Raw genomic sequence first — 143566 nt, forward strand, 5'->3', positions numbered from 1 at the left:
AAGGATGGATCTCCGAATCCAACCGGAGTGCCTTCAACTCAGCCCCCACGCGGAGAACTCGGCTGCAATATTTAAACACTGGCTGGCGTGCTTTAAAGGCTACCTCGAGACGGCCGGAGGCACCCCCTCAGAAGGACAGAAAATGCATCTCCTGCACTCGAGGGTCAGCCCTGGGATCTACACCCTTATCGAGGAGGCGGAGGACTATGATGCCGCGATCGAACTGTTAAAAGGACATTATATCCGCCCTGTAAATCAGGTCTACGCATGTCACCTGCTTGCAACTAGACGGCAAAGCCCCGGGGAATCGTTGGAGGATTTCTACCGGGCGCTACTGGTGCTGGGCCGAAACTGTGGCTGCCCGCAAGTTTCGAGGAGCGAGCACATGGAACTTTTAATCAGGGATGCCTTCGTAGCAGGTATGAGCTCCTCATAGATCCGCCGAAGACTCCTAGAAAAGGACACCCTGGGACTTAGAGAGGCACGGGCCCTGGCAGGGTCCATGGACGTAGCCTCCCAAAACGCGCAGTCCGATGCGCCCGACCGCGCGGCGGCCCCCTGGGCTGCGTGGCACCCCACAGCGGCAGCTCCACAGACCTTCCCCCTGACCCCGCAGGCCTGCGCTGCGAGACGGCACGCTAACACCGCCGGGCCCCGCTGTTTCTTCTGCGGACAGGCGAATCATCCCCGCCCGCGCTGCCCGGCCTGCACCGCCACCTGCAAAGGGTGCGGCAAGAAGGGCCACTTTGTGGGGGTCTGCCAGGCCCGCGCCGTGGCCGTGGTCTCCAGTGACCCCAGACCGCCGCGGCAACCTCCGCTTCAGGCCCCGACCGGCCAGTGCTCACCGCCACCCCCCTATCCTAGGGCCACGTGCGACCCACGGGCGCGGCCATCTTGCCCCCCGGACACCACGCTGGACGGGTGGGCACCGCCATTTTGTCCATCCCCACCGCCATCTTGTCCATCCCCGGCCACCATGTGCGACCCATGGAAGACACCATCTTGGATGGGGCCCCAGGCCCCCAGCACGGCCGACTACACGCTGCCCAATCAGAACTCGCAACTGCTTCATCTGGCCTCGGTGACACTGAACCAAAGTCGACCTCGGACACTCGCAACAGCAACAACAACGGTCTTCATCAACGGCCACGAGACGTCTTGCCTGATTGACTCTGTGAGCACGGAAAGCTTTGTTCACCCCGACACGGTAAGGCGCTGTTCACGTGTAACCCACCCTGTAAACCAAAGGATCTCCCTGGCCTCCGGGTCACACTCGGTGGAGATAAAGGGGTTCTGCCTAGCGAACCTCACTGTCCAAGGCAGGAGATTCAACAATTTCCGCCTTTATGTCCTGCCGCACCTCTGCGCGGCTACCCTCCTGGGGTTGGACTTCTAATGCAATTTGCAAAGCCTGACCTTTAAATTCGGCGGCCCTATACCCTTACTGTCTGCGGCCTCATGACCCTTAAGGTCGACCCGCCTTCCCTGTTTGCGAACCTCACCACCTCACCTCAAACCCGTCGCCACCAGGAGCAGACGGTACAGTGCCCAGGACCGGACCTTCATCAGGTCCGAGGTCCAAAGGTTGCTGAGGGAAGGGGTCATTGAAGCCAGTAACAGTCCCTGGAGAGCTCAAGTAGTGGTGGTAAAGACCGGGGAGAAGCATAGGATGGTCATTGACTACAGTGAGACCATCAACAGGTTTAGGCAGCTGGATGCGTACCCTCTCCCCCGTATAGCCGACCTGGTAAACAGGATCGCGCAATACAAGGTCTTCTCCACGGTGGATCTCAAGTCCGCCCACCACCAGCTACCCCTCCGTAATAGTGACCGCCAGTACACTGCCTTCGAAGCAGATGGGCGGCTTTATCAATTTTTAAGAGTTCCCTTTGGTGTCACTAATGGGGTCTCAGTCTTCCAGCGAGAGATGGACTGAATGGTTGACCGGTACGGCTTACGCGCAACGTTCCCGTATCTGGATAACGTCACCATCTGCGGCCATGACCAGCAGGACCACGACACCAACCTCCGCAAATTTCTCCAGACTGCGAAAATCCTTAACTTAACCTACAATAAGGATAAACGCGTGTTTAGCACCGACCGTCTAGCCATTCTAGGCTACGTAGTGCTAAATGGAGTTATAGGCCCCGACCCTGAGCGCATGCGCCCCCTTATGGAGTTCCCCCTCCCTCACTGCCCCAAGGCCCTGAAGCGCTGCCTCGGGTTTTTCAGTTATTACGCCCAGTGGGTCCCTAACTACGCCGACAAAGCCCCGACCCCTAATCCAGTCCACAACCTTCCCCCTGTCGACAGAGGCCCGCCAGGCCTTCTGCCGCATCAAAGCAGACATTGCAAAGGCCACGATGCGCGCCATCGACGAGTCCCTCCCCTTCCAGGTCGAGAGCGATGCATCCGACGTAGCTCTGGCGGCCACCCTCAACCAAGCGGGCAGGCCCGTGGCCTTCTTCTCCCGTACCCTCCATGCTTCCGAAATTCGCCACTCCTCAGTCGAAAAAAAGGCACAAGCAAAGTTGAAGCTGTGAGACATTGGAGGCATTACCTGGCCGGCAGGAGATTCACTCTCCTCACGGACCAACGGTCGGTTGCTTTCATGTTCGATAATGCACAGCGGGGCAAGATAAAAATGACAAGATCTTGCGGTGGAGGATAGAACTCTCCACTTTCAACTACGAGATCTTGTACCGTCCGGGGAAGCTAAACGAGCTTCCTGATGCCCTGTCCCATGGCACTTGTGCCACTGCACAAGTGGACCACCTCCGAGCCCTCCACAAGGACCTCTGCCACCCGGGGGTCACTCGTTTCTTCCACTTCGTCAAGACCCGCAACCTACCCTACTCCATCGAGGAGGTCAGGCCAGTCACCAGGTACTGCCAAATCTGTGCGGAGTGTAAACCGCACTTCTACCGGCCAGAGAGGGCACACCTGATAAAGGCTTCCCGTCCCTTTGAACGCCTCAGCATGGATTTCAAAGGCCCCCTCCCCTCCACCGACCGCAACACGTATTTCCTGAACGTGATTGACGAGTACTCCCGGTTCCCATTCGCCATCCCCTGCCCAGACATGACTGCAACCACCGTCATCAAGGCCCTCCAGGGTATCTTTACACTGTTCGCTTTCCCCGCGTACATACACAGTGATAGGGAGTCCTTCTTTATGAGCGACGAACTGCGTCAATTCCTGCTCAACAAGGGCATCGCCTCGAGCAGGACGACCAGTTACAATCCCCGGGGAAACGGACAGGTGGAGAGGGAGAACGGAACGGTCTGGAAGACTGTTCTACTGGCCCTACGGTCCAGGAATCTCCCAGTCTCCCGCTGGCAGGAAGTCCTCCCGGTGGCCCTCCACGCCATCCGGTCGCTGCTCTGTACAACCACCAATCAGACACCTCATGAACGTCTCCTTGTTTTCCCCAGGAAGTCCTCCTCCGGGACCTCGCTCCCAACCTGGCTAGCGACACCCGGACCCATCCTGCTTCGGAAGCACGTGCGGGCGCACAAGTCGGACCCGTTGGTCGAGAGGGTTCACCTGCTGCATGCTAACCCCCAGTACGCCTACGTGGTGTTCCCTGACGGCCGGCAAGATACAGTCTCCCTTCGGGACCTGCCGCCCGCCGGAACCCCACGCGCACCCCCCCCCAAACCCCCCCCCCCCCCACAGCACCTCACTGGAGGGTCAGTACTCCCGCCGCTCCTGCCTATGCCCGCCCACCCACCAACGCCCCTACAGGCGCCCCCCCCCCCGTGACAACCGTTTGCCCCAACAGCGCCGCCTAGGGGTGACAAAGCTGCCAGGGAGGCCGAAACCACGCTCCCGGAGTCGCAACCACCTGGGCCCCCACCAGAATCACCACCGAAGCCCAGACGGTCCAGAAGGACGACCAGGCCACCCGATCGACTGATTGCTTCGCTGTGACTTTAACCGTGAACGGACACTTTGTAAATATTCTCGACAGCCCTGTAAGGAGGCATCACGGTACCTCCATATCTGATCATACCATGTTAAAGGTGACTGTTACCACTGGCCACCACCCCTGCCGGACTCTTTTTTAACAGGGGGTGAATGTGGTATTATCAGGTACTGCTGTACCTAAGAGGCTGATGACCAGTGGTTAAACCCAGGAGTTTACCATTGGCTGTTGTTACGTAGCTCCGCCCTGACAGGCAGAGTATAAGGACCGGTGCCGTCCCAGCAGCCTTCACTTTCTGTACCGAAGCTGCTGGGGAACAAGTTCTAGTCGATTAAAGCCTTCAGTTATGAAATCACTTTGTCTTGAGTGTAATTGATCGCGCATCAGTAGGCATCCATGACTGAATTCCCCGGGGGAATGAGTGATATGATTTGACGTTAATTGTTGTTAATTGCTACACATGCCGTAAATTTATTATTAAAATTTGAATTTTAATAACAAAAACGGCACCACATTAAAAAAAATTTGTGTCAAGTATGACATGTAGCGCAGCATAAATGTGCGTCAACAGCTGACGTTAGAGCCATAACAGTCGGATTTTCAGATCGGAATGTCCTCCGAACACTTCCAGGAAATTAATCTACCCGACTGCACCCAAAACTGCACCCTCCCATTTCACACTATCAGCTGATTCCCCCAACAGCACCAACCGGGGCCTTATCTAACTTTGATCTACTTCCCAAAACATCTGCATCCTGCTTCACTACTTACCAAAACATCTGCATCCTGCCTCACTAACTTACCAAAACATCTGCTTCGTGCCTCACTACTTTTCTATTAAAAGCGAGTGACACTTTTTAGTGAAAGATAAATAATTCAGAATTTATTGACAGACTTAATTGATATTGCAACAGGCTTGTTGACATTAAGAATATTGGAATTGGTTCGATGTGATGTGAATGCGCAATGCCACATTCGAATGCACCAGTGAGGTTTAAACGTCCACAAACACAATGATGAGTGTCCAAAAGATGAAGTAATGAAAACAAGGAGTTGATCCCCAATCTGGAGATCGCAGTGAGGATTGGCAGCCCCCAGAGGAAAGCCCACATCTCCTGACACTCTGTCCATGTAAAGGAATGGAGAGAAAATCACAGGCTGCAAGGTCAAAGGCTGGGAATCCTACGGTGAGTAACTCACCTCCTGACCCCCCCAAAGCCTGTCCACCATCTACAAGGCACAAGTCAGGAGTGCGATGGAATACCCTCCACTTGCCTGGATGAGTGCAGCTCCAACAACACTCTAGAAGCTCAACACCATCCAGAACAAAGCAGCCCCGCTTGATTGCTCCCCTTCCACAAACATTCACTCCCCCCACCACCGACGAACAGTGGCAGCCGTGTGTACCATCTACAAGACGCGCTGCAGTAACTCTCCAAGGTTCCTTAGGCAGCACCTTCCAAACCCACGGCCTCTACCATCTAGGAGGACAAGAGCAGCAGATACCTGGGAACTCCACCACCTGGAGGTTCCCCTCCAAGTCACTCACCACCCTGACTTGGAAATGCGTCACCGTTCCTTCGCTGTCGCTGGGACAACATCCAGGAACTCCTTCCCTAACAGCGCAGTGGGTGTACCAACACCTCAGGGACAACAGCGGTTCAAGAAGGCAGCTCACCACCACCTTCTGAAGGGCAACTAGGGATGGGCAATAAATGCCGGTCTAACCACCGATGCCCACGTCCCGTAAATGAATTTTTAAAAAGCAATGATCCTCGTTAAGAACCCCGATTGAGAAATTGTCCCACAATGAATTTAATCAACAGTATGAGACAGAAGAGATTCCTAAAATATTCCTTTCCCATACATTGACACTGAAATTCTCCAGGACTGCTACTGGCCTCTAACAGTAACTCCATGATTGACAACTTCCCTTATTAGGCCCAGCTGATCTTGTTATTGTTAACTAAGAAACTTAAAAGATAAAAGACAGACCCTCAATAATAATCACCAGGTGACTAGAGCTGAAGGTCTGTAAGAAGTTGGTAGGACTGTGTTCTATCTTGCAGAGGCTACTGTGCTGTACAGAACCATCTCTTATCATATGACAAAGTCTACATTAGCCTCGTTACTTGCGACGACGACAGCAATCCATTACCTGCACGCTCAATGATCAATGAGGAGAGTTTAGCCAATGCTAAGTGTATGGCATAGTGAGATCTGTATTACGATAATTGATCACTTGTGGGACTCAACTAAACAGCTTGTTTAAAGTTGTTACAGTGTGTTGCATGGTAATTCATTAACCATAACATTAGGCCCTCACTTCCATGACTGAGGTCTTAGCACGATGTCCAAAACACCACATAATTTGTCGTTTGGTTAACTTGAGGCATGGTATCGGGGAGGGTGGGGGTGTTAATGTGAGTGCAGAACAGCACTGATCAAACTTACCCCCAGATTTATTCCATCCAACAAAAGCGCCAGCACTCCACCCTATCCTAGATTTTAAAAAACAATAACGTAGGTGAGATTAGCTTAAGGGAGAAAAATACGACAAAATATTACAAAAATAATTGGTCATTTTTATGCCATTGTATTTGACCATTTCCAGTCCTGTTATATCATGTTGTTTGGCTGCTTGACACGTATTGATAGCTTATGTAATGTGCGCTATTCTTCAAAGGAAAGGAAAGGATTATCACTTTAAAGAAAAGATAGAGATTTTTATAATTATGTTTTGAATGCCCCCTGTTTCCGACCCCCACGTTTGCGCCAGTAAATTGAGATGCTGATCTGCAACATAACAGATGGCAACGAGTAAATGAATCACCATTAAGGAAAGCAACATTTTTTTGAAGCATTTTCAAAACACAATCTTCACATCAAAGGATTTCTGAAGATCAGTAACTTACTGTCATAAGTGAGGTACTCTATTCATCCTGTGGGAGTGAACAGTCATTGGAATCTTTGCCAGCTTTTAAATTAATAATAGAATGTTGTGCGCAGCCCAACTGCTAAGTGATAACTCATAGTTATACATTGTTGTTAGTTTTCACTCCTGTAAATTATCCCTCCACTCGACACTGTTCACTCCACCAGGATAAGAAACGCTCTTTGGCCAGACTGGGCTTTGGGGTCTGTTCTGATGGAGAAGTCCTGGAAACACAGGAATAGAGGACATTGGGGTCAACACCAACCCTTTTCATGTTTTTAAGCAGCAAATTCTCTAATGGGATTGCACTGGTAGTTTCTTAGATTTTTCTTCAATTCAGTTGAAAGGACCTTTTAATTTCCTCTCGTTCCCCTGTGGTGTGGTTTCCCATTGCTGGCAGATTTCCAGTTTCACAGTTAAGTGTTTATTCTTCACGTTTGAGCTGAAGTGGCGAGCACTGTCAGGCTGTTGGGCCACGAGGGTGTGATAGGCCAGCCAGCGCTCGTCCTTACTCCCGTTTGGCATTGTAGAAACATTCACAGTGACAATGCTTTGACGATTTCGCCATATATCGAAATCAGGCCAATTCTTCGCCCCCTTCCCGGTCACCACACCAATGGACTGTTTGACAGGGGTTTCTGAATATATACCCCGGGGTTTCCTCTGCCATGCTGTCCCAAGCCGGGGAAAATTAGTGCCGATAATTGGGGCAAGAACAGAGGATGCTGAAAAAACTCAGCAGGTCCAGCAGCATCTGTAGGAAGCAGAGTTAATGTCCCGAGGCCTTTGGCCCTTCTCCAGAGCTAAAGGGAAGAATGTGTTAGATATTAAACTGTAGCTGGGAGAGGTTGCAACAACATGTAGCGACTTAAGAACAAAAGGGAAGAACGGTAGCATAGTGGTTAGCAGAATTGCTTCACAGCTCCAAGGTCCCAGGTTCGATACCCGGCTTGGGTGACTGTCTGTGCGGAGTCTGCACGTTCTCCCCGTGTCTGCGTGGGTTTCCTCCGGGTGCTCCGGTTTCCTCCCACAGTCCAAAGGTGTGCAGGTTAGGTGGATTGGCCATGCTAAATTGTCCTTAGTGTCCAAAATTGCCCTTAGTGTTGGGTGGGGTTACTGGGTTATGGCGATAGGGTGGAGGTGTTGACCTTGGGTAGGGTGCTCTTTCCAAGAGCCGGTGCAGACGCGACGGGCCGAATGGCCTCATTCTGCACTGTAAATTCTGTGATAAATAAAAGACAGGTGGCCTGGGTTGGGAGGGGCTGGATAATTGGGGGTCAAAGTCTACTGTCATCTCCCTCACTCCAATCTTAATATCCCTCTCCCTGGATTATTGCGGACTTCTGCGTTCCCTCCTGTCATAGTGTCTTGGATCTTTCCCTTGGAGCCAGTTGCACCTTGGCCTACCTGGTGAAACTTGCTGACAGTCCCCGAGGAATATCTGGAAGTCTCTCACTTGGCAATTGCTTCCTTTCCTTTCCATTCTCAACTGGGCCACTAGGTGGGATATTGTACCATGGGAATATTTCAGCCATTTCATACCCTGAAATCGCAGCACCACGAGAGGATTGGCATATTTGATGGTGTTTGAAAAGATCACGAACGGAATGACTGAGAGTCTGAATTAAATGATCAGAAGAAGGGATTCCTGTGGAAAGTAAAATGTTAACAGATAGCTAGTAAGTCAGGTTTCTAAAGATCATTTGCACAGAATTTCATAATCTTATTCTTGCTGTTCTGTTGCTGTTTTGGATTCATCTGACTGGGTTCAGCGCTGCGAACCCTTGCATTAAATCGAACTGTCTTCCCCACCTTAATGTCCTATTGTTTTTTGCAACCTTATCATTGTCAATAAGAAGCTAGCTTCTAAAGTCCTTTAATTTAAAACGATTTTCTTGTTTGCAAAGACAATTGAAACAACCTGAACTTCACAAATCCAGTTCTAAGCAAAAATGCCAACTTTTCTATTCAATCAGTTCTGTACTTGCACAGTTGTTGACCTTAAGGGTGGTGTCCCTAGACGAGTGACAGTTGGGGCTGATCCAGACTTTGGGAACTACCCGGAATGGAGGGCAGAATGTTAATGCTGGCACAGTTATACAGGCCTTTGCTGATCTTGAGTATGTGAAATGGGATGGAGGCCCCCCTCCTCCTGTTATTCCTCACACAGAAAGTTTCCAACCTGCTTCACCTCAGTTGGAGAGGTATGAAGCAGAGAGCAGAGAATTACCCAGGGAGAGAAAGGTGGTTGTCATGATATGCACTCATTACACATCATGAGGTAAAGACAGGCAGTGACAGACGCCCAGGTTAGCCAATCAACACACAGAACAGAACACAACCAATCACTAGACAGAACACTAGAGGGGGGCTTTCCATTATAAAACACACGAGGCATCAGCACTCCGCCTCTTTCTACTGGTGACAACTGTAGTGACAGTCAGGGTGTATATATTAGTTAGCACCTTCTACACGTGGCTCAGGGCTAGCCTGGTCGAGTTAATAAGACTTAGTATACTTAGGGTAGTAGAGTGTTAACCCACAGCAAGCTGTGTGCCTTGTTACAGAAGTTCAATAAATCTTATTGAACCAACGTTTAAGTTTGGTGTCTGCTTTACAGCCTAACTGCACCCCGTTGCAGTCCGTGTTAACCCCAGGGTTAATAACACGACAGTGGTCACTTGTGGTTCCCTCTCAATGTGCCCTGTGGTGCTCTACTCTTCAACAGTAGCAGCTTGCATTCATATAGTGTCTTTAGTAAAATCACCCCACGGTGCTTCGCAAGTGTATTTTCTTCCTGTTGCTTGAAGGTATTATTTGGTTGTGAACTTTTCTTTGGGATAATTACATAAACGCACGCAAGTCCTGTCAGGACAGAGTTAAGGAGATGGACCCATTAGTGATAATTACTGTCACAAAATGCAAGTGGATGAAACAGCAAATCAAAAACCTGGACCAACCTGCCCACCTACCGCGTAGTAGCAAACATTTCAACAATTGCATTTGTAAATAATGCCGGTGCGGGGAAAGATTCCGCTGGAGTCGATTTCCCACCGGAGCCATAAATTCTCAATCTCCTTCTCCAGACCTTGACGAAAATCACCCCAGACGCACCGATACAATTGGAACCAATCAACATGTTTAACAATAATGAAAGATCTGTAACCTACAAATTTGACCTGTATTTTTGGGCCACTTCACATTAACCATCCACCATGTCACCATATAAGGTACAAAGTAAATGGTTTTTTTTGTAACTTTCCTTCCAAAATTTCCTGAAGCAAATTAATTCCTTGGTTCCTTGGTTGCTAACAAGCCGCCAGTGCTCCGGCTAATTTGTTGCTCTCTGCGTAGGAAGCTGGACAGTGGGTGTGTCTATTTGATTGTGGAAGGGTTGATTATCCTCAGTGCGAGCCCCTGGATAAAGACCCTCTCCAGTTCCTAGACTCCCCCTTCTCAAGAGCAGGGACCCAGACACACACTAACCCATATCCCAGAACAGTCCAGGAAAGTTACTCCTTTTCCAATTCATTTCAACAATACTACCCACGGAACAGGCTATTCCTTTTTGACCTCGCCCATTCCAAATCCTGTGCCCCCCTGTTTCAGGTCTGCTCTCAGGTCAGTAACTTTGGCCTCATGTGCTCCACTTTTTAGTTATATTCACTCCACTCCCTACCATTAGCTGCAGAAGTGTTCTCCCCTCTTGCCCGATCGATCTGATTTCAATACTGTCAGCATTACCAAGGTCACCATCAATCAGCCTTCTGTATTATTTGGAACCTGCATAAAAATTGTATTTGCAAATGCTGAAGATGCGTTTCTTTGTCAGGAAAATTAACAGCTCGTTGAAATGTTTAATTACAGTTTGTTAGAGGCCTGAGCTCTGTTGTAATTCATAAAAAATATTCCCCATTGTCTTTGGATCCTGCTTAATGCTATCAACTCCCTCTTGAGTAAATCCTCAGACCATCATTTTAATTTTCACATTTTAAGGCTGCTGTTGTTTGTGGTTTGGATTTGGTCAATCGTATCACAAAATGATACAGGTTTCTCTTAAAGTGTGACCATTATTCTAATCTATTGGACATTAAAGTGTCACGGTTCGAAATTAAAGGCCCATTTTTGTTTAGCTTGCCGTTTCCACGATGGCAAGGTACGTGATTTACCCATCACCCTCCCTCACTCACTGTTCACTGCTCTTGGTCGCTTAGGTCGCTTCCATTGTTCTTCGCTCTCCTGCTGGTCTGTTGGATTCGCTGGGCACCTCCACAATACCAGAGGGCACTGCCCACATCCGTCCAACCCCAGGGTCAACTCGATTCGCCACAACACCTTTGCATGTTGATTTCCTCAACTATTCCCACCTCTGCCGATGATGCCTTTGTCCCCAGTAAAGATATTATTATCTCCCACCCTGCTCGATTCTCCTGGTGTGCCCCACCCCCATCACCACCATCCCCCCAAGTCCTCCTTCACCTCACCCCGCCTCCAACGTTTCACCCATCAGTTGAAATGCACAGACTTCAGCACATAGCTGCTTGGCCGTCCATCACCATATCTTTGAGCCCATAGAATCCCTCCGGCGCTAAAGGAGGCCATTCGAACCATCATGTTTGCACAGACCCTCTGAAAGAACACTCTACCTATGCCCACTCTCTCGCCCTATCCCTGTAATCCTGTGCCTTGACCATGGCCGATCCACCTAACCTCACATCTTTGGACTGTGGGAGGAAACCGGAGCACCCAATAACATCCTAAAGAGTGAAGATTAGCCTAGGCTTGTGTGGTAGTACCAGGTATTGCGGTACCTAAGAGGCTGATGACCATTGGCTAAACCCAGGAGTCTACCATTGGCTGTATTACGTAGCTCCGCCCTGACAGACGGAGTATAAGAACCGGTGCCGTCCCAGCAGCCTTCACTTTCTGTAGCGAAGCTGCTGGGGAACAAGTTCAAGTTGATTAAAGCCTTCAGTTATGAAATCACTTTGTCTTGAGTGTAATTGATCGCGCATCAGCTTGTTTCTCCACTCTCAACAGTAACCTTAAATTCCTCTTCCTTAGCACCTCCATCATCATTTTCAATGGTACGTGTGAGGGTTTTATGGTCTACCTTACCAGTAAGATTGAGACTATTTGCTCTCTTTTTCTCTCTCTCTCTCTCTCTCTCTCATTTCTCTCCTCTCTCGCTCCATTCTCAATGCCTTTGCTCCAGCATTAACAGTCATACCTTCAGCCACCCAGATCCTAAACCCTAGAATTCCCTCCCGAAAGCACTCTGTGTCTTGTCCTTCCTTGTTTCCTTTAACATGCAGATTAAAAACCACCTCTGGGATTCACCGAGCCCCCGCCGGAGGCCGGCTGGATTCCTGCCACGCCGGTTGGGGGCCGTTGACAGACCCCCCCCCCCCCGGCGATTCTCCAGACCCCGATGGGCCGAGCGGCCGTCCAGTTTGCCCAGTCCCGCCGGCAAATTACTCACCTCACGCACGGCGGAACCTGGCAGGTAAGTGTGCAGGGGCGGTCCTGGGGGGGGGGGGGGGGGTTATCCGACCCTGGGGGTGTCCCCACGGTGGCCTGACCCGCGATCGGGGCCAACCAATCCTGCGGGAGGGCTGTTTCCGTGGGGGCATTCTTTCCTCCGCGCCAGGCCTCCATAGGGCTCCACCATATTGCCAGGGGCCGGCTCGGAGAAGGGAACCCCCCGCGCATGCGCGCAAATACCTTGGCTGGTCTGCGCAGAAATACGCCGGCTGGTCTGCGCATGTGTGAATTCGCGCCGGCCCTTCGGCGCCGGCTGGAGCGGCGCCAACCCCTCCGCCGTCAACCTAGCCCCCGAAAATTTGGAGAATTCCTCACTTTCGGGGGCTGTTGACGCCGGAGTGGTTGGAGCCGGTTTTCCCAACTTAGTCCCCGGGGTCACTGTCCGTGCGGAGTCTGCACGTTCTCCCCGTGTCTGCGTGGGTTTCCTCCGGATGCTCCGGTTTCCTCCCCCAGTCCAAAGATGTGCAGGTTAGGTGGATTGGCCGTGATAAATTGCCCCTTAGTGTCCAAAAAGGTTAGTTTGGGTTACTGGATTACAGGGATAGGGTGGAGGTGTAGGCTTGGGTAGGATGCTCTTTCCAAGGGCCGGTGCAGACTTGATGGGCCGAATGGCCTCCTTCTGCACTGTAAATTCCAAGATTCGATGATTCTAAGTTTTTGTTCATCCTTCCCCAGTACCTCCTTCTTTGGTTCGGTGTCCATGTTTGGATTATGCTTTTGTGACGTTTATCTATGTCAAAGGTGCGACATAAATGCAAGTTGTCGTGAGGATTAATTGGGTGGGATTTTACAGCCATTCCTGCCGGTGGGATTGTCCAGTTCCTCCAATAGCAAGTCCCCGGCGGCGGTTCCCTGGCGGCAAAGAGTGCAACAATGGGAAACCCAATTGGACAGCAAGGTCCGGCTGCGGCCAATGGTGGGCCGCTTCCACCATTGCATAACACGCTGGGGTGGCGGTGTGGGGAGGGGGGTAGAAAATCCTGCACAGTAACTCCATCATGTGCATGAATGAAGCAATCTCACCACTATCTTGTCCAGGTGTGCAATATGAACTCAGTGAATGCTCCCAGAATTTTCATGGTTTGAGCAGGCGTGATGTTTGCTACGTGCAATGGTAATAAATCCCCATATGTAGGGAATGGGACGTGACGGCGTTAACCAGTGGGTTACCAGTGCTGCATTTCTGAAGTGTAACCAGCTTGTGTTGGAGGGATGACAGTGAATGGGGGATGATTTGACTTTGCAATGCTGGTAGAGGACATGCCCGCTGGAAGTAAGTTGCACCAAGTCCGGCACAGCTTCAGATATGGCTCCTATTGGGTTAGATTCGCTGTCAGCTCTGCAAAGTTGGAAATTAAATCTTAATCATATTTGGCTTAATGTGTGATGGGTTAACAGATGGATGGAAAGCAATAGCATAAATCTCCTTTCACTTACACATTTCGAACTGAATTAGAGAGATATAAAATGATCATGTTAGTGTGCAGTAATATAATTTTTATTGTAAATGTATGACATTAATGGCTTCCACTTCTCTTTTTTATTGTTACTTTTCTAAACTTACAATTTTTTTCAATAGATCTTCATTCTCCGTGTGGTGAAGACCCTGATCTCAATGCTTAGCTCTTCTAACAGTTTATATGTTACACATGTGCTTCTGAGAGTCACGTACCACCATACACACCTCAATCTAACTGTGCAATGCAAACATTCACTGGACAGAACCAGATCTGCACCCACTCAAGGCCACTGGGTAAACCTGAGGGCCATTCAGTGAATTTATACGAAAACTGCTCTTGAATGTTTGAAAATGATTTCCCCCATTTGAACCTTATGACTAACCTGGCATGTTACTCCAATCTACAAACCAATCAAAAAAACAGCATACATATGAAAATATGGAAGGAATCTAAAGAACTTGGGTCGTACAAAGGTCCCTTGAGGATAGTTAAGGATAATCAAGAGGTACGAGCTCAATAGATAAGTAATACCAAGAGAAATTCAAAGACAGTCTGTTTGTCATATCGCACAATCGCAGAAGTGTTACAGCACCATTTGGCAATTGTGCCTGCAGCAGCTCTCCAAACAAGCATCATGACTTAGTGTCATTCCTCTGCCTTTTCCACATACCCCTGAATATTGTTTCTACTCAACTAATCATCTAATGCCCTCTTCAATGCCTCGATTGAACCTGCCTCCACCACACTTCCAGATGGTGACCCCAACCACTCGCTGTGTGAAAAGGATTTTCTTCCCATCACATTTGCCTTTCTTTGTGAATCGCTTTCAATCTGGGCCCTCTCGCTCTTGATCCTTTTACGAGCGGGATCAGTTTCTCCCCGTCTCCTCTGTCGAGCCCTTCGTTCATGGGACGTGGGCAAGGCCATCATTTGTTGCCCATCCCTAATTTCTCTTGAAGGCATTTAAGAGTCAGCTCCATTGCTCTGGAATCACAGGCCAGACCAGGTAAGGGTGGCAGATTTCCTTGTCGAAAGGGCATTAGTAAACCAGTCAAACAACAATCGATGACAGTTCCTTAGTCATCGCCACTGAGAACAGATATTGATTCAAGATATTTAATTAATTGAGTTTAAATTCCCCGTGTTGGGATTTGAACCCATGTCCCCAGGGCATTAACCTCGGCCTCTGGATTATTGGTCCTGTAGCATTACTACTACACCACCATCTCCCCTGATAATTGCATGAATTAAATGGTCCCTAATTTCACCTTGTGTAGATGTAGAATAGGTGGCAGGCGGTGAGACTGCACAACATACCCAATGTCCCAATGCCATGGAAACTCACATCCACCAAGCATTCATCACCTCTCGACTTGACATCTCCAAATTTCTCCATGGTACCAAAAAAGTTCAATTCTACATTACTTGAATTCCTTTAACACATACCTCTCCACATCGCGGAAACGTGCTCTCGGGCACAGGCTCCTTTGGCTTCCTTTGTATCTCTTTCCTTTTGTTCCATCTGCAATGTCTTGGTCCCAAACTTTGAAACGCTCTCCTTAAACCTCTTGATCATCTCTCTCTCTCTCTCTGTTTCTCTCTCTCTCTCTCTCTCTCTCTATCTTTCTCTCTCTCTCTCTCTCTCTCTCTCTCTATCTTTCTCTCTCTCTCTCTCTATCTTTCTCTCTCTCTCTCTCTCTCTCTCTATCTTTCTCTCTCTCTCTCTCTCTCTCTCTCTCTCTCTCTCTATCTCTCTCTCTCTCTCTCTCTCTATCTTTCTCTCTACCTACCGAGGAGTGTACTTTTTCAGTTTGTAAATCAAACTTTGTTCTTTTCTTCACTCGGTTTGGACTCCCGCATCTTTATTAAACTGGGGGTGAGGATGAAACTGGTTTTCTGTAGACACTGTGTCCTGCTCAGCTGAGCCACCACCCCAGTTTTCTGGACCCAGGTTTGTGTTTCATTGATTCGCCATGCCACAGTTTGGGCGGTTAGATACATTTGATGCCAGTGTTAAAGACTGGGATCAATACGTTGAACAAAGGCGTTATTTCTTCCAGGCCAAGAACGAGCGCCAGACAGTCATACTGTTCACGGCCTGTGGTCTGCGTATGATTGGGGCGATCCAACGTCTCATGCACCCGGCGATGCCAGATACGCGAACATTCGACCAGCTTGTGACACTTGTGGAGCAACACTTTAACGCAATCATTCAAAGATATCGGTTTAATACAGTGGAGAGGTCCGCAGGTGAGTCTGTCACCAAGTTTGTGTCTCGGCCACGGAAGATAGCCGCGTTTTGTGAGTCTGGAACTGTCGAATCCGATATGCTGCGTGACCGCTTAGTCTGCGGCATCAGCGATATGGAAACCCAGATAAAGCTTTTGGGTGAAGATTCACTGACTTTTCAGCAGATCTCTCCATCCCAAAATAGCACGGAACGCGGCGTCCGAGAAATACAACCCTAACCCTAATGTTTGGCAGCGCCACGTGTGGCCCCTATGTGCGTTCCGAGACAAGTTCATGGTCACATGCTCCAGATGGAGCTGGATGTGGGAGTGGCCGTTTCTGTGGTGGCGCAGAGCACTTTTGACCTTATCAAACAGGGAGTGCATACTTTGTCTCTGGCTAACACAGTGGCACGTTTGGCCACTAATATAGGGGAATTACTGAATATGGTGGGGTCCATCCTCACCCCGGTGGTTCATGGACGCCAGTCAGAGTGCCTTCTCCTCACTGTCATGCAGGGAAGTGGCCTAGTCTGTTGGGCCGTGATTGGCTACATCAGCAGCAATTGGATTGGTAGTATATCCTCCAAGTGGGCTCTGTCGGTTTGTGTACGTTACTGAGCAAATTCCCGGACGTTTTCCAGCCGTGTTTGGGAACAATTAAAGGGGCTGTGGCCAAGGTCGAGGTGGACCCGGGCGCCCAGACCCGATATTTTGTGCCCGCCCGGTTGCCTCTGCTTGATTGGAGAAGGTTGAGGCCGAACTGCAGTGTTGGGAGAGCTGGGACATTATTCGGCAAATGCGCTTCGCTGATTGGGCTGCGCCAGTGGTGCCCCTCTTGAAGCCGGGTAAGACAGTCCGTTTCTGCGGAGACTGTAAATTGATGGTGAACACGGCTTCGAGGTTAGGCTGTTATCCTTTATCTCACATCGAGGGTCTGTATGCAACATTGGGCCGGTGGCCGTACATTCATGAAATTGGACATGAGCAATGCTTATCTGCAGCTGGAGCTCGGTAAAGTCTCACGGAAGAACATCACCATCAATACGCACAAGGGATTCTATCAGTACACCCGGCTCCCGTTCGGAATCTCCTCGGCGTGAGCAGTCTTCCGGCACATCATGGAGAACATCCTGTGTGGATTGCTGCATGTGGTGTTTAGTTAGACAATGTGGTCGTCACAGGGGCCATGGAACAAGAACATTTGCAAACCCTCGCGGTGGCGTTGAAATTACTTTCCAAATACGGGGTCCACCTGCGCCACACGAACTGCGTGTTCCACGCGAAAGAGTATCGGGGGGTATCGGGGGGACCGAGGTGGCCTGCACCCGGTTGCTGTAGAAGGTACGAGTGATCAAAATGGCCCCTACTACCCGAGACGCCATGGAAGGTCGCGCTTTCCTTGGATTAGTGAATTATTACGGGTGCTTCATTCCGAATCTGGCTACTGTCTTCGCCTCCCTCCACTTGCTTCTGAGAAAGCACCAGCCTTGGGTTTGGGGTGAGGCACAGGAAACAGCGTTTAACAAGGGGAAGCCGCTGATGCGTGGAGCCGTCTCCCCCCTGCAGATGGAGACCGTGAGCCCTCCTACAGTGGACAAAGTGGTTGCTGTCCTGAACTTCATGGACTCCTTGCCCATCACTGCCTCATGTATTGGTGACCGGACGCAGACCGAGTTGTGTCATTCGGTGCTGTACGATGTGTCGCATCGGCATCTACCAGGGGAGTTGAAGGCTTTCTCCTCAAAATTGTCGGATTTGTCGGGGCAGCACAGTAGCACAGTGGTTAGCACAATTGCTTCACAGCTCCAGGGTCCCAGGTTCGATTCCTGGCTTGGGTCACTGTCTGTGCGGAGTCTGCACGTTCTCCCCGTGTGTGCGTGGGTTTCCTCCGGGTGCTCCGGTTTCCTCCCACAGTCCAAAGTTGTGCAGGTTAGGTGGATTGGCCATGATAAATTGATCTTAGTGTCCAAAATTGCCCTTAGTGTTGGGTGGGGTTACTGGGTTATGGGGATGGGGTGGAGGTGTTGACCTTGGGTAGGGTGCTCTTTCCAAGAGCCGGTGCAGACTCGATGGGCCGAATGGCCTCCTTCTGCACTGTAAATTCTATGATATGATTTGACCGTGTAGGACGGAATCCTCCTGTGGGGCACCAGGGTTGTTGCCCCGGCAGAGGACAGGCTGCCGCGATGAAGGACCTTCACAACGGACATCCTGGGGTGTCCAAAATGAAGACGCCGGTGAAAAGCTCCATCTGGTGGGTGAATCGGCCGCGGGTATCGAGATGTTGGCCAGCAGTGTCAGGACGATCCCCGCGGTGGGCCTTCCCCACATCCTTGGGACTGGCCAGTCGCCCTTGGGCCCGCGTGCATCGTGATTCCGCCAATCCCTTCTTGGGTTTGATGTTCCTCGGCCTGGTGGGCGCCCACTCGAAGTGGCTGGAGTTCCACAAGATGGTGCCGATTACCTCCTGGGCGACCAACGGGCGATTGCGCATTTCCTTTACCACCCATGGTACCCCGGAGGCGTTTGTGACCGATCGGGTGGCAAGGTAGCACGGTGGTTAGCACTGCTCCCTCACAACACCAGGGACCCGGGTTCGATTCCAACCTCTGGTGACTGTCTTGGGTGACTTCCCCTAGCTTCCGATGGTGTCGCCCCCCTCTTCCCCATCCTTCCCAACCCCTGCCCCACCCATTCCCCTCTCACCCCACCCTCCCTCTTCCCCCTTCCCCCCGTGCCCTCTCAGTGATCCTCAACTTGTTTAAGCTTTCCGTGCTCTAACGCTGCGTCTAGGTGTGTACCCAGGACACACATCAGAGGTGGAGGCAGCCTGCTGCTTACGATGTCCTGTGGCCTTCGATGCCCCTGGCGGGTGTCCTCTGGGGCCAGGGAGGTGCAAGAGGGAGAGCCAGGGTGCACCTTGCCCTGTCCCTAATCACTCAGGGGCCTCCAAAGCCCCCACCCTCCCAGGTGCTGTTACGCCTCGTCCACAGTTGTGCTAAATGGCACCTGGTCAGGCTTTGCTGTGGAGGCCGTTAGTTCCCGGGCGGAGGGAGGATCCGGTCCAGACGTATCAATTTGCTGATCTGGTTCTCACCCAGCGCGGCGAGATCCAGATTGTGACGTCTCACAAGGTTCGGTTGAATCTCGCAAGACGCAGCGAGCATCACGAACCTGACGCGAGGCCTCTCACGAGATTCAACGGCCTCGTCGCGGCACCAAGCCAGGCGAGAGAGGCCGGTAAATTGCGCCCAGCACGTTTGCCAGCGTAGCACTCCCTCAGGACCGCTCTGGGGTGTCAGCTTTGACCTCTGTGCTCAGGTCCACAGCGTTCTGACTCAAAGGCGAAAGTGCCACCCACCAAACCATACCTGAGCCACACACTTACTTCACTGGGCCTAAACCCAGGGACATCCTCGCCAGTATCTGCAGATGTTCTTGCCCCAGCAGCTCACCACCACCTCCTCAAGGGGCAATTCTGATTGGCTATAAACACTGGCCCCGTTCGTGATGCCCGTGAACGAGAAAAAAAAGTTTACTTTGATCACCTTTTCACCGGCATCACACTGGAATCAGGACACCCAGAGACTCAAAAATACACGAAAACCATCTGAGCTGATTGCCAATTGCATTTTGTCAAGGAAATAGGTTGTTGACATCCATAAACTGCTTGAACTTTGCTCTTATGGTTTATGACATCCTCAGAATTGTTTGATTGAGTTACTGCTCTGTGACTAACTGCCAGTGATCTGTTATACTGGATTTATCAGATTAAGTCCCAGAGGCCTTGCCGTAAAGGGGCCGTGTTGCGTCCTGGGGGGGGGGGGTGTCCGCGGGGGGGGGGGGGGGGGGGGGGGGGGGGTGTCCGCGGGGGGGGGGGTTGCAGTGAGTGGTGGTTATGGTTAAAAGCCTCTGGAGCATTTGCAACAACCTCTTCACATTGCAGCAATATCTACTCTGTGCCCAATGTGCTGAACATCTTTTCCCAATTAGTTTTCCAAATATTCCTGTAGCTCTTCCTTACCCCCCCCCCCCCCCACCCCCCCACTCCTCTCCCCGCACCCCCCATGTGTGATTGGAACATAACAATGATGTCTTGCCAGAGTCATTTTTACAAATTAGTGCTGAACGTCACGACACAGGAGCCAGTAGAGAATTGGAGCCTGAAGGTTTTTTTAAAATAAATTTAGACCCAATTATTTTGTTTTCTTATTAAGGGGCAATTTAGCGTGGCCAATCTCCCTACCCTGCACATCTTTGGGTTCTGTGGGTGAGACCCACGCAGACACGGGAAGAATGTGCAAACTCCACACGGACAGTGACCCGGGGCCGGGATTCGAACCCTGGACCTCGGCGTCGCAGTGGAGCCTGAAGGTTTACGTGATTGAATCAGCTGAAACTCTGATCTGTTTGCTTAAATGGTGTTAAATCACACAGGCTGAATAATCAAAGGCAAAACCCCCAGTTTTCAGACGGGATGATCGGGCTACGGTTTCCAGGGGTGGGTGGTCGGGATAACTATCTTATTTGACTGAGGAGGCCATTCCCATGTCGTCAATGCGATGGCAGTGCCTGGCAGCCGATGTCTCCATGTCTCCGCAGGGCCTGCACCTACAGCTGGTCCTGGCACTCACTGAATGTTGCACTCGTTTTGGCAATGGTTCAACATTTGGGGAAATGGTATAGGCTGAAAAGGCAGCGTTGGACTGGCCTTTAATGCCTATACTAGGCATTCAGGATCAGTGCACAGCGCAAATGAGCTCTTTGCAATACAAAATGACATGAGTTCATTTGGACTAGATTGCACTGGTGTAGGGCATTGTCCACATTTATTGAACATGCATCACACGGTGCACAAAAGGAGCAGGGGGCCTCTGGATGTTCAATCCCAGTGCATGGAATATCTATCCCCAAGACCTCCATTGCAAGACAAAGCCCCCCACACCACACTGACTGTGATGGACAACCCCAAAACATTATGAGAGGAGCCAAAAATGTACGGAGAAATTAATACGCATAAATATAACAGCAGGGGCTGTTTAGCACTGGGCTAAATCGCTGGCTTTGAAAGCAGACCAAGGCAGGCCAGCAGCACGGTTCAATTCCCGTAACAGCCTCCCCGAACAGGCGCCGGAATGTGGCGACTAGGGGCTTTTCACAGTAACTTCATTTGAAGCCTACTTGTGACAATAAGCGATTTATTTATTTATTATTTATTATTATTATATACCACATGATGAAATATTGAGCCAACAGGTTTGATTGGCAGCAACTGGTGACAGTCAGGGAGTGGCTCTGGGCCGAGGGCTGGGGCGAGGGGAGGGATTTGGCAGGGTGCGGTTGTTGGGGTTGGGGGTTGGTCTCAGTGTCTCTGGGCCTGGTGGATAAATCAGCCAGCACGTGACCGCTACTGGACGGTGGGGATATGTGGATGTTGGTTGGGGTTGTGATCCAATGCTGACAACATTGTGCTGCCAGGCACACAGGATAGGTCATTCCCGGAGAGCATGTCAATGAGCTCCTGGTCCTGGTGGGGCTGGGTCCCAGCACAAACAGGAAATGAGCTACGCGAAGGAGGATAAGTGACAGGTTAATACAATAGAACGGCAAACAGTAGCAATTGTGAAAGTGCATTGATTAGGGATTAGATGTAATTGCTTGTGTCTCTGCCTATATCAGTCTAAACAGTTGTGTGGTTTTGCTGCTCATGTGGATGGACTTTATCAATCTTGGTTTCATGGCCTCCCTCTGCAACATAACAATTCTGCGATTCTGTCCAGAGGGGGGTGAGTCACAGATATTGAGTAAGGACGGTAATAGAATTCGGGGTAGAATGCTGTAGATTGGCATCTGCGTGTGAACCCCAGCTCGCGTTTCAGGAGTCAGGAGTCCTTTTTCACACTTCCATTCAATCAGTAAATGTAACAGGCAGTGGTAAACAGCACTCCACTGGCAGATCAGCGCCACCTTCTCCAGGGCAATTACGGATGGGCAAAAAACGCTGCCCAAGCCAGAATGCCCCATTTCGTGAAAAGAATATATAATTTAAACCAAAGGCTACAATATTCGGTTTGTTTCAGAGACAGCACTGTCTGAACCCGTAGATTTCACAAAGCCTTGACTGGGTTTGGTGAGATGGCAATAGGCCTATCAGCAAGTTTAACTCTGTTTCCTGGCCTCCCCCTGATAACGTTTGACAACTTGTACAAAAGTTAATTCTATACTAATAGGTAAATGTAGAGGCAAAGGACAGATATGAGTTCTGAGGCCTTCGATGATGCACTGCTTGCAATCTAAAAATGATCCATCACCACCCTGAGAGTGGCTCAGTGTGCTACGGCAGGTTCACTCAATGAGGAAATAGGTGGGCAATAACACCCAAATGTGGGAAAAATTCAGCCTGGTGGTTCCTGTAAAGAATTTTCTGCAAGTTACACATGGACTGTCCAATAAAAGCTGATCAGAAAGTTTAATCCCTGGAGCCAGCTCTGCTATTCAGTGAGATCCTCGCAGATTTGTGACTGGAATGCACACACCTTTCTTCTTCGACGATCATTCACTAACGAGTATGATTGTCCACGTAGGAAACTCCGTGTTACTGGTCATGCGTTCTGCAGGTCCTTGCATAGCTGGTGAGCCCGATCCCAGAGGCACATCTCCAACTACTCGCTTGGCAGGTGTTTCCCGGAGGTGGGATCGGTCCTTGGGACTCCGGATCACTGGTATTCCTTTCTCAGGCCCCTTTTCTGGGCCTCCTCTTGCCATCGGGTGTTCTCGAAGAATTGTGTCCCTCAACCAGGAGGTTCCTCCAAGTAAGTCTCTTCTGAGCAAGTGTCTCCCAGGTACTGACGTCTATCTTGCATTTCTTGAGGTAAGCCTTCATGGCATCTTTGAAGTGCTTTCTTGATCTCTTGTTTGGAAGCCTTCCATGAGCTGGACAAAGATGATTTGCTTTGGCAGTCGGGACTCTGATATCCGAAGTACATGGCCAGCCCAGCGGAGTTGGTTTTTGGGTGATCACGGCCTCGATGCTGGTGCTCCTGGCTCTCTCGGGGACAATGATGTTAGTACGCCTGTCCTCCCAGACGATGTGGAGAATCTGACTCGGACAGCGTTGATGGTGCCGCTCCCCGGCCTTGAGGTGGCATCTGTATATAGCCCAGGTTGCTGAGCCGTATGGAAGAGTTGGGACGAAGACTGCCGTGTACAAGAGGATCTTGTTCTAAGCATAAATGTCGCAGTTGTCAAAGTCTTTTGTCCTCAGATGCCCGAAGGAGGCACTCGCAGATTGGATACGATGTTGGATCTCCGCATCGATGTCAGCCTGAGATGGGAGGTGGCTCCCCAGGTAGGGGAAATGTTCCACGTCTGGGAGGGTTTCTCCGTTGATCTTGATGGAGGGAGAGACTAGGGGTGGGATTCTCCGTCCCGCCAGCTGTGTTACCCTGTGTGCCGCACCCCCGCCAGCAGCGGGATTCTCCATTCCCGAGCCGGCCAATGGGGTTTCCCATTGTGGTCACCCCACGCATCGGGCGTGGGTGCACTGCTGGCGGACCAGAGGATTCCGCCAGCGGAGAGTTCCGCTGCGGATCATTCCCCGGGGTGGGTTGTTAAAGGACTTGTGACTTCTTGAGGTTGAGGCTGAGACTGATTCTTCCTTATGCTTCCGTGAAGGTGTCACGTGTGGCTTGGAGATTCTCCCCTGAGAGAGTGGAGTTGGCGATGTCATCCACACACTGAAGTTCCACAAGTGATGTCAGCGTTGTTTTCTTCTTGGATTTCTCCGGTTGAGGTTGAAAGGTTTTTCGTCCATCCTGTAGACTATATCCACTCCACCGGGAAGCTCGCTCTTGACAAGGTGAAGGATGGTAGCGATGGAGATGGAGAAAAGGGCAAGGGCGATGACGCATTGCTGCTTGACTCCAGTCTTAACCTCGAAGGTTTCTGTCTTATTTCCGTCAGTGAGGACTATCGCTGACATCTTGTTGGTGGATTTCTCTGGACATCTGGCCCTTTTACAGGGTCTTCCATAGCATTTCCCGAGTCAAACGCCGTGGTCAGATCATGGCCGTGGTCAGGGCCATGTAGAGTGGTTGGTGTTGCTCCAGGCATTTCTCTTGAAGTTGCCGGGCAGTGAAAATCATGTCCATGGTTCCAGGGTTTGGTTGCTGCCACACTGGCTTTCCAGATGTATTTCCTCAGGGACTGGAAGAAGGCGGCTAGCGAGGATTCGGGCGATGATCTTTCCAGCGATGGAGAGTAGGGAGATTTCTCAGTGCTTCCCACAGTCCGCTTTGTCTCCTTACTTAAAGATAGTGGCGATGACGGCATCCCTGAGGTCAGCAAGAATATCTTCTCAGTCCCAGAATTTCAGCAGCAGCTGATGGCGATGACGGGTGATCTCCAAGTTTTAAAATCTCCGCAGGGATCCCGTTCACTCTTGCGGCTTTTCCATTCTTCGCATGTTTAATGGCATCTTCGACTTTGTCCACACTCGGTGGGAGACCAAGATCATCTTTGATGGGGAGTTGGAGATTTCCTCTATGATTGTAGCAGGGTTGAAGAGTTGTTTGAAGTGTTCTCTCCATTGAAGGCTGATGATTTCTTTGTCTCTCTGGAGGATTCCGCCCTTACTCCACACCAGTTTGAGGCCCAAGGTGTTGGGTCCATATATTGCCTTGATGGCATTGAAGAAGCCTGGGTGTTCTTGCCAGCGAGGAATAGCAGCTCCTTAGCTTTGGTTCTTGATTTCTCTCGTTCTCCTTTGTACCCCCGCCTTTGCTGTTTGAGGAACTCCTCTTTGCTGTGCTGGTGATGTTGTTTTGCCAGCCGCGGAGAGCTTTCCTCCTCTTGTCGATGAGATCTTGGATGGTGTGGTCATTCTCGTCGAATCAGTCTTGGTGGTTCCTGGTCTTGCAGCCAGCTTGAGATGACGACTGCCTTCAGCTCTTTCCAGTTTTCCTCCACCCCATTAGGATGAAAGCACCCATGACACACACTTCGGACCTAACCCAAACCTGGATCTCAAACAAATACCTCCACTCCACCCGATCAAAAGCCTTCTCTGCAATCATAGAGACAATGGCCTGACATTTGCAGGAATGCTGCAGGTGGTCAAGGTGAACCTGCTGCCAACTTTCCTGTTTGATTTCCAGACCCTCCCGATCTTGCTCCCCAAGGCCTTCTTCTGGACATTGGAGGCGGTGATTTGGGGGTTTGTATGGGCAGTGAAGGCGCTGAGGGTAAAGAGGGCCCTGGTACAGGGGCAGAGGCAGAAAGGGGCGTTAGCGCTCCCAAACCTGCTGCAATATTGTTAGGCGGCGAATGTGGAGAAGGTGAGCCGATGGTGGGGGCGGGGGGCAAAGTGGGTCAGGATGGGGAGGAGTCCTGTAGGGGATCCAGTCTGAGGGCAATGATGACGGCCCCCCTGCCACTCACTGCGGGGGAGTATACGGGGAGCCTGGTGGTACAGCTGACGATCAGGGTGTGGAGTCAGCTGTGGAGACACTTTAAGTTAGAGGGGATGTTGGTGTTGACACCGCTGTGCGGGAACCGTAGGTTTAAGTCAGGTAGATAGATGGGGTGTATGGGAAGTGGAAGGAGGCTGGGCCAGTGAGGGCAAGGGATGTGTAGTCGGAAGGGAATTTTGCGAGTCTGAATGATTTACAGGTCACAAAGTCCTTGACTCGGGGTAAGCATCTGCGATGGTTGGTTAGCCCTGCTGCCTCAGGGCGCCAAGGACCTGGGTTCAATCCCGGCCCGAGGTCACTGCCCGTGTGGAGTTTACACATTTTCCCCTTGTCTGCGTGGGTCTCACCCCCACAACCCAACAATGTGCAGGGTAGGTGGATTGGCCACGCTAAATTGACCCTTAATTGGAAAAAAAAAAGAATTGGGTACTTATTTTTTAATCATCTGTGATGGTTGGTCCAAGGGTTTTCACTGATGAAGCTTTATGTGATTTCTTCCAGCTTTTCGAACGTTCGATGATGTCAGTTTTACTACTCTCTGGCTGCTGAGGTTGTGTTTCACAGATCCAGTGAACAAGATACATTTGTTCAGACATTTCCCAGCAAAACACTGATGTTTGATCAAACCATAGCAACCGCTCATGTTTTGTCGTCTTCTATTCTTCACATCCTGCCTCTGACTTTTTCCCAGACCTTGTTCTCCTGGTTCCTTGAGCTGATAGTGATCTCCTTCAGAGATCAGGGCCCTCCTACTGTCCTGAATCCTGTTGTAGAGACTGCATTTCTAGAAAGCCTCCAGAAAACCTCAGTAATTTCTTTAGTATCTTTGTTACTTGGCCACATTTTTCCTCAGGCGAGAGTATCTTGTAACTTGGCCATTATTTCCCAGACTGCTTCAGGCCAGGGTGACACTGGGGAAGACAGCATCGCCTGGGAGCATCATATATTCTAGAGATTCTAGAGGAAAAGGTCTGGTGAAGGTGTGGAATTCTACAATCCCACGTGGTGCGCGTTTACCGACATACATACCTTTGTCTGAATATGACGCCATTTATCATAAAACCAATTAGGAATTCAGGAAGGATTTCTTTGTCCAGAGAGTGGGGAGAACGTGGAACTCACGCCCACAATGAATAGTTGAGGCAAATACCAAAGATTAATTTAAAGGGAAGCTGTATTAAGCAGACAAGGAAGAAATTAGTAGAATGTTGTGCTGCTGGACTGAGATGAAACGGGATGGGAGTAGACTTGTGTACAACGGGAACACCAGTTATATGCATAATGCACCTCTTCATTGAGTTGCAGGCAATGCAGCAAGGCCTGGTTGTTTTGGAAGAGCCTGAACATGCTGGGAAATGTAACTGAAGAATGTTTCTCTAACTTGGGGTCCCAAGTGGAGTAAATGTTAGCACATCTTGCAACAGGGTCAGTAGGTTACTGCTAATCAAAACTGGAACTTGGGGCAGCACGGTAGCATTGTGGATAGCACAATTGCTTCACAGCTCCAGGGTCACAGGTTTGATTCCGGCTTGGGTCACTGTCTGTGCGGAGTCTGCACATCCTCCCCGTGTGTGCGTGGGTTTCCTCCGGGTGCTCCGGTTTCCTCCCACAGTCCAAAGATGTGCAGGTTAGGTGGATTGGCCATGATCAATTGCCCTTAGTGTTGGGTGGGTTTACTGGGTTATGGGGATAGGGTGGAGGTGTTGGCCTGGTGTAGGGTGCTCTTTCCAAGAGCCGGTGCAGACTCGATGGGCTGAATGGCCTCCTCCTGCACTGTAAATTCAATGAAAGCCCTGGACTCAGCTTCAACCATTTTATCCCATTGCCTAATTTCCATAGCAAAATCAGGGAAACCAATAGAAAACCAACAGATTCTTAGCTGACGCACAGGTTTCTAACTATTGTGAAAGTGCAGGTATAAATACCAAGTGTAGCGAGGCCCTCCTTAATCTGTCTGAACAAACTTGCCTTCAATTTACAAAAATTAGAATCCATATTGTAGATAAGTGAATTGTGGAATTTGATTGGCTCATTTCTTTTGTTTTTCTTTAATGATGGACCTGCTTCCGTGTGATAACTTTTCAGATTACACCCTATTAATCTTCCTGATTAATAAGCTGAAAGGCAAGTTTTGACTTTACTAAATATTGTTGATCAGACCTGGAAAACATGTTTCGTTTCTTTCAGGTTTCTAAATCCACGTTTATTATTAGGTTGAAACCTTCTTCCCGTGCTTAAGGTTCAATTAAAACTTAATGTATTTTGATAGAAACTCATTTATTCTTTCATTCATTCATTAAACAATTACTTATTCACGTTGGTTTACCACAGGAACTGTATAAAGTATGAATTTAATTGGTATTTGGATTGAATCTTATACGCCCATCTTGCTCATTCAAGGTATTGTGTGACTCTCAGCAATTTAGGATGTGTAAAGTGAATTGAGTAAAGCATAAATGGATTTAATTAATGACTTTAAAATATTTACAGTACATTTATTTCAAAATGTGTTCCTCACGGTCAACTCCCCCCATAGCGATTTGCTCAATTCTACCCAGAATGCATCCTCTGGTCCACAATATGCCTCCCTTTCAGTCTCCACCACCAGTGGCAGCAGACTTGTATCCTCCCTCACCCCTCCACAATTCTCCTCTTCAAATTCTTCATCTCTGTACCTCTCTCCATTCTTTCAAAGCCGCCTTCTTCGGCCTGTTAAAGCTCATTAAGACCGCTAATGATGAATTATGAGAAAAAGGCTCAGAGCAGAAAGATGTGATTACAGCATGATATTTGCGTAGACAGACAAGGCAAAAGAGTAAAGTGTAATATCGGGAAATGGAAAGCAGACTGTGGCAGGAAATGATAGAGAGTACAAATCTAAAAGTAAATCAACAGAGGAAATCAGAGGTTTTAATAAAATTCATAAAAGGAAGAAGGTTCTGTATCTGAAAACATGAACCACTGATGTGGGGGTCTGATGGGGGGAGTCTGATGGGGGAGTCTGATGGGGGGAGTCTGATGGGGAGAGTCTGATGGGGGGTCTGATGGGGGGGTCTGATGGGGGGAGTCTGATTGGGGGTCTGATGGGGGGTCTGATGGGGGAGTCTGATGGGGAGAGTCTGATGGGGGGAGTCTGATGGGGGGAGTCTGATGGGGGGATCTGATGGGGGAGTCTGATTGGGGGTCTGATGGGGGGTCTGATGGGGGAGTCTGATGGGGGAGTCTGATGGGGGAGTCTGATGGGGGGAGTCTGATGGGGAGAGTCTGATGGGGGGTCTGATGGGGGGGTCTGATGGGGGGAGTCTGATTGGGGGTCTGATGGGGGGTCTGATGGGGGAGTCTGATGGGGAGAGTCTGATGGGGGGAGTCTGATGGGGACAGTCTGATGGGGGGATCTGATGGGGGAGTCTGATGGGGGAGTCTGATGGGGGGAGTCTGATGGGGGGGTCTGATGGGGAGGGTCTGATGGGGGAGTCTGATGGGGGGGTCTGATGGGGGAGTCTGATGGGGGGGTCTGATGGGGGAGTCTGATGGGGGAGTCTGATGGGGGAGTCTGATGGGGGGAGTCTGATGGGGGGGTCTGATGGGGAGGGTCTGATGGGGGAGTCTGATGGGGGGGTCTGATGGGGGAGTCTGATGGGGGGGTCTGATGGGGGAGTCTGATGGGGGGGTCTGATGGGGGAGTCTGATGGGGGGGTCTGATGGGGGGAGTCTGATGGGGGGAGTCTGATGGGGGAGTCTGATGGGGGAGTCTGATGGGGGAGTCTGATGGGGGGAGTCTGATGGGGGAGTCTGATGGGGGGAGTCTGATGGGGGGGTGTCTGATGGGGGAGTCTGATGGGGGAGTCTGATGGGGGGGTCTGATGGGGGGAGTCTGATGGGGAGTCTGATGGGGGGAGTCTGATGGGGGGGTCTGATGGGGGGTCTGATGGGGGGGTCTGATGCGGGAGTCTGATGGGGGAGTCTGATGGGGGAGTCTGATGGGGGGAGTCTGATGGGGGAGTCTGATGGGGGGAGTCTGATGGGGGGGTGTCTGATTGGGGAGTCTGATGGGGGGAGTCTGATGGGGGGAGTCTGATGGGGGGGGTGTCTGATGGGGGAGTCTGATGGGGGAGTCTGATGGGGGGGTGTCTGATGGGGGAGTCTGATGGGGGGAGTCTGATGGGGGGAGTCTGATGGGGGGAGTCTGATGGGGAGTCTGATGGGGGGTCTGATGGGGGGAGTCTGATGGGGAGTCTGATGGGGGGAGTCTGATGGGGGGGTCTGATGGGGGGTCTGATGGGGGGGTCTGATGCGGGAGTCTGATGGGGGAGTCTGATGGGGGAGTCTGATGGGGGGAGTCTGATGGGGGAGTCTGATGGGGGGAGTCTGATGGGGGGGTGTCTGATTGGGGAGTCTGATGGGGGGAGTCTGATGGGGGGAGTCTGATGGGGGGAGTCTGATGGGGAGTCTGATGGGGAGTCTGATGGGGGAGTCTGATGGGGGAGTCTGATGGGACAGTCTGATGGGGGAGTCTGATGGGGGAGTCTGATGTGGGAGTCTGATGGGGGGAGTCTGATGGGGGAGTCTGATGGGGAGAGTCTGATGGGGGGGTCTGATGGGGAGGGTCTGATTGGGGAGAGTCTGATGGGGTAGCCTGATGGGGAGTCTGATGGAGGGTCTGATGGGGGTGTCTGATGGGGAGAGTCTGATGGGGGAGCCTGATGGGGAGTCTGATGGAGGGTCTGATGGGGGGAGTCTGATGGGGGGTCTGATGGGGGGAGTCTGATGGGGGAGGGTCTGATGGGGATGCCTGATGGGGAGAGTCTGATGGGGGGGTGTCTGATGGGGGAGTCTGATGGGGGAGTCTGATGGGGGGGTCTGATGGGGGGAGTCTGATGGGGAGTCTGATGGGGGGAGTCTGATGGGGGGGTCTGATGGGGGGTCTGATGGGGGGGTCTGATGCGGGAGTCTGATGGGGGAGTCTGATGGGGGAGTCTGATGGGGGGAGTCTGATGGGGGAGTCTGATGGGGGGAGTCTGATGGGGGGGTGTCTGATTGGGGAGTCTGATGGGGGGAGTCTGATGGGGGGAGTCTGATGGGGGGGTGTCTGATGGGGGAGTCTGATGGGGGAGTCTGATGGGGGGGTGTCTGATGGGGGAGTCTGATGGGGGGAGTCTGATGGGGGGAGTCTGATGGGGGGAGTCTGATGGGGAGTCTGATGGGGGAGTCTGATGGGGGGGTCTGATGCGGGAGTCTGATGGGGGAGTCTGATGGGGGAGTCTGATGGGGGGAGTCTGATGGGGGAGTCTTAATGGGGGGAGTCTGATGGGGGGGTGTCTGATTGGGGAGTCTGATGGGGGGAGTCTGATGGGGGGAGTCTGATGGGGGGGGTGTCTGATGGGGGGGTCTGATGAGGGAGTCTGATGGGGGGGTGTCTGATGGGGGAGTCTGATGGGGGGAGTCTGATGGGGGGAGTCTGATGGGGGGAGTCTGATGGGGAGTCTGATGGGGAGTCTGATGGGGGAGTCTGATGGGGGGAGTCTGATGGGGGAGTCTGATGGGGGGAGTCTGATGGGGGGGTCTGATGGGGAGGGTCTGATTGGGGAGTCTGATGGGGAGAGTCTGATTGGGGAGCCTGATGGGGAGTCTGATGGGGGGTCTGATGGGGGGTCTGATGGGGGTGTCTGATGGGGAGAGTATGATGGGGGGTCTGATGGGGGAGTCTGATGGGGGGAGTCTGATGGGGGGAGTCTGATGGGGAGTCTGATGGGGAGTCTGATGTGGGAGTCTGATGGGGGGAGTCTGATGGGGGAGTCTGATGGGGGGAGTCTGATGGGGAGAGTCTGATGGGGGAGCCTGATGGGGAGTCTGATGGGGGGTCTGATGGGGGGTCTGATGGGGGAGTCTGATGGGGAGAGTATGATGGGGGGTCTGATGGGGGAGTCTGATGGGGGGTCTGATGGGGGGAGTCTGATGGGGGAGGGTCTGATGGGGATGCCTGATGGGGAGAGTCTGATGGGGGAGTCTGATGGGGGAGGGTCTGATGGGGGTGTCTGATGGGGAGAGTCTGATGGGGAGAGTCTGATGGGGGTGTCTGATTTGGGGGAATCTGATGGGGGAGTCTGATGGGGGAGTCTGATGGGGGAGTCTGATGGGGGGAGTCTGATGGCGGGGTCTGATGGGGGGAGTCTGATGGGGGAGTCTGATGTGGGAGTCTGATGGGGGGAGTCTGATGGGGGGAGTCTGATGGGGGAGTCTGATGGGGGGAGTCTGATGGGGGGGTCTGATTGGGGAGAGTCTGATGGGGGGTCTGATGGGGGGTCTGATGGGGGGAGTCTGATGGGGGGGTCTGATGGGGGGAGTCTGATGGGGGGGTCTGATGGGGAGGGTCTGATGGGGGAGTCTGATGGGGGGGTCTGATGGGGGAGTCTGATGGGGGAGTCTGATGGGGGGTTCTGATGGGGGAGTCTGATGGGGGAGTCTGATGGGGGGGTCTGATGGGGGGAGTCTGATGGGGAGTCTGATGGGGGGAGTCTGATGGGGAGAGTCTGATGGGGGGGTCTGATGGGGGGGTCTGATGGGGGAGTCTGATGGGGGAGTCTGATGGGGGAGTCTGATGGGGGGAGTCTGATGGGGGAGTCTGATGGGGGGAGTCAGATGGGGGGGTGTCTGATGGGGGAGTCTGATGGGGGGGTCTGAATGGGGGAGTCTGATGGGGAGTCTGATGGAGGGAGTCTGATGGGGGGGTCTGATGGGGGGTCTGATGGGGGGGTCTGATGGGGCAGTCTGATGGGGGAGTCTGATGGGGGAGTCTGATGGGGGGAGTCTGATGGGGGAGTCTGATGGGGGGAGTCTGATGGGGGGGTGTCTGATGGGGGAGTCTGATGGGGGGAGTCTGATGGGGGAGTCTGATGGGGGGGGGTGTCTGATGGGGGAGTCTGATGGGGGGAGTCTGATGGGGGGGTGTGTGATGGGGGAGTCTGATGGGGGGAGTCTGATGGGGGGAGTCTGATGGGGAGTCTGATGGGGAGTCTGATGGGGGAGTCTGATGGGGGAGTCTGATGGGACAGTCTGATGGGGGAGTCTGATGGGGGAGTCTGATGTGGGAGTCTGATGGGGGGAGTCTGATGGGGAGTCTGATGGGGGGAGTCTGATGGGGGGGTCTGATGGGGGAGTCTGATGTGGGAGTCTGATGGGGGAGTCTGATGGGGGGAGTCTGATGGGGGGGTCTGATGTGGGAGTCTGATGGGGGGAGTCTGATGGGGGAGTCTGATGGGGCGAGTCTGATGGGGGGGTCTGATGGGGGGAGTCTGATGGGGGAGGGTCTGATGGGGGTGCCTGATGGGGAGAGTCTGATGGGGGAGTCTGATGGGGGAGGGTCTGATGGGGGTGTCTGATGTGGAGAGTCTGATGGGGAGAGTCTGATGGGGGTGTCTGATGGGGGGAGTCTGATGGGGGAGTCTGATGGGGGAGTCTGATGGGGGGAGTCTGATGGTGGGCTGATGGGGGGAGTCTGATGGGGGAGTCTGATGTGGGAGTCTGATGGGGGGAGTCTGATGGGGGAGACTGATGGGGGAGTCTGATGGGGGGAGTCTGATGGTGGGGTCTGATGGGGAGGGTCTGATTGGGGAGTCTGATGGGGAGAGTCTGATGGGGGGAGTCTGATGGGGGGTCTGATGGGGGGTCTGATGGGGGGAGTCTGATGGGGGAGGGTCTGATGGGGGTGACTGATGGGGAGAGTCTGATGGGGAGAGTCTGATGGGGGTGTCTGATGGGGGGAGTCTGATGGGGGTGTATGATGGGGGGAGTCTGATGGGGGGGTCTGATGGGGGGAGTCTGATGGGGGTGTCTGATGGGGGGAGTCTGATGGGGGGGTCTGATGGGGGGAGTGTGATGGGGGGTCTGATGGAGGGAGTCTGATGGGGGAGGGTCTGATGGGGGTGTCTGATGGGGAGAGTCTGATGGGGAGAGTCTGATGGGGGTGTCTGATGGGGGGAGACTGATGGGGGTGTCTGATGGGGGGAGTCTGATGGGGGTGTCTGATGGGGGGAGTCTGATGGGGGAGTCTGATGGGGGAGTCTGGTGGGGGGAGTCTGATGGTGAGGATCTGATGGGGGAGTCTGATGGGGAAGTCTGATGGTGGGAGCCTGATGGGGGGTCTGATGGGGGAGTCTGATTGGGGAGTCTGATGGGGGGAGTCTGATGGGGGGAGTCTGATGGGGGGGGGGGGTCTGATGGGGGAGTCTGATGGGGGAGTCTGATGGGTGGAGTCTGATGGGGGGGGTCTGATGGGGGAGTCTGATGGGGAGTCTGATGGGGGCAGTCTGATGGGGAGTCTAATGGGGGGAGTCTGATGGGGGGGGGGTCTGATGGGGGAGTCTGATGGGGGAGTCTGATGGGAGGAGTCTGATGGGGGTTGTCTGATGGGTGAGTCTGATGGGGGAGTCTGATGGGGGGAGTCTGATGGGGAGTCTAATGGGGGGAGTCTGATGGGGGAGTCTGATGGGGGAGTCTGATGGGGAGTCTGATGGGGAGTCTGGTGGGGGTTGTGATGGGGAGTCCGATGGGGAGTCTGATGGGGGAGTCTGATGGGGGCGTCTGATGGGGGGAGTCTGATGGGGGGAGTCTGATGGGGGAGTCTAATGGGGAGTCTGATGGGGGGGTGTCTGATTGGGGAGTCTGATGGGGGGAGTCTGATGGGGGGAGTCTGATGGGGGGGTGTCTGATGGGGGAGTCTGATGGGGGAGTCTGATGGGGGGGTGTCTGATGGGGGAGTCTGATGGGGGGAGTCTGATGGGGGGAGTCTGATGGGGGGAGTCTGATGGGGAGTCTGATGGGGGAGTCTGATGGGGGGGTCTGATGCGGGAGTCTGATGGGGGAGTCTGATGGGGGAGTCTGATGGGGGGAGTCTGATGGGGGAGTCTTAATGGGGGGAGTCTGATGGGGGGGTGTCTGATTGGGGAGTCTGATGGGGGGAGTCTGATGGGGGGAGTCTGATGGGGGGGGTGTCTGTTGGGGGGGTCTGATGGGGGAGTCTGATGGGGGGGTGTCTGATGGGGGAGTCTGATGGAGGGAGTCTGATGGGGGGAGTCTGATGGGGGGAGTCTGATGGGGAGTCTGATGGGGAGTCTGATGGGGGAGTCTGATGGGGGGAGTCTGATGGGGGAGTCTGATGGGGGGAGTCTGATGGGGGGGTCTGATGGGGAGGGTCTGATTGGGGAGTCTGATGGGGAGAGTCTGATTGGGGAGCCTGATGGGGAGTCTGATGGGGGGTCTGATGGGGGGTCTGATGGGGGTGTCTGATGGGGAGAGTATGATGGGGGGTCTGATGGGGGAGTCTGATGGGGGGTCTGATGGGGGGTCTGATGGGGGTGTCTGATGGGGAGAGTATGATGGGGGGTCTGATGGGGGAGTCTGATGGGGGGAGTCTGATGGGGGGAGTCTGATGGGGAGTCTGATGGGGAGTCTGATGTGGGAGTCTGATGGGGGGAGTCTGATGGGGGAGTCTGATGGGGGGAGTCTGATGGGGAGAGTCTGATGGGGGAGCCTGATGGGGAGTCTGATGGGGGGTCTGATGGGGGGTCTGATGGGGGTGTCTGATGGGGAGAGTATGATGGGGGGTCTGATGGGGGAGTCTGATGGGGGGTCTGATGGGGGGAGTCTGATGGGGGAGGGTCTGATGGGGATGCCTGATGGGGAGAGTCTGATGGGGGAGTCTGATGGGGGAGGGTCTGATGGGGGTGTCTGATGGGGAGAGTCTGATGGGGAGAGTCTGATGGGGGTGTCTGATTTGGGGGAATCTGATGGGGGAGTCTGATGGGGGAGTCTGATGGGGGAGTCTGATGGGGGGAGTCTGATGGCGGGGTCTGATGGGGGGAGTCTGATGGGGGAGTCTGATGTGGGAGTCTGATGGGGGGAGTCTGATGGGGGGAGTCTGATGGGGGAGTCTGATGGGGGGAGTCTGATGGGGGGGTCTGATTGGGGAGAGTCTGATGGGGGGTCTGATGGGGGGTCTGATGGGGGGAGTCTGATGGGGGGGTCTGATGGGGGGGAGTCTGATGGGGGGGTCTGATGGGGAGGGTCTGATGGGGGAGTCTGATGGGGGGAGTCTGATGGGGGGAGTCTGATGGGGGAGTCTAATGGGGAGTCTGATGGGGGGGTGTCTGATTGGGGAGTCTGATGGGGGGAGTCTGATGGGGGGAGTCTGATGGGGGGGTGTCTGATGGGGGAGTCTGATGGGGGAGTCTGATGGGGGGGTGTCTGATGGGGGAGTCTGATGGGGGGAGTCTGATGGGGGGAGTCTGATGGGGGGAGTCTGATGGGGAGTCTGATGGGGGAGTCTGATGGGGGGGTCTGATGCGGGAGTCTGATGGGGGAGTCTGATGGGGGAGTCTGATGGGGGGAGTCTGATGGGGGAGTCTTAATGGGGGGAGTCTGATGGGGGGGTGTCTGATTGGGGAGTCTGATGGGGGGAGTCTGATGGGGGGAGTCTGATGGGGGGGGTGTCTGATGGGGGGGTCTGATGGGGGAGTCTGATGGGGGGGTGTCTGATGGGGGAGTCTGATGGGGGGAGTCTGATGGGGGGAGTCTGATGGGGGGAGTCTGATGGGGAGTCTGATGGGGAGTCTGATGGGGGAGTCTGATGGGGGGAGTCTGATGGGGGAGTCTGATGGGGGGAGTCTGATGGGGGGGTCTGATGGGGAGGGTCTGATTGGGGAGTCTGATGGGGAGAGTCTGATTGGGGAGCCTGATGGGGAGTCTGATGGGGGGTCTGATGGGGGGTCTGATGGGGGTGTCTGATGGGGAGAGTATGATGGGGGGTCTGATGGGGGAGTCTGATGGGGGGTCTGATGGGGGGTCTGATGGGGGTGTCTGATGGGGAGAGTATGATGGGGGGTCTGATGGGGGAGTCTGATGGGGGGAGTCTGATGGGGGGAGTCTGATGGGGAGTCTGATGGGGAGTCTGATGTGGGAGTCTGATGGGGGGAGTCTGATGGGGGAGTCTGATGGGGGGAGTCTGATGGGGAGAGTCTGATGGGGGAGCCAGATGGGGAGTCTGATGGGGGGTCTGATGGGGGGTCTGATGGGGGTGTCTGATGGGGAGAGTATGATGGGGGGTCTGATGGGGGAGTCTGATGGGGGGTCTGATGGGGGGAGTCTGATGGGGGAGGGTCTGATGGGGATGCCTGATGGGGAGAGTCTGATGGGGGAGTCTGATGGGGGAGGGTCTGATGGGGGTGTCTGATGGGGAGAGTCTGATGGGGAGAGTCTGATGGGGGTGTCTGATTTGGGGGAATCTGATGGGGGAGTCTGATGGGGGAGTCTGATGGGGGAGTCTGATGGGGGGAGTCTGATGGCGGGGCCTGATGGGGGGAGTCTGATGGGGGAGTCTGATGTGGGAGTCTGATGGGGGAGTCTGATGGGGGGAGTCTGATGGGGGAGTCTGATGAGGGGAGTCTGATGGGGGGGTCTGATTGGGGAGAGTCTGATGGGGGGTCTGATGGGGGGTCTGATGGGGGGAGTCTGATGGGGGGGTCTGATGGGGGGAGTCTGATGGGGGGGTCTGATGGGGAGGGTCTGATGGGGGAGTCTGATGGGGGGGTCTGATGGGGGAGTCTGATGGGGGAGTCTGATGGGGGGTTCTGATGGGGGAGTCTGATGGGGGAGTCTGATGGGGGGGTCTGATGGGGGGAGTCTGATGGGGAGTCTGATGGGGGGAGTCTGATGGGGAGAGTCTGATGGGGGGGTCTGATGGGGGGGTCTGATGGGGGAGTCTGATGGGGGAGTCTGATGGGGGAGTCTGATGGGGGGAGTCTGATGGGGGAGTCTGATGGGGGGAGTCAGATGGGGGGGTGTCTGATGGGGGAGTCTGATGGGGGGGTCTGAATGGGGGAGTCTGATGGGGAGTCTGATGGAGGGAGTCTGATGGGGGGGTCTGATGGGGGGTCTGATGGGGGGGTCTGATGGGGCAGTCTGATGGGGGAGTCTGATGGGGGAGTCTGATGGGGGGAGTCTGATGGGGGAGTCTGATGGGGGGAGTCTGATGGGGGGGGTGTCTGATGGGGGAGTCTGATGGGGGGAGTCTGATGGGGGAGTCTGATGGGGGGGGGTGTCTGATGGGGGAGTCTGATGGGGGGAGTCTGATGGGGGGTGTCTGATGGGGGAGTCTGATGGGGGGAGTCTGATGGGGGGAGTCTGATGGGGAGTCTGATGGGGAGTCTGATGGGGGAGTCTGATGGGGGAGTCTGATGGGACAGTCTGATGGGGGAGTCTGATGGGGGAGTCTGATGTGGGAGTCTGATGGGGGGAGTCTGATGGGGAGTCTGATGGGGGGAGTCTGATGGGGGGGTCTGATGGGGGAGTCTGATGTGGGAGTCTGATGGGGGAGTCTGATGGGGGGAGTCTGATGGGGGGGTCTGATGTGGGAGTCTGATGGGGGGAGTCTGATGGGGGAGTCTGATGGGGGGAGTCTGATGGGGGGGTCTGATGGGGGGAGTCTGATGGGGGAGGGTCTGATGGGGGTGCCTGATGGGGAGAGTCTGATGGGGGAGTCTGATGGGGGAGGGTCTGATGGGGATGTCTGATGTGGAGAGTCTGATGGGGAGAGTCTGATGGGGGTGTCTGATGGGGGGAGTCTGATGGGGGAGTCTGATGGGGGAGTCTGATGGGGGGAGTCTGATGGTGGGCTGATGGGGGGAGTCTGATGGGGGAGTCTGATGTGGGAGTCTGATGGGGGGAGTCTGATGGGGGAGACTGATGGGGGAGTCTGATGGGGGGAGTCTGATGGTGGGGTCTGATGGGGAGGGTCTGATTGGGGAGTCTGATGGGGAGAGTCTGATGGGGGGAGTCTGATGGGGGGTCTGATGGGGGGTCTGATGGGGGGAGTCTGATGGGGGAGGGTCTGATGGGGGTGACTGATGGGGAGAGTCTGATGGGGAGAGTCTGATGGGGGTGTCTGATGGGGGGAGTCTGATGGGGGTGTATGATGGGTGGAGTCTGATGGGGGGGGTCTGATGGGGGGAGTCTGATGGGGGTGTCTGATGGGGGGAGTCTGATGGGGGGGTCTGATGGGGGGAGTGTGATGGGGGGTCTGATGGAGGGAGTCTGATGGGGGAGGGTCTGATGGGGGTGTCTGATGGGGAGAGTCTGATGGGGAGAGTCTGATGGGGGTGTCTGATGGGGGGAGACTGATGGGGGTGTCTGATGGGGGGAGTCTGATGGGGGTGTCTGATGGGGGGAGTCTGATGGGGGAGTCTGATGGGGGAGTCTGGTGGGGGGAGTCTGATGGTGAGGATCAGATGGGGGAGTCTGATGGGGAAGTCTGATGGTGGGAGCCTGATGGGGGGTCTGATGGGGGAGTCTGATTGGGGAGTCTGATGGGGGGAGTCTGATGGGGGGAGTCTGATGGGGGGGGGGGTCTGATGGGGGAGTCTGATGGGGGAGTCTGATGGGTGGAGTCTGATGGGGGGGGTCTGATGGGGGAGTCTGATGGGGAGTCTGATGGGGGCAGTCTGATGGGGAGTCTAATGGGGGGAGTCTGATGGGGGGGGGTCTGATGGGGGAGTCTGATGGGGGAGTCTGATGGGAGGAGTCTGATGGGGGGGTCTGATGGGTGAGTCTGATGGGGGAGTCTGATGGGGGGAGTCTGATGGGGAGTCTAATGGGGGGAGTCTGATGGGGGAGTCTGATGGGGGAGTCTGATGGGGAGTCTGATGGGGAGTCTGGTGGGGGTTGTGATGGGGAGTCCGATGGGGAGTCTGATGGGGGAGTCTGATGGGGGGTCTGATGGGGGGTCTGATGGGGGTGTCTGATGGGGAGAGTATGATGGGGGGTCTGATGGGGGAGTCTGATGGGGGGTCTGATGGGGGGTCTGATGGGGGTGTCTGATGGGGAGAGTATGATGGGGGGTCTGATGGGGGAGTCTGATGGGGGGAGTCTGATGGGGGGAGTCTGATGGGGAGTCTGATGGGGAGTCTGATGTGGGAGTCTGATGGGGGGAGTCTGATGGGGGAGTCTGATGGGGGGAGTCTGATGGGGAGAGTCTGATGGGGGAGCCTGATGGGGAGTCTGATGGGGGGTCTGATGGGGGGTCTGATGGGGGTGTCTGATGGGGTGAGTATGATGGGGGGTCTGATGGGGGAGTCTGATGGGGGGTCTGATGGGGGGAGTCTGATGGGGGAGGGTCTGATGGGGATGCCTGATGGGGAGAGTCTGATGGGGGAGTCTGATGGGGGAGGGTCTGATGGGGGTGTCTGATGGGGAGAGTCTGATGGGGAGAGTCTGATGGGGGTGTCTGATTTGGGGGAATCTGATGGGGGAGTCTGATGGGGGAGTCTGATGGGGGAGTCTGATGGGGGGAGTCTGATGGCGGGGCCTGATGGGGGGAGTCTGATGGGGGAGTCTGATGTGGGAGTCTGATGGGGGGAGTCTGATGGGGGGAGTCTGATGGGGGAGTCTGATGAGGGGAGTCTGATGGGGGGGTCTGATTGGGGAGAGTCTGATGGGGGGTCTGATGGGGGGTCTGATGGGGGGAGTCTGATGGGGGGGTCTGATGGGGGGAGTCTGATGGGGGGGTCTGATGGGGAGGGTCTGATGGGGGAGTCTGATGGGGGGGTCTGATGGGGGAGTCTGATGGGGGAGTCTGATGGGGGGTTCTGATGGGGGAGTCTGATGGGGGAGTCTGATGGGGGGGTCTGATGGGGGGAGTCTGATGGGGAGTCTGATGGGGGGAGTCTGATGGGGAGAGTCTGATGGGGGGGTCTGATGGGGGGGTCTGATGGGGGAGTCTGATGGGGGAGTCTGATGGGGGAGTCTGATGGGGGGAGTCTGATGGGGGAGTCTGATGGGGGGAGTCAGATGGGGGGGTGTCTGATGGGGGAGTCTGATGGGGGGGTCTGAATGGGGGAGTCTGATGGGGAGTCTGATGGAGGGAGTCTGATGGGGGGGTCTGATGGGGGGTCTGATGGGGGGGTCTGATGGGGCAGTCTGATGGGGGAGTCTGATGGGGGAGTCTGATGGGGGGAGTCTGATGGGGGAGTCTGATGGGGGGAGTCTGATGGGGGGGGTGTCTGATGGGGGAGTCTGATGGGGGGAGTCTGATGGGGGAGTCTGATGGGGGGGGGTGTCTGATGGGGGAGTCTGATGGGGGGAGTCTGATGGGGGGTGTCTGATGGGGGAGTCTGATGGGGGGAGTCTGATGGGGGGAGTCTGATGGGGAGTCTGATGGGGAGTCTGATGGGGGAGTCTGATGGGGGAGTCTGATGGGACAGTCTGATGGGGGAGTCTGATGGGGGAGTCTGATGTGGGAGTCTGATGGGGGGAGTCTGATGGGGAGTCTGATGGGGGGAGTCTGATGGGGGGGTCTGATGGGGGAGTCTGATGTGGGAGTCTGATGGGGGAGTCTGATGGGGGGAGTCTGATGGGGGGGTCTGATGTGGGAGTCTGATGGGGGGAGTCTGATGGGGGAGTCTGATGGGGGGAGTCTGATGGGGGGGTCTGATGGGGGGAGTCTGATGGGGGAGGGTCTGATGGGGGTGCCTGATGGGGAGAGTCTGATGGGGGAGTCTGATGGGGGAGGGTCTGATGGGGGTGTCTGATGTGGAGAGTCTGATGGGGAGAGTCTGATGGGGGTGTCTGATGGGGGGAGTCTGATGGGGGAGTCTGATGGGGGAGTCTGATGGGGGGAGTCTGATGGTGGGCTGATGGGGGGAGTCTGATGGGGGAGTCTGATGTGGGAGTCTGATGGGGGGAGTCTGATGGGGGAGACTGATGGGGGAGTCTGATGGGGGGAGTCTGATGGTGGGGTCTGATGGGGAGGGTCTGATTGGGGAGTCTGATGGGGAGAGTCTGATGGGGGGAGTCTGATGGGGGGTCTGATGGGGGGTCTGATGGGGGGAGTCTGATGGGGGAGGGTCTGATGGGGGTGACTGATGGGGAGAGTCTGATGGGGAGAGTCTGATGGGGGTGTCTGATGGGGGGAGTCTGATGGGGGTGTATGATGGGGGGAGTCTGATGGGGGGGGTCTGATGGGGGGAGTCTCATGGGGGTGTCTGATGGGGGGAGTCTGATGGGGGGGTCTGATGGGGGGAGTGTGATGGGGGGTCTGATGGAGGGAGTCTGATGGGGGAGGGTCTGATGGGGGTGTCTGATGGGGAGAGTCTGATGGGGAGAGTCTGATGGGGGTGTCTGATGGGGGGAGACTGATGGGGGTGTCTGATGGGGGGAGTCTGATGGGGGTGTCTGATGGGGGGAGTCTGATGGGGGAGTCTGATGGGGGAGTCTGGTGGGGGGAGTCTGATGGTGAGGATCAGATGGGGGAGTCTGATGGGGAAGTCTGATGGTGGGAGCCTGATGGGGGGTCTGATGGGGGAGTCTGATTGGGGAGTCTGATGGGGGGAGTCTGATGGGGGGAGTCTGATGGGGGGGGGGGTCTGATGGGGGAGTCTGATGGGGGAGTCTGATGGGTGGAGTCTGATGGGGGGGGTCTGATGGGGGAGTCTGATGGGGAGTCTGATGGGGGCAGTCTGATGGGGAGTCTAATGGGGGGAGTCTGATGGGGGGGGGTCTGATGGGGGAGTCTGATGGGGGAGTCTGATGGGAGGAGTCTGATGGGGGGGTCTGATGGGTGAGTCTGATGGGGGAGTCTGATGGGGGGAGTCTGATGGGGAGTCTAATGGGGGGAGTCTGATGGGGGAGTCTGATGGGGGAGTCTGATGGGGAGTCTGATGGGGAGTCTGGTGGGGGTTGTGATGGGGAGTCCGATGGGGAGTCTGATGGGGGAGTCTGATGGGGGCGTCTGATGGGGGGAGTCTGATGGGGGGAGTCTGATGGGGAGTCTAATGGGGAGTCTGATGGGGGAGTCTGATGGGGGAGTCTGATGGGGGCGTCTGAATAGGGGAGTCTGATGGGGGGAGTCTGATGGGGAGTCTTATGGGGGAGTCTGATGGGGGAGTCTGATGGGGAGTCTGATGGGGAGTCTGATGGGGAGTTTGATGGGGAGTCTGATGGGGAGTCTGATGGGGGGTCTGATGGGGAGTCTGATGGGGAGTCTGATGGGGATTCTGATGGGGGGTCTGATGGGGGAGTCTGATGGGGGAGTCTGATGGGGGGAGTCTGATGGGGGAAGTCTGATGGGGGCGTCTGAATAGGGGAGTCTGATGGGGGGAGTCTGATGGGGAGTCTTATGGGGGAGTCTGATGGGGGAGTCTGATGGGGAGTCTGATGGGGAGTCTGATGGGGAGTCTGATGGGGAGTTTGATGGGGAGTCTGATGGGGAGTCTGATGGGGGGAGTCTGATGGGGAGAGTCTGATGGGGGGGTCTGATGGGGGGGTCTGATGGGGGAGTCTGATGGGGGAGTCTGATGGGGGAGTCTGATGGGGGGAGTCTGATGGGGGAGTCTGATGGGGGGAGTCAGATGGGGGGGTGTCTGATGGGGGAGTCTGATGGGGGGGTCTGAATGGGGGAGTCTGATGGGGAGTCTGATGGAGGGAGTCTGATGGGGGGGTCTGATGGGGGGTCTGATGGGGGGGTCTGATGGGGCAGTCTGATGGGGGAGTCTGATGGGGGAGTCTGATGGGGGGAGTCTGATGGGGGAGTCTGATGGGGGGAGTCTGATGGGGGGGGTGTCTGATGGGGGAGTCTGATGGGGGGAGTCTGATGGGGGAGTCTGATGGGGGGGGGTGTCTGATGGGGGAGTCTGATGGGGGGAGTCTGATGGGGGGGTGTCTGATGGGGGAGTCTGATGGGGGGAGTCTGATGGGGGGAGTCTGATGGGGAGTCTGATGGGGAGTCTGATGGGGGAGTCTGATGGGGGAGTCTGATGGGACAGTCTGATGGGGGAGTCTGATGGTGGAGTCTGATGTGGGAGTCTGATGGGGGGAGTCTGATGGGGAGTCTGATGGGGGGAGTCTGATGGGGGGGTCTGATGGGGGAGTCTGATGTGGGAGTCTGATGGGGGAGTCTGATGGGGGGAGTCTGATGGGGGGGTCTGATGTGGGAGTCTGATGGGGGGAGTCTGATGGGGGAGTCTGATGGGGGGAGTCTGATGGGGGGGTCTGATGGGGGGAGTCTGATGGGGGAGGGTCTGATGGGGGTGCCTGATGGGGAGAGTCTGATGGGGGAGTCTGATGGGGGAGGGTCTGATGGGGGTGTCTGATGTGGAGAGTCTGATGGGGAGAGTCTGATGGGGGTGTCTGATGGGGGGAGTCTGATGGGGGAGTCTGATGGGGGAGTCTGATGGGGGGAGTCTGATGGTGGGCTGATGGGGGGAGTCTGATGGGGGAGTCTGATGTGGGAGTCTGATGGGGGGAGTCTGATGGGGGAGACTGATGGGGGAGTCTGATGGGGGGAGTCTGATGGTGGGGTCTGATGGGGAGGGTCTGATTGGGGAGTCTGATGGGGAGAGTCTGATGGGGGGAGTCTGATGGGGGGTCTGATGGGGGGTCTGATGGGGGGAGTCTGATGGGGGAGGGTCTGATGGGGGTGACTGATGGGGAGAGTCTGATGGGGAGAGTCTGATGGGGGTGTCTGATGGGGGGAGTCTGATGGGGGTGTATGATGGGGGGAGTCTGATGGGGGGGTCTGATGGGGGGAGTCTGATGGGGGTGTCTGATGGGGGGAGTCTGATGGGGGGGTCTGATGGGGGGAGTGTGATGGGGGGTCTGATGGAGGGAGTCTGATGGGGGAGGGTCTGATGGGGGTGTCTGATGGGGAGAGTCTGATGGGGAGAGTCTGATGGGGGTGTCTGATGGGGGGAGACTGATGGGGGTGTCTGATGGGGGGAGTCTGATGGGGGTGTCTGATGGGGGGAGTCTGATGGGGGAGTCTGATGGGGGAGTCTGGTGGGGGGAGTCTGATGGTGAGGATCAGATGGGGGAGTCTGATGGGGAAGTCTGATGGTGGGAGCCTGATGGGGGGTCTGATGGGGGAGTCTGATTGGGGAGTCTGATGGGGGGAGTCTGATGGGGGGAGTCTGATGGGGGGGGGGTCTGATGGGGGAGTCTGATGGGGGAGTCTGATGGGTGGAGTCTGATGGGGGGGGTCTGATGGGGGAGTCTGATGGGGAGTCTGATGGGGGCAGTCTGATGGGGAGTCTAATGGGGGGAGTCTGATGGGGGGGGGTCTGATGGGGGAGTCTGATGGGGGAGTCTGATGGGAGGAGTCTGATGGGGGGGTCTGATGGGTGAGTCTGATGGGGGAGTCTGATGGGGGGAGTCTGATGGGGAGTCTAATGGGGGGAGTCTGATGGGGGAGTCTGATGGGGGAGTCTGATGGGGAGTCTGATGGGGAGTCTGGTGGGGGTTGTGATGGGGAGTCCGATGGGGAGTCTGATGGGGGAGTCTGATGGGGGCGTCTGATGGGGGGAGTCTGATGGGGGGAGTCTGATGGGGAGTCTAATGGGGAGTCTGATGGGGGAGTCTGATGGGGGAGTCTGATGGGGGCGTCTGAATAGGGGAGTCTGATGGGGGGAGTCTGGTGGGGAGTCTTATGGGGGAGTCTGATGGGGGAGTCTGATGGGGAGTCTGATGGGGAGTCTGATGGGGAGTTTGATGGGGAGTCTGATGGGGAGTCTGATGGGGGGTCTGATGGGGAGTCTGATGGGGAGTCTGATGGGGATTCTGATGGGGGGTCTGATGGGGGAGTCTGATGGGGGAGTCTGATGGGGGGAGTCTGATGGGGGAAGTCTGATGGGGGCGTCTGAATAGGGGAGTCTGATGGGGGGAGTCTGATGGGGAGTCTTATGGGGGAGTCTGATGGGGGAGTCTGATGGGGAGTCTGATGGGGAGTCTGATGGGGAGTCTGATGGGGAGTTTGATGGGGAGTCTGATGGGGAGTCTGATGGGGGGTCTGATGGGGAGTCTGATGGGGAGTCTGATGGGGAGTCTGATGGGGGGTCTGATGGGGGAGTCTGATGGGGGAGTCTGATGGGGGGAGTCTGATGGGGGAAGTCTGATGGGGGCGTCTGAATAGGGGAGTCTGATGGGGGGAGTCTGATGGGGAGTCTTATGGGGGAGTCTGATGGGGGAGTCTGATGGGGGAGTCTGATGGGGAGTCTGATGGGGGAGTCTGATGGGGAGAGTCTGATGGGGGGAGTCTGATGGGGGGGTCTGATGGGGAGGGTCTGATTGGGGAGTCTGATGGGGAGAGTCTGATGGGGGGAGTCTGATTGGGGGTCTGATGGGGAGTCTGATGGGGGGAGTCTGATGGGGGGGTCTGATGGGGGGAGTCTGATGGGGGAGTCTGATGTGGGAGTCTGATGGGGGGAGTCTGATGGGGGAGACTGATGGGGGAGTCTGATGGGGGGAGTCTGATGGTGGGGTCTGATGGGGAGGGTCTGATTGGGGAGTCTGATGGGGAGAGTCTGATGGGGGGAGTCTGATGGGGGGTCTGATGGGGGGTCTGATGGGGGGAGTCTGATGGGGGAGGGTCTGATGGGGGTGACTGATGGGGAGAGTCTGATGGGGAGAGTCTGATGGGGGTGTCTGATGGGGGGAGTCTGATGGGGGTGTATGATGGGGGGAGTCTGATGGGGGGGTCTGATGGGGGGAGTCTGATGGGGGTGTCTGATGGGGGGAGTCTGATGGGGGGGTCTGATGGGGGGAGTGTGATGGGGGGTCTGATGGAGGGAGTCTGATGGGGGAGGGTCTGATGGGGGTGTCTGATGGGGAGAGTCTGATGGGGAGAGTCTGATGGGGGTGTCTGATGGGGGGAGACTGATGGGGGTGTCTGATGGGGGGAGTCTGATGGGGGTGTCTGATGGGGGGAGTCTGATGGGGGAGTCTGATGGGGGAGTCTGGTGGGGGGAGTCTGATGGTGAGGATCAGATGGGGGAGTCTGATGGGGAAGTCTGATGGTGGGAGCCTGATGGGGGGTCTGATGGGGGAGTCTGATTGGGGAGTCTGATGGGGGGAGTCTGATGGGGGGAGTCTGATGGGGGGGGGGGTCTGATGGGGGAGTCTGATGGGGGAGTCTGATGGGTGGAGTCTGATGGGGGGGGTCTGATGGGGGAGTCTGATGGGGAGTCTGATGGGGGCAGTCTGATGGGGAGTCTAATGGGGGGAGTCTGATGGGGGGGGGTCTGATGGGGGAGTCTGATGGGGGAGTCTGATGGGAGGAGTCTGATGGGGGGGGTCTGATGGGTGAGTCTGATGGGGGAGTCTGATGGGGGGAGTCTGATGGGGAGTCTAATGGGGGGAGTCTGATGGGGGAGTCTGATGGGGGAGTCTGATGGGGAGTCTGATGGGGAGTCTGGTGGGGGTTGTGATGGGGAGTCCGATGGGGAGTCTGATGGGGGAGTCTGATGGGGGCGTCTGATGGGGGGAGTCTGATGGGGGGAGTCTGATGGGGAGTCTAATGGGGAGTCTGATGGGGGAGTCTGATGGGGGAGTCTGATGGGGGCGTCTGAATAGGGGAGTCTGATGGGGGGAGTCTGATGGGGAGTCTTATGGGGGAGTCTGATGGGGGAGTCTGATGGGGAGTCTGATGGGGAGTCTGATGGGGAGTCTGATGGGGAGTTTGATGGGGAGTCTGATGGGGAATCTGATGGGGGGTCTGATGGGGAGTCTGATGGGGAGTCTGATGGGGATTCTGATGGGGAGTTTGATGGGGAGTCTGATGGGGAGTCTGATGGGGGGTCTGATGGGGAGTCTGATGGGGAGTCTGATGGGGAGTCTGATGGGGGGTCTAATGGGGGAGTCTGATGGGGGAGTCTGATGGGGGGAGTCTGATGGGGGAAGTCTGATGGGGGCGTCTGAATAGGGGAGTCTGATGGGGGGAGTCTGATGGGGAGTCTTATGGGGGAGTCTGATGGGGGAGTCTGATGGGGAGTCTGATGGGGAGTCTGATGGGGAGTCTGATGGGGAGTTTGATGGGGAGTCTGATGGGGAGTCTGATGGGGGGTCTGATGGGGAGTCTGATGGGGAGTCTGATGGGGGGTCTGATGGGGGAGTCTGATGGGGGAGTCTGATGGGGGGAGTCTGATGGGGGAAGTCTGATGGGGGCGTCTGAATAGGGGAGTCTGATGGGGGGAGTCTGATGGGGAGTCTTATGGGGGAGTCTGATGGGGGAGTCTGATGGGGGAGTCTGATGGGGAGTCTGATGGGGGAGTCTGATGGGGAGAGTCTGATGGGGGGAGTCTGATGGGGGGGTCTGATGGGGAGGGTCTGATTGGGGAGTCTGATGGGGAGAGTCTGATGGGGGGAGTCTGATTGGGGGTCTGATGGGGAGTCTGATGGGGGGAGTCTGATGGGGGGGTCTGATGGGGGGAGTCTGATGGGGGAGTCTGATGTGGGAGTCTGATGGGGGGAGTCTGATGGGGGGGTCTGATGGGGAGGGTCTGATTGGGGAGTCTGATGGGGAGAGTCTGATGGGGGGAGTCTGATGGGGGGTCTGATGGGGGGTCTGATGGGGGGTGTCTGATGGGGGAGGGTCTGATGGGGGTGTCTGATGGGGAGAGTCTGATGGGGGGTCTGATGGGGGGAGTCTGATGTGGGGTCTGATGGGGGGAGTCTGATGGGGGAGGGTCTGATGGGGGTGTCTGATGGGGAGAGTCTGATGGGGGAGTCTGATGGGGAGGGTCTGATGGGGGGAGTCTGATGGGGGGAGTCTGATGGGGAGTCTGATGGGGAGTCTGATGGGGGAGTCTGATGTGGGAGTCTGATGGGGGAGTCTGATGGGGGGGGGGTCTGATGGGGAAGGTCTGATTGGGGAGTCTGATGGGGAGAGTCTGATGGGGGGAGTCTGATGGGGGGTCTGATGGGGTGAGTCTGATGGGGGGTCTGATGGGGGGAGTCTGATGGGGGTGTCTGATGGGGAGAGTCTGATGGGGGAGTCTGATGGGGGAGGGTCTGATGGGGGTGTCTGATGGGGAGAGTCTGATGGGGAGAGTCTGATGGGGGAGTCTGAAGGGGGAGTCTGGTGGGGGGAGTCTGATGGGGAGGGTCTGATGGGGGAGTCTGATGGGGAGAGTCTGATGGGGGTGTCTGATGGGGGGTCTGATGGGGGAGTCTGATTGGGGGGGAGTCTGATGGGGGAGTCTGATGGGGGAGTCTGAATGGGGGAGTCTGATGGGGGTGTCTGATGGTGAGTCTGATGGGGGAGTCTGATGGGGAGAGTCTGATGGGGGGGTCTGATGGGGAGTCTAATGGGGGGAGTCTGATGGGGGAGTCTGATGGGGGAGTCTGATGGGGAGTCTGATGGGGAGTCTGATGGGGGTTGTGATGGGGAGTCCGATGGGGAGTTTGATGGGGAGTCTGATGGGGAGTCTGATGGGGGGTCTGATGGGGAGTCTGATGGGGAGTCTGATGGGGGGTCTGATGGGGGAGTCTGATGGGGGAGTCTGATGGGGGGAGTCTGATGGGGGGAGTCTGATGGGGGCATCTGAATAGGGGAGTCTGATGGGGGGAGTCTGATGTGGGGTCTGATGGGGGGAGTCTGATGGGGGGAGTCTGATGGGGGCGTCTGAATAGGGGAGTCTGATGGGGGAGTCTGATGGGGAGTCTTATGGGGGAGTCTGATGGGGGAGTCTGATGGGGAGTCTGATGGGGGAGTCTGATGGGGAGATTCTGATGGGGGTGTCTGATGGGGAGTCTGATGGGGGGGTCTGATGGGGAGGGTCTGATTGGGGAGTCTTTTGGGGAGAGTCTGATGGGGGGAGTCTGATGGGGGGTCTGATGGGGGGTCTGATGGGGGGAGTCTGATGGGGAAGGGTCTGATGGGGGTGTCTGATGGGGAGTGTCTGATGGGGGGTCTGATGGGGGGAGTCTGATGTGGGGTCTGATGGGGGGAGTCTGATGGGGGAGGGTCTGATGGGGGTGTCTGATGGGGAGAGTCTGATGGGGGGAGTCTGATGGGGGGAGTCTGATGGGGAGTCTGATGGGGAGTCTGATGGGGGAGTCTGATGGGGGGAGTCTGATGGGGGGGTCTGATGGGGAGGGTCTGATTGGGGAGTCTGATGGGGAGAGTCTGATGGGGGGAGTCTGATGGGGGAGTCTGATGGGGAGTCTGATGGGGGGTCTGATGGGGGAGTCTCATGGGGGAGTCTGATGGGGGGAGTCTGATGGGGGGAGTCTGATGGGGGCATCTGAATAGGGGAGTCTGATGGGGAGTCTTATGGGGAAGTCTGATGGGGGAGTCTAATGGGGGAGTCTGATGGGGAGTCGGATGGGGGAGTCTGATGGGGAGAGTCTGATGGGGGTGTCTGATGGGGAGTCTGATGGGGGGCGTCTGATGGGGGGGGGTCTGATGGGGGGAGTCTGATGGGGGAGCCTGATGGGGGAGCCTGATGGGGGGGTCTGATGGGGAGGGTCTGATTGGGGAGTCTGTTGGGGAGAGTCTGATGGGGGGAGTCTGATGGGGGGTCTGACGGGGGGTCTGATGGGGGGAGTCTGATGGGGGAGGGTCTGATGGGGGTGTCTGATGGGGAGAGTCTGATGGGGGGTCTGATGGGGGGAGTCTGATGTGGGGTCTGATGGGGGGAGTCTGATGGGGGGAGTCTGATGGGGGCGTCTGAATAGGGGAGTCTGATGGGGGAGTCTGATGGGGAGTCTTATGGGGGAGTCTGATGGGGGAGTCTGATGGGGAGATTCTGATGGGGGTGTCTGATGGGGAGCCTGATGGGGGGGTCTGATGGGGAGGGTCTGATTGGGGGAGTCTGATGGGGAAGGGTCTGATGGGGGTGTCTGATGGGGAGAGTCTGATGGGGGGTCTGATGGGGGGTCTGATGGGGGGTCTGATGGGGGGAGTCTGATGGGGAAGGGTCTGATGGGGGTGTCTGATGGGGAGAGTCTGATGGGGGGTCTGATGGGGGGAGTCTGATGTGGGGTCTGATGGGGGGAGTCTGATGGGGGAGGGTCTGATGGGGGTGTCTGATGGGGAGAGTCTGATGGGGGAGTCTGATGGGGGAGGGTCTGATGGGGGTGTCTGATGGGGAGAGTCTGATGGGGGGAGTCTGATGGGGGGAGTCTGATGGGGAGTCTGATGGGGGAGTCTGATGTGGGAGTCTGATGGGGGAGTCTGATGGGGGGAGTCTGATGGGGGGGTCTGATGGGGAGGGTCTGATTGGGGAGTCTGATGGGGAGAGTCTGATGGGGGGAGTCTGATGGGGGGTCTGATGGGGGGTCTGATGGGGGGAGTCTGATGGGGGTGTCTGATGGGAGGAGTCTGATGGGGGAGTCTGATGGGGGAGGGTCTGATGGGGGTGTCTGATGGGGAGAGTCTGATGGGGGGAGTCTGATGGGGGGAGTCTGATGGGGAGTCTGATGGGGAGTCTGATGAGGGAGTCTGATGTGGGAGTCTGATGGGGGAGTCTGATGGGGGGAGTCTGATGGGGGGGTCTGATGGGGAGGGTCTGATTGGGGAGTCTGATGGGGAGAGTCTGATGGGGGGAGTCTGATGGGGGGTCTGATGGGGTGAGTCTGATGGGGGGTCTGATGGGGGGAGTGTGATGGGGGTGTCTGATGGGGAGAGTCTGATGGGGGAGTCTGATGGGGGAGGGTCTGATGGGGGTGTCTGATGGGGAGAGTCTGATGGGGAGAGTCTGATGGGGGAGCCTGATGGGGGAGTCTGGTGGGGGGAGTCTGATGGGGAGGGTCTGATGGGGGAGTCTGATGGGGAGAGTCTGATGGGGGTGTCTGATGGGGGGTCTGATGGGGGAGTCTGATTGGGGGGGAGTCTGATGGGGGAGTCTGATGGGGGAGTCTGAATGGGGGAGTCTGATGGGGAGAGTCTGATGGGGGGAGTCTGCTGGGGGGTCTGATGGGGGGAGTCTGATGGGGGGAGTCTGATGGGGGAGGGTCTGATGGGGGAGTCTGATGGGGAGAGTCTGATGGGGGAGTCTGATGGGGGAGGGTCTGATGGGGGTGTCTGATGGGGAGAGTCTGATGGGGGTGTCTGATGGGGCAGCGTCTGATGGGGGTGTCTGATGGGGAGAGTCTGATGGGGAGAGTCTGATGGGGGTGTCTGATGGGGGGAGTCTGATGGGGGAGTCTGATGGGGGGAGTCTGATGGGGGAGTTTGATGGGGGAGTCTGGTGGGGGGAGCCTGATGGGGAGCCTGATGGGGAGGGTCTGATGGGGGAGTCTGATGGGGAGAGTCTGATGGGGGTGTCTGATGGGGGGTCTGATGGGGGAGTCTGATGGGGGAGTCTGATGGGGGGAGTCTGATGGGGGGAGTCTGATGGGGGGGGGGTCTGATGGGGGAGTCTGATGGGGGAGTCTGATGGGGGGGTCTGATGGGGGGAGTCTGATGGGGAGTCTAATGGGGGGAGTCTGATGGGAGAGTCTGATGGGGGAGTCTGATGGGGGAGTCTGATGGGGAGTCTGATGGGGAGTCTGATGGGGGAGTCTGATGGGGAGTCTGATGGGGATTCTGATGGGGGAGTCTGATGGGGAGGGTCTGATTGGGGAGAGTCTGATGGGGTAGCCTGATGGGGAGTCTGATGGAGTGTCTGATGGGGGTGTCTGATGGGGAGAGTCTGATGGGGGAGCCTGATGGGGAGTCTGATGGAGGGTCTGATGGGGGGAGTCTGATGGGGGGTCTGATGGGGGGAGTCTGATGGGGGAGGGTCTGATGGGGATGCCTGATGGGGAGAGTCTGATGGGGGGGTGTCTGATGGGGGAGTCTGATGGGGGAGTCTGATGGGGGGGTCTGATGGGGGGAGTCTGATGGGGAGTCTGATGGGGGGAGTCTGATGGGGGGGTCTGATGGGGGGTCTGATGGGGGGGTCTGATGCGGGAGTCTGATGGGGGAGTCTGATGGGGGAGTCTGATGGGGGGAGTCTGATGGGGGAGTCTGATGGGGGGAGTCTGATGGGGGGGTGTCTGATTGGGGAGTCTGATGGGGGGAGTCTGATGGGGGGAGTCTGATGGGGGGGTGTCTGATGGGGGAGTCTGATGGGGGAGTCTGATGGGGGGGTGTCTGATGGGGGAGTCTGATGGGGGGAGTCTGATGGGGGGAGTCTGATGGGGAGTCTAATGGGGGGAGTCTGATGGGGGAGTCTGATGGGGGAGTCTGATGGGGAGTCTGATGGGGAGTCTGGTGGGGGTTGTGATGGGGAGTCCGATGGGGAGTCTGATGGGGGAGTCTGATGGGGGCGTCTGATGGGTGGAGTCTGATGGGGGGAGTCTGATGGGGAGTCTAATGGGGAGTCTGATGGGGGAGTCTGATGGGGGAGTCTGATGGGGGCGTCTGAATAGGGGAGTCTGTTGGGGGGAGTCTGATGGGGAGTCTTATGGGGGAGTCTGATGGGGGAGTCTGATGGGGAGTCTGATGGGGAGTCTGATGGGGAGTTTGATGGGGAGTCTGATGGGGAGTCTGATGGGGGGTCTGATGGGGAGTCTGATGGGGAGTCTGATGGGGATTCTGATGGGGGGTCTGATGGGGGAGTCTGATGGGGGAGTCTGATGGGGGGAGTCTGATGGGGGAAGTCTGATGGGGGCGTCTGAATAGGGGAGTCTGATGGGGGGAGTCTGATGGGGAGTCTTATGGGGGAGTCTGATGGGGGAGTCTGATGGGGAGTCTGATGGGGAGTCTGATGGGGAGTTTGATGGGGAGTCTGATGGGGAGTCTGATGGGGGGAGTCTGATGGGGAGAGTCTGATGGGGGGGTCTGATGGGGGGGTCTGATGGGGGAGTCTGATGGGGGAGTCTGATGGGGGAGTCTGATGGGGGGAGTCTGATGGGGGAGTCTGATGGGGGGAGTCAGATGGGGGGGTGTCTGATGGGGGAGTCTGATGGGGGGGTCTGAATGGGGGAGTCTGATGGGGAGTCTGATGGAGGGAGTCTGATGGGGGGGTCTGATGGGGGGTCTGATGGGGGGGTCTGATGGGGCAGTCTGATGGGGGAGTCTGATGGGGGAGTCTGATGGGGGGAGTCTGATGGTGGAGTCTGATGGGGGGAGTCTGATGGGGGGGGTGTCTGATGGGGGAGTCTGATGGGGGGAGTCTGATGGGGGAGTCTGATGGGGGGGGGGTGTCTGATGGGGGAGTCTGATGGGGGGAGTCTGATGGGGGGGTGTCTGATGGGGGAGTCTGATGGGGGGAGTCTGATGGGGGGAGTCTGATGGGGAGTCTGATGGGGAGTCTGATGGGGGAGTCTGATGGGGGAGTCTGATGGGACAGTCTGATGGGGGAGTCTGATGGTGGAGTCTGATGTGGGAGTCTGATGGGGGGAGTCTGATGGGGAGTCTGATGGGGGGAGTCTGATGGGGGGGTCTGATGGGGGAGTCTGATGTGGGAGTCTGATGGGGGAGTCTGATGGGGGGAGTCTGATGGGGGGGTCTGATGTGGGAGTCTGATGGGGGGAGTCTGATGGGGGAGTCTGATGGGGGGAGTCTGATGGGGGGGTCTGATGGGGGGAGTCTGATGGGGGAGGGTCTGATGGGGGTGCCTGATGGGGAGAGTCTGATGGGGGAGTCTGATGGGGGAGGGTCTGATGGGGGTGTCTGATGTGGAGAGTCTGATGGGGAGAGTCTGATGGGGGTGTCTGATGGGGGGAGTCTGATGGGGGAGTCTGATGGGGGAGTCTGATGGGGGGAGTCTGATGGTGGGCTGATGGGGGGAGTCTGATGGGGGAGTCTGATGTGGGAGTCTGATGGGGGGAGTCTGATGGGGGAGACTGATGGGGGAGTCTGATGGGGGGAGTCTGATGGTGGGGTCTGATGGGGAGGGTCTGATTGGGGAGTCTGATGGGGAGAGTCTGATGGGGGGAGTCTGATGGGGGGTCTGATGGGGGGTCTGATGGGGGGAGTCTGATGGGGGAGGGTCTGATGGGGGTGACTGATGGGGAGAGTCTGATGGGGAGAGTCTGATGGGGGTGTCTGATGGGGGGAGTCTGATGGGGGTGTATGATGGGGGGAGTCTGATGGGGGGTCTGATGGGGGGAGTCTGATGGGGGTGTCTGATGGGGGGAGTCTGATGGGGGGGTCTGATGGGGGGAGTGTGATGGGGGGTCTGATGGAGGGAGTCTGATGGGGGAGGGTCTGATGGGGGTGTCTGATGGGGAGAGTCTGATGGGGAGAGTCTGATGGGGGTGTCTGATGGGGGGAGACTGATGGGGGTGTCTGATGGGGGGAGTCTGATGGGGGTGTCTGATGGGGGGAGTCTGATGGGGGAGTCTGATGGGGGAGTCTGGTGGGGGGAGTCTGATGGTGAGGATCAGATGGGGGAGTCTGATGGGGAAGTCTGATGGTGGGAGCCTGATGGGGGGTCTGATGGGGGAGTCTGATTGGGGAGTCTGATGGGGGGAGTCTGATGGGGGGAGTCTGATGGGGGGGGGGGTCTGATGGGGGAGTCTGATGGGGGAGTCTGATGGGTGGAGTCTGATGGGGGGGGTCTGATGGGGGAGTCTGATGGGGAGTCTGATGGGGGCAGTCTGATGGGGAGTCTAATGGGGGGAGTCTGATGGGGGGGGGTCTGATGGGGGAGTCTGATGGGGGAGTCTGATGGGAGGAGTCTGATGGGGGGGTCTGATGGGTGAGTCTGATGGGGGAGTCTGATGGGGGGAGTCTGATGGGGAGTCTAATGGGGGGAGTCTGATGGGGGAGTCTGATGGGGGAGTCTGATGGGGAGTCTGATGGGGAGTCTGGTGGGGGTTGTGATGGGGAGTCCGATGGGGAGTCTGATGGGGGAGTCTGATGGGGGCGTCTGATGGGGGGAGTCTGATGGGGGGAGTCTGATGGGGAGTCTAATGGGGAGTCTGATGGGGGAGTCTGATGGGGGAGTCTGATGGGGGCGTCTGAATAGGGGAGTCTGATGGGGGGAGTCTGATGGGGAGTCTTATGGGGGAGTCTGATGGGGGAGTCTGATGGGGAGTCTGATGGGGAGTCTGATGGGGAGTTTGATGGGGAGTCTGATGGGGAGTCTGATGGGGGGTCTGATGGGGAGTCTGATGGGGAGTCTGATGGGGATTCTGATGGGGGGTCTGATGGGGGAGTCTGATGGGGGAGTCTGATGGGGGGAGTCTGATGGGGGAAGTCTGATGGGGGCGTCTGAATAGGGGAGTCTGATGGGGGGAGTCTGATGGGGAGTCTTATGGGGGAGTCTGATGGGGGAGTCTGATGGGGAGTCTGATGGGGAGTCTGATGGGGAGTCTGATGGGGAGTTTGATGGGGAGTCTGATGGGGAGTCTGATGGGGGGTCTGATGGGGAGTCTGATGGGGAGTCTGATGGGGAGTCTGATGGGGGGTCTGATGGGGGAGTCTGATGGGGGAGTCTGATGGGGGGAGTCTGATGGGGGAAGTCTGATGGGGGCGTCTGAATAGGGGAGTCTGATGGGGGGAGTCTGATGGGGAGTCTTATGGGGGAGTCTGATGGGGGAGTCTGATGGGGGAGTCTGATGGGGAGTCTGATGGGGGAGTCTGATGGGGAGAGTCTGATGGGGGGAGTCTGATGGGGGGGTCTGATGGGGAGGGTCTGATTGGGGAGTCTGATGGGGAGAGTCTGATGGGGGGAGTCTGATTGGGGGTCTGATGGGGAGTCTGATGGGGGGAGTCTGATGGGGGGGTCTGATGGGGGGAGTCTGATGGGGGAGTCTGATGTGGGAGTCTGATGGGGGGAGTCTGATGGGGGAGACTGATGGGGGAGTCTGATGGGGGGAGTCTGATGGTGGGGTCTGATGGGGAGGGTCTGATTGGGGAGTCTGATGGGGAGAGTCTGATGGGGGGAGTCTGATGGGGGGTCTGATGGGGGGTCTGATGGGGGGAGTCTGATGGGGGAGGGTCTGATGGGGGTGACTGATGGGGAGAGTCTGATGGGGAGAGTCTGATGGGGGTGTCTGATGGGGGGAGTCTGATGGGGGTGTATGATGGGGGGAGTCTGATGGGGGGGTCTGATGGGGGGAGTCTGATGGGGGTGTCTGATGGGGGGAGTCTGATGGGGGGGTCTGATGGGGGGAGTGTGATGGGGGGTCTGATGGAGGGAGTCTGATGGGGGAGGGTCTGATGGGGGTGTCTGATGGGGAGAGTCTGATGGGGAGAGTCTGATGGGGGTGTCTGATGGGGGGAGACTGATGGGGGTGTCTGATGGGGGGAGTCTGATGGGGGTGTCTGATGGGGGGAGTCTGATGGGGGAGTCTGATGGGGGAGTCTGGTGGGGGGAGTCTGATGGTGAGGATCAGATGGGGGAGTCTGATGGGGAAGTCTGATGGTGGGAGCCTGATGGGGGGTCTGATGGGGGAGTCTGATTGGGGAGTCTGATGGGGGGAGTCTGATGGGGGGAGTCTGATGGGGGGGGGGGTCTGATGGGGGAGTCTGATGGGGGAGTCTGATGGGTGGAGTCTGATGGGGGGGGTCTGATGGGGGAGTCTGATGGGGAGTCTGATGGGGGCAGTCTGATGGGGAGTCTAATGGGGGGAGTCTGATGGGGGGGGGTCTGATGGGGGAGTCTGATGGGGGAGTCTGATGGGAGGAGTCTGATGGGGGGGGTCTGATGGGTGAGTCTGATGGGGGAGTCTGATGGGGGGAGTCTGATGGGGAGTCTAATGGGGGGAGTCTGATGGGGGAGTCTGATGGGGGAGTCTGATGGGGAGTCTGATGGGGAGTCTGGTGGGGGTTGTGATGGGGAGTCCGATGGGGAGTCTGATGGGGGAGTCTAATGGGGGCGTCTGATGGGGGGAGTCTGATGGGGGGAGTCTGATGGGGAGTCTAATGGGGAGTCTGATGGGGGAGTCTGATGGGGGAGTCTGATGGGGGCGTCTGAATAGGGGAGTCTGATGGGGGGAGTCTGATGGGGAGTCTTATGGGGGAGTCTGATGGGGGAGTCTGATGGGGAGTCTGATGGGGAGTCTGATGGGGAGTCTGATGGGGAGTTTGATGGGGAGTCTGATGGGGAGTCTGATGGGGGGTCTGATGGGGAGTCTGATGGGGAGTCTGATGGGGATTCTGATGGGGAGTTTGATGGGGAGTCTGATGGGGAGTCTGATGGGGGGTCTGATGGGGAGTCTGATGGGGAGTCTGATGGGGAGTCTGATGGGGGGTCTAATGGGGGAGTCTGATGGGGGAGTCTGATGGGGGGAGTCTGATGGGGGAAGTCTGATGGGGGCGTCTGAATAGGGGAGTCTGATGGGGGGAGTCTGATGGGGAGTCTTATGGGGGAGTCTGATGGGGGAGTCTGATGGGGAGTCTGATGGGGAGTCTGATGGGGAGTCTGATGGGGAGTTTGATGGGGAGTCTGATGGGGAGTCTGATGGGGGGTCTGATGGGGAGTCTGATGGGGAGTCTGATGGGGGGTCTGATGGGGGAGTCTGATGGGGGAGTCTGATGGGGGGAGTCTGATGGGGGAAGTCTGATGGGGGCGTCTGAATAGGGGAGTCTGATGGGGGGAGTCTGATGGGGAGTCTTATGGGGGAGTCTGATGGGGGAGTCTGATGGGGGAGTCTGATGGGGAGTCTGATGGGGGAGTCTGATGGGGAGAGTCTGATGGGGGGAGTCTGATGGGGGGGTCTGATGGGGAGGGTCTGATTGGGGAGTCTGATAGGGAGAGTCTGATGGGGGGAGTCTGATTGGGGGTCTGATGGGGAGTCTGATGGGGGGAGTCTGATGGGGGGGTCTGATGGGGGGAGTCTGATGGGGGAGTCTGATGTGGGAGTCTGATGGGGGGAGTCTGATGGGGGGGTCTGATGGGGAGGGTCTGATTGGGGAGTCTGATGGGGAGAGTCTGATGGGGGGAGTCTGATGGGGGGTCTGATGGGGGGTCTGATGGGGGGTGTCTGATGGGGGAGGGTCTGATGGGGGTGTCTGATGGGGAGAGTCTGATGGGGGGTCTGATGGGGGGAGTCTGATGTGGGGTCTGATGGGGGGAGTCTGATGGGGGAGGGTCTGATGGGGGTGTCTGATGGGGAGAGTCTGATGGGGGAGTCTGATGGGGAGGGTCTGATGGGGGGAGTCTGATGGGGGGAGTCTGATGGGGAGTCTGATGGGGAGTCTGATGGGGGAGTCTGATGTGGGAGTCTGATGGGGGAGTCTGATGGGGGGGGGTCTGATGGGGAAGGTCTGATTGGGGAGTCTGATGGGGAGAGTCTGATGGGGGGAGTCTGATGGGGGGTCTGATGGGGTGAGTCTGATGGGGGGTCTGATGGGGGGAGTCTGATGGGGGTGTCTGATGGGGAGAGTCTGATGGGGGAGTCTGATGGGGGAGGGTCTGATGGGGGTGTCTGATGGGGAGAGTCTGATGGGGAGAGTCTGATGGGGGAGTCTGAAGGGGGAGTCTGGTGGGGGGAGTCTGATGGGGAGGGTCTGATGGGGGAGTCTGATGGGGAGAGTCTGATGGGGGTGTCTGATGGGGGGTCTGATGGGGGAGTCTGATTGGGGGGGAGTCTGATGGGGGAGTCTGATGGGGGAGTCTGAATGGGGGAGTCTGATGGGGGTGTCTGATGGTGAGTCTGATGGGGGAGTCTGATGGGGAGAGTCTGATGGGGGGGTCTGATGGGGAGTCTAATGGGGGGAGTCTGATGGGGGAGTCTGATGGGGGAGTCTGATGGGGAGTCTGATGGGGAGTCTGATGGGGGGTGTGATGGGGAGTCCGATGGGGAGTTTGATGGGGAGTCTGATGGGGAGTCTGATGGGGGGTCTGATGGGGAGTCTGATGGGGAGTCTGATGGGGGGTCTGATGGGGGAGTCTGATGGGGGAGTCTGATGGGGGGAGTCTGATGGGGGGAGTCTGATGGGGGCATCTGAATAGGGGAGTCTGATGGGGGGAGTCTGATGTGGGGTCTGATGGGGGGAGTCTGATGGGGGGAGTCTGATGGGGGCGTCTGAATAGGGGAGTCTGATGGGGGAGTCTGATGGGGAGTCTTATGGGGGAGTCTGATGGGGGAGTCTGATGGGGAGTCTGATGGGGGAGTCTGATGGGGAGATTCTGATGGGGGTGTCTGATGGGGAGTCTGATGGGGGGGTCTGATGGGGAGGGTCTGATTGGGGAGTCTTTTGGGGAGAGTCTGATGGGGGGAGTCTGATGGGGGGTCTGATGGGGGGTCTGATGGGGGGAGTCTGATGGGGAAGGGTCTGATGGGGGTGTCTGATGGGGAGTGTCTGATGGGGGGTCTGATGGGGGGAGTCTGATGTGGGGTCTGATGGGGGGAGTCTGATGGGGGAGGGTCTGATGGGGGTGTCTGATGGGGAGAGTCTGATGGGGGGAGTCTGATGGGGGGAGTCTGATGGGGAGTCTGATGGGGAGTCTGATGGGGGAGTCTGATGGGGGGAGTCTGATGGGGGGGTCTGATGGGGAGGGTCTGATTGGGGAGTCTGATGGGGAGAGTCTGATGGGGGGAGTCTGATGGGGGAGTCTGATGGGGAGTCTGATGGGGGGTCTGATGGGGGAGTCTCATGGGGGAGTCTGATGGGGGGAGTCTGATGGGGGGAGTCTGATGGGGGCATCTGAATAGGGGAGTCTGATGGGGAGTCTTATGGGGAAGTCTGATGGGGGAGTCTAATGGGGGAGTCTGATGGGGAGTCGGATGGGGGAGTCTGATGGGGAGAGTCTGATGGGGGTGTCTGATGGGGAGTCTGATGGGGGGCGTCTGATGGGGGGGGGTCTGATGGGGGGAGTCTGATGGGGGAGCCTGATGGGGGAGCCTGATGGGGGGGTCTGATGGGGAGGGTCTGATTGGGGAGTCTGTTGGGGAGAGTCTGATGGGGGGAGTCTGATGGGGGGTCTGACGGGGGGTCTGATGGGGGGAGTCTGATGGGGGAGGGTCTGATGGGGGTGTCTGATGGGGAGAGTCTGATGGGGGGTCTGATGGGGGGAGTCTGATGTGGGGTCTGATGGGGGGAGTCTGATGGGGGGAGTCTGATGGGGGCGTCTGAATAGGGGAGTCTGATGGGGGAGTCTGATGGGGAGTCTTATGGGGGAGTCTGATGGGGGAGTCTGATGGGGAGATTCTGATGGGGGTGTCTGATGGGGAGCCTGATGGGGGGGTCTGATGGGGAGGGTCTGATTGGGGGAGTCTGATGGGGAAGGGTCTGATGGGGGTGTCTGATGGGGAGAGTCTGATGGGGGGTCTGATGGGGGGTCTGATGGGGGGTCTGATGGGGGGAGTCTGATGGGGAAGGGTCTGATGGGGGTGTCTGATGGGGAGAGTCTGATGGGGGGTCTGATGGGGGGAGTCTGATGTGGGGTCTGATGGGGGGAGTCTGATGGGGGAGGGTCTGATGGGGGTGTCTGATGGGGAGAGTCTGATGGGGGAGTCTGATGGGGGAGGGTCTGATGGGGGTGTCTGATGGGGAGAGTCTGATGGGGGGAGTCTGATGGGGGGAGTCTGATGGGGAGTCTGATGGGGGAGTCTGATGTGGGAGTCTGATGGGGGAGTCTGATGGGGGGAGTCTGATGGGGGGGTCTGATGGGGAGGGTCTGATTGGGGAGTCCTGATGGGGAGAGTCTGATGGGGGGAGTCTGATGGGGGGTCTGATGGGGGGTCTGATGGGGGGAGTCTGATGGGGGTGTCTGATGGGAGGAGTCTGATGGGGGAGTCTGATGGGGGAGGGTCTGATGGGGGTGTCTGATGGGGAGAGTCTGATGGGGGGAGTCTGATGGGGGGAGTCTGATGGGAGTCTGATGGGGAGTCTGATGGGGGAGTCTGATGTGGGAGTCTGATGGGGGAGTCTGATGGGGGGAGTCTGATGGGGGGGTCTGATGGGGAGGGTCTGATTGGGGAGTCTGATGGGGAGAGTCTGATGGGGGGAGTCTGATGGGGGGTCTGATGGGGTGAGTCTGATGGGGGGTCTGATGGGGGGAGTCTGATGGGGGTGTCTGATGGGGAGAGTCTGATGGGGGAGTCTGATGGGGGAGGGTCTGATGGGGGTGTCTGATGGGGAGAGTCTGATGGGGAGAGTCTGATGGGGGAGCCTGATGGGGGAGTCTGGTGGGGGGAGTCTGATGGGGAGGGTCTGATGGGGGAGTCTGATGGGGAGAGTCTGATGGGGGTGTCTGATGGGGGGTCTGATGGGGGAGTCTGATTGGGGGGGAGTCTGATGGGGGAGTCTGATGGGGGAGTCTGAATGGGGGAGTCTGATGGGGAGAGTCTGATGGGGGGAGTCTGCTGGGGGGTCTGATGGGGGGAGTCTGATGGGGGGAGTCTGATGGGGGAGGGTCTGATGGGGGAGTCTGATGGGGAGAGTCTGATGGGGGAGTCTGATGGGGGAGGGTCTGATGGGGGTGTCTGATGGGGAGAGTCTGATGGGGGTGTCTGATGGGGCAGCGTCTGATGGGGGTGTCTGATGGGGAGAGTCTGATGGGGAGAGTCTGATGGGGGTGTCTGATGGGGGGAGTCTGATGGGGGAGTCTGATGGGGGGAGTCTGATGGGGGAGTTTGATGGGGGAGTCTGGTGGGGGGAGCCTGATGGGGAGCCTGATGGGGAGGGTCTGATGGGGGAGTCTGATGGGGAGAGTCTGATGGGGGTGTCTGATGGGGGGTCTGATGGGGGAGTCTGATGGGGGAGTCTGATGGGGGGAGTCTGATGGGGGGAGTCTGATGGGGGGGGGTCTGATGGGGGAGTCTGATGGGGGAGTCTGATGGGGGGGTCTGATGGGGGGAGTCTGATGGGGAGTCTAATGGGGGGAGTCTGATGGGAGAGTCTGATGGGGAGTCTGATGGGGGAGTCTGATGGGGAGTCTGATGGGGAGTCTGATGGGGGAGTCTGATGGGGAGTCTGATGGGGAGTCTGATGGGGGAGTCTGATGGGGAGGGTCTGATTGGGGAGAGTCTGATGGGGTAGCCTGATGGGGAGTCTGATGGAGTGTCTGATGGGGGTGTCTGATGGGGAGAGTCTGATGGGGGAGCCTGATGGGGAGTCTGATGGAGGGTCTGATGGGGGGAGTCTGATGGGGGGTCTGATGGGGGGAGTCTGATGGGGGAGGGTCTGATGGGGATGCCTGATGGGGAGAGTCTGATGGGGGGGTGTCTGATGGGGGAGTCTGATGGGGGAGTCTGATGGGGGGGTCTGATGGGGGGAGTCTGATGGGGAGTCTGATGGGGGGAGTCTGATGGGGGGGTCTGATGGGGGGTCTGATGGGGGGGTCTGATGCGGGAGACTGATGGGGGAGTCTGATGGGGGAGTCTGATGGGGGGAGTCTGATGGGGGAGTCTGATGGGGGGAGTCTGATGGGGGGGTGTCTGATTGGGGAGTCTGATGGGGGGAGTCTGATGGGGGGAGTCTGATGGGGGGGTGTCTGATGGGGGAGTCTGATGGGGGAGTCTGATGGGGGGGTGTCTGATGGGGGAGTCTGATGGGGGGAGTCTGATGGGGGGAGTCTGATGGGGGGAGTCTGATGGGGAGTCTGATGGGGGAGTCTGATGGGGGGGTCTGATGCGGGAGTCTGATGGGGGAGTCTGATGGGGGAGTCTGATGGGGGGAGTCTGATGGGGGAGTCTTAATGGGGGGAGTCTGATGGGGGGGTGTCTGATTGGGGAGTCTGATGGGGGGAGTCTGATGGGGGGAGTCTGATGGGGGGGGTGTCTGATGGGGGGGTCTGATGAGGGAGTCTGATGGGGGGGTGTCTGATGGGGGAGTCTGATGGGGGGAGTCTGATGGGGGGAGTCTGATGGGGGGAGTCTGATGGGGAGTCTGATGGGGAGTCTGATGGGGGAGTCTGATGGGGGGAGTCTGATGGGGGAGTCTGATGGGGGGAGTCTGATGGGGGGGTCTGATGGGGAGGGTCTGATTGGGGAGTCTGATGGGGAGAGTCTGATTGGGGAGCCTGATGGGGAGTCTGATGGGGGGTCTGATGGGGGGTCTGATGGGGGTGTCTGATGGGGAGAGTATGATGGGGGGTCTGATGGGGGAGTCTGATGGGGGGTCTGATGGGGGGTCTCATGGGGGTGTCTGATGGGGAGAGTATGATGGGGGGTCTGATGGGGGAGTCTGATGGGGGGAGTCTGATGGGGGGAGTCTGATGGGGAGTCTGATGGGGAGTCTGATGTGGGAGTCTGATGGGGGGAGTCTGATGGGGGAGTCTGATGGGGGGAGTCTGATGGGGAGAGTCTGATGGGGGAGCCTGATGGGGAGTCTGATGGGGGGTCTGATGGGGGGTCTGATGGGGGTGTCTGATGGGGAGAGTATGATGGGGGGTCTGATGGGCGAGTCTGATGGGGGGTCTGATGGGGGGAGTCTGATGGGGGAGGGTCTGATGGGGATGCCTGATGGGGAGAGTCTGATGGGGGAGTCTGATGGGGGAGGGTCTGATGGGGGTGTCTGATGGGGAGAGTCTGATGGGGAGAGTCTGATGGGGGTGTCTGATTTGGGGGAATCTGATGGGGGAGTCTGATGGGGGAGTCTGATGGGGGAGTCTGATGGGGGGAGTCTGATGGCGGGGTCTGATGGGGGGAGTCTGATGGGGGAGTCTGATGTGGGAGTCTGATGGGGGGAGTCTGATGGGGGGAGTCTGATGGGGGAGTCTGATGGGGGGAGTCTGATGGGGGGGTCTGATTGGGGAGAGTCTGATGGGGGGTCTGATGGGGGGTCTGATGGGGGGAGTCTGATGGGGGGGTCTGATGGGGGGAGTCTGATGGGGGGGTCTGATGGGGAGGGTCTGATGGGGGAGTCTGATGGGGGGGTCTGATGGGGGAGTCTGATGGGGGAGTCTGATGGGGGGTTCTGATGGGGGAGTCTGATGGGGGAGTCTGATGGGGGGGTCTGATGGGGGGAGTCTGATGGGGAGTCTGATGGGGGGAGTCTGATGGGGAGAGTCTGATGGGGGGGTCTGATGGGGGGGTCTGATGGGGGAGTCTGATGGGGGAGTCTGATGGGGGAGTCTGATGGGGGGAGTCTGATGGGGGAGTCTGATGGGGGGAGTCAGATGGGGGGGTGTCTGATGGGGGAGTCTGATGGGGGGGTCTGAATGGGGGAGTCTGATGGGGAGTCTGATGGAGGGAGTCTGATGGGGGGGTCTGATGGGGGGTCTGATGGGGGGGTCTGATGGGGCAGTCTGATGGGGGAGTCTGATGGGGGAGTCTGATGGGGGGAGTCTGATGGGGGAGTCTGATGGGGGGAGTCTGATGGGGGGGGTGTCTGATGGGGGAGTCTGATGGGGGGAGTCTGATGGGGGAGTCTGATGGGGGGGGGGTGTCTGATGGGGGAGTCTGATGGGGGGAGTCTGATGGGGGGGTGTCTGATGGGGGAGTCTGATGGGGGGAGTCTGATGGGGGGAGTCTGATGGGGAGTCTGATGGGGGAGTCTGATGGGGGAGTCTGATGTGGGAGTCTGATGGGGGGAGTCTGATGGGGAGTCTGATGGGGGGAGTCTGATGGGGGGGTCTGATGGGGGAGTCTGATGTGGGAGTCTGATGGGGGAGTCTGATGGGGGGAGTCTGATGGGGGGGTCTGATGTGGGAGTCTGATGGGGGGAGTCTGATGGGGGAGTCTGATGGGGCGAGTCTGATGGGGGGGTCTGATGGGGGGAGTCTGATGGGGGAGGGTCTGATGGGGGTGCCTGATGGGGAGAGTCTGATGGGGGAGTCTGATGGGGGAGGGTCTGATGGGGGTGTCTGATGTGGAGAGTCTGATGGGGAGAGTCTGATGGGGGTGTCTGATGGGGGGAGTCTGATGGGGGAGTCTGATGGGGGAGTCTGATGGGGGGAGTCTGATGGTGGGCTGATGGGGGGAGTCTGATGGGGGAGTCTGATGTGGGAGTCTGATGGGGGGAGTCTGATGGGGGAGACTGATGGGGGAGTCTGATGGGGGGAGTCTGATGGTGGGGTCTGATGGGGAGGGTCTGATTGGGGAGTCTGATGGGGAGAGTCTGATGGGGGGAGTCTGATGGGGGGTCTGATGGGGGGTCTGATGGGGGGAGTCTGATGGGGGAGGGTCTGATGGGGGTGACTGATGGGGAGAGTCTGATGGGGAGAGTCTGATGGGGGTGTCTGATGGGGGGAGTCTGATGGGGGTGTATGATGGGGGGAGTCTGATGGGGGGGTCTGATGGGGGGAGTCTGATGGGGGTGTCTGATGGGGGGAGTCTGATGGGGGGGTCTGATGGGGGGAGTGTGATGGGGGGTCTGATGGAGGGAGTCTGATGGGGGAGGGTCTGATGGGGGTGTCTGATGGGGAGAGTCTGATGGGGAGAGTCTGATGGGGGTGTCTGATGGGGGGAGACTGATGGGGGTGTCTGATGGGGGGAGTCTGATGGGGGTGTCTGATGGGGGGAGTCTGATGGGGGAGTCTGATGGGGGAGTCTGGTGGGGGGAGTCTGATGGTGAGGATCTGATGGGGGAGTCTGATGGGGAAGTCTGATGGTGGGAGCCTGATGGGGGGTCTGATGGGGGAGTCTGATTGGGGAGTCTGATGGGGGGAGTCTGATGGGGGGAGTCTGATGGGGGGGGGGGGGTCTGATGGGGGAGTCTGATGGGGGAGTCTGATGGGTGGAGTCTGATGGGGGGGGTCTGATGGGGGAGTCTGATGGGGAGTCTGATGGGGGCAGTCTGATGGGGAGTCTAATGGGGGGAGTCTGATGGGGGGGGGTCTGATGGGGGAGTCTGATGGGGGAGTCTGATGGGAGGAGTCTGATGGGGGGGGTCTGATGGGTGAGTCTGATGGGGGAGTCTGATGGGGGGAGTCTGATGGGGAGTCTAATGGGGGGAGTCTGATGGGGGAGTCTGATGGGGGAGTCTGATGGGGAGTCTGATGGGGAGTCTGGTGGGGGTTGTGATGGGGAGTCCGATGGGGAGTCTGATGGGGGAGTCTGATGGGGGCGTCTGATGGGGGGAGTCTGATGGGGGGAGTCTGATGGGGGAGTCTAATGGGGAGTCTGATGGGGGGGTGTCTGATTGGGGAGTCTGATGGGGGGAGTCTGATGGGGGGAGTCTGATGGGGGGGTGTCTGATGGGGGAGTCTGATGGGGGAGTCTGATGGGGGGGGTGTCTGATGGGGGAGTCTGATGGGGGGAGTCTGATGGGGGGAGTCTGATGGGGGGAGTCTGATGGGGAGTCTGATGGGGGAGTCTGATGGGGGGGTCTGATGCGGGAGTCTGATGGGGGAGTCTGATGGGGGAGTCTGATGGGGGGAGTCTGATGGGGGAGTCTTAATGGGGGGAGTCTGATGGGGGGGTGTCTGATTGGGGAGTCTGATGGGGGGAGTCTGATGGGGGGAGTCTGATGGGGGGGGTGTCTGTTGGGGGGGTCTGATGGGGGAGTCTGATGGGGGGGTGTCTGATGGGGGAGTCTGATGGAGGGAGTCTGATGGGGGGAGTCTGATGGGGGGAGTCTGATGGGGAGTCTGATGGGGAGTCTGATGGGGGAGTCTGATGGGGGGAGTCTGATGGGGGAGTCTGATGGGGGGAGTCTGATGGGGGGGTCTGATGGGGAGGGTCTGATTGGGGAGTCTGATGGGGAGAGTCTGATTGGGGAGCCTGATGGGGAGTCTGATGGGGGGTCTGATGGGGGGTCTGATGGGGGTGTCTGATGGGGAGAGTATGATGGGGGGTCTGATGGGGGAGTCTGATGGGGGGTCTGATGGGGGGTCTGATGGGGGTGTCTGATGGGGAGAGTATGATGGGGGGTCTGATGGGGGAGTCTGATGGGGGGAGTCTGATGGGGGGAGTCTGATGGGGAGTCTGATGGGGAGTCTGATGTGGGAGTCTGATGGGGGGAGTCTGATGGGGGAGTCTGATGGGGGGAGTCTGATGGGGAGAGTCTGATGGGGGAGCCTGATGGGGAGTCTGATGGGGGGTCTGATGGGGGGTCTGATGGGGGTGTCTGATGGGGAGAGTATGATGGGGGGTCTGATGGGGGAGTCTGATGGGGGGTCTGATGGGGGGAGTCTGATGGGGGAGGGTCTGATGGGGATGCCTGATGGGGAGAGTCTGATGGGGGAGTCTGATGGGGGAGGGTCTGATGGGGGTGTCTGATGGGGAGAGTCTGATGGGGAGAGTCTGATGGGGGTGTCTGATTTGGGGGAATCTGATGGGAGAGTCTGATGGGGGAGTCTGATGGGGGAGTCTGATGGGGGGAGTCTGATGGCGGGGTCTGATGGGGGGAGTCTGATGGGGGAGTCTGATGTGGGAGTCTGATGGGGGGAGTCTGATGGGGGGAGTCTGATGGGGGAGTCTGATGGGGGGAGTCTGATGGGGGGGTCTGATTGGGGTGAGTCTGATGGGGGGTCTGATGGGGGGTCTGATGGGGGGAGTCTGATGGGGGGGTCTGATGGGGGGAGTCTGATGGGGGGGTCTGATGGGGAGGGTCTGATGGGGGAGTCTGATGGGGGGAGTCTGATGGGGGGAGTCTGATGGGGGAGTCTAATGGGGAGTCTGATGGGGGGGGTGTCTGATTGGGGAGTCTGATGGGGGGAGTCTGATGGGGGGAGTCTGATGGGGGGGTGTCTGATGGGGGAGTCTGATGGGGGAGTCTGATGGGGGGGTGTCTGATGGGGGAGTCTGATGGGGGGAGTCTGATGGGGGGAGTCTGATGGGGGGAGTCTGATGGGGAGTCTGATGGGGGAGTCTGATGGGGGGGTCTGATGCGGGAGTCTGATGGGGGAGTCTGATGGGGGAGTCTGATGGGGGGAGTCTGATGGGGGAGTCTTAATGGGGGGAGTCTGATGGGGGGGTGTCTGATTGGGGAGTCTGATGGGGGGAGTCTGATGGGGGGAGTCTGATGGGGGGGGTGTCTGATGGGGGGGTCTGATGGGGGAGTCTGATGGGGGGGTGTCTGATGGGGGAGTCTGATGGGGGGAGTCTGATGGGGGGAGTCTGATGGGGGGAGTCTGATGGGGAGTCTGATGGGGAGTCTGATGGGGGAGTCTGATGGGGGGAGTCTGATGGGGGAGTCTGATGGGGGGAGTCTGATGGGGGGGTCTGATGGGGAGGGTCTGATTGGGGAGTCTGATGGGGAGAGTCTGATTGGGGAGCCTGATGGGGAGTCTGATGGGGGGTCTGATGGGGGGTCTGATGGGGGTGTCTGATGGGGAGAGTATGATGGGGGGTCTGATGGGGGAGTCTGATGGGGGGTCTGATGGGGGGTCTGATGGGGGTGTCTGATGGGGAGAGTATGATGGGGGGTCTGATGGGGGAGTCTGATGGGGGGAGTCTGATGGGGGGAGTCTGATGGGGAGTCTGATGGGGAGTCTGATGTGGGAGTCTGATGGGGGGAGTCTGATGGGGGAGTCTGATGGGGGGAGTCTGATGGGGAGAGTCTGATGGGGGAGCCTGATGGGGAGTCTGATGGGGGGTCTGATGGGGGGTCTGATGGGGGTGTCTGATGGGGAGAGTATGATGGGGGGTCTGATGGGGGAGTCTGATGGGGGGTCTGATGGGGGGAGTCTGATGGGGGAGGGTCTGATGGGGATGCCTGATGGGGAGAGTCTGATGGGGGAGTCTGATGGGGGAGGGTCTGATGGGGGTGTCTGATGGGGAGAGTCTGATGGGGAGAGTCTGATGGGGGTGTCTGATTTGGGGGAATCTGATGGGGGAGTCTGATGGGGGAGTCTGATGGGGGAGTCTGATGGGGGGAGTCTGATGGCGGGGTCTGATGGGGGGAGTCTGATGGGGGAGTCTGATGTGGGAGTCTGATGGGGGGAGTCTGATGGGGGGAGTCTGATGGGGGAGTCTGATGAGGGGAGTCTGATGGGCGGGTCTGATTGGGGAGAGTCTGATGGGGGGTCTGATGGGGGGTCTGATGGGGGGAGTCTGATGGGGGGGCCTGATGGGGGGAGTCTGATGGGGGGGTCTGATGGGGAGGGTCTGATGGGGGAGTCTGATGGGGGGGTCTGATGGGGGAGTCTGATGGGGGAGTCTGATGGGGGGTTCTGATGGGGGAGTCTGATGGGGGAGTCTGATGGGGGGGTCTGATGGGGGGAGTCTGATGGGGAGTCTGATGGGGGGAGTCTGATGGGGAGAGTCTGATGGGGGGGTCTGATGGGGGGGTCTGATGGGGGAGTCTGATGGGGGAGTCTGATGGGGGAGTCTGATGGGGGGAGTCTGATGGGGGAGTCTGATGGGGGGAGTCAGATGGGGGGGTGTCTGATGGGGGAGTCTGATGGGGGGGTCTGAATGGGGGAGTCTGATGGGGAGTCTGATGGAGGGAGTCTGATGGGGGGGTCTGATGGGGGGTCTGATGGGGGGGTCTGATGGGGCAGTCTGATGGGGGAGTCTGATGGGGGAGTCTGATGGGGGGAGTCTGATGGGGGAGTCTGATGGGGGGAGTCTGATGGGGGGGGTGTCTGATGGGGGAGTCTGATGGGTGGAGTCTGATGGGGGAGTCTGATGGGGGGGGGGTGTCTGATGGGGGAGTCTGATGGGGGGAGTCTGATGGGGGGGTGTCTGATGGGGGAGTCTGATGGGGGGAGTCTGATGGGGGGAGTCTGATGGGGAGTCTGATGGGGAGTCTGATGGGGGAGTCTGATGGGGGAGTCTGATGGGACAGTCTGATGGGGGAGTCTGATGGGGGAGTCTGATGTGGGAGTCTGATGGGGGGAGTCTGATGGGGAGTCTGATGGGGGGAGTCTGATGGGGGGGTCTGATGGGGGAGTCTGATGTGGGAGTCTGATGGGGGAGTCTGATGGGGGGAGTCTGATGGGGGGGTCTGATGTGGGAGTCTGATGGGGGGAGTCTGATGGGGGAGTCTGATGGGGGGAGTCTGATGGGGGGGTCTGATGGGGGGAGTCTGATGGGGGAGGGTCTGATGGGGGTGCCTGATGGGGAGAGTCTGATGGAGGAGTCTGATGGGGGAGGGTCTGATGGGGGTGTCTGATGTGGAGAGTCTGATGGGGAGAGTCTGATGGGGGTGTCTGATGGGGGGAGTCTGATGGGGGAGTCTGATGGGGGAGTCTGATGGGGGGAGTCTGATGGTGGGCTGATGGGGGGAGTCTGATGGGGGAGTCTGATGTGGGAGTCTGATGGGGGGAGTCTGATGGGGGAGACTGATGGGGGAGTCTGATGGGGGGAGTCTGATGGTGGGGTCTGATGGGGAGGTTCTGATTGGGGAGTCTGATGGGGAGAGTCTGATGGGGGGAGTCTGATGGGGGGTCTGATGGGGGGTCTGATGGGGGGAGTCTGATGGGGGAGGGTCTGATGGGGGTGACTGATGGGGAGAGTCTGATGGGGAGAGTCTGATGGGGGTGTCTGATGGGGGGAGTCTGATGGGGGTGTATGATGGGGGGAGTCTGATGGGGGGGTCTGATGGGGGGAGTCTGATGGGGGTGTCTGATGGGGGGAGTCTGATGGGGGGGTCTGATGGGGGGAGTGTGATGGGGGGTCTGATGGAGGGAGTCTGATGGGGGAGGGTCTGATGGGGGTGTCTGATGGGGAGAGTCTGATGGGGAGAGTCTGATGGGGGTGTCTGATGGGGGGAGACTGATGGGGGTGTCTGATGGGGGGAGTCTGATGGGGGTGTCTGATGGGGGGAGTCTGATGGGGGAGTCTGATGGGGGAGTCTGGTGGGGGGAGTCTGATGGTGAGGATCAGATGGGGGAGTCTGATGGGGAAGTCTGATGGTGGGAGCCTGATGGGGGGTCTGATGGGGGAGTCTGATTGGGGAGTCTGATGGGGGGAGTCTGATGGGGGGAGTCTGATGGGGGGGGGGGGTCTGATGGGGGAGTCTGATGGGGGAGTCTGATGGGTGGAGTCTGATGGGGGGGGTCTGATGGGGGAGTCTGATGGGGAGTCTGATGGGGGCAGTCTGATGGGGAGTCTAATGGGGGGAGTCTGATGGGGGGGGGGTCTGATGGGGGAGTCTGATGGGGGAGTCTGATGGGAGGAGTCTGATGGGGGGGGTCTGATGGGTGAGTCTGATGGGGGAGTCTGATGGGGGGAGTCTGATGGGGAGTCTAATGGGGGGAGTCTGATGGGGGAGTCTGATGGGGGAGTCTGATGGGAAGTCTGATGGGGAGTCTGGTGGGGGTTGTGATGGGGAGTCCGATGGGGAGTCTGATGGGGGAGTCTGATGGGGGCGTCTGATGGGGGGAGTCTGATGGGGGGAGTCTGATGGGGAGTCTAATGGGGAGTCTGATGGGGGAGTCTGATGGGGGAGTCTGATGGGGGCGTCTGAATAGGGGAGTCTGATGGGGGGAGTCTGATGGGGAGTCTTATGGGGGAGTCTGATGGGGGAGTCTGATGGGGAGTCTGATGGGGAGTCTGATGGGGAGTTTGATGGGGAGTCTGATGGGGAGTCTGATGGGGGGTCTGATGGGGAGTCTGATGGGGAGTCTGATGGGGATTCTGATGGGGGGTCTGATGGGGGAGTCTGATGGGGGAGTCTGATGGGGGGAGTCTGATGGGGGAAGTCTGATGGGGGCGTCTGAATAGGGGAGTCTGATGGGGGGAGTCTGATGGGGAGTCTTATGGGGGAGTCTGATGGGGGAGTCTGATGGGGAGTCTGATGGGGAGTCTGATGGGGAGTCTGATGGGGAGTTTGATGGGGAGTCTGATGGGGAGTCTGATGGGGGGTCTGATGGGGAGTCTGATGGGGAGTCTGATGGGGGGTCTGATGGGGGAGTCTGATGGGGGAGTCTGATGGGGGGAGTCTGATGGGGGAAGTCTGATGGGGGCGTCTGAATAGGGGAGTCTGATGGGGGGAGTCTGATGGGGAGTCTTATGGGGGAGTCTGATGGGGGAGTCTGATGGGGGAGTCTGATGGGGAGTCTGATGGGGGAGTCTGATGGGGAGAGTCTGATGGGGGGAGTCTGATGGGGGGGTCTGATGGGGAGGGTCTGATTGGGGAGTCTGATGGGGAGAGTCTGATGGGGGGAGTCTGATTGGGGGTCTGATGGGGAGTCTGATGGGGGGAGTCTGATGGGGGGGTCTGATGGGGGGAGTCTGATGGGGGAGTCTGATGTGGGAGTCTGATGGGGGGAGTCTGATGGGGGAGACTGATGGGGGAGTCTGATGGGGGGAGTCTGATGGTGGGGTCTGATGGGGAGGGTCTGATTGGGGAGTCTGATGGGGAGAGTCTGATGGGGGGAGTCTGATGGGGGGTCTGATGGGGGGTCTGATGGGGGGAGTCTGATGGGGGAGGGTCTGATGGGGGTGACTGATGGGGAGAGTCTGATGGGGAGAGTCTGATGGGGGTGTCTGATGGGGGGAGTCTGATGGGGGTGTATGATGGGGGGAGTCTGATGGGGGGGTCTGATGGGGGGAGTCTGATGGGGGTGTCTGATGGGGGGAGTCTGATGGGGGGGTCTGATGGGGGGAGTGTGATGGGGGGTCTGATGGAGGGAGTCTGATGGGGGAGGGTCTGATGGGGGTGTCTGATGGGGAGAGTCTGATGGGGAGAGTCTGATGGGGGTGTCTGATGGGGGGAGACTGATGGGGGTGTCTGATGGGGGGAGTCTGATGGGGGTGTCTGATGGGGGGAGTCTGATGGGGGAGTCTGATGGGGGAGTCTGGTGGGGGGAGTCTGATGGTGAGGATCAGATGGGGGAGTCTGATGGGGAAGTCTGATGGTGGGAGCCTGATGGGGGGTCTGATGGGGGAGTCTGATTGGGGAGTCTGATGGGGGGAGTCTGATGGGGGGAGTCTGATGGGGGGGGGGGTCTGATGGGGGAGTCTGATGGGGGAGTCTGATGGGTGGAGTCTGATGGGGGGGGTCTGATGGGGGAGTCTGATGGGGAGTCTGATGGGGGCAGTCTGATGGGGAGTCTAATGGGGGGAGTCTGATGGGGGGGGGTCTGATGGGGGAGTCTGATGGGGGAGTCTGATGGGAGGAGTCTGATGGGGGGGGTCTGATGGGTGAGTCTGATGGGGGAGTCTGATGGGGGGAGTCTGATGGGGAGTCTAATGGGGGGAGTCTGATGGGGGAGTCTGATGGGGGAGTCTGATGGGGAGTCTGATGGGGAGTCTGGTGGGGGTTGTGATGGGGAGTCCGATGGGGAGTCTGATGGGGGAGTCTGATGGGGGCGTCTGATGGGGGGAGTCTGATGGGGGGAGTCTGATGGGGAGTCTAATGGGGAGTCTGATGGGGGAGTCTGATGGGGGAGTCTGATGGGGGCGTCTGAATAGGGGAGTCTGATGGGGGGAGTCTGATGGGGAGTCTTATGGGGGAGTCTGATGGGGGAGTCTGATGGGGAGTCTGATGGGGAGTCTGATGGGGAGTCTGATGGGGAGTTTGATGGGGAGTCTGATGGGGAGTCTGATGGGGGGTCTGATGGGGAGTCTGATGGGGAGTCTGATGGGGATTCTGATGGGGAGTTTGATGGGGAGTCTGATGGGGAGTCTGATGGGGGGTCTGATGGGGAGTCTGATGGGGAGTCTGATGGGGAGTCTGATGGGGGGTCTGATGGGGGAGTCTGATGGGGGAGTCTGATGGGGGGAGTCTGATGGGGGAAGTCTGATGGGGGCGTCTGAATAGGGGAGTCTGATGGGGGGAGTCTGATGGGGAGTCTTATGGGGGAGTCTGATGGGGGAGTCTGATGGGGAGTCTGATGGGGAGTCTGATGGGGAGTTTGATGGGGAGTCTGATGGGGAGTCTGATGGGGGGTCTGATGGGGAGTCTGATGGGGAGTCTGATGGGGAGTCTGATGGGGGGTCTGATGGGGGAGTCTGATGGGGGAGTCTGATGGGGGGAGTCTGATGGGGGAAGTCTGATGGGGGCGTCTGAATAGGGGAGTCTGATGGGGGGAGTCTGATGGGGAGTCTTATGGGGGAGTCTGATGGGGGAGTCTGATGGGGGAGTCTGATGGGGAGTCTGATGGGGGAGTCTGATGGGGAGAGTCTGATGGGGGGAGTCTGATGGGGGGGTCTGATGGGGAGGGTCTGATTGGGGAGTCTGATGGGGAGAGTCTGATGGGGGGAGTCTGATTGGGGGTCTGATGGGGAGTCTGATGGGGGGAGTCTGATGGGGGGGTCTGATGGGGGGAGTCTGATGGGGGAGTCTGATGTGGGAGTCTGATGGGGGGAGTCTGATGGGGGGGTCTGATGGGGAGGGTCTGATTGGGGAGTCTGATGGGGAGAGTCTGATGGGGGGAGTCTGATGGGGGGTCTGATGGGGGGTCTGATGGGGGGTGTCTGATGGGGGAGGGTCTGATGGGGGTGTCTGATGGGGAGAGTCTGATGGGGGGTCTGATGGGGGGAGTCTGATGTGGGGTCTGATGGGGGGAGTCTGATGGGGGAGGGTCTGATGGGGGTGTCTGATGGGGAGAGTCTGATGGGGGAGTCTGATGGGGAGGGTCTGATGGGGGGAGTCTGATGGGGGGAGTCTGATGGGGAGTCTGATGGGGAGTCTGATGGGGGAGTCTGATGTGGGAGTCTGATGGGGGAGTCTGATGGGGGGGGGTCTGATGGGGAAGGTCTGATTGGGGAGTCTGATGGGGAGAGTCTGATGGGGGGAGTCTGATGGGGGGTCTGATGGGGTGAGTCTGATGGGGGGTCTGATGGGGGGAGTCTGATGGGGGTGTCTGATGGGGAGAGTCTGATGGGGGAGTCTGATGGGGGAGGGTCTGATGGGGGTGTCTGATGGGGAGAGTCTGATGGGGAGAGTCTGATGGGGGAGTCTGAAGGGGGAGTCTGGTGGGGGGAGTCTGATGGGGAGGGTCTGATGGGGGAGTCTGATGGGGAGAGTCTGATGGGGGTGTCTGATGGGGGGTCTGATGGGGGAGTCTGATTGGGGGGGAGTCTGATGGGGGAGTCTGATGGGGGAGTCTGAATGGGGGAGTCTGATGGGGGTGTCTGATGGTGAGTCTGATGGGGGAGTCTGATGGGGAGAGTCTGATGGGGGGGTCTGATGGGGAGTCTAATGGGGGGAGTCTGATGGGGGAGTCTGATGGGGGAGTCTGATGGGGAGTCTGATGGGGAGTCTGATGGGGGGTGTGATGGGGAGTCCGATGGGGAGTTTGATGGGGAGTCTGATGGGGAGTCTGATGGGGGGTCTGATGGGGAGTCTGATGGGGAGTCTGATGGGGGGTCTGATGGGGGAGTCTGATGGGGGAGTCTGATGGGGGGAGTCTGATGGGGGGAGTCTGATGGGGGCATCTGAATAGGGGAGTCTGATGGGGGGAGTCTGATGTGGGGTCTGATGGGGGGAGTCTGATGGGGGGAGTCTGATGGGGGCGTCTGAATAGGGGAGTCTGATGGGGGAGTCTGATGGGGAGTCTTATGGGGGAGTCTGATGGGGGAGTCTGATGGGGAGTCTGATGGGGGAGTCTGATGGGGAGATTCTGATGGGGGTGTCTGATGGGGAGTCTGATGGGGGGGTCTGATGGGGAGGGTCTGATTGGGGAGTCTTTTGGGGAGAGTCTGATGGGGGGAGTCTGATGGGGGGTCTGATGGGGGGTCTGATGGGGGGAGTCTGATGGGGAAGGGTCTGATGGGGGTGTCTGATGGGGAGAGTCTGATGGGGGGTCTGATGGGGGGAGTCTGATGTGGGGTCTGATGGGGGGAGTCTGTTGGGGGAGGGTCTGATGGGGGTGTCTGATGGGGAGAGTCTGATGGGGGGAGTCTGATGGGGGGAGTCTGATGGGGAGTCTGATGGGGAGTCTGATGGGGGAGTCTGATGGGGGGAGTCTGATGGGGGGGTCTGATGGGGAGGGTCTGATTGGGGAGTCTGATGGGGAGAGTCTGATGGGGGGAGTCTGATGGGGGAGTCTGATGGGGAGTCTGATGGGGGGTCTGATGGGGGAGTCTGATGGGGGAGTCTGATGGGGGGAGTCTGATGGGGGGAGTCTGATGGGGGCATCTGAATAGGGGAGTCTGATGGGGAGTCTTATGGGGGAGTCTGATGGGGGAGTCTAATGGGGGAGTCTGATGGGGAGTCGGATGGGGGAGTCTGATGGGGAGAGTCTGATGGGGGTGTCTGATGGGGAGTCTGATGGGGGGAGTCTGATGGGGGGGGGTCTGATGGGGGGAGTCTGATGGGGGAGTCTGATGGGGGAGCCTGATGGGGGGGTCTGATGGGGAGGGTCTGATTGGGGAGTCTGTTGGGGAGAGTCTGATGGGGGGAGTCTGATGGGGGGTCTGACGGGGGGTCTGATGGGGGGAGTCTGATGGGGGAGGGTCTGATGGGGGTGTCTGATGGGGAGAGTCTGATGGGGGGTCTGATGGGGGGAGTCTGATGTGGGGTCTGATGGGGGGAGTCTGATGGGGGGAGTCTGATGGGGGCGTCTGAATAGGGGAGTCTGATGGGGGAGTCTGATGGGGAGTCTTATGGGGGAGTCTGATGGGGGAGTCTGATGGGGAGATTCTGATGGGGGTGTCTGATGGGGAGCCTGATGGGGGGGTCTGATGGGGAGGGTCTGATTGGGGGAGTCTGATGGGGAAGGGTCTGATGGGGGTGTCTGATGGGGAGAGTCTGATGGGGGGTCTGATGGGGGGTCTGATGGGGGGTCTGATGGGGGGAGTCTGATGGGGAAGGGTCTGATGGGGGTGTCTGATGGGGAGAGTCTGATGGGGGGTCTGATGGGGGGAGTCTGATGTGGGGTCTGATGGGGGGAGTCTGATGGGGGAGGGTCTGATGGGGGTGTCTGATGGGGAGAGTCTGATGGGGGAGTCTGATGGGGGAGGGTCTGATGGGGGTGTCTGATGGGGAGAGTCTGATGGGGGGAGTCTGATGGGGGGAGTCTGATGGGGAGTCTGATGGGGAGTCTGATGGGGGAGTCTGATGTGGGAGTCTGATGGGGGAGTCTGATGGGGGGAGTCTGATGGGGGGGTCTGATGGGGAGGGTCTGATTGGGGAGTCTGATGGGGAGAGTCTGATGGGGGGAGTCTGATGGGGGGTCTGATGGGGGAGTCTGATGGGGAGTCTGATGGGGAGTCTGATGGGGGAGTCTGATGGGGAGTCTGATGGGGAGCCTGATGGGGAGTCTGATGGGGAGTCTGATGGCGAGTTTGATGGGGGAGCCTGATGGGGAGTCTGATGGGGAGTTTGATGGGGAGTCTGATCGGGAGTCTGATGGGGGGTCTGATGGGGGAGTCTGATGGGGAGTCTGATGGGGGGGAGTTTGATGGGGGCGTCTGATAGGGGGAGTCTGATGGGGGAAGTCTGATGGGGAGTCTGATGGGGGAGTCTGATGGGGGAGTCTGATGGGGAGTCTGATGGGGGAGTCTGATGGGGAGTCTAATGGGGGGAGTCTGATGGGAGAGTCTGATGGGGGAGTCTGATGGGGGAGTCTGATGGGGAGTCTGATGGGGAGTCTGATGGGGGAGTCTGATGGGGAGTCTGATGGGGAGTCTGATGGGGGAGTCTGATGGGGGGAGTCTGATGGGGGAGTCTAATGGGGGGAGTCTGATGGGAGAGTCTGATGGGGGAGTCTGATGGGGGAGTCTGATGGGGAGTCTGATGGGGAGTCTGATGGGGGAGTCTGATGGGGAGTCTGATGGGGAGTCTGATGGGGGAGTCTGATGGGGAGTCTGATGGGGAGCCTGATGGGGAGTCTGATGGGGAGTCTGATGGCGAGTTTGATGGGGGAGCCTGATGGGGAGTCTGATGGGGAGTTTGATGGGGAGTCTGATCGGGAGTCTGATGGGGGGTCTGATGGGGGAGTCTGATGGGGAGTCTGATGGGGGGGAGTTTGATGGGGGCGTCTGATAGGGGGAGTCTGATGGGGGGAGTCTGATGGGGAGTCTGATGGGGGATTCTGATGGGGGAGTCTGATGGGGAGTCTGATGGGGGAGTCTGATGGGGAGAGTCTGATGGGGGTGTCTGATGGGGAGTCTGATGGGGGGAGTCTGATGGGGGGAGTCTGATGGGGAGTCTGATGGGGGAGTCTGATGGGGAGAGTCTGATGGGGGAGTCTGATGGGGAGAGTCTGATGGTGGTGTCTGATGGGGAGTCTGATGGGGGGAGTCTGATGGGGGAGTCTGATGGGACAGTCTGATGGGGGAGTCTGATGGGGGAATCTGATGGGGAGAGTCTGATGGGGGAGTCTGATGGGACAGTCTGATGGGACAGTCTGATGGGGGGAGTCTGATGGGGGAGTCTGATGGGGGAGTCTGATGGGGGAGTCTGATGGGGAGTCTGATGTGGGAGTCTAATGGGGGAGTCTGATGGGGGGAGTCTGATGGGGGGTCTAATGGGGGGAGTCTGATGGGGAGAGTCTGATGGGGGTGTCTGATGGGCGAGTCTGATGGGGGAGTCTGATGGGGGAGTCTGATGGGGAGGCTCTGATGGGGGAGTCTGATGGGGGAGTCTGATGGGGGGGTCTGATGGGGAGGGTCTGATTGGGGAGTCTGATGGGGAGAGTCTGATGGGGGGAGTCTGATGGGGGGTCTGATGGGGGGTCTGATGGGGGGAGTCTGATGGGGGTGTCTGATGGGAGGAGTCTGATGGGGGAGTCTGATGGGGGAGGGTCTGATGGGGGTGTCTGATGGGGAGAGTCTGATGGGGGGAGTCTGATGGGGGGAGTCTGATGGGGAGTCTGATGGGGAGTCTGATGGGGGAGTCTGATGTGGGAGTCTGATGGGGGAGTCTGATGGGGGGAGTCTGATGGGGGGGTCTGATGGGGAGGGTCTGATTGGGGAGTCTGATGGGGAGAGTCTGATGGGGGGAGTCTGATGGGGGGTCTGATGGGGTGAGTCTGATGGGGGGTCTGATGGGGGGAGTCTGATGGGGGTGTCTGATGGGGAGAGTCTGATGGGGGAGTCTGATGGGGGAGGGTCTGATGGGGGTGTCTGATGGGGAGAGTCTGATGGGGAGAGTCTGATGGGGGAGCCTGATGGGGGAGTCTGGTGGGGGGAGTCTGATGGGGAGGGTCTGATGGGGGAGTCTGATGGGGAGAGTCTGATGGGGGTGTCTGATGGGGGGTCTGATGGGGGAGTCTGATTGGGGGGGAGTCTGATGGGGGAGTCTGATGGGGGAGTCTGAATGGGGGAGTCTGATGGGGAGAGTCTGATGGGGGGAGTCTGCTGGGGGGTCTGATGGGGGGAGTATGATGGGGGGAGTCTGATGGGGGAGGGTCTGATGGGGGAGTCTGATGGGGAGAGTCTGATGGGGGAGTCTGATGGGGGAGGGTCTGATGGGGGTGTCTGATGGGGAGAGTCTGATGGGGGAGTCTGATGGGGCAGCGTCTGATGGGGGTGTCTGATGGGGAGAGTCTGATGGGGAGAGTCTGATGGGGGTGTCTGATGGGGGGAGTCTGATGGGGGAGTCTGATGGGGGGAGTCTGATGGGGGAGTTTGATGGGGGAGTCTGGTGGGGGGAGCCTGATGGGGAGCCTGATGGGGAGGGTCTGATGGGGGAGTCTGATGGGGAGAGTCTGATGGGGGTGTCTGATGGGGGGTCTGATGGGGGAGTCTGATGGGGGAGTCTGATGGGGGGAGTCTGATGGGGGGAGTCTGATGGGGGGGGGGTCTGATGGGGGAGTCTGATGGGGGAGTCTGATGGGGGGGTCTGATGGGGGGAGTCTGATGGGGAGTCTAATGGGGGGAGTCTGATGGGAGAGTCTGATGGGGGAGTCTGATGGGGGAGTCTGATGGGGAGTCTGATGGGGAGTCTGATGGGGGAGTCTGATGGGGAGTCTGATGGGGAGTCTGATGGGGGAGTCTGATGGGGAGTCTGATGGGGAGCCTGATGGGGAGTCTGATGGGGAGTCTGATGGCGAGTTTGATGGGGGAGCCTGATGGGGAGTCTGATGGGGAGTTTGATGGGGAGTCTGATCGGGAGTCTGATGGGGGGTCTGATGGGGGAGTCTGATGGGGAGTCTGATGGGGGGGAGTTTGATGGGGGCGTCTGATAGGGGGAGTCTGATGGGGGGAGTCTGATGGGGAGTCTGATGGGGGATTCTGATGGGGGAGTCTGATGGGGAGTCTGATGGGGGAGTCTGATGGGGAGAGTCTGATGGGGGTGTCTGATGGGGAGTCTGATGGGGGGAGTCTGATGGGGGGAGTCTGATGGGGAGTCTGATGGGGGAGTCTGATGGGGAGAGTCTGATGGGGGAGTCTGATGGGAAGAGTCTGATGGTGGTGTCTGATGGGGAGTCTGATGGGGGGAGTCTGATGGGGGAGTCTGATGGGACAGTCTGATGGGGGAGTCTGATGGGGGAATCTGATGGGGAGAGTCTGATGGGGGAGTCTGATGGGACAGTCTGATGGGACAGTCTGATGGGGGGAGTCTGATGGGGGAGTCTGATGGGGGAGTCTGATGGGGGAGTCTGATGGGGGGTCTGATGTGGGAGTCTAATGGGGGAGTCTGATGGGGGGAGTCTGATGGGGGGTCTAATGGGGGGAGTCTGATGGGGAGAGTCTGATGGGGGTGTCTGATGGGCGAGTCTGATGGGGGAGTCTGATGGGGGAGTCTGATGGGGAGGCTCTGATGGGGGAGTCTGATGGGGGAGTCTGATGGGGGAGTCTGATGGGGGGAGTCTGATGGGGGAGTCTGATGGGGGGAGTCTGATGGGGGAGTCTGATGGGGGAGTCTGATGGGGGAGTCTGATGGGGGGAGTCTGATGGGGGAGTCTGATGGGGTGAGTCTGATGGGGAGAGTCTGATGGGGGAGTCTGATGGGGAGTCTGATGGGGGAGTCTGATGGGGAGTCTGATGGGAGAGTCTGATGGGAGAGTCTGATGGGAGAGTCTGATGGGGAGAGTCTGATGGGGGGAGTCTGATGGGGGAGTCTGATGGGGGAGTCTGATGGGGGGAGTCTGATGGGGGAGTCTGATGGGGGGAGTCTGATGGGGGAGTCTGATGGGGGAGTCTGATGGTGAGTCTGATGGGGGAGTCTGATGGTGAGTCTGATGGGGGAGTCTGATGGGGGAGTCTGATGGTGAGTCTGATGGGGGAGTCTGATGGGGAGAGTCTGATGGTGGAGTCTGATGGGGAAGTCTGATGGGGGAGTCTGTTGGGAGAGTCTGATAGGGAGTCTGATGGGGGGAGTCTGATGGGGAGTCTGATGGAGAGTCTGATGGGGGGAGTCTGATGGGGAGTCTGATGGGGGAGTCTGATGGGGGAGTCTGATGGGGGGGTCTGATGGGGGAGTCTGGTGGGGGGAGCCTGATGGGGAGCCTGATGGGGAGGGTCTGATGGGGGAGTCTGATGGGGAGAGTCTGATGGGGGTGTCTGATGGGGGGTCTGATGGGGGAGTCTGATGGGGGAGTCTGATGGGGGGAGTCTGATGGGGGGAGTCTGATGGGGGGGGGGTCTGATGGGGGAGTCTGATGGGGGAGTCTGATGGGGGGGTCTGATGGGGGGAGTCTGATGGGGAGTCTAATGGGGGGAGTCTGATGGGAGAGTCTGATGGGGGAGTCTGATGGGGGAGTCTGATGGGGAGTCTGATGGGGAGTCTGATGGGGGAGTCTGATGGGGAGTCTGATGGGGAGTCTGATGGGGGAGTCTGATGGGGAGTCTGATGGGGAGCCTGATGGGGAGTCTGATGGGGAGTCTGATGGCGAGTTTGATGGGGGAGCCTGATGGGGAGTCTGATGGGGAGTTTGATGGGGAGTCTGATCGGGAGTCTGATGGGGGGTCTGATGGGGGAGTCTGATGGGGAGTCTGATGGGGGGGAGTTTGATGGGGGCGTCTGATAGGGGGAGTCTGATGGGGGGAGTCTGATGGGGAGTCTGATGGGGGATTCTGATGGGGGAGTCTGATGGGGAGTCTGATGGGGGAGTCTGATGGGGAGAGTCTGATGGGGGTGTCTGATGGGGAGTCTGATGGGGGGAGTCTGATGGGGGGAGTCTGATGGGGAGTCTGATGGGGGAGTCTGATGGGGAGAGTCTGATGGGGGAGTCTGATGGGAAGAGTCTGATGGTGGTGTCTGATGGGGAGTCTGATGGGGGGAGTCTGATGGGGGAGTCTGATGGGACAGTCTGATGGGGGAGTCTGATGGGGGAATCTGATGGGGAGAGTCTGATGGGGGAGTCTGATGGGACAGTCTGATGGGACAGTCTGATGGGGGGAGTCTGATGGGGGAGTCTGATGGGGGAGTCTGATGGGGGAGTCTGATGGGGGGTCTGATGTGGGAGTCTAATGGGGGAGTCTGATGGGGGGAGTCTGATGGGGGGTCTAATGGGGGGAGTCTGATGGGGAGAGTCTGATGGGGGTGTCTGATGGGCGAGTCTGATGGGGGAGTCTGATGGGGGAGTCTGATGGGGAGGCTCTGATGGGGGAGTCTGATGGGGGAGTCTGATGGGGGAGTCTGATGGGGGGAGTCTGATGGGGGAGTCTGATGGGGGGAGTCTGATGGGGGAGTCTGATGGGGGAGTCTGATGGGGGAGTCTGATGGGGGGAGTCTGATGGGGGAGTCTGATGGGGTGAGTCTGATGGGGAGAGTCTGATGGGGGAGTCTGATGGGGAGTCTGATGGGGGAGTCTGATGGGGAGTCTGATGGGAGAGTCTGATGGGAGAGTCTGATGGGAGAGTCTGATGGGGAGAGTCTGATGGGGGGAGTCTGATGGGGGAGTCTGATGGGGGAGTCTGATGGGGGGAGTCTGATGGGGGAGTCTGATGGGGGGAGTCTGATGGGGGAGTCTGATGGGGGAGTCTGATGGTGAGTCTGATGGGGGAGTCTGATGGTGAGTCTGATGGGGGAGTCTGATGGGGGAGTCTGATGGTGAGTCTGATGGGGGAGTCTGATGGGGAGAGTCTGATGGTGGAGTCTGATGGGGAAGTCTGATGGGGGAGTCTGTTGGGAGAGTCTGATAGGGAGTCTGATGGGGGGAGTCTGATGGGGAGTCTGATGGAGAGTCTGATGGGGGGAGTCTGATGGGGAGTCTGATGGGGGAGTCTGATGGGGGAGTCTGATGGGGGGGTCTGATGGGGAGTCTGATGGGGGAGTCTGATGGGGAGTCTGATGGGGAGAGTCTGATGGGGAGTCTGATGGGGGGGTCTGATGGCGGGAGTCTGATGTGGAGTCTGATGGGGAGAGTCTGATGGGGGCAGTCTGATGGGGAGAGTCTGATGGGGGGTCTGATGGGGGAGTCTGATGGGGGAGTCTGATGGGGGGAGTCTGATGGGGGGAGTCTGATGGGGAGAGTCTGATGGGGGAGTCTGATGGGGAGAGTCTGATGGGGGAGTCTGATGGGTAGAGTCTGATGGGGGTCTGATGGGGGAGTCTAATTGGGGGAGTCAGTTTCAGAAATACACCAGCTTTCCTGGAGAACGCATGTGAGAGAGAGAGAGAGAGAGAGTGGAGGACCTTTCCCCTCAGTGTCCAGGGACCTGACTCTGCTTTCCTTCTGCCTTTGGAAATCATCCGACTCAGGCAGCATCCAATCACCTCCTGTTACTGGGCAGAATACTGTCTTTTGGTCAATTCATTGACCACCGACTAACCAATCGAATTGAGTCCCACCCCGTCTCTCGGGTGCCACATAGTCTGAGTTCTCCTGTTTGTAAATCCAGCACCATACACTAAGTTGGAACTTTCTGAATTTGTCATTCTCTCTGCAGCTTGACTGAAAGATACATAATCATTAAACATCCATGGATCAAAATGATAAAAGCAAAAATAAAGAAAGTGCAAATGAGGGAATCCTCAGGAAGGACTGTTACCCTACTCCTTGTTTGTATATTCACATGTTTGTAAATGTGGACAAGTAGAAAATTACAGCACAGCAGGAGGCACTTGGGTCATCATTCCTAAATTGGCTCTTTGAAAGAGTCGTCTTGCATCCTTGCTTTCTGCCCAGAATCCTGTAAGTTTGTCATCCTCGAGTGCCCAGCCTATTTTGTTATAAACTACTTATAGAAAGCTTTTCAGGCTGAGTGTTCTGGGGCGAGATTTTCCGACCCCCCGCCGGGTCGGAGAATCGCCGGGGGCTGACGTGAATCCCGCCCCCGCCGGTTGCCGAATTCTCCAGCACCGGAGATTCGGCGGGGGCGGGAATCACGCCGCGCCGGTTGGCGGGCCCCCCCCCCCCCCGGCGATTCTCCGGCCCGGATGGGCCGAAGTCCCGCTGCGAGATGCCTGTCCCGCCAGAGAATTAAATCACCTACCTTACCGGCGGGACAAGGCAGCGCGGGCGGGCTCCGGGGTCCTGAGGGGGGCGCAGGGTGATCTGGCCCCGGGAGATGCCCCCACGGTGGCCTGGCCCGCGATCGGGGCCCACCGATCCGCGGGCAGACCTGTGCCGTGGGGGCACTCTTTTCCTTCCGCCTTCGCCATGGTCTCCACCATGGCAGAGGCGGAAGAGACCCCCTCCACAGCGCATGCACGGGGATGCCGTGAGCGGCCACTGACGCTCCCGCGCATGCGCCGCCCGGCAATGTCATTTCCGCGCCAGCTGGCGGGGCACCAAAGGCCTTTCCCGCCAGCTGGCGGGGCGGAAATCAGTCCGGCGCAGGCCTAGCCCCTCAAGGTGAGGGCTCGGCCCCTCAAGATGCGGAGCATTCCGCACCTTTGGGGCGGCGCGATGCCGGACTGATTTGCGCCGTTTTTGGCGCCGGTCGGCGGACATCGTGCCGATTACGGAGAATCCCGCCCCTGGATCCCAAATGTTCGCTGAGTGAAAGGAAATTCTCCCCTCAAGCTACTTTCTCACTGATGTTGAATCTACAAATTCTATTGACTCACTCAGCAAAGGGAATTGTTTTTCCCAATTTACTCGGAGCAGGCTCGAGGGGCCGAATGGCCTATTCAAGATTTGAATGTTGATACTCTTATCAAAACATCATATCATCTGGAAAACTATTATTAGGTCACCTCTTAACCTTCCCTGTTTGCGAGAGAACAGTCCAAACATTGTCACCTCTCCTCTCCGAATAGAAATATAGGGGCGATTCTCCGATATGGAGGCCAAGTGTTTGCGACGGCGCGAGCAGGGCCCGGACACAACCTTTTCTGGCCTCCACTGGGGGCCAGCACGGCGCTGGAGTGGTTCACGCCGCTCCAGTGTCCTTACGCGGCGCCAAATGGGCGCGGCGCCAACCCGCACGTGCGCAGTTGGGGCAGCCCAATCCTGTGCATGCGCGGGGAACGTCTTACTCACGCCGGCCCCTCACCAACATGGAGCCGGTGTTCTGGGGCCGCACGCGGAAGGAGGTAGGTCCGGGGGGGAGAGGCCGGCCCGCCGATCGGTGGGCCCCGAACGCAGACCAGACCCCATCAGAGGCCACCCCGTGAAGGACCCCCCCCCCCCCCCCCCCCCCAGCGTTCCCGCAGAGTTCCCGCCGGCAGCGACCAGGGGTGGACGGCGCCGGCGGGAACCGTTCGTGTTGTAGTGGCCCGCTCGGCCCATCCGGCCAGAGAATCGCCACTCGCTGGTTCTCCGAGCGGCCCGGTGCGAATCGCGCGCCGCTGGTTCCCGGGGGGGGGGGGGTGGGAGAATCGCGTGCGGGGGTCGAGGCGGCGTGGTGCGATTCGCGCGGCGCCTCGACTATTCTCCCACCCGGCGTGGGGGGGGTGGAGAATAGCGCCCATAGCATCCAAAAGGGTGTGTGAATTCTGGGGCGTCATTCTCCGCCGGCGGGAGTCTCCGTTTTGCCGGCGCCCGGGGGTTTCCCGACGGCGTGGGGCTGCCCCACAATGGGAAACCCCATTGACCGGCCGGTGTAACGGAGACTCCCGCCGGCCGGTCGGGGCAGAAATGTGGCGGGGCGAGATGGAGAATTTCGCCCCTGATGTGTGCCCAGAATCAATTAACCCCACCCTCCAGGAGGGGGGGGGGGGGGCGGGCGGGGAGGGGGATGGGGGGTTATGTCAGAGGGACGGAAGATCCTGCCACATATCATTTGTGTCAATAAAATTTTGGTTCCTAATTTCACTCGGCGTGGACTCTCCGTGTCTTTATTAAACTGGCGAGGCGGAGTAAACTGGTTTACTGTCGACACTGCGGCCTACTCAGCTGAGCCGCCTCCCCGATTTTGTGAACCAGGTTTGAATTTCTTTGATTCGCTGTGCCTCTGTTTGGGCGGTTAGATACATTTGACGCCGGTGTTTCAGACTGCAACCCATACCCTGAACGAATGCGTATTTCTTCCAGGCCAAGTACGAGTGCCGGATGGTCATACTGTTGATGGTCTGTGGACTGCATCTATTCGGGGTGATCTGGAGTCTCACGTACCCGGCAACACCAGGTGCACAATCATTCGACCTCCTCATGACCCGGGTTTGATTCCGGCCTCGGGTCACTGTCTGAGCAGAGTCTGCACGTTCTCCCCGTGCCTGCGTGGGTTTCCTCCGGGTGCTCCGGTTTCCTCCCACAGTCCAAAGATGTGCAGGCGAGGTGGATTGCCCATGATAAATTATCCCTTAGTGTCCAAAAGGTTAGGTGGGGTTACTGGGTTACGGGGATAGGGTGAGGGGTTGGGCCTAGGTAGGGGTGCTCTTTCCAAGGGTTGGTGCCGACTTCATGGGCTGAATGGCCTCCTTCTGCCCTGTAGGGATTCTATGATTCTTTGTCATTCATTTCAGTAAGAAACAGGCATCTTGCTCAATTTTCAGGGAGAAAGAAGAATTTCTCCCTTGCATTACATATTATAAAATTGTGAAGCCACTGAGATTTGCATGGTGGTAATATTATCCCCTCCCTGTTTTAAATTGTCTAATATTCATTCTGGGTGAATCAGCAGTATTTACTTAGCAAGCACTTACATGCTAAAAGGTCAAAAGGAATGAATAATCCACATAACATTGAAATTGTTTTGCTATCGACATTTCTCAATTAAACGTGGCTGTAATTCGGGCCAAACCCATATGTCACGTTGTTCAATCTGAGACATTGTTCATTTTGTGTTTCTATCTTTCTGTCCACATCTATCCGGGATTCTCTGATCATCGGGATTCTCGGGAACATTCGGCCGGGGGCCTGGAAAATCCCGCCCCTGTTTCATTCACCGACGCTCTCTTCCTAAATTTCTTTACTCGCTTGTCTGTTGGGCTGTCTCTCTGTCTTCCTCTCCTGGCTTCCCTTTTCCCGATCGGCTTTCCTCGTCCCACCTGCCACCACTGTGTCCTTCACCCGCCATTGGCCTCGTCAGGTCAACGGCAAAACTCACTTGGCCTGGGAAAGAGAGGTGAACAGGAAATTCACCCTCCTGGGAATCCCGATGTTTGGCAGTAACGTCATTAAGTTTTTAATTGCTAGAGAGGGAAATCTGAGGGAGTTACAAAGGAGTGTTATTAGATGCCATTTGCCCTGAAATGTAGGATTGATGATAACTGTCCCCTAACTGATGATGTGCGAGCGGGCAGGACAATCTCTTACAAAAGGAGGTGTGAGCTGTCCAATAATTATTGAGGCTTCTCTGAGGTCAGTAAGAAAGATGATTGAGAATCTCAGCTTCCATGTTTATGTCACTAATTCATCTGGTTGATGTAGGTTATTGTTAACCAACATAATGGAAAATTGTAGTTTTTTTATTCATTCAAGGCCAGCATTAATTGCCCCAGGCCTAATTTGCATTGGGAAAGTGATGGTGAGCTTCCTGTTTAAACTGCTGCAGACCTGGTGGTGTAGGTACACCCACAGTGCTGATAGGGAGGGAGTTCCAGGATCTTGACCCAGTGAGAGTAAAGGGACGGCCAATATATTCCCAAATCAGGATGGTGTGTGGCTTGGAGGGGAACCTGAAGGTGGTGGTGTTCCCAGGTATCTGCTGCCCTTTTCCTTCGAGATGGTAGCAGTCATGAGTTTGGAAGGTGCTGTCTAAGGAGCTCTGGTGGGTTCCTGCAGTGCATCTTGCAAATGGTACACATGGCTGCCACTGTTTGTAGATGGTGGAGGGAGTGAATATTTGTGGATGGGGTGCCAATCAAGGATTGTCCTGGATGGTATAAAGCATCTTGAGTGTTGTTGGAGCTGCACTCACCCAGGCAAGAGGAAAATATCTCATCAGACACTGACTTGTGCCTTGTAGGTTATGGAACATTTTGAGGACTCAGGAGGTGAGTTACTCACCATTGGATTCCCAGCCTCTGACTGGCTCGTGTAGTTCAGTTTCTGGTCAATGGTAACCCCCACAGGTTGTTGATAGTGGGGGATTCAGTGATGGTAATGCCATTGAATGTCAAGGGATAATGGTTAGATTCTCTATTCATTGAGATGGTCATTGCCTGGCACTTGTGTGGCAAGAATGTAACTTGCCACTTGTCAGCTCAAGCCTGGATATTGTCCAGGTCTTGCTGCATTTGGACATGGGCTGCTGAAAAGCAAGTGCTGCTTGATAGTGCTGTTGATGACCCCCTTCCGTCACTTTACTGATGATCGAAGGAAGACTGATGGGATGGTAATTGCCCAGGTTGGATTTGTCCTGCTTTTTGTGTAAAGGACACACCTGGGCAATTTTCCACATTACTGGGTAGATGCCAGTGTTGTAATTGTACTGGAACAGCTTGGCTAGGGGTGCAGGTTCTGGAGCACTAGGACTATTGTCAGTATACTATAAATACTGTCTGGACAGATACACTTGTGGCAGGTTGGTGAGGACGTTTCTTTCCTCTTCTAGCAGCTATGTCCTTTAGGACTTGGTCAGCGAGGTTTGTGGTAGTGTTACTGAGACACCCTTGGTGATAAACCTTGGAGTCCGCCACGCAGAATACATTCTGTGCCCTTACCATCCTCGGTGCTTCCTCCAAGTGGTCCTCAAATCATGGTACAGATTCATCAACTGACGATGGACGGTACGTGGTAATCAATGTTGACCTAATTCCATGAGACTTCATGTGGTCTAGAGTTGATGTTGAGGACGGGTTAGGGTGGCAGATTTCCTTCCCGAAAGGACATTACTGAACCAGATGGGATTAGAACACCGAGCATTACCCTGGGTTTCTGGATTACTATCCCCGCGACAATCCCTCCACAGCACCACCTCCACCAGGCGTTTACATGTAATACCCTGCTCGCAAACAAGACGGCGTGTGAGACTGGCAACACCGTCTCAATGACAAGCTCCTGGAGACAACAGAGTGAATTAAAAATATGTTCAAGTTCTAAATCAGTCATTTGTAATATCTGTGACTGAATCTATTTTAATTTGTGCTATAACTGAATTAGTATTAGAAAAATAAACTTATGTTTATACATCACGCCTAGCAGAATGGGCTCAAAGTATTTTACATACAATTAACTACTTTGAAGTACTGTCAGTGTTGTTTAGTAGACAAATAAAGCATTTTTAGTGCAGAATAGAATCTTTCAAATTATATCCACAGGGGACAAGCTCGGTAATCCAAAACTTCTTTCAGTTTAGTTCATTTTCCTAATTTATTTACATTGGTTCAGGGTGAATCTATTTCTACCTAACTGGGAACACCAAGTGCTGGATTCTCCGATTTTCCGGCTACGTGCCGACACCGACGTGGGAACAGTGGCGTTTTACGACACCAAAATCATCTCCGATCCCTGACCGATTCTGGGACCGGTGAGGGGCTAGCATCGGCATAGGGTAAAACTCCCATTTCCCGTGCCAAAAATAGCCGGTGAATGCCCGGGTCCCTGGCGAACCCACTGGCCACCCCCTTGCCACCCCCTGCCCGCCCTGTGGCCACCCCTCACCAGTCCCCCCAGCCCTCGCGGAAGTCCCCCCCCAGCCAGCGACGTGGATCCTGACCGAGTGTGATGGCGCCGGACACAGTCCACAGCCACAGGCCGGGTTCAGACCACACGTCAACTGCGCGGCCGGGAAGTCGGCCCCTCGGGGGTGAAGCATGGCGGAAGAGCCTGCCGATGGCGTGGCAACGTTGTTGCAACGGCGTGTAGCGCGCGACGCGACTATGCCGTTTCGGAGAGGGGGGAGCGTCGAAAACCGGCGTCAAACGTGCAGCGCTCCTGATTTAGGTGTCGGAAGGGATTCTCCACCCAATCGCCGATTACGATATCGGCGTCAGACAACGGGATATCCCACCCACGGTATTTGAACAGGAAGTGAAATTCTATGCTTAGGTTTTGTACGTTTCAATCTGCTGGAACTAACTTTACATTTGAACTGTAATCTTCTTTTAACCTCGTTCCGGTGGATTAGCTACTGGACATGTTGAGCATATACTGCGAATGGGTCTGTGCGATCCAGGCTCAAACATAGTTAAAGCTGTGGTATTCCGCCTGCATTGATTTCCTTGTCAATTTCAGATCAATTTTGTGTATTCACAATCAACCAACCAGGGATCTCCGAGCACTCAAATTGATTTTGAAGAGAGACCACCGGTAAATAATTCACAACAATAAAATTTAACAGGAAGATGATTGGGATGAAATGATTTCAGAAAGTTCAAATAGGGGACAAAGTGCCTTTTCTGAGCATAAGAGCAAATATTGGTCCGTAAAGCGGCAAGGGAAGAAATTGGAGTTTAACAATGAAAGCTGAGGGGAAAATGTTCAAGTAAATAAACTGTACAGAATAAAAATGGTGAGGTAACGTGACGGGTACCCTGTGTGCAGATACAGTCAGAATGAGATTCCTCCTTCTGTAAGAACCCTTCAGGGTTTGAGTTTAGCAGAAATGCCAATGGCTCCCGGCGCAGAATTCGACGACTTGGCAAATATTGGTGCTAAACTGGCAATATTGGCAATTGGCAAGAGGTTAGTGACAGGGGGAAATGGAAGAAATCATAGATTCGTACAATTGACAGTGCATAAGGAGGCCATTCGTCCCATCGAGTCTGCACCGGCCCTTGGAAAGAGCACCCAACTTAAACCCACACCTCCACCCTATTATCCCCGGAACCCAGTAACCCCACCTAACCTTTTTTTTGGACACTTAAGGGCAATTTATCATGGCGGCCAATCCACCTAACCCGCACATCCTTGGACTGTGGGTGGAAACCGGAGCACCCGGAGGAAACCCACGCAGACACGGGGAGAACGTGCAGACTCCGCACAGACAGTGACCCAGCGGGGAGTCGAACCTGGGACCCTGGCACTGTGAAGCAGTGGTGCTAACCACTGTGCACCGTGCCGCCCACTTACTGCTTACTGAGAGATAGCAGCACCCTTCAGGGAATGGGGTTAAACGTGGCCAATGCTAAGCCGACCTGGGCAGTGCTTCACATTAGGAGTTTGAAGAGAAGATCCCCCATTTGCTAAGTTTTTAGAACAGTAGATGTTTATAAAGTAGTGGAATGTGAGGGTTACACTGATGGACCATTTGTTCATATACAGTAACCTGGAGCTTGTGATACAAGAGTAAAGGTCAGCTCATTTCTGAACATTATTAGAACTCAAAGGCTGAAGTAGATTTATATTCATTTCATCAATACTTCAAAATATTTGTGTCTTTAAAGTTTGAAAGGAAAAGGTCATCGACATTAATATTCATCTGTACATATCATGGGTAGCTGTTCATTTAAGCTGTTAATTTAAACTGTTCATTTAAGTAAAGTATTCATGGGATAATGCAATAGGGGTAAGGTGCAATTCCATATTTAATATAATACCAGATAATCGTCAGCATGGGCCCTGGGTGGGTTTTCAATAATATGCAGAATGATAATAGGTATATGCGATAGACATCTCCAGGGTTTTGTTCACAGTAACTCAGATAATATATGATGTGGAGATGCCGGCGTTGGACTGGGGTGAGCACAGTAAGAAGTCTTACAGCACCAGGTTAAAGTCCAACAGGTTTGTTTCAATCACTAGCTTTCGGAGCGCTGCTCCTGCCTCAGGTGAATGAAGAGGTAGGTTCCAGAAACATATATATAGACAAATTCAAAGATGCCAGACAACGCTTGGAATGCGAGCATTTGCAGGTAATTAAGTCTTTACAGCTCCAGAGATAGGGGTAACTCAGGTTAAAGAGGTGTGAATTGTCTCAAGCCAGGACAGTTGGTAGGATTCCGCAAGCCCAGGCCAGATGGTGGGGGGGGGGGGGGGGTGAATGTAATGTGACATGAATCCCAGGTCCCGGTTGAGGCCGCACTCATGTGTGCGGAACTTGGCTATAAGTTTCTGCTCGGCGATTCTGCGTTGTCGTGCGTCCTGAAGGCCGCCTTGGAGAACGCTTACCCGGAGATTAGAGGCTGAATGCCCTTGACTGCTGAAGTGTTCCCCGACTGGAAGGGAACATTCCTGCCTGGCGATTGTCACGCGATGTCCGTTCATCCGTTGTCGCTGCGTCTGCATGGTCTCGCCAATGTACCACGCTTCGGGACATCCTTTCCTGCAGCGTATGAGGTAGACAACGTTGGCAGAGTCGCACGAGTATGTACCGCATACCTGGTGGGTGGTGTTCTCACGTGTAATGGTGGTATCCATGTCAATGATCTGGCACGTCTTGCAGAGAGTGCCGTGGCAGGCTTGTGTGGTGGCATGTCGCTGTTCTGAAGGCTGGGTAGTTTGCATTCATCCCCCACCATTTGAGGTTGCGCGGTTGTTTGAAGGCAAGTAGTGGGAGTGTGGGGATGACCTTGGCAAGATGTTCATCTTCATCGATGACGTGTTGAAGGCTGCGAGGACCTTCAGCCGACATTATACACCAGATACATCGATGACATTTTTTTTCTTTGGACCCACGGCGAAGAATCACTGAAACGACTACACAATGACATCACTAAGTTCCATCCCAGCATCAGACTCACCATGGACTACTCTCCAAAATCAGTTGCATTCTTGGACACACTCGTCTCCATCAAGGACGGTCACCTCAGCACTTCGCTTTACCGCAAACCCACGGATAACCTCACGATGCTCCACTTCTCCAGCTTCCACCCTAAACACATTAAAGAAGCCATCCCCTATGGACAAGCTCTCCGTATACACAGGATCTGCTCAGACGAGGAGGAACGTAACAGACATCTACAGGCGCTGAAAATGCCCTCGTACGAACGGGATATGGTGCTCGACTCATCGATCGACAGTTCCAACGCGCCACAGCAAAAAACTGCACCGACCTCCTCAGAAGACAAACACGGGGACACAACCGACAGAATACCCTTCGTCGTCCAGTACTTTCCCGGAGCGGAGAAACTACGACATCTTCTTCGCAGCCTTCAACACGTCATCGATGAAGATGAACATCTTGCCAAGGTCATCCCCACACCCCCACTACTTGCCTTCAAACAACCACGCAACCTCAATAAACCATTGTTTGCAGCAAACTACCCAGTCTTCAGAACAGTGACCACGACACCACACAGGAATGTTCCCTTGCAGTCGGGGAACACTTCAGCAGTCAAGGGCATTCAGCCTCTGATCTCCGGGTAAGCGTTCTCCAAGGCGGCCTTCAGGACGCGCCACAACGCAAAATCGCCGAGCAGAAACTTATAGCCAAGTTCCGCACACATGAGTGCGGCCTCAACCAGGACCTGGGATTCATGTCGCATTACATTCATCCCCCACCATCTGGCCTGCGAAATCCTACCAACTGTCCTGGCTTGACACAATTCACACCTCTTTAACCTGGGGTTACTCCATCTCTGGATCTGTAAAGATTTAATCACCTGCTAATGCTCGGATTCCAAGCATTGTCTGGCATCTTTGAATTTGTCTGTATATATGTTTCTGGAACATACCTCTTCATTCACCTGAGGAAGGAGCAGCGCTCCGAAAGCTAGTGATTCGAAACAAACCTGTTGGACTTTAACCTGGTGTTGTAAGACTTCTTACTCAGATAATATAACAACTGGAGTCTAAGACCACGTGATGCACAATTTGTTATTTCCCTAAGAAAGAACAACATTTGCTAAGGGAACAATATTTAATTATTGCTAAGGAAACACAAGTTTAGGTCACTCAGAATTTCTTTGATGTTTGGCCAAGAAAGTGCATGCCAGATTCAGACTCAAATCCCAATACCTGGTTTTCCCTTTCTTTTAAACAGCGTTCCCATCGCTAACAGTCTGATGCCTGCAGTTTAACATCTGTGTGCGCCAACGTACTGATTTTATTGTGACTAATAGTTGCATGTGGCATTGCCTTTGCTGAGTCATAGGATATGTTGTCTTATTCCATGTAAAGTACAATATGTTATTAAATTCTGTTATTAATTACTGTGCTGTGGGAGTGCGTGTGATATTTTTGTGCTAGGGATTGATGATCATGTGCATATGTGTGCCGAAACTTGAAGTCAGTCGCTTCCGTTGTCGCTGAAAGTTCATTTTACTGTGCCTTCAATGTTGTCCTGTAACCTCTCTTAAACCTCAGGACCAGCAGGGGAGCCTCCCTCTCCTGCTGCACATGGGAAGGTTTCACAGGTAGATGTAGGTAATGTTGAGGACTGGAGCAGCATAGAGGCTGGTAGAGCTGAGAAGGTGGTTCCAGAGCTTGGAACGGCTGGTGACGGTAATGGCGGTTTGGAAAAGCTGGATGGGTGCTTGCAGGATGTGAGAATGCTGGGAGGATTGGTCACAATGTTTAGGGTCTGGGAGGGGTAGCACAGGTGGTTTAACCAGGTGATAGCATTAGGGAGGACTTTGGGGTAAGGGAATGAGAACCTGACACCCGTGAGCTCTGGGAAAGAGGCCCTGGCTGTGGTGATGGTTGGAGAGTGGTCTTCGGCATGGTAGCCCTGGAATGGTGGTGTGGATGTGGCACAGCATCGGGAAGGGAGAGTGTTCGCAGTGAGAATACAGTGAAAGGGTTCCTACTGCATCGACACAGTTAGAGGGCAGAGTGGAGATTGAAAATAGCGCAATGTTAAGGGTTTTCAGTGAGTCAGCAGTGGAAGGGGAGGAGAAAGGAATGGATATGAGGGAAGCTAGGAATCTAAGAGCAAGAAGTGACAAGAGTTAGTAGTTGGCTACAGCAACCAGGGAAGGAGATAGGTACCGGCACTAATGGTGGACGAGGCTGTGAGTGGAAGGGGGAGAAAGTTAATGAATTCTCTTTGTTATCCAGAAGTGTAGTAACATGTCCCCTGTCATTGCTGTATTGCTAGATATTGTGAATGGATCTCCCATCTGGAGTACAATCCAACATTGTGCCTTGAATCCCAAGACTTGAGATTCCCCTGCAGGAGCCGTGTTCCTGGCCACTGCCGGGAACCGTCTGGAGGATCCTGAGACATGCTTTCAAAATAAAGCAGCAGGGAATGGGGAAGACAATAAGAACTCTAATGGGGGTCACGGCGCTGCCTTTGAGGATAATAACAGGGAAGTATTGCTTGTCAATGTGCAACAGCACCACCTACCTTGGAGGACAAGCTTGGACGACTCAATCAGAGTTGATAAATGATGAAGTTATGTTTAACCATCGCATCCACACACACAAAAAATAAATAGAGTGGTAACAAAACCATGCAGGAAATAAAACACAGCAGAAAATTGCAACAGGAAGCAAACATGTAGGAAGTGAGTGCAGATGGGAGATTCTAATATGTTGTAGCTATACAGAATCGTGTTGGAGCGGGTACCCGACAGTAATTGAAGTGAAAAGTTCAGACGAGGTAATGAACTATTAGAGTAACCCTGAAACGTGTCATGATGTCATCAGACACTAACAGTAATTCCCAGTCAATTCTCCCTCTGCTTTTTAGAATGAGCATGGAAGTAATAAGTGGGTGTGATGTGTTTTCGTGTGGGACACTTTGATAGTTGGTCTTTTTCTTTTAAAAAAACGACTTCACTGTCACTTCGAATTACAAAATGTTCCAGTTAATTATAGCTTTGAGCTCTGATAATTCAGGTAAACAGCTCAATGTCTTGGGTGCAATTAGTTTTGGTTATTTATACAGCAAGGAACTGGAAAATCCTCATTCCAATATTGGTGCATGTGACTGACTGGATTTGTTGTGCCAATGATTCAATAAAATTTGTTTAAAAAGTGTAAACCTGGCCCCTGTCTATTAGGAAGCCCATAAAGATACAATTTTGACTTCCAATGATTGTATTTTGGCTGAAAGTCAATAAGTGACCCAGACAGTGGAACGGTCTTGATGGGATCAGTTTGAGCAACTCTGGAGAGAATTCCTCATTTCCTCATCTTTCAACCCATCGATGGACATGATTCTTTGCAGACGGGAAAAATTCAGGTTGGGACTTGGCACCAACTGGAACAAGTCGAGGCTGAGGCCCCAGTGAGACTTGCTGGGAAGAGAGAGGGTTTCAGACTCTACGACATGAACTGGCATATTTTGGGATCTTTACATGTACTTCACAGACCTGTGGCAAAGGGTGGACTTCAATCGTGAGAGGGACAACGAGGTTTTATGGGGGGGGAGGGAAACATGAGGATAGAGAGGGTCTTAAGGTGGTTGAGTAAACAGGGCCAAGGACGGAGAGGGTCCCAGAGGACAGGGGAACACTGACTGAAGGAGGAGAGAAACAATGGAGAGCAAGGAATAGGATTGGAAAAAGATTGAGTCAGAATGAATGGTTGGAGGAGGTATTGTGAAATAAAGCGACACTGGGATTTGGAGAGAGAGGCAACGGCCAGGAAGGAATGGGGAGAAATTGAATTTTGGGAAAATAAATATTCTGTGAGCAGAAGGCAGCAATAGAAGAGGTCATTTGTCTTTGATAGCAAGTAGCTCACATTGGGGAGAGAGTTAAATGAGGGAGGGAGCTGAATGAGGGAGGAAGCTGAATGAGGGAGAGGGAGAGAGTGAGGGGGAGGGAGCTGAGTGAGGGAGGGAGCTGAGTGAGGGAGGGAGCTGAGTGAGGGAGGAAGCTGAATGAGGGAGAGGGAGAGAGTGAGGGGGAGGGAGCTGAGTGAGGGAGGGAGCTGAGTGAGGGAGGGAGCTGAGTGAGGGAGGGAGCTGAGTGAGGGAGCTGAGTGAGGGGGAGGGAGCCTAGTGAGGGGAGGGAACTGAGTGAGGGGAGCTGAGTGAGGGAGGGAGCCTAGTGAGGGGGAGGGAGCTGAGTGAGGGAGGGAGCTGAGTGAGGGGAGGGAACTGAGTGAGGGGAGCTGAGTGAGGGAGGGAGCTGAGTGAGGGGAGGAAGCTGAGTGAGGGAGGGAGCTGAGTGAGGGAGGGAGCTGAGTGAGGGGGAGGGAGCTGAGTGAGGGAGGGAGCTGAGTGAGGGGAGGGAACTGAGTGAGGGGAGCTGAGTGAGGGAGGGAGCTGAGTGAGGGGAGGAAGCTGAGTGAGGGAGGGAGCTGAGTGAGGGAGGGAGCTGAGTGAGGGGGAGGGAGCTGAGTGAGGGAGGGAGCTGAGTGAGGGGAGGGAGCTGAGTGAGGGAGGGAGCTGAGTGAGGGGAGGGAGCTGAGTGAGGGAGGGAGCTGAGTGAGGGTGAGGGAGCTGATTGAGGGAGGGAGCTGAGTGAGGGAGGGAGCTGATTGAGGGGAGGGAGCTGATTGAGGGAGGGAGCTGAGTGAGGGAGGGAGCTGATTGAGGGGAGGGAGCTGAGTGAGGGTGAGGGAGCTGAGTGAGGGTGAGGGAGCTGATTGAGGGAGGGAGCTGAGTGAGGGAGGGAGCTGATTGAGGGGAGGGAGCTGAGTTGAGAGGTGAGCTGAGTGTGAGGAGCTCACTAAACCTTTGCAAATGTAAACTTACACATCATAGCAAATTTGCGTCGAGCAAGGTTCCATAAACAGGGATGTTTTTGAGCAGATAATGTGCTTTCTTTGAAGATGTGGTTGAGTGGTCAGTATTTCTGGGAGGCTCTTCAGCAGCTAGGATTGGACAGGTGACGGCAGCAGATCGGTGGTTTTGTGAACTCGATACAATGAGGATTGAAGCAGAGGTGAAGTAAAGGACCTCACTGCAGCTAATTCGAGCGATCAGAGGAGACCTGACGGGAAACTGGAGCAGTCAGATGAGGCAGGGAGAGTAAAGTCCATGGTTTTCATTCCCAACACAATGAAGTCCAGGATCTCCTCCGCATTCAACATCAAGATTTAAAAAAAACCATGGTTGTGTAACGTTCTAGTGGAATATTGCATTCAACCCTTTTAGTATGCCTGAAAAAACATACATGCTGTGGGGAGAGTGCAGAGAAGATCGACTAGAATGTTGCCAGGGCTGGAGAATTGTAGCTACAAGGAGGGATTGAAGAGGTTGGGGTTGTTGAGGGTTGAGGGGTGACATCACTGAGGTGTATATAATTATGAGGCAGGAGGAACCTGCTTCCCTTGGCAGTGAGTTTGAAGAGCAGGGGTCATAGCTTCAAGCTGAATGACAGAAAGAGTAGAGGGGACATGAGTAAAAACCTGTTTACTCAGAGGGTGGTGGGAGCCTGCAATTCGCTGCCTGAGTTCGTGGTGCAGGCAGAGACACTAAACTCTTTTTAAAAGAGCTGTAAGCTACAGGTCTGCGGGCCGTGTGCAGGAAGGTGGGGTTAGAAAGTGCACCTGGGTGTCCTCAGGCTGGCATGCACACGATGGGCCGAATGGTCCCCTTATGTGCTGTAACTTTTCTATGGTTCTGTGCATTGGACAGGAACAAGATGGATCCCAGGTACAGAGGGAATGAACAATGACGGAAAATAATCCAGGGAAGTAGGTCCACTTCTATCTGATCTGCGTCACATATATATTCAGTGTTGTCTTTCATACATTGCAGCGAAGAATCATACTTCTGAGCATAAATGTTTCAGAAGTATTGCAATGTGAAAAATATCACCAAAGTAAAGTCCTAGCTGTTCTCTTCAGAGAACATGGATAAGGAGCAGTCTGCTGCTCTCAACAAGGTGACAAGGTTGAAGATGCTAGGCCTTTTCTCATGAGAACAGAGAAGGACGAGGGGAGACTTGATCGAGGTTTATAAGATGATCAGGGGAATAGATAGAGTAGACAGTCAGAGACTTTTTCCCTGGGTAGAACAAACCATTACAAGCGGACATAAATTTAAGGTGAATGGTGGAAGATATAGAGGAGATGTCAGAGGTAGGTTCTTTACCCAGAGAGTAGTGGGGGCGTGGAATGCACTGCCTGTGGAAGTAGTTGAGTTGGAAACATTAGGGACCTACAAGCGGCTATTGGATAGGTACATGGATTACGGTTGAATGATGGGGTGTAGATTAATTTGTTCTTAATCTAGGACAAAAGTTCGGCACAACATTGTGGGCCGAAGGGCCTGTTCTGTGCTGTATTTTTCTATGTTCTATGTATTTCACCAGAACATGTTGCACCAATAGCCCACATGAAACAATAACACAGAAGAAACCATCCCCTGACCACTGTTCAGCAACACACAGAAGGCAGTACGACACGGCCCACTTAACTGGCAGAAATGTAGCAGAGAAAGTGAATGTTGGGGGCCAACAAATTGTGAGTTCTGGATGCTCCTGGTGATGTGCCTCAGAGTTCTCCCCTCAGTATCAGCCATGATTGCATGGCGGAGCAGACTTGATGGGCCGAGTGGCCTAATTCTGCTCCTATGACTTATGGTCTAACATTCTCCAGCAGTGATGTCTAACACTGAGTTCCAGAGGCCAGGGCCGTGGACATAGGCTTTTGAATCTCTCTCAGTTGAACAACTGCCTCAGCCATCAAACCACCCTGCCGTCTTGCCACACAGCTGGGGAACAGTGAGGAGTAACAGTGAGGAGTAACAGTGAGGAGTAACAGTGAGGAGTAACAGTGAGGAGTAAGGCTAACATGAAGAACCAAGACAAAGGCGTGGGCAACTTTAAAGCACAATAGCGAAGTATAAGAACACTTGCTGTATGTGAGTACTGTAACACCATGCATACTGCAATGTCGCTCCCACGCACATCAGGAGCACTATGTAATTCATAGATTATCATAGAATTTACAGTGCAGAAGGAGGCCATTCGGCCCATCGAGTCTGCACCGGCTCTTGGAAAGAGCACCCTACCCAAGGCCAACACCTCCACCCTATCCCCATAACCCTGTAACCCCATCCAACACTAAGGGCAATTTTGGACACTAAGATCAATTTATCATGGCCAATCCACCTAACCTGCACATCTTTGGACTGTGGGAGGAAACCGGAGCACCCGGAGGAAACCCACGCACACACGGGGAGGATGTGAAGACTCCGCACAGACAGTGACCCAAGCTGGAATCAAACCTGGGACCCTGGAGCTGTGAAGCAATTGTGATATCCACAATGCTACCGTGCTGCCCTTCACTAGACAAAGTACATAATTTGGGTTATATCCTGCTTTGCATCCTCTGGTGTGATGTAAAGGAAATTACTTTTATTAAAATGATACCAAATTGGCCCTGGGATTATTTTTGGTTCAATTAATCAGGTAAAGGGACTGGTGAAGGAGCTAGCTGCTCCAGTACTGTAAATATGTACCAGGTACATTACTGCTACACAGCTGTATGATCGACTGTGACTGGAAGATATGTGCAACAAGCCCATTCCACCACTGCTGAGGTTTGGGCACTGTTAGTGCCAGCTGAGGAGTCCGTGCTGTATCATTAACACTGTGGTACTCTAGTCACTGCCAGCTCTGCAGTGCTGAAACGTTTAAATATTATCCAAACTGCTGTAAGCAATTTGCTAACCTCCTTTTATTAGCTCCTGTGTTTCTCTTCTGAACAGCCCGCAACAAAGGGTGTATTTTTATTTAATGTTGCAAGAATGGGGAGACAATACACACATTGGGTTATAATGGAACACCCATGAGCATTAACTCAGGTTCCTTCACTAAAAGACCCATATCCACGTTTCAGCTTGTTAGAGAGGCAAATATGTCAGTTAATGATGTTTAATTGTACAATACCTATCAACCACAGTGTAACAAGTCTCTTTGCCGGGTATTAGGTCTGGTGGATTGTACAGACCCACGGAAATTTATTGACAGGTTTACAGATGTTAGTTACGAGCGGGAAACCCCTCGTGAAATTCACCCTCTAGAATTGAGAGCTAACCAATAATCTCTGCACAATAATACTGTGGAAGGCTGATGTTTGAAGATACTGCTGTCCGATTATCACTGTTGCTTCACAGCGCCAGGGTCCCGGGTTCGATTCCTGGCTTGGGTCACTGTCTGTGAGGAGTGTGCACGTTCTCCCCGTGTCTGCGTGGGTTTCCTCCGGGTGCTCCGGTTTCCTCCCACAAGTCCTGAGAGACGTGCTGTTAGGTAATTTGGACATTCTGAATTCCCCCTCTGCGTACCCGAACAGGCGCTGGAGTGTGGCGACTAGGGGCTTTTCACGGTAACTTCATTGCAGTGTTAATGTAAGCCTACTTGTGACAATAAAGATTATTATTATTATTATTCAAGGAGGACCCACAGCTGTCTCTATTTTGATGGTGAAACTATTTCTGACAGGAACTGTAAATCATTATTGAAATCCATGCATTAAATCTACGTCGAGGAATTTAACCTCCCTTTTATTTTGTCTTTTAGTGTTGCAGTTAAGGCGTCATCAATGGTACAATATCTTACCCGGAAGAAGCCATATTGATATCTGCAATACACACTTCAGAAGTTACTTCCATTGTTAACGGTCTGCTCCTTCTGTCGGTTTCTCATCTAAACTGGAGCAGTTATTTTGAACAGTTTCCTAATGCTTTGTGATGGAGCTTTTTAATGAGCTTACCTGAATGAACTTATCCCCTGCCAGAAATGTAAACAGGGCTCCTCTAACACGACTAAAATACACCCTTGGTACAGGTGAGAAGCTAATTGATGAGACTAGGGAGTCTTGCTTCTGGCCCACAGGGGATCAGACACAACACAAAACACGAAGAAATCTGCTGAAATACAGAGGGAAGGAGAAATGGACCCATCTTATTAATTTCATGAGTTACTCCGTGATACAACTCACCAAGGCTGGGACCTCGTTGAAAGGTAAGCTTCTATCTCAGGGGACCTGGAGCTGATCTACTTATGGCACATCTATCTAGATAAAATAGCCTTTAGAGTAATGCAGTTCCATCACATTTCAGACATCATTTTTCAAAGTGCCAAAAGAAAGACAGTTAATTCATGCTTTTTTTCTCCTCTGTGATGTACAGCTGAGAGTTTACAATCAGCTGCCAAACTTGCAAACAGCACTTCTAGCCAGTAAACTTTTATTTTTTAATAATTTTACTATTACATATTTGACCTTATAGGGACAGACCAAACTAAACTCTGCTGCACATTGGCAGCAGAATGATGAACACAGTTGATCTGCTAAACATTGAATATATTCAAGAGGCGGCTGGATATCGCACTCGGGGAGAATGGGATCAAAGGCTATGGGGAGAGAGCAGGATTAGGCTTTTGAGTTGGATGATCAGCCATGATGGTGATGAATGGCGGAGCAGGCTCAAAGGGCCAAAAGGCCTCCTCCTGCTCCTATCTTCTGTGTATCTATGTGTATGAATACTCTTCTGTTGTTCGAGCTGCAAGTCACCCACTTTGCAATGTTATCCATTGCAATGCAGATTTTGAGTGCGGAGCACTACCCACATGTGCTATGCAGACAGCTGTATTGTATCAATCGCTGAAAAAATGTATTGTTGCTTCTATATGAATGCATACAGCAAAAAACACTTTTCCCTTCTATTGATTCCTTCTGTAGCAGGGAGCGGACTAGTCCCTGAAGATTGTGCTCATTGAATGTACGTTATGTTCCCTGGATCTGCTTTGTTTGTGGTCACACTGGTGTCAAAGAGTGATTCTAAACAGAATGTTGCTCAAATCTGCTTCTATTTTGAGGATGTTCTGGGAGCAGTGTCAAGACAAGAGGCTGGATTCTCCCTTTCAGGGACTATGTGCCCACCCCGTCGTGAAAACCGGGTCTTTTACGCCAGGAAAACTGGCGTCAGAAGGCCCCAGATTCACAGCCCTGCAGGGGGCTAGCAGGAGCTGTCGTGGAGCTCGCAGCTCCAGCTGCCGATACGGCCCCTCCCCGCACTTCCGGGTCAGAAGCCGTGCACGCGCTAGGCGGCGGCCTCCAACCTCCAGCGGCCGCGCCGTGCTCCACGGTGGGGTCAGCCTGTGGACCTGGACCGCGGAAATAGTGCCCCCGCTCGGCCGGTCAATAAAAGCCCAGTCCCGAATGAGGTCCCCCCCTGCCCTCCATCATCCCGCCCCCTGCTGTGTGGAGGCTGCAGACTCACTTGGGTATCAGGGATGGTGGGACCACACTAGAAATACGCGGTAAGGACTTTGGCCGGTCGGGGGTGGAGGTGGGTGATACGCGGAGCTTTTCAGGGGGCGGAGAATTGCGGAACTGGCGTCGGTCCCGATTTGATGCGTGAAACTGGATTCTCTGCCCTGGCGCCGAATGTGATTTTGACGTCTGGGTCCGGCGAATCCAGCCCACGGAATGCAGGAGATGGGGTAGTGTGTACGCGACCATGGTGTCGGGGCAACCTGGGAGCAATAAACACTGGCTCCGCGTGGGGGGCCCATTTCCAAATGTTTCCAGGCACGTTTTTTTCCAAAAAGAAAGGATTATTACCACTGCACTGAATTTGTATTCAGACATACGAACAGACCAATCTCCAGCCCACTCCCAGTATACAGAAATTACATCATGTTGCCAGCACAGCAGATTTAAAGGGTTATTTCTTCCCCAGACACAAGACAATTGAAAGAAATCAATTATTATTTTTTCCGAGCAAGTTTGTATGGCGAAGGTCAGCAATACTGTTCGGGATGCCTGTCCAGAGTATAAATTGGTGCACAGCTTACATACCACTAAATAGTGTTAGCACTGGGTAATGCTACTTAACAGCACAAGGCTAATAGAATTTGTCCCAATGATGAACACATTAGTTTAATGAAAGCTATCGAAGGCATTTGATGTTTGATGTGTACATCAGGCACAGTGAACACCCTGCCTGTCCATTGTTATTGGGGAAGGCCGAATGGCCTTTGACATTCAGGCTTCATTAAATAAAATGGGATAACTAATCACTAACAGTATCAGACTCTCGAGGACATGGGAACTGGGAATCTTGTGGTTCATCCGCACAGCCTGAGGGACCTTTAGACCAGTGTTTTCCAAACCTTTCTTCCTGGGAACCACTTTTACCACCGCCGGACCTTCGGGACCCACGCCGACCGACCTTTGCGACCTATTCCGGCCGACCTTAGCCACCCACACCTTCCGACCTTCGCGACCCACGCCTGCCGACCTTCGCGACCCACGCCTGCCGACCTTCGCGACCCACGCCTGCCGACCTTTGCGACCCACGCCTGCCGACCTTCGCGACCCATGCCTGCCGACCTTCGCGACCCACGCCTGCCGACCTTCGCGACCCACGCCCGCCGACCTTCGCGACGCACGCCCGCCGACCTTCGCGACCCACGCCTGCCGACCTTCGTGACCCACACCTGCCGACCTTCGCGACCCACGCCTGCCGACCTTCGCGACCCGCGCCTGCCGACCTTCGCGACCCACGACTGCCGACCTTCGTGACCCACGCCTGCCGACCTTCGCGACCCACCATTTTCGCTTACCCTGAATGCGACAGGTGAGCCTGCTTGCTGCTCACGATCGCACTTGTTTCATCGTTCAATGTTACATTTCTGCTAAGGCCTTCAGCTGACGATTTACGTTCTCGCTGCATCCTATGAAAAAAAATCAAGATATTTGTCCTCGAACTCTCCATGCTTAGTCATCAAATATTTGAGGGGCGGGATTCTCCGCTGTCGGGATTCTCCGCTGTCGGGATTCTCCGCTGTCGGGATTCTCCGCTGTCGGGATTCTCCGCTGTCGGGAGTCTCCGTTGCACCGGCACCCCTAGGCTTTACCGACGGCAAGGGGCTGCCCACAATGGGAAACCCCATTTTCCGGCTGACGAGACGGAGAATCCGGGGGGGGCGGAGAATCCGAGCCGTACCAGAAATCTTGGGCGGGATTCTCTGATCCTGAGGCTGTGTTGACGCCGTCGTAAACGCCGTCGTGTTTCACAGCGGCATCAACATGGCCTCAGAATCAGCAATACTGACCCCTACAGGGGGCCAGCATGGCACTGGAGCGACCCACACAGCTCCAGCCGTTGATCCCGGCGTCACACGGGCGTGCGGGTCTGCGCCAGCCCTGACGCAACATGGCGCTGGGATACAGGAGCTGGCGCGGAACAAAAGAGGCCCCCAGCCTGAGAGACCAGCCCGCCGATCGGTAGGCCTCGATCGCGGGCCAGGCCATAGCGGAGCCCCCCCCGGCGTTGGACCTCCCTCCCCCCCCTTCAGGCCGCCCCCAGATGCCTCCACGCCGAGGTCCCGCCGCGTAAGAGGCGCCGGCAGGACTCGACGTTTTTAGCGTGGCCGCTCGGCCCATCCCGGGATGGTCCCGTAGAGCGGCCCCCAACTGGCGCCGCGCCGACCACGCCGGTGCCAATGGCGCCGATTCTCTGCTCTCCAGAGAATCGGCAGACCGGCATCGGGGCGGCGTGGCACGATTCGTGCCGGTCCCGGCGAGTTGTGCGGGGGGACAGAGAATCCCGCCCCAGATTTTTAAACGTCCATTTGTCAGTCCTTCCCTGCATATAACACACATGGGCTCTGCATGCTGGTTTGCATTGGCACAATTAGAGAAGTTAAGCACAATTAAGAAATCATCTTTAACTGCTTTGTTCCCAATTTCAGTTGCTTCTTAATTGTTTGTTCACTAGAGGCCCTGGAGCTCACACCAGCACTGCTTTGTCCTGCTGTGGACCCCCCCAGCACCTCTCTCCAGCAGATTCAGTTGTGAGATTCTGGCCAGTTTGTGTCTCTGACCCTCGCTACCTTATTTCAAAATAATCCATCTTCAGTTCTTCACACAGTTGCTTGTTGATAAATCTCTCCTCCATCATTTTGCGCCCAAAGCACGAATGTACAGGGAGCGTCAGTGTACGTGCCGGGTGGGTCAGTGTACGTGCCGGGCGGGTCAGTGTACGTGCCGGACGGGTCACTGTACGTGCCGGACGGGTCAGTGTACGTGCCGGGCGGGTCAGTGTACGTGCCGGGCGGGTCAGTGTACGTGCCGGACGGGTCAGTGTACGTGCCGGGCGGGTCAGTGTACGTGCCGGGCGGGTCAGTGTACGTGCCGGGTGGGTCAGTGTACGTGCCGGACGGGTCAGTGTACGTGCCGGGCGGGTCAGTGTACGTGCCGGGCGGGTCCGTGTACGTGCCGGGCGGGTCAGTGTACGTGCCGGGCGGGTCAGTGTACGTGCCGGGCGGGTCAGTGGACGTGCCGGGCGGGTCAGTGTACGTGCCGGGCGGGTCAGTGGACGTGCCGGGCGGGTCAGTGTACGTGCCGGACGGGTCAGTGTACGTGCCGGGCGGGTCAGTGTACGTGCCGGACGGGTCAGTGTACGTGCCGGGCGGGTCAGTGTACGTGCCGGGCGGGTCAGTGTACGTGCCGGGGGGGTCAGTGTACGTGCCGGGCGGGTCCGTGTACGTGCCGGGTGGGTCAGTGTACGTGCCGGACGGGTCAGTGTACGTGCCGGGCGGGTCAGTGTACGTGCCGGGCGGGTCAGTGTACGTGCCTGGCGGGTCAGTGTACGTGCCGGGTGGGTCAGTGTACGTGCCGGGTGGGTCAGTGTACGTGCCGGGTGGGTCAGTGTATGTGTCGGGCGGGTCAGTGTACGTGCCGGGCGGGTCAGTGTACGTGCCGGGAGGGTCAGTGTACGTGCCGGGCGGGTCAGTGTACGTGCCGGGCGGGTCAGTGGACGTGCCGGGCGGGTCAGTGTACGTGCCGGGCGGGTCAGTGTACGTGCCGGACGGGTCAGTGTACGTGCCGGGCGGGTCAGTGTACGTGCCGGGCGGGTCCGTGTACGTGCCGGGCGGGTCAGTGTACGTGCCGGGCGGGTCAGTGTACGTGCCGGGCGGGTCAGTGTACATGCCGGGCGGGTCAGTGTACGTGCCGGGCGGGTCAGTGTACGTGCCTGGCGGGTCAGTGTACGTGCCGGATGGGTCAGTGTACGTGCCGGGTGGGTCAGTGTATGTGTCGGGCGGGTCAGTGTACGTGCCGGGCGGGTCAGTGTACGTGCCTGGCGGGTCAGTGTACGTGCCGGATGGGTCAGTGTACGTGCCGGATGGGTCAGTGTACGTGCCGGGTGGGTCAGTGTATGTGTCGGGCGGGTCAGTGTACGTGCCGGGCGGGTCAGTGTACGTGCCTGGCGGGTCAGTGTACGTGCCGGATGGGTCAGTGTACGTGCCGGGTGGGTCAGTGTATGTGTCGGGCGGGTCAGTGTACGTGCCGGGTGGGTCAGTGTATGTGTCGGGCGGGTCAGTGTACGTGCCGGATGGGTCAGTGTACGTGCCGGGTGGGTCAGTGTACGTGCCGGGTGGGTCAGTGTACGTGCCGGGCGGGTCAGTGTACGTGCCGGGTGGGTCAGTGTACGTGCCGGGCGGGTCAGTGTACGTGCCGGGCGGGTCAGTGTACGTGCCGGGTGGGTCAGTGTACGTGCCGGGCGGGTCAGTGTACGTGCCGGGCGGGTCAGTGTACGTGCCGGGCGGGTCAGTGTACGTGCCGGGTGGGTCAGTGTATGTGTCGGGTGGGTCAGTGTACGTGCCGGGCGGGTCAGTGGACGTGCCGGGCACGTGACCATCTCGCTGCCGCTGCCTCTGGCGGAAAGACTCCCTCGTTCATGTTTAAACCCGGCCGCCATTCTTTTTGTTACTTTGAAACTTTATTTCCAATAGCTGATTTTTACAAGTTTCAGACTTTTTAACGACTGAAAATTAAACCTATTTCAGTTGAATATACGCATCCTTACAATTCCACATAAACTTTGTTTTAAATATATTCACATTTCTTTAGAAATTTACACAAGTATAGAAAAAAGAAGAATCTTGTTTTTACTTTACAAATTATGACTTTAGATGAGATGAAGTAATTTGTCAAACATGCACAATGTCATAATATTTCTTACTGGTTCCACTGCATTGACCTATCCAAACATTCAAGTAATCTCTTCTCATGGAAAGCACTTACTTTCCAGAGAGTGGTGACACAAAGTGATGACAGTGTAGGTTTCTTCCAGTGTTGACATGTGTCAGCTGTATTGACTGGCCTCACTTGGCCGGTATTCCTCACCGGCAAACCAGGCCTGGCTTCCCTCTCACGGTCCAGGAACTGCATCCACCCCAGTCACAGACCACTTCCCGACGAGTACTTCACGTTGTGGAAGTGTAAGCAGACATCGTGCCGGCCGTTGGACAGCTTGACCACGAAGCCGCTTGTCGCATACTGAGGGAGATACCGAGCAGCGCACAGAGGCGCTGGAGCGGAGCTCCAAGCTGGGACCACCACTGTGAGCATCGCGCCCACGTGAGCGCCCGTCAGCACCTGTTCCCCTCTCCGCGCGCCACCCCCTCCACCTCAAACGCTGCAATCAATCGGGGACTGCCCTCGGCCGGCATTCTGGAAAGCCGGTCGCGACGTTGGGACCTTTCCGCAATTGGAATGCCAGAACCGATCGCTCTGCGACCCTCCCGACACCCGCCCGCGACCCACCCGTGGGTCACGACCCTCAGTTTGAAACACACTGGGCGGGATTCTCCACCGGGCTGATTCTCCGTTTTGCCGGCAGCCCCGGTTTTCCCCGACGGCGTGGGGCTGCCCCACGATGGGAAACCCCATTGACCAGCCGGCGTCACGGAGCATCCCGCCGTCCGGTCGGGACAGAAATGTGACGAGGCGGAGAATCCAGCCCAGTGGGCTGGACCATAAGAAATAGGGACAGGAGCAGGCCATTCGGCCCCTTGAACCTGCTCCGCCATTCAATAGGATCATGGCTGATCCGACATTCCTCACATCCACTTTCCTGCCCTTTCCCTGTAACCCTCGATTCCTTGACTGACCAGGAATCTATCTCAGCCTTAAATATACACAAAGGGCAGATTCTTCGTCCCGCCAACCCCGTGTTCTGACGTGGCGCGCCCCCACCAGCAGTGGGATTCATCGTTCCCACAGCCGGTCAATGGGGTTTCCCAGTGTGCCCACCCCGCGCTGTCAGGAAACCTGCGGGCGTGGTTGTGATGCCGGTGAAGCGGAGGATCCCACAGCAGGTCTCTGCCCCCTCAGCTCTCTGTGACACGGAGTTGCAAAGACTCCCAACCCTCTGAAAGAAGAAATTCCTCCTCATCTCACTTTTAAATTGGTTCCCCTTTACTCTGAGACTCTGCCCTCTGGCCCTGTAGGGCCCACAAGGGGAAACACCCCCTCAGCATTTACCCTGTCAGCCCCTTAAGAATCCGACATGTCTCAATGAGATCCCCTCTCATTCTTCTAGATTCCAATGAGTAGATTCCCGACCTGTTTAACTTGGCTGCTCAGATGATCGCTGCATCCCGGGGATCATCCCAGTGAACCTTCTCTGAACTGCCTCCAGATATAATGGCCAGAATTCTCTGTTTGGGAGACTATGGGCGGGATTCTCTGGCCTGGAACACCAGGATGTGTTCCCCGATGGGATGGAGAATCGGACGCGGGGAAAATCGGGAGCAGCGCCCGAACACGATGTTCTGCCCCCCCCCCATCCGCTGGAGCCGCGAATGAGGTCCACGGAGTAGATCGGCGCGGGGGGGGGATTTAAATAAATGCAAATTGGACTTAATAACCTATTTGCATCTGTTTGAAGGGCCCAGCGGCCTGTGCTCCGGCCTCCCCCGATTCTCAGGTCCCGCAGTCGGGAATCACGTGGCCGCGGATCACTTGTGGCCTCAGCAAGCGTGAACCTGGCGGGGTGGACCTCACGGTGGGCCTAGGGGGTAACAGTTGGCCCACCATGATGTCCACCACGTTCAGGCCAAGCTGCCTGCCCACGCCTCTTCTAACAGAACTGCCCCCTCACAAGAACCTTTGTAATAGGGAGGCCCCAGGGATCCCTCCAATAAAAGGGCCGCCCCCAGGGATCCCTGTAATAGAGTGACCCCCCCCCCCTCCCGGAACCCTCTATCTAAAGAGCCCCCCTCCATTGATGCCCCCCCCCCCCCCCCAGAGAGACTTGAAGTCATCCAAAACTTATCGGTAGCCTCGCACCAGGTTCCAATCACTCATCAACCCTTTGGTTGCTGAGCGATTTTGGTTCCACCTGCGTTTCCATTATGAATGTTACTATTGAATCTGCTTACATCACCCTTTCAAGCACTGCGTTCCAGACCATAACAGCTTGTTGCATTAAAAATGTATATTTGTGCCATCAATTCTCCAATAACTTCGGGCAGCACGGTAGCACAGTGGTTAGCACTGTGGCTTCACAGCGCCAAGGTCACAGGTTCGATTCCCCGCTGGGTCACTGTCTGTGCGGAGTCTTCACGTTCTCCCCGTGTGTGCGTGTGTTTCCTCCGGGTGCTCCGGTTTCCTCCCACAGTCCAAAGACGTGCGGGTTAGGTGGATTGGCCATGATAAATTGCCCCTTAGTGACCAAAAAAGGTTAGGAGGGGTTATTGGGATACGGGGATAGGGTGGAAGTGAGGGCTTAAGTGGGTCGGTGCAGACTCGATGGGACAAATGGCCTCCTTCTGCACTGTATGTTCTAACTCTGTGTTCCTATGCCTCTGGCTGTTTGTGCACCTCCCACACCCTTTACTGAATCATTGGCGGTTGTGCCTGCAACTGTCTACACCCAAAGCTCTGAAACTCCCCCTCTAAACCTCTTTGACTCTCTCCTTTAGGATGCAACTTAAACCAACATCTTTGGCCAAGCTTTTAGTCATGGGTTGTAGTTATTTTTTTATTCTTTCACAAGGTGTGGATAGGCCAGAATTGGCTGCCCGTCCCTAATTACTCTTGAGAAGGTGGTGGTGAGCTGCCTTCTTGAACTGCCGCAGTCCACACGGTGTAGGTACACCCCCAGTGCTGTTAGGGAGGGAGTTCCAGATCTTTACCAACGACAGTGAAAAAAACGGTGTTATATATTTTCGAGTCAGGGTGGTGTTTGGCTTGGGGAGATTTTGCAGGTGATGGTGTTGCCATGCATCTGCTGACCATCTTCTAGGGGTGTTGGGCATGGGTTTGAAAGGTGGTGTTGAAGGAAGCTTGCTGAGTTGCTGCCGTGTACCTTGTATATGTGCGCCAGTGATGGATGGGGTGACAATAAAGAAGGCTGCTTTGTCCTGGGTGGTGTCGAGCTTCTTGAGTGTTGTTGGAGCTGTACCGATTCAGGGAGTATTCCTTCACACTCCTGACTTGTGCCTTGTAGGTGGTGGACAGGCTTTGAGGAGTCAGGAGATGAGTTAGTCAACACAGAATTCCCAGGTCTGCTCTTGTAGCCACAGTATTTATATAAGTAGTACTGTTAAGTTTTGGGTCAATGGTAATGCTCATGATATTGATAGTGGCAGATTCAACGATGGTAATGCCCCTGAATGTCAAGGGGAGATGGTTAGATCCTCTCTTGTTGGGGACGATCGTTGCCCGGCACTTGTGTGGTGAGAATGTCACTTGCCATATCTCTTCCTTTGTCTCGATCCCAGTTTTTGTTTGACAACACAAAGAGCCTTGGAATGTTTGGGTCATTCACGGTGCTTTGTAAATATAAGTTGTTGTTGTTGTACGACGTATTGTTCAGTTTATGTGAGAATTTCCACATCAAAGAGTTAACAGAGAAACTGGTTTTGATAACTCTGAGGACAGTTTCCACCGCATGTTAGTTATAATGTGCATGCAGAATATGTTTTTATAAATGACATATGCTACAATTCCCCCCCCCCCCCCCCCGAGGTCATTAAATGCATAAGTTTGAGACAGAACCAAATTTCTCCCAAAACCTGGTTCCTGATATGTGGCATTGTGAGAAGGAGCAGTTTAAATTCAATTTAGAAAGATGACTTGACTCACCAAAATTAAGGAGGCTTATACCGAATCCATTGGCAATCTTAAAAAGGCAATTAGTCCATTATGAATGTTCGTATTACTATGCCTGGCTGCTAAGATATATCTTTGTGCTAATGTCATAAGAACATAAGAACTAGGAGCAGGAGTAGGCCATCTGGCCCCTCGAGCCTGCTCCGCCATTTAATGAGATCATGGCTGATCTTTGTGGACTCAGCTCCACTCTCCGGCCCGTACACCATATCCCCGAATCCCTTTATTCTTTAGAAAGGCATCTATCTTTTTCTTAAAAACGTTTAAAGAAGGAGCCTCAACTGCTTCACTGGGCAAGGAATTCCAGAGATTCACAACGCTTTGGGTGAAGAAGTTCCTCCTAAACTCAGTCCTAAATCTACTTCCCCTTATTTTGAGGCTATGTCAAAGAGAGGCGTCAAATCTGGTCAACAATTTACCACAATGGCCTGATGGAGCTACGGACTGGAGCGAGGGGCCAATGTTCTGACCGTTGCCTCGCTGACTGCTCGAAGGTGGGTGCTAATGGGCTGGAGGTCAGCTTCTCCATCCAAACCCCCGGTATGGGCGGAGGATCTTATGGAGTTATTGTACCTCAAGAAAGTTAAGTAAACCGTGAGGGGAGCAATTGAAGGGTTTTACCAAACATGGCAGCCGGTTCTTTTGTAGTTTTAAAGAGCTGGTCACCGTTAGTTGTTAGGGTGAGGGGGTGTGGCCGATGGGGGGGGGGGGGGGAGGGGGATTTTTGTTTGGCTTTCTAAGGGGAAGGGGTTGAGGGGAATTTGTTATTACCTGTTTTTGTTTTTCTTATGTATAAATTTGGAAACATTGAATAAAAATACATCTTTAAAAATTTTACTGCAATGTGAGAAGTGGTAACACCTTCAATAGACACTCAATGAGTACATATTGTAGGAAAGGTATAGAATCTGGATCATGGGAACAAGAAACACTTAGAGGAACTGCTGTTCTCTTGACTTTGGCAAATCGAGTGCAAGTCCGTATTCTTTCCTCACGCTGATTCATCTGTCAGCTGCCGTCCACTATCCACCCCGAGCATGTCCACAACTGGTTTCCGATTGCTCAGCAACTGGATTGCAAGATTCTTTTTGCAGCCATTTAAAGCCGAGGCCATTGAAGATTTTTTACCTGTTCACATCAATGAAGCCATGTGGACAACCTGCTATTAACCTGTAACCCATGGCAACGGAGGCTGCCCAAATTCCCTCATCAGCAGCATCTCCGGGCAATTCGCCCTCGGTTTTGGGTGGATGCCAGGGCACCAATCGGCAGAGGGCCACGCGTTGTCACATCTGTCACTTGACTCTGATTGGCTCAAATGCCAAGAAAATCTACAGCAGAAAAAAAGATAATTAATTAATAGCTACACAATGTCAAAACAAGTCGCTCTTTTCAAAAGTAGGATTGAACAGAAAGAAGACAAAATTCTCATATCTGATTTGCGATGTAATTCAACATTCAGCTTTAAAGCAACTGCTCGTACACTGCAAGTCAGCCTAACAGGTACACACCTGGGTGACGTTGTTCAATAGATGCCACAGGGAAAGGGCCGAGGAGAATGTGAAATTTGGTGTGAAACTCATAATGAAATGAAATGAAAATCGCTTATTGTCACAAGTAGGCTTCAAATGAAGTTACTGTGAAAAGCCCCTAGTCGCCACATTCCGGCGCCTGTTCGGGGAGGCTGGTACGGGAATTGAACCGTGCTGCTGGCCTGCCTTGGTCTGCCACAGAGGAGGTGTAGCATCTCCAGCAAATAGCTTGCCCAGCGTTCTTGGTAATAAAGTTGCCATTCCAGCCTGAACCACCACCTGGGAAACATCGAGGCTTAGACTGAAATACAGCAGTTAATTGTCGCACCATATAAGTGTGGAGTCATGGCCATCTCCAACAAAAAACAAGTCCAGACATCTCCAGACTGTTCTTCAATGACACCATTGCCACTGAATCTCCCACCATTAACATCCTGGGGGAATCATCAGCCACAATTCCCGACCTAACATCATTGTGGGAGCATCGTCAATCCAGCACTAAAGAAAGCCTAATATCACCATGTCAGGACAACTGAGGATGTTCAATAAATGCCTTTTCCCCGGTGTCACCCATCTCCCAAGACCAAATATAAACATATCATTTTAATGTGGCTTACGTTCCCAAAACTGCCTGCTTACGTTATGACAAACGGACCCTTACTCCCGACCTTGTGATGTTTGGTACATTTCATGGACTCCTGTGAAATTGTGGCTTTTATATTCTGGAGAACTAACTCTGTCATCATCACCAGTCTGTCTCGGGCCCATTACATGAGGAACGCCTGCACTCCCAATCTCCCCTCCTGGCCTCAGACCCAGGAATATCCTAATTCCTGCCCTCAGGTTGAGGATTAATTTTTGCTGGATCAGCACATAACGGGATATAAAAACCTTTCTGTGACGTGGACAATTTCTGGCACTCGGTAGCATTGATGAGGATGCAACCAGCGAGACACTTTAGGGATTTTTGAGGAACCTCTGAGTTCTTTCAACAATGCTCATCTTGAGATGTACGCAAGAATGACAGGAAAAGTAACAAGTCTGCATTAAGAACAAACTGCACTCCATCCATTTCCCTAAACAATGTACGTATAACAGATTCTGTCCTCTTAGGGTAAGAAAAGAGATTGCTGAATTAAGATCAGAACGGGGCCAATTTGGCAGAACTTTTCGGGAAGTAAATGTTTTCCGAAGTCCTTCACCACCTAGCTGCTTTGCCAACTCACATCGGATTTAGACTGATGGTAGCTTAGATCTGAACCCGTACCAGCCTCCCCGAACAGGCGCCGGGATGTGGCGACTAGGGGCTTTTCACAGTAACTTCATTGAAGCCTACTCGTGACAATAAGCGATTTTCATTTCATTTTTTCATTTTCAACCCAAACAAAAACAATGTCATCAGCCGCTTTGGTGGAAATGAAGTTGTATTCCGCAGTGTGAGGTAATGCCTCTGTCTCCACTAATAGGGAGGAGAGATTCAATTCCATTCGCTGATTGAGGGGTGGAGAGTTTTCAAGTTATGAGATGCATATATATCCTCTTTATATGGAAAATTTCCGTCACATGGATATTCCTGCTTTAACGTTCTGTTTAATTAGCAGAACAAGAGCTGCCATATAATAAAATTCAGGCCCATTAAGTTTTCATATATTGTTATTAATATTTAATTTGGTTTTATTATATGTAATGCAACATACATGGTGGTATTGCCTGGGGCTATCGCTGAGTGTTTCACTCAAGGCCATCTTCCAATGTATCAGTTGTAATTCGGATCAAAATCAAGTCCGATAAATATTACATGTGGGTCAGTAAGGGTTTACAGACTTTGATTTGTTGTGGTTTAACCTCTTAACTGCCATTGGGCCGTTCTGAAGAAGACAATGAAATGTCAGGTGACACTGACCAAAGGAGGAAGCTGACATGCCTCTCAACAATTCCAGATCCACAGGGGCGTCCGGCTCACAACCGGAGCATTCCCAGATATGTACGCATTCATTGGAGCAGTAAGGGAATAACTCTTGGTTATTTGCCTACTGCTCGCTGGAGAGCAACATGTAAATGAAAGCACGTCAAACCATCGCAAGGGAAATCAAAGACAATTTCCTAAATGACCTCGGCTGCGCGAATGACGAGATTCTTCTAGAAATGTTTAGAGGGAGCCTTTTGCAATAGGAATTGTTGCCGCCACCAATACCAAACAGTGAAGAGAGTTACAATCTCATATCAATCTCTCTTATAAGCCTGTTTGCAGTTAATAATTAATAAAAGCAGGAATCTAGCCTGCAAAGCATTGAGAATCGCCCGAGACTCCAGTGAGTTTAAGTGGGTGACCACAGGGTCTGGCTGACTAACCATTGGCCTGTGCAGTGCACTCGCACACAGTGTTTGATATCCTGATCCTCTGAACAATGTGGTTTCAACCTCAGCTGGGTTGAGTATGGGAGGATGCATCGCAAATCAATGTGTGCGCACCCCCGGGCTCCCAGTACCGAGCAGTCACTTCCCACCCTTGTTAATTCTGACGTCCTTTTTCTGGATCCTGACATTGCAATTTTAAAGGCATTTGAAGAAATAATAAATGATTGATAATTAATATCCAATGAAGAAAACGTTGCACCCACGTTGGCAAGTGACCAGAGAACGACTGCCTGGACAAGTTGGTGGGAGAGGTTAATCGTGCACTGAGTTAACTTGAAGTAAAACCTACTTGTTTACACAGGAGTTCCTGTTTTGCGCAGGAGGCCTGTAGTTTTTTATCTGGTCGAGGTTGGGTTTAAAATCAGGAAATCAAGCCAATTGGCACAAGCCTGTTTTATCTTCAAATGGTTACTTTGAGAGTAACATTGGGAGTGGTGCAAGATGTGGTTTGCTGTCCCAGGCTGGGGGGGCGGGGGGGGGGGTGATGAGGGTTAAACACAACTTACAACTGTGTAAAAGAGAGTGTGGAACTTGCTCAAAATGTGATTCTGTCTAACTTACTGTGCAATAATTTGAATAAACTATTTTGTAAAATTTAAAACAGTACTGGTACTCAACTGTATGCCAATAACAAGAACTCAGGAACAGAAACACTTGACAAAGCTGGATTTCCCTCTCAACGCTCTGACAGTCCAGTGCTTGGATAGGTTCAGCAGCTCCTCCAGTGGACGGCAATGACGGCCTTATTTTCTTTCTGGGCTCGGTCAGATTATTTCACATCAGAACATTTTGATGCCTTTTGCAAATTTCTCAAAAACTCAGAATTGATGTTAGAATTATGGGGCAGAAACAGGTGTGGCCGGCTATTGTTTTAATACAAACATCAGAACAGGGAAACAGTAAATGCTGGAAATACTCAGCAGGTCTGGCAGCGTCTGTGGAGCGAGAAAAACAGAGGGCGTGATCTACCGGCCATGTCACACGCGATTGGGAGCACGACGGGGCCGGGATATCCTGGCTTCCCGACAGCCACCGATGCCTCGTGGGATCTACCCGAGTCCCACCAGGTGTCGCGATCAGGCACCCGTCCGCAGTGAGCAGGACCAAGTTACACTCGCGCAAGTAGGCCTCAAACCTACTTCAGGCCTACTTACCCGATGTCCACCAGCCTCCTGGGATCTACCAGGGAGGCTGCAGCCGGGTGCCATTGAGTACCAGTCCACAAAAACATGGACCATGCAGAACAGCACCCGGGGTCTCCCAGGCCATCAGAGGCCCCTGGGTGGCCAGGGATAGGATAGCGTGGTCCCCTGGCCCTCCCCCTGAAATTTGGGCACCTTACTACTTCCAGGCTGGCCCCTTGGCACTCCCACCCTGGCACCATGGTGCCAGTGACAGTGCCGAGCTGGCAGGATCAGTGCAAAGATACACACATGTCAGGCTGGCACTGCCAAGGGTCAGCACCCAAGGGCGGTCATGAAAGGAGGGTGGAGGGTGGTATTAAGGCTGGGAGGTGCAGGGCAGGTAAGTAGGGGCCTCTGGGAGGTTTGCGGGGATGATTATCATAGATTATCATAGAATTTACAATGCAGAAGGAGGCCATTCGGCCCATCGAGTCTGCACCGGCTCTTGGAAAGAGCACCCTACCCAAGGTTAACACCTCCACCCTATCCCCATAACCCCATAACCCAGTAACCCCACCCAACACTAAGGGCAATTTTGGACACTAAGGGCAATTTATCATGGCCAATCCACCTAACCTGCACATCTTTGGACTGTGGGAGGAAACCGGAGCACCCGGAGGAAACCCACGCACACACGGGGAGGATGTGCAGACTCCGCACAGACAGTGACCCAAGCCGGAATCGAACCTGGGACCCTGGAGCTGTGAAGCAATTGTGCTACCCACAATGCTACCGTGCTGCCCCCATGATGGTGGGGGTCCTGGAAAGGGGGGGCCCGTAAGGGGGTCCTGAAGAGTGAGGGGCCCCCAGGGACCCCATAATGGGGTGTCCTCACTTGGGAGTGTGTGGGGTAATGCTCGTGTGTATGGGGGTGACATTGCCCATGGGTGGAGGGTGTGGGCTCACTTTGGGGCACCCCTTCAAAATGACGGCCCAAATCTGAGTTCAACTCTCCAGTGCTGAAAAAAATTCTAAGGGCGTGACCTGCCTTTTGCTCGAGCGGGTAGATCCCTGGGGGGGTTTCCTGCGAGCTACCCAATAGCTTTTAATGCTCGTGGGATATACCCAAGTCCCACATGGCATCGGCATCCCGCCGAAAAAGCATGTGACAATAAACGGCGTGCTCCTAAATAGGTTTACTTGGGCGAGTTTACCCGTGATCTACCAGCCTTCCAGGGAGGCTGCAGCCGGGCGCTGTTCAGTGCTGGTCAACACAAACTCTGACCAGGTGGAACGGCACCCAGAGGGTCTCCCAGGTCACCGGAGGCCCCTGGGTGGCCAAGAATAATGCAGGGTGGCCCCCTGCCCCCCCTGCAACACGGGCACCTTGGCACTGCCTGGCAGGAGCACTTCCAGGTTGCCAGGATGGCAGTGCCAAGGCTCAGGGCCCGAGGGGGGTCATGCCCACGAATGGAGGGTGGAGGGGCATTTGAAAGGTAGGGCGATGCAGGGAAGGTACGTAAGGGCCTCTGAGAGTTTGGGGGGTGACAGGTGGGGGTCCTGGAGGGGGCGTAGGCATGTAACGGGCATGGGGGGGCCTGAAGAGGGGGGTGCCCAGGGACCCCTAAACGAGGTGTCCTCACTTGCGGGGTGTGGGGTAATGCCCATGTGTGTGGGGGCGACATTGCCCATGGGTGGGGGGTAATGCCCATGTGTGTGGGCGACATTGCCCATGGGTGGGGGGTGTGGGAGACCCACAAGCTCACTTAGAGATCGGGCACCTTTCAAAATGGCGGCCCGATCTCTGCGTCCAGCTCCCCAGTGCTGAAAACATTTGTGTGGGTTAAACCGGTGAGAAACTCCCAAGTGCCCAAAAGAGTGGCTTGAAGTGTCGATTGATAACGGTGGGAACTCTCCGGCAGAGCTGGGGGGGAAAATCCCTGAAAAACACGCCACAAATTAACTTAGAAATGTTTCCATTAAATTCCACCCAGAGTTAAAGGGCTGGATTCTCCAGGCTCCGTGGAGGCTGAGGTGCTGGGAAATAAGGGAAGCTGCACAACATTCCTGCTGCCTGGGAATGTTCATGGGCAGGCAGTGAACTGGACTGGACGTGGCCCCACCACTTAGGTACAAACAATAAACCTTTATTTACACAACATGCTGGGCGCGAGTCTCTCAAAGGGGAACAAAGTCTGTGAGTGGGCGTTTAGCTGAGAGACACATGGCTATTCAACTCGATTTGCATTGTATAAGGGGCCTCAATGGGGAACACGTAGATGAGGCCCCACATAGCCCCGTTTTGTACAGTGGGGTGCTCCGCTCGCCAGAGCTCCGAGCCCCCTGAAACAATCCCCGACGTCCCCACAGCCCAAACGCATATTGGGAGCGTAAAGTAAGACAGCTGTCTCACTCTAATGTGCAGAATTGCCAAGAAGTGGCAGGATTTACATCGCAACATCTCGTGAGATCGCGTTGAATCTCACGAGCAGTTACCAGCCAAGTAGATCCCGGGAGCAGGGGTCTCTCGGTTTTCATCGACCACGCTGCCCCGCGGCGAGCTGCTATTCGTGTGGCCGTTGGATTGCGCCCGCTACATACAGGGTGGCACAACAACGATGCTGCCAGTCTGCCTCTTGGATCAAACTGAGCAAAACTCGCACTCTGCTTGGAAAGTCCACCCGCTAACTACTGATTGGACGAGCAGGTCACATGACCCTGCGGAAGATTGCCGCTGAAAGGGGCCAGCTCCACAATCGGATTCCCACTGCACGGAGCCAGACAGTCAATTAGGGCGATTAAAGCCTCAATTAGGGACAATTTTGCGCTGGTGCCAGTATTTTACCAGCCCTGGTGCCAGGAGATACTGGCACCAAGGCAGCCTCTCCTGTGTGTGGTAAATGTCAGCTCATTGGAGACGGATTCCTTCTGTCAAGCTGTGGCCTATTCGATCGGGAGGCTCCTCGCCACAATGTCAAGGCTGCTAGCAGGAACTGCCTCACTTCCTGCCCAAATAGTCTCTCCTGAGAGGTTTCTCCCCCCAAGGGGCCTATCTGGTTCAGCCCCCACCACTCCTCAACTTCACCAATGCCGCTACGTTGAGGGACCCTGGCAGTTTTCTAACCTGCCTCAGGAGCGCCCACTTCTCCTGATGGGGCTGCCAGCTGTATAATTGGCCTACCAATACAGGAGGGAGGAAGAGAACATGGTGCTGTGGTGCAACAACAACAATCTCTCCCTCAATGTCAGCAAAAACTAAAGACCTGGTAATCGACTTCAACAAGCCAAGTGTCGTACACACCCCTGTCTGTATCAACGGGCCCAGATGGAGATGGTTGACAACTTCAAATTCCTAGGGGTGCACATCACCAACAATCTGTCCTGGTCCACCCACGTTGTCGCTACGACCAAGAAAGCACAACAGCGCCTATACTTCCTCAGGAAACTAAGGAAATTCGGCATGTCCAAAGTGATGCTTACCAATTTTTACAGATGCACCAGAAAGCATCCTATCGGGCTGCATCACAGCCTGGTATGGCAACTGCTCGCCCCAAGACCGTAAGAAACTACAGAGAGTCATGAACACCGCCCAGTCCATCACATGAACCTGCCTCCCATTCATTGACTCTGTCTACACCTTGCGCTTCCTTGGGAAAGCGGGCAGCATAATCAAAGGCCCCTCCCACCCAGCTTACTCACTCTTCCAACTTCTTCCATCGGGCAGGAGATACAGAAGTCTGAGAACACGCACTAACAGATTCAAAAACAGCTTCTTCCCCACTGTTACCAGAATCCTGAATGGCCCTCTTATGGACTGAACTCATCTCTCTGCACATCATCTCTACTGCTGTGGTACGGCACTGCTTATTCTTCACCCGATGTCTATGTATTTACATTGTGTATTTATCGTATATATTTCATCCACAGTTATCCACAAACATTCATTCTTTTCACCACCGACAAACAGTGGCAGCCGTGTGTACCGTCTACAAGATGCACTGCAGTAACTCACCAAGGTTCCTTGGACAGCACCTTCCAAACCCACGGCCACTAGCATCTAGAAGGACAAGAGCAGCAGATACCTGGGAACCCCACCACCTGGAGGTTCCCCTCCCAGTCACTCACCATCCTGACTTGGAAATATATCACCGTTCCTTCACTGTCACTGGGTCAAAATCCTGGAACTCCCTCCCTAACAGCACTGTGGATGTACCTACACATGGACGGTAGCGGTTCAATAAGGCAACTCTCCACCATTTTGTCAAGGACAATTAGGAATGGGAAATAAATGCTGGCCCAGCCATCAAAGCCCACAACCCTTAAATAAATAAAACAATTATAGAAACCATATTAGCTTTATTTCCATTTGAGTCAATGGCCTACGATGCTAATTCCATGCCTGGGGTTCAAGGTGAAACGTTACCTCACCTTGTGGTTTCCTCTGCTCCTGCACCATTTCACATGGACAGTGTCTCTATTAGGCTGAATTCAACTTCAGCATGGAGCACAAATTGGGCGATAGCCAATAAGGTTGCAGAGGTGACAAGGGTCATTGCATTTTGCCTTGCAGTTCATCTTTTTGCCAGTAGTTTCTCTTTTGCTCCTCTCCTCTCCATTTGGTGCTGTCCCTTGTCAGGTCACTATCACGGGGGCTTGGCAAACCTCTACCTCAGCCCCTTTTCTTCATTATTTATTCATTTACAGGATGGTGGTGCCTTTATTGCCCATCCTTAACTGCCCATGAGAAGGAAGTGGAGATCTCTTCTTGAACCACTGCAGTCCATGTGTTACACCCACAGTGCTGTCAGGTAGGGGGTTCCAGCATTTTGACCCAGTGACAGTGAAAGACCCCAGTCCCCAGTCAGGTTGGTGTGTGACTTGGGACGGAACTTGTTGATGATAGTGTTCCCATGCATCTGCTGTCCTTTTCCTTCGAGTACAATGGTTAGCATTGTTGCTTCACAGCTCCAGGGTCCTGGGTTCGCATCCCGGCTTGGTTTACTGTCTGCGTGGGTTTCCTCCGGGTGCTCCGGTTTCCTCCCACAAGTCCCGAAAGACGTGCTGTTCGGTGACTTGGACATTCTGAATTCTCCCTCCGTGTACCCGAACAGGCACCGGAGTGAGGCGACTAGGGGCTTTTCACAGTAACTTCATTGCAGTGTTAATGGAAGCCCACTTGTGACATGAATAAAGATTATTATTATTCTAGTAAGAAGTCTTACAACACCAGGTTAAAATCCAACAGGTTTGTTTCGAATCACTAGCTTTTGGAACACTGCTCCTTCCTCAGGTGAATGCCAGTCCAACGCCGGCTTCTACACATCATTATTATTCTCGGTGATGGTCACGGGTTTGGAAGATGTCAAAGGAGCTGTAGGGAGTTGCTACAGTGCGTTTTGGACATGGAAGCACTGTGGCCAGGATTCTCCGGCATCCGGCAGGGTGGGCTGTACCGTCGTTGGAGTGGTTGGCGCCGCGCCAACCGGTGCCGAAGGGCCTCCGCCGGCTGGCGGGAGTTGGCGCATGCGCAGGAGCACCAGCATGTTCTGGCGCATGCGCAGGGGTTCTTCTCCGCGCCGGCCATGGCGGAGCTTTACACAGGCCGGCGCGGAGGGAAAGAGTGCCCCCATGCTACAGGCCCGCCCGCAGACCGGTGGGCCCCGATCGCGGGCCAGGCCACCGTGGGGGACCCTCCCGTGTCGTCCCCCCCCCCCCCCCGAGGACTCCGCAGGCCGCCCTCAGAGCCAGGTCCCGCCGGTACGGACCTGGTCTAATCCACGCCGGCGGGACTGGCTGAAAACGGGCGGCCACTTGGCCCATCGGGGACCGGAGAATCGCTGGGCGGGCCACTGCCAACGGCCCCCGACCTGCGCGGCGCGATCCCCGCTCCCGCTAAAAAAACGGCGCCGGAGAATTCAGCAGCCGGCGTCAGAGTGGCGGGGCTGGATTCACGCCGCTCCCCGGCGATTCTCTGACCCGGCGGGGTGTCGGAGAATCCCGCCCCTGTGTATTGTTGCTAACTTTTGCCTTAGTTTAATTGCTCTGTTTTATCACCTTTGCTCTTGAGTCGCCAGGTATCTTTCTGATACCGCCACGTGGTTCAAGTCTGAGTAATGATCAATAATCCAATACACCGATTAGTAAGATTTAAATCCAGGCACATTTATTATACACAGTAATCGCTACTCATGCACAAATTCTACGTTTAAGCTACTTCTATGACAAACAGGCCAATACTTAACTCGGAACTGGCCCACCAGGTCAGGGAAACGAATGGCCTTTCGTTCGGGTTCTGAGCCTGCGGGATTCGAAGTTGGTACAGATCAGTAGCCAGGAGCGCCTAGCTCGTAGCGAACGTTGAAGTAAGACTTACTCTATTTCAGCGATGGCTGGACCGGTCACTGTCAAGGGTTGGTTCGCGTTGCTGAGTGACCCGGTCAAGAAGAACGATTTGAACTTGGGCTTGATTCTTATAGTCCCCAGGGGCTTCCCGCCTTTCAGGGCGGACCCTATACCTGGTTCCAAGCGATTGGACTTTGTCCCAATCACTTGGTTCGATTTTCTCCAATGCTGGAGCGATTCCTTGATCGATGGGCGGTCTTGAGGTTGTCGTTCACCTCCCTTTGTGTAGGCTTCTGCTGGCGCCAACGAGTCTGGGTTGGCTTTGTGTATCTAAATGTTGCTCATTGTTCCCGGGGATTGCTCATTAATATGCAGATGGCTGGTGTTTTGTTATGCTGATGGTTGCCGGTATCGATCTTGTCTGGCCTTTCCAGAGGTAAATACACACTCAACCCGCAGCTGCTTGTTTGTGTCCTGTTGGCTGACTTTCCCATCAGCCTTTGCCGTTCGCCATTTTAAATCGGGAGTTAGCCATTTTAACTGGCTACATTTTGCTGAAGTGACTATTGTTTCTGTGTGAGCCTAATTGTTCCTGGCCCAACTGACTTTGCCTCAGGGATTGGCCTTTACAAAAATCAACAAAGATGCACCAAGTCAAGGCACCCTGCGTAAATGGTTTGCTTCATGCCCACCATCTCCTGCAGGTGAAAGGTTGCCAACACGATTGTCCATACCGATGTCTCCTTTCCAGCAAGGAGCTCTCGCGGCTCTCCTTGTCCTGAGCCCAGCAGCATTGAGATCAATTCCAGCCCCGAACTCCTGGCCTGGCTGAGATTGACATATTCAGAATCAGACCGGGGAATGGATTTGGGGCCTATTGAGGTGTGTGACTGGACGAGAATATTGACTGGCAGTACTCACAGTTGTCCAATTGTTCCCCTCGGTCACAAAGCCAGAATCCAAGTTTACAAAGCGAAAGTCATCACTGTGACTGCAAGGAGCGCGCACACTTACAATTGAGTTAGAAACTGAAAGCTTCAATGTCATCTCAACAGGGAGGACAATTTTACTGGCAGGGGTTTTAGCTCCAACCTGAATATTGGTGAGGGGGGATCTTGAGGAAGAAATCATTTCTTGACAGCTATGAAGTATTACAGCTTTCCAGACCTTATTGCAAAGAACTGCGGCAAACTCACACAGCTTACCACCTCCCTTATTGCCACCGATAATCAGAAGCAGAGCCACAGATTAACTGAGACTGAATGATGTCAGATTCTGTCTTTATTAGAGGGTTTTTGAGATTCCTGGTGGTGTTGGCAACCTTGACGTTCTAATTGACTCAGAGCTGAGTTTCGGACCTGGACCTGGATTCACCGTTTGCCAACGCCAAAATCATGTTCGGCGAAGGGGGCGGAGGATCTGTTTTGGCGCCGAAAGCGGGAGCGGCGCCGGTTTCTCAATTCTCCGCGCCCTGAATATCGGCGTACTCGAGGATTACGCTGCGCCAAGTATCCACCGCCTCAGGCCCTTGCCTGAGGCCCCGCCCCGCAATGCTGCGTTGCCGACCGGCCGAATTCCCGACGGCATGGCTTACGTGTGCTCACACCATCCGGGATCCTCGTGTCGCGCCTGCAGGCTCGTATTCTAGTGCACCAAACCCCATTCTCCCATTGTCCCTTTGCTCACTGACCTATAATGGCTTCCAGACGTCTTTCTCAGTTTTAAAATACTCCCACAACCTTTAAATGTTGTCTGGCCAATTCACCTGCTCGATTTACTTGTTCCCTAAAATTTGACACGCAATCCAATAATGTAATTTTCGATTTCTCACTCACCAATTTTTCCTCAATCAATTTAAGTGGTCCTCTTACCTCATGACCAATAATTAGTTCAAAAGGACTGAAATACTGACACACTCCCCTGCAACTTCCTCACAATTACAGGCACACTCCCCTGCAACCTCCACACAATTACTGACACACTCCCCTGCAACCTCCTCACAATTACTGACACACTCCTCTGAAACCTCCTCACAATTACTGACACACTCACCTGCAACCTCCTCACAATTACTGACACACTCACCTGCAACCTCCTCACAATTACTGACACACTCCCCTGCAACCTCCTCACAATTACTGACACACTCCCCTGCAACCTCCTCACAATTACTGACACACTCCCCTGCAACTTCCTCACAATTACAGGCACACTCCCCTGCAACCTCCTCACAATTACTGACACACTCACCTGCAACTTCCTCACAATTACAGGCACACTCCCCTGCAACCTCCTCACAATTACTGACACACTCCTCTGCAACCTCCTCACAATTACTGACACACTCCCCTGCAACCTCCTCACAATTACTGACACACTCCCCTGCAACCTCCTCACAATTACTGACACACTCCCCTGCAACCTCCTCACAATTACTGACACACTCACCTGCAATCTCCTCACAATTACTGACACACACCCCTGAAACATCCTCACAATTACTGACACACTCACCTGCAATCTCCTCACAATTACTGACACACACCCCTGAAACATCCTCACAATTACTGACACACTCACCTGCAATCTCCTCACAATTACTGACACACACCCCTGAAACATCCTCACAATTACTGGCACACTCCCCTGCAACCTCCTCACAATTACTGACACACTCCCCTGCAACCTCCTCACAATTACTGACACACTCCCCTGAAACTTCCTCACAATTACAGGCACACTCCCCTGCAACCTCCTCACAATTACTGGCACACTCCCCTGCAACTTCCTCACAATTACTGACACACTCCCCTGCAACCTCCTCACAATTACTGGCACACTCCCCTGCAACCTCCTCACAATTACTGACACACTCCCCTGCAACCTCCTCACAATTACTGGCACACTCCCCTGCAACCTCCTCACAATTACTGACACACTCCCCTGCAACTTCCTCACAATTACTCCCCCCCCTTTGGTAACGCATCTATCTTGGTGTTTTTTTTAAAAAACATTCTGATTAGGTTACCCCTCATTGTTGGCCTCGAACAGGTTTTGGAACAGACCGACAAACTGTCCCCAAGTATCCAGAAGGCTTCACCTCCACACAATTACTGACACACTCCCCTGTATCTGCCTCACAATTACTGACACACTCCCCTGTATCTGCCTCACAATTACTGACACACTCCCCTGCAACCTCCTCACAATTACTGACACACTCCCCTGAAACCTCCTCACAATTACTGACACACACCCCTGTATCTGCCTCACAATTACTGACACACTTCCCTGTAACCTCCTCACAATTACTGACACACTCCCCTGAAACCTCCTCACAATTACTGACACACTCCCCTGAAACTTCCTCACAATTACTGGCACACTCCCCTGTATCTGCCTCACAATTACTGGTACACTCCCATGCAACTTCCTCACAATTACTGACACACTCCCCTGTAACCTCCTCACAATTACTGACACACGCTCCTGCAACCTCCTCACAATTACTGACACACTCCCCTGCAACTTCCTCACAATTACTGACACACTCCCCTGCAACTTCCTCACAATTACTGACACACTCACCTGCAACCTCCTCACAATTACTGACACACTCCCCTGCAACCTCCTCACAATTACTGACACGCTCCCCTGCAACTTCCTCACAATTACTGACACACACCCCTGTAACCTCCTCACAATTCCTGACACACTCCCCTGTAACCTCCTCACAATTACTGACACGCTCCCCTGCAACTTCCTCACAATTACTGACACACACCCCTGTAACCTCCTCACAATTACTGACACACTCCCCTGCAACTTCCTCACAATTACTGACACACACCCCTGTAACCTCCTCACAATTACTGACACACTCCCCTGAAACCTCCTCACAATTACTGACACACTCCCCTGTAACCTCCTCACAATTACTGACACACTCCCTGGAACCTGCTCACAATTACTGGCACACTCCCCTGCAACTGCCTCACAATTACAGACACACTCCCCAGAGAACCTGCTCACAATTACTGACACACTCTCCTGCAACCTCCTCACAATTACAGACACACTCCCCAGAGAACCTGCTCACAATTACCGACACACTCCCCTGAGAACCTGCTCATAATTACTGACACACTCACCAGGGACTTCCTGTCCTAACTTCACAACTACCCAAAGCAAGGTTGTCATAGCAGAGAAAGGTTTGCATCAAAATGCAGCAATGTGAGTGAGTTGTGCTGAATTTTGACGCGGCCTTTTGACCTTGATGTCTGTGGCAGTCGTCACAGTTGTATTATATTGTATATATGGGTATTATGGTAAGGCCCCTGTGTGTGCTCTCCGAACAGTAGCCGTTTCGTAAGCTGCTGTAGGAGGCCACACATCTCTGTGTAATAAAGCCCCGATTACTCTCTACACTCGTCTCGTCGTAATTGATAGTACATCAATTTATTACACAGAGATGTTTCAGAGATGGACCTCCGCATCAAACCTGATCGCCTGCAGCTATATCCTCAAGCAGACAATGCCAAAACGGACTTCCAACATTGGCTAGCTTGCTTTGAAGCATACATCAGGTCTGCGCCAGACCCAATCTCAGAAGCACAGAAGCTCCAGATTCTGTACACGCGGCTGAGTTCCAACGTTTTTCCCCTCGTCCAGGACGCGCCGACCTACGCAGAGACCATGGCGCTACTGAAGGAGAATTACGCTCAGCAGACCAACCAGATCTACGCCAGGCACCTCCTGTCCACGCGGCACCAACTTCCCGGTGAGTCTGTGGAAGATTTCTGCCGAGCCTTGCTCGCCCTGGTGAGAGACTGTGACTGCCAGGCCGTTTCGGCCACTGAACATTCGAACCTGCTAATGAGAGACGCGTTCGTTACGGGCATAGGGTCTGACTACATCCGCCACCGCCTCTTAGAAGGGGCCACGCTTGACTTCGCAGCGACAAAGAAACTAGCGCTCTCGCTCACAGTCGCCTCACGCAACGTACAGGCTTATGCCCCCGACCGCACGGTCCACCCCCCCCGTGTATCATGGACCCCGCCAGTGGCCACCCCATCGTGGATCCCATCAGCGACCGCCCCCAGCCAGCCCCACGCCTGCGCCGCGCGGCAGCCAACCAACCCCGGGGGGCCCAAATGCTACTTCTGCGGACAGACAAAACACCCCCGGCAGCGTTGCCCGGCGCGGAGCGTGCTCTGCGAGGCCTGTGGCAAGAAGGGACATTTTGCTGCAGTGTGCCAGGCCCACTCAATCGCCGCTATTGTCCCTCCACCCCCCGCGTGCGGCCCGTGGGCGCCGCTATCTTGCTCCACTCACAACACGTGCGGCCCGAGGGCACCGCCATCTTACCCGCCTCAGGACCCCTGCCCGTCGGGCACCTCATTGGGCCACTCATTGCCAGCAACCGCCGATGACCAGCCGCGTCTCGCCTCGGCCACGATCGACCAGTCTCGACCGCACAACCTCGCGACCGCTTCGACAAAGGTGAAGGTCGACGGGCACGAGATATCCTGCCTTCTGGACTCCAGGAGCGCTGAGAGCTTCATCCACCCCGATACGGCAAGGCGCTGCTCCCTCGCGGTACACCCCGCTCACCAAAGAATCTCCCTGGCCTCCGGATCCCACTCCGTGGTGATCCGGGGGTACTGCATCTCCACCCTCACCATCCAGGGCGTAGAGTTCAGCGGCTTCCGCCTCTACGTCCTCCCCAACCTCTGCGCTGCCTTGCTACTCGCCCTGGACTTTCAGTGCAACCTCCAGAGCCTAACCCTGAAATTCGGCCCTTAAGGTCGACACACCTTCCCTGTTTGCAAACCTCACCCCGGATTGCAAACCTGTCGCCACCAGGAGCAGACGGTACAGTGCCCAGGACAGGACCTTCATCAGGTCTGAGGTCCAGCGGCTGCTGCGGGAAGGTATCATCGAGGCCGGCAACAGCCCCTGGAGAGCCCAAGTGGTCGTGGTGAAAACCGGGGAGAAAAATAGGATGGTCGTTGACTACAGTCAGACCATCAATCGGTACACGCAGCTCGACGCGTACCCCCTCCCACGCATTTCTGATATGGTCAATCAGATTGCACAGTACCGGGTCTTCTCGACAGTGGACCTGAAATCTGCCTACCACCAGCTCCCCATCTGCAAGGCGGACCGCCAGTATACTGCGTTTGAAGCGGACGGCCACCTTTACCATTTCCTTAGGGTTCCCTTCGACGTCATCAATGGGGTCTCGGTCTCTTCCAAAGGGAGATGGACCGAATGGTTGACCGGTACGGGCTGCGGGCCACTTTCCCGTACCTGGACAACGTCACCATCTGCGGCCACGACCAGCAGGACCACGACACTAACCTTTCCAAATTTCTCCACACCGCCACACTCCATAATCTAACTTACAACAAGGAGAAGTGTGTGTTCAGCACGAACCGATTAGCCATCCTCGGCTATGTGGTTCAGAACGGAGTTCTGGGGCCCGACCCCGATCGCATGCACCCCCTCATGGAACTCCCCCTCCCCCACTGTCCCAAGGCCCTCAAACGTTGCCTGGGGTTCTTTTCGTATTACGCCCAGTGGGTCCCAAACTATGCGGACAAGGCCCGCACACTCATTCAATCCACCGCTTTCCCACTGACGGCCAAGGCTCACCAGGCCTTCAACCGTATCAAGGCCGCGATGCACGCAGTCGACGAGATGCTCCCCTCCCAAGTCGAGAGCGATGCATCAGACGTCACTCTGGCCATTACCCTCAACCAGGCAGGCAGGCCCGTGGCATTCTTTTCCCGCACCCTCCATGCCTCTGAAATTCGGCACTCCTCCGTCGAAAAGGAGGCCCAAGCGATCGTTGAAGCTGTGCGACATTGGAGGCATTACCTGGCCGGCAGGAGATTCACTCTCCTCACTGACCAACGGTCGGTTGTCTTCATGTTTAACAACACACAGCGGGGCAAGATCAAAAACGATAAAATCTTGAGGTGGGGAATCGAGCTCTCCACCTTTAATTACGAGATTTTGTATCGCCCCGGTAAGCTCAATGAGCCCCCCGATGCCCTGTCCCAAGGTACATGTGCCAGCGCACAAGTGGACCGACTCCGGACCCTGCACGACGATCTCTGTCACCCGGGAGTCACCCGCTTTTACCACTTCATTAAGGCCCGCAATCTGCCCGACTCCATCGAGGAAGTCAGGGCTATCACCAGAGACTGCCAGGCCTGCGCAGAGTGTAAACCGCACTTCTACCAGCCAGACCGTGCGCGCCTGGTGAAGGCCTCCCGCCCCTTTGAACGCCTCAGCGTGGACTTCAAAGTGCCCCTCCTCTCCACCGACCGCAACACGTACTTTCTTAATGTGGTCGACAAGTATTCCCGATTCCCCTTCGCCGACCCATGCCCCGATATGACATCTGCCACCGTCATCAAAGCCCTCAACACCATCTTCGCTCTATTCGGTTTCCCCGCCTACGTCCACAGCGACCGGGGATCCTCATTTATGAGCGATGAGCTGCGTCAGTTCCTGCTCAACAGGAGCATTGCCTCGAGCAGGACGACCAGCTACAACCCCCGGGGAAACGGGCAGGTGGAGCGGGAGAATGGGACGGTTCAGAGGGCCGTCCAGCTGGCCCTACGGTCCAGAAATCCCCCGGCCTCCCGCTGGCAGGAGGTCCTCCCCGGCGCGCTCCAGTCCATCCGATCGTTACCTTGCACTGCGACTAATGCAACCCCCCATGAACGTCTCTTTGCCTACCCCAGGAAGTCCACCTCCGGGGTTTCGCTCCCAACGTGGCTGGCAGCTCCAGGACCCGTTCTCCTCCGCAAGCACGTGCGGCTCCACAAGGCGGACCCGTTGGTTGAGAGGGGACAGCTACTCCGTGCAAACCCGCAGTACAGCGTACCCCGACGGCCGCCAAGACACAGTCTCCCTCAGGGATCTGCCACCAGCTGGGTCCCCACACACGCCCCCCCCCTCGCCCCGACGCCACCCTCCCCTCCCCCGGCGCACCCCACCGCAGCCCCCGCTCCAGGACAATCCGTCCTCCCCTTGCCCCCACCCGGGGATGAAGAGGATTTCGACACGCTCCCGGAGTCACCGAAGACCAAGCCGACACCTGAGTCGCCACCAGCACTGCGGCGCTCTCAACGACAAATCAAGGCGTCCGATCATCTAAATTTGTAACCTCTGTAATTTTAAAACCAATCTGTATGTATATAGTTTTCCACCACCCCCGCTGGACTCATTTTTAACAGGGGGTGAATGTGGTAGTCACCACTGTTGTATTATATTGTATATATGGGTATTACGGTGAGGACCCTGTACTACAGATACGGGGGTAGATCCCTGCCCGCTGGCTCTGCCCAGGAGGCGGAGTATAAACGTGTGTGCTCTCCGAACTGCAGCCATTTTGTAAGCTGCTGTAGGAGGCCACACATCTCTGTGTAATAAAGCCTCGATTACATTCTACTCTCGTCTCGTCATAAATGATAGTGGATCAATGTCAGGACCAAATGATGGGACAGCAGCAGAAGCACCTTGTGGAGGTGACCTGCCAACTGGCTGTCCCCATGGAGGGTGGTGGACAGATCGCTGCTGCTGCTGGACCAAATCTGAGGGTCAGCAGGTCTGGAGCCTTGGCAGCATCCCCCCCCACCCACCCACCCAACAACTCCCCCTCAGCTGAGACAGGTCACCCATTACAATAGTGCCTCAACATGGCTGCCCAGCAATGATCTATACGAGTAAGAGAAGCTGGGTGGAGAGGGGTGGGAGGAAATTCTTCTGCTGGATTGACCTCGGTCGTGACGGCAACCTTTAATAAACAACAGCCCCGACTTCCGGGTGCGGCTATGCAGAGCTAGGTCGCATATTCGGCAGCTCCCGCTTGGAACGGACTTTTGGGCTCTTTTACAGGGCCCCCACAGCATTTGTTTGACATTTCCCGGTGTGGGAAGAAGACTGCAGCATTCCCCTGACAGTGTCCCCCAGGAATGTTATGTCTTTTGGCTGCCAGACCCAGCAGAAACAGTAAAAGATTTGGCTTTGGCTGCAGGTTTAGACAAGGGCCTCTTCCAGCATGCAGGCGGGGGAAGGGCGAGCTTAAAGCTGCAATCTGACTTGACTCTATCAAAGGTGAATTCTAGCAGCAGAGGGAACAACTATGAAAGGATCTACCAGGGCCATTGAAGAAGCAGGGACGAGGCTTCAGGTGGCGGCCATGGAGGAGTAGGTCGCGCATTCGGCAGCTCCCGTCTGGAACCGACTCTCAGACCTTTTTCAGGAGTTTCCATAGACATTTTAAACGGACCAGAAGTGTAACGGCCAAAGGAGCGGCACTGGAGCAACGGGAGAAGCGAGGGAAAGAAAACAAAATGGCGGCGGCCAGGGACAAAGGGGAGCTGCAGGAGTTCATCAAGCGCTGCTTCGAGGAGCAGCGCGAGTAGATGCGCAAGGAGATGTTGGCGCCTATGCTTTCGGCAATTGAAGGACTCGGGATCACCCAGAAGGTCCACGAAGCTAAGATCCAGGAGGTACAGAAAAGAGTCAGTCAGAACGAGGACGAGCTCGTGGGCCTGGCGGTGAGAGTGGAGCAGAACGAGGCGCTACACAAGAGGTGGGCGGGAAGACTCAAAGACCTGGAGAACAGGTCGAGGAGAAAGAATCTGCGAATACTGGGTCTCCCTGAGGGAGTGGAGGGGGCTGATGCCGGGGCATACGCGAGCACGATGCTCGAGGCGATGATGGGCACGAAGGCCCCTTCGAGGCCGCTGGAGTTGGACGGGGCACACCGGGTGCTGGCGAAGAAGCCCTAGGCCAATGAGCCGCCAAGGGCGATGGTGGTGAGGTTCCACCGGTTCACGGACAGAGAGTGGGTCCTGAGATGGGCCAAGAAGGAGCGGAGCAGTAAGTGGGACAATGCAGAGATCCGAATATACCCGGACTGGAGCACGGAGGTTGCAAAGCGGAGAGCGGGTTTCAACCGGGCCAAAGCGGCGTTGTACCGGAAAGAAGTGAAATTCGGAATGCTGCAGCCAGCGCGACTGTGGGTCACATACAAGGGCCAACACTATTACTTCGAAACGCCTGAGGAGGCGTGGACCTTTGTACAAGCCGAAAAGTTGGACTCTAACTGAGGGTTTGTGAGGGTGGGGGGGATGTTTTGGGGTTTGATGTGTGATGGTTGTTGTATATAGGGGGTCAATCACGCGCAGGAAATGTTACATGGGCTGGGGGAGAGAGACAAGGCCGCGACAGGAGCTGCGCCAGAGGGGGCGGAGCGGGCTTTGGAAAGCGCGGGGTGTTTTCCCGTGCCGGGAAGAAAGGCGGGAAGGGGAACGAAGGAATGCATATGGATTGGGAGACTCCCACGCGGGGAGGTCAATGGGACAGCGGGGGAAGCCGGGGTCAGCAGGCGTCAGCTGACTTACGGGAGTGACATGGGGGGAGCAAAAAAGCTAGACAGGGGTCTAGCGGGGGAGAGGGGAGGGGGGGGGGGGAAGGTTGCTGCTGCACTGGCCGAAAGGGAATGGGACACAGAAGAGGTGGTCGGGACGGGGATCCCCCCTCTGGGGAACTGGAGGGTGAGGGAGGCGTGGACACGGGACTGGCCCAGAAAAGGAGATGGCTAGTCGGCGGGGCGTGGGGGGGGGGTGAGAGCCCCTCCAATCCGGCTAATAACGTGGAATGTGAGGGGCCTGAATGGGCCGGTGAAGAGGGCTCGAGTGTTCGCGCACTTAAAGGGACTGAAGGCGGACGTGGCCATGCTCCAAGAGACACATCTGAAGGTGGCGGACCAGGTCAGGTTAAGAAAGGGATGGGTAGGACAGGTATTCCACTCGGGACTGGACGCGAAGAATATAGGGGTGGCAATATTGGTGGGAAAGCGGGTGTCATTTGAGGCCAAGACTATTGTAGCGGACAATGGAGGGCGATATGTAATGGTGAGCGGTAGGCTGCAAGGGACGTGGGTGGTGTTGGTAAACGTATACGCCCCAAACTGGGATGATGCAGGATTCATGAAGCGCATGTTGGGGCGCATTCCGGACCTGGAGATAGGAGGCCTGATAATGGGAGGGGACTTCAATACAGTGTTGGATCCACCACTAGACCGCTCCAAATCAAGGACTGGAAAGAGGCCGGCGGCGGCCAAGGTGCTTAGGGGGTTTATGGATCAGATGGGGGGAGTGGACCCATGGCGGTTTGCAAGGCCGCAGGCCAGGGAATTTTCTTTCTTCTCCCATGTACACAAAGTCTACTCCCGGATAGATTTCTTTGTTCTGGGTAGGGCGCTCATCCCGAGGGTGGAGGGGACGGAGTATTCGGCTATAGCCGTTTCGGACCATGCCCCGCACTGGGTGGAACTGGAGCTGGGAGAGGAAAGGGACCAACGCCCGTTGTGGCGGCTGGATGTGGGACTGCTGGCGGACGAGGTGGTGTGTGGGAAGGTGAGGGGGTGTATCGAAAGGTACTTGGAGGCCAACGACAACGGGGAGGTGCGGGTGGGGGTGGTATGGGAGGCGTTGAAGGCGGTGATCAGGGGAGAGCTAATTTCCATTAGGGCTCATAGGGAGAAGACAGAGGGTATGGAAAGGGAGAGGTTAGTGGGGGAGATTTTGAGAGTGGACAGGAGATACGCAGAGGCCCCAGAGGAAAGATTACTTGGGGAAAGACGACGGCTCCAGACGGAGTTTGACCTGTTGACCACAGGGAAGGCGGGAGGCACAGTGGAGGAAAGCGCAGGGGGCGACCTACGAGTATGGGGAAAAGGCGAGTCGGATGCTGGCACACCAGCTCCGTAAGAGGATGGCAGCGAGGGAAATAGGGGGAGTCAAAGATGGAAGGGGAGCCACGGTTCGGAGTGTGACGAAAATAAACGAGGTATTCAAGGCCTTTTATGAAGAGCTGTACAGATCCCAGCCCCCAGCGGGGGAAGAGGGGATGAGACGATTCCTAGATCAGCTGAGATTCCCGAGGGTGGAGGAGCAAGAGATGGCTGGTTTGGGGGCACCAATTGGGTTGGAGGAGCTGAGCAAGGGTTTGGGGAGCATGCAGGCGGGGAAGGCCCCGCGACCGGACGGATTCCCGGTGGAGTTCTACAGGAAGTACGCAGACCTGTTGGCCCCGCTACTGGTGAGGACCTTTAATGAGGCAAGAGAGGAGGGGACCCTGCCCCCGACAATGTCGGAAGCGACAATTTCTTTGATCCTAAAGCGGGACAAGGACCCACTGCAATGTGGATCATACAGGCCGATCTCGCTCCTCAATGTGGATGCAAAGTTGCTGGCAAAAGTGCTGGCCACGAGGATCGAGGACTGTGTCCCGGGGGTAATCCACGAGGACCAGACGGGATTTGTAAAGGGCAGGCAACTAAACACCAATGTGCGGAGGTTCTTAAACGTGATAATGATGCCATCAGAGGAGGGAGAGGCAGAGATAGTGGCAGCTATGGACGCGGAGAAGGCCTTTGACCGAGTAGAGTGGGAGTATCTCTGGGAGGTGCTGCGCAGGTTTGGGTTTGGGGTAGGGTTTATCAATTGGGTTAAGCTCCTTTACAGAGCCCCGATGGCAAGTGTAGTGACGAACCGGCGAAGGTCGGAGTACTTTCGACTGTACCAAGGGACGAGGCAGGGGTTGTTCGCATTGGCGATCGAACCATTGGCCATGTCATTGAGGGAGTCTAATAAATGGAAGGGGGTGGTCGGAGGGGGAGAAGAGCATCGTGTGTCGCTATATGCGGATGACCTGTTGCTGTACATGGCGGATCCAATGGAGGGGATGGTGGAGGTCATGCAGACTCTAAGGGAGTTTGGGGAGTTTTCGGGCTATAAGCTCAATGTAGGGAAGAGTGAGCTCTTTGTATTACAGGTGGGGGACCAAGAAAGAGGGATAGGGGACCTACCGCTGAGGAGGGCAGAGGGGAGCTTTCGGTATCTGGGGATCCAGATAGCCAGGAGATGGGGGGACCCTACATAAACTGAATCTGACGAGGTTGGTGGAGCAAATGGAGGAGGATTTCAAAAGATGGGACATGTTACCGCTCTCGCTGGCGGGTAGAGTGCAGTCGGTCAAAATGGTGGTCCTTCCGAGGTTTCTGTTTGTGTTTCAGTGCCTTCCCATCGTAATCACTAAGGCCTTTTTTAAGAGAGTAGGCAGGAGTATTATGGGGTTTGTGTGGGCGAATAAGACCCCGAGAGTAAGGAGAGGGTTCCAGGAACGCAGTAGGGACCGAGGAGGGTTGGCGCTGCCAAACCTGGGGAGCTACTACTGGGCAGCAAATGTGGCGATGATCCGCAAGTGGGTTATGGAGGGAGAGGGGGCGGCATGGAAGAGGATGGAGATGGCGTCCTGTAAAGGAACGAGCCTGGGGGCGTTGGTGACGGCACCGCTGCCGCTCTAGCCGACAAAGTATAGCACGAGCCCGGTGGTGGCCGCAACGCTAAGGATCTGGGGCCAGTGGAGATGGCACCGGGGTGCAATGGGAGCATCGGTGTGGTCCCCAATCAGGGGTAACCACCGGTTTGTCCCGGGGAAGATGGACGGGGGGTTCCAGAGCTGGCATCGGGTGGGGATTGGAAGAATGGGGGACCTGTTCATCGACGGGACGTTTGCGAGCCTAGGGGCACTGGAGGAGAAGTTCGAGTTACCCCCGGGAAATGCCTTTAGATATATGCAGGTGAGGGCTTTTGTGAGGCGACAGGTGAGGGAATTCCCATTGCTCCCGGCACAAGAAGTTCAAGATAGGGTGATCTCGGGTGTATGGGTCGGGGAGGGCAAGGTGTGGGGAATACACCAGGAGATGAAAGAAGAGGGGGAAGCGCTGGTAGAAGAGTTGAAGGGTAAATGGGAGGAGGAGCTGGGGGAGGAGATCGAGGAAGGTCTGTGGGCTGATGCCCTAGGTAGGGTTAATTCCTCCTCCTCATGTGCCAGGCTCAGCCTGATACAATTTAAGGTGGTCCACAGAGCGCACTTGACGGGGGTGAGGTTGAGTAGGTTCTTTGGGGTAGAGGACAGATGTGGAAGGTGCTCAGGGAGCCCGGCGAACCATGTCCATATGTTTTGGTCATGCCCGGCTATGGAGGGGTTCTGGAGAGGAGTGGCGGGAGCAATATCTCAGGTGGTGAAAGCCCGGGTCAAGCCAAGCTGGGGGCTAGCAATATTTGGAGTAGTGGACGAACCGGGAGTGCATGAAGCGAAAGAGGCCGGCATTCTGGCCTTTGCGTCCCTAGTAGCCCGGCGAAGGATCTTGCTAATGTGGAAGGAGGCGAAGCCCCCCCAGCCTGGAGGCCTGGATAAACGATATGGCTGGGTTCATAAAGTTGGAGAGGATTAAGTTCGCCTTGAGAGGGTCTGCGCAGGGGTTCAACAGGCGGTGGCAACCGTTCCTAGACTATCTCGCGGAGCGTTAGAGGAAGGTCGGTCAGCAGCAGCAACCTAGGGGGGGGGGGGGGGGGGGGACTGCCTGGGAGGGTGGATGAGCAAGAGATAACATGAAGGGTTGGGGAAACTGGCACGTACGGGTGAGGGCCAGTGTACAAAGCTGTGTAAATATATCATTTTGCCATGTATATATCTTGCTCTGCGCGATTTATTGGTTTTTTTGTTACGGGGGGGGGGGGGGGGTTATTGTTTGTAAGGGAGAAAAATTGTGTTAAAAAACTTTAATAAATATATATTTTTTAAAATAAATAAACAACAGCCCTGATCGCGCCATGCAGCCCTCCAGTCTCCAGTAGCGGTGACCCCGCAGTCTCCCTGTGCCCGGCTGCCTGGTGAATTCCAGCCACCATCCCAAATTGGGGCCTGAGGTGTGCGAATTGGCTGCCGATCTCCCGGAGCGGTGGTCCTGGCCCTGGGCGAGCTCTAACCCTGGATGAGATTTCTTTGTGGCAGGAATGCTTTGGGGAGCCATCGATGCTGCCCCCCCCACATGACCCGGCTCTCCTGGACTCCCAGAGCTGGGGAAATGGAGCCCAATGGCGAACAGGAGCCTTCATTGCGAAAACCAAAGATCTACAAGAACCCGAGATGTGTATTTACTCAATTCGGAACTGTAAAACTGCGCCAAGTGACAATCCCAGCATTCAACTTACAAAATAATAGCGGCTTTTGTTTAAATTGGACGAGAGCACCTGGGAAAAAAATGAACAGGTGGCGACAGACACAGATGTAAACACCTGCTCCTCGGTGAACAAAGGCAGCCTGAAAAATGTTGGGGAGCAGCCATCTGCTCATCGCCAATATCTGTCGATGTATAGGATCAAATGAAATTAATTTCTAGTTTCCCTCAGACAAACATGGTTACCATGAGTATTGGGCAGGGATTGTAATCTGTCTTGGGGCACACTGGCACTGAGCACAGAGCTGCATTTCAGTTCAAATTCTGCCTCTTTTATTTTTTTCATTTGGATCAGGAACAAACGGCATTGGAAAAACAAGCAAAGCCAAACAGGACGGGCAGTTAGGCAATAAGAACAGAAGACACGGCAGCAGAATTAGGCCACTCGGCCCATCGAGTCTGCTCCGCCATTCAATCATGGCTGATATTTTCTCATCCCCATTCTCCTGCCTTCTCCCCATAACCCCTGACCCCCTTATTAATCAAGAACCTATCTATCTCTGCCTTAAAGACACTCAGTGATTTGGCCTCCACAGCCTTCTGCGGCAAAGAGTTCCACAGATTCACCACCCTCTGGCTGAAGAAATTCCTCCTCATCTCTGTCCCTTCAGTCTGAGGCTGTGCCCTCTGGTTCTAGTTTCTCCTACAAGTGGAAACATCCTCTCCACGTCCACTCTATCCAGGCCTCGCAGTATCCTGTACGTTTCAATAAGATCCCCCCTCACCCTTCTAAACTCCAACGAGCACAGACCCAGAGTCCTCAACCGTTCCTCATACGACAAGTTCTTCATTCCAGGGATCATTCTTGTGAACCTCCTCTGGACCCTTTCCAAGGCCAGCACATCCTTCCTTAGATACGGGGCCCAAAACTGCTCACAATCCTCCAATTGAAGATCTTATGAGGAAAGGCTGAGGGACTTGAGGCTGTTTTCGTTAGAGAGAAGAAGGTTAAGAGGTGACTTAATTGAGGCATTCAAGATGATCAGAGGATTGGATAGGGTGGACAGTGAGAGCCTTTTTCCTCGGATGGTGATGTCTAGCACGAGAGGATATAGCTTTAAATTGAGGGGAGATAGATATAAGACAGATGTCAGAGGTAGGTTCTTTACTCAGAGAGTAGTAAGGGCGTGGAATGCCCTGCCTGCAACAGTAGTGGACTCACCAACACTAAGGGCATTCAAATAGTCATTGGATAGACATATGGACGGTAAGGGAATAGTGTAGATGGGCTTTAGAGTGGTTTCACAGGTTGGCGTAACATTGAGGGCCGAAGGGCCTGTACTGCGCTGTAATGTTCTATGTTCTATGTTCTAAATGGGGTCTGACCAGAGCCTTATACAGTGTCATAGATTATCATAGAATTTACAGCGCAGAAGCAGAAGTGTCAGAAGTACATGGCTGAGGGGGCAATGTTCTCACCGGCTTGGTACTCCACAAGCCCAGTGGTATCGGCAGCCCTGAGGCATTGGGGACAGTGGAGGCAGCACATGGGGCTGGAGGGGCCTTTGGTGTGGGCACCGATATGTGATAGCCATCGGTTCGCTCCAAGGGTACTGGATGGGGGTGGTTTCGGAGGTGGCAGTGGGCAGCGATCGAGAGATTTGGGGATCTCTTTACTGATGAGGGTTTCCCGAGCTTGGATGAGGAGCTCGAGTTGCCGGGGGAATGGGTTCCGGTATCTGCAGGCGAGGGATTTTGTGCGGAGGCAGGTTTCGACCTTCCAGCACCTGCCGCACCAGGGGCTACAGGATAAGGTGGTGTCGAAAACAGGAGTAGGACAGGGGAAGGTCTCCGAGATCTACAAGGAGCTGATGGAGTGGGAGGGCGAGGCCATCAACACGGGTTCAATCCCCGTACCGGCTGAGGTTATTCATGAAGGCCCCTCCTTCGCAACTTTGCCCCTTGCCTGAGGTGTGGTGACCCTCGGGTTAAATCACCACCGGTCAGCTCTCCCCCTCAAAGGGGAAAGCAGCCAATGGTCACCTGGGACTGAGGCAACTTTACCTTTACTTTATTATGAAACATCCTGAAGGATCAGTCAAATTAATAAGGGAAGCTTAGGTGCAGTGCGCAGAGTTTGGAGCGTCTCTCTTTGAATGCTCTGATTGATGATGGTGAGGCTTTGAGATCTTCAGCTTAGTTCATGATAACAGTTTCTTTCAACCTTTTGGGAGAGGGGCCTCCAGAAACCCATCAATAAGTGAATCAATGACTGTGAAATGTGACAACGCACTGCACCTGGGGAGAGCAGTGCCCATAACTCCATCTCCAGAGGGACAGGTGCCTGGAAGCTGTTATGGGCCAGGGTTTAGAGAACCCCAAAGTGTATCATGGAGTTCACCTGACCCACAACTTTTACTAGATTGTGGTATGGGGAGCACACGGCCCACTCGACAGGCGTGGGACAGCAGAAATGGAAAAGTATTTTTTAAAGCAAAACAATGTTTATTCTATGAACTCAAGTTAACCTTTTTAAAACATACAATGAACATCTTAGCAACCATCAATTCAAATACAACCCCCAAAGAATACAACACGAAGTAATCCTTAATAACTTCCCAAACAACATCCAGAAGACAAAAGAAACACCTTTTAACAGAAGCACATTAGGTTTACATTCACTACTGAGAACATTTATAATTCTGAATTCACCAAATGATCAAGAGATAGTCTTTTCATGGCAGAGAGATCAACAGTACACCTGCTTTGTCTGGCTTCAGCTCCAACCCTGAAAACGAAACTAAAACACACCCTGCAGCAAACAGCCTAAAACGAAAGTAAAAAGCTGACAGGCAGCCCAGCTCCACCCACTCTCTGACATCACTGATAAACACCCATTTCTTAAAGTTACATTTCTTAAACACCCATTTCTTAAAGGTACTCTCACATGACAGAGGCTAGATCTTCGAAGATGTCCTAGGCCCAACCTAGGGGCTAAACCAGGGGCTGGTTTAGCACAGGGCTAAATCACTGACTTTTAACGCAGACCAAGTCAGGCCAGCAGCGTGGGTTCAATTCCCATACCAGCCTCCCCGAGCAGGCGCCGGAATGTGGCGACTAGGGGCTTTTCACAGTAACGTCATGACAATAAGCGATTTTCATTTTCATTGGGGCAGAGAAGACTGAGGGGGTGACCTGATCGAGGTGGACAAGATTATGAGAGGCATGGACAGGGTGGATAATGAACAGCTGTTCCCCTTAGTTAAAAGGTCAGTCACAAGAGGACACAAGTTCAAGGTGAGAGCCATAAATCATAAATCTTTTATTATTGTCACAAGTAGGCTTACATTAACACTGCAATGAAGTTACTGTGAAAATCCCCTAGTCGCCAAATTCCGGCGCCTGTTCGGGTACACAGAGGGACAATTCAGAATGTCCAATTCACCTAACAAGCATGTCCTTCGGAACCTGGGGGAGGAAACCGGAGCACCCGGAGGAAACCCACGCAGATACGGGGAGAACGTGCAGACTCTGCACAGACAGTGACCCAAGCCAGGAATCGAACCCGGGACTCTGGAACTGTGAAGCAACAGTGCTAACCACTGTGCTACCGTGCTGCCCATGAGGGATTGGGGGCAACCTTTTTTTACCTAGAGAGTGGTGATGGTCTGGAACGCACTGCCTGGGAGGGTGGTAGAGGCGGGTTGCCTCACATCCTTAAAAAGTACCTTGATGAGCACGTGGAACATCAGAACATTGAAGGCAATGGACCAGGTGCTGGTAAATGGGATTAGGTACGCAGGGCAGGTGTTTTTCGATGTTGGTGCAGACTCGATGGGCCGAAGGGCCTCTTCTACACTGTGTGATTAATAAAGCAGAAAAATGTTACCGAAATGCATCACATTCATCTGCTAATATTGGAAACTTATGTCTGAACAGATACATATGTGTGAATCTCCTCTCCTTTCTCTCTTTTCTCATTGCAGCATTGCCTGGACTTATTCCCATTTCGCTAATTCAATCGGTTTCGTTTGTTTAAAACAGCAACACATTGAAAATGTCACAAAGTTCGGCCTGAAGCTATGGCCTCGCCCGATGTACATTGATATCATGTTAAGCCAGGGATGGATTTGTACAGCAAGTAAGCTAGTTTCCTGTGTGTTTCCTGCATTAAAAATAAATAACCACTTGGCTAAATTGCCGTGGTTTTATTAGTGAACTGCATTTGGTGCAATACCTTGCATCTGATGTGAATTTGGTTGCGATCAATGTTGAAAAGGTGGACCTGTGATACAAAACACTCCCGAAAAAGCAATTTAAAAAGAGAAAAATGCTACAGACGGGCCAAATGCAAATTTATTGTTCAGTAGGAGCAATAAAGTCTGTAAAAGGGAGAAAACTATGCGTGAAACTGCCCTGGAAGAGGTTCACAATCTCTCTTTGATTGGTGTGAACGAATGGGTCAAAATGGACAAGGTTGTCATAAAGGGTAGCACGATGGCACAGTGGTTAGCACAGCTGCCTCACAGCGCTGAGGTCCCAGGTTTAATCCTGGCTCTGGGTCACTGTCGGTGTGGAGTTTGCACATTCTTCCCGTGTTTGCGTGGGTTTCGCCCCCGCAACACAAAGATCATAGAATCATAGAATTTACAGTGCAGAAGGAGGCTATTCGGCCCATCGAGTCTGCACCGGCTCTTGGAAAGAGCCTCATAACCCAGTAACCCCACCCAACACTAAGGGCAATTTTGGACACTAAGGGTAATTTAGCACGGCCAATCCACCTAACCTACATGTCTTTAGATTGTGGGAAGAAACCGGAGCACCTGGAGGAAACCCACGCACACACGGGGAGGATGTGCAGACTCCGCACAGACAGTCACCCAAGCCGGGAATCGAACCTGGGACCTTGGAGCTGTGAAGCAATTGTGCTAACCACTATGCTACCATGCTGCCTAGATGTGCAGGGTAGGTGGATTGGCCACGCCAAATTGCCCCTTAATTGGAAAAAATGAATTGGGTATTCTAAATTTTTTTTTAAAGGTTGTCTTAAATAAGGATGGATAGACCTCGACAGAAAGTTGGATATGATTGAGAAATACGGGAAGGGAAACAGCTCAAAACATCAGAAGATACAAGTGGGTCAAACAGAGAAAGAGAGAATGGCGAGCGATTGCAAAAAAAGTAAGAAAGCACCGACCTGCTCGATTTAGTCTCTCATCGTACACGTTCACTTAAGTCT

The sequence above is a fragment of the Scyliorhinus torazame genome, chromosome 16 (genome assembly GCF_047496885.1).
Source record: "Scyliorhinus torazame isolate Kashiwa2021f chromosome 16, sScyTor2.1, whole genome shotgun sequence".
Lineage (NCBI taxonomy): Eukaryota > Metazoa > Chordata > Chondrichthyes > Carcharhiniformes > Scyliorhinidae > Scyliorhinus > Scyliorhinus torazame.